This window comes from Strongylocentrotus purpuratus, unplaced genomic scaffold, assembly GCF_000002235.5.
Source record: "Strongylocentrotus purpuratus isolate Spur 01 unplaced genomic scaffold, Spur_5.0 spur5_scaffold_7, whole genome shotgun sequence".
Classification (NCBI taxonomy): Eukaryota; Metazoa; Echinodermata; class Echinoidea; order Camarodonta; family Strongylocentrotidae; genus Strongylocentrotus; species Strongylocentrotus purpuratus.
This window is the reverse complement of record NW_022145613.1, coordinates 2,792,851-2,934,493: the sequence shown is the minus strand read 5'-3', so window position 1 is coordinate 2,934,493 and position 141,643 is coordinate 2,792,851. Positions and strand designations below refer to the sequence as shown.

The 141,643-nt window shown below is 37.7% G+C and overlaps 8 protein-coding genes across 9 annotated transcripts; 7 read left to right on the top strand and 1 right to left on the bottom strand.

The window, feature by feature from the left end:
• Positions 1 to 1,432: 1,432 nt before the first annotated feature.
• On the bottom strand, positions 1,433 to 15,677 carry LOC580977 (NACHT domain- and WD repeat-containing protein 1). Of its 2 annotated transcripts, XM_030974276.1 has the most exons (13): positions 15,478 to 15,676; positions 14,416 to 14,554; positions 12,842 to 13,044; positions 11,110 to 11,470; positions 10,676 to 10,823; positions 9,813 to 10,130; positions 9,188 to 9,425; positions 6,651 to 8,844; positions 6,111 to 6,373; positions 5,512 to 5,905; positions 4,907 to 5,080; positions 4,259 to 4,481; positions 1,433 to 3,856 (listed from the first exon to the last, which is right to left on the bottom strand). In XM_030974276.1, the coding sequence occupies exons 2-13, from the start codon at positions 14,543 to 14,545 to the stop codon at positions 3,556 to 3,558; spliced, it is 4,947 nt and encodes a 1,648-aa protein (XP_030830136.1). In that variant the 5' UTR covers positions 14,546 to 14,554; positions 15,478 to 15,676; the 3' UTR covers positions 1,433 to 3,555. The 2 variants fall into 2 exon arrangements, with proteins under 2 accessions (XP_030830136.1, XP_030830137.1); XM_030974277.1 differs by lacking the exon at positions 4,907 to 5,080 and having other exon boundaries at positions 15,478 to 15,677.
• A 3,379-nt stretch (positions 15,678 to 19,056) lies between these two features.
• On the top strand, positions 19,057 to 20,953 carry LOC105436702 (histamine H3 receptor-like). The gene is made up of 2 exons (XM_030973938.1): positions 19,057 to 19,884; positions 20,930 to 20,953. The coding sequence occupies exons 1-2, from the start codon at positions 19,057 to 19,059 to the stop codon at positions 20,951 to 20,953; spliced, it is 852 nt and encodes a 283-aa protein (XP_030829798.1).
• A 16,939-nt stretch (positions 20,954 to 37,892) lies between these two features.
• On the top strand, positions 37,893 to 39,718 carry LOC105436703. The gene is made up of 2 exons (XM_011662527.2): positions 37,893 to 38,474; positions 38,843 to 39,718. The coding sequence occupies exons 1-2, from the start codon at positions 37,893 to 37,895 to the stop codon at positions 39,464 to 39,466; spliced, it is 1,206 nt and encodes a 401-aa protein (XP_011660829.2). The 3' UTR covers positions 39,467 to 39,718.
• A 20,680-nt stretch (positions 39,719 to 60,398) lies between these two features.
• LOC100890299 (glycoprotein 3-alpha-L-fucosyltransferase A-like) lies at positions 60,399 to 61,508 on the top strand. The gene has a single exon (XM_003728070.2). It carries the CDS (start codon positions 60,399 to 60,401, stop codon positions 61,506 to 61,508), a length of 1,110 nt encoding a protein of 369 aa, XP_003728118.2.
• An 11,237-nt stretch (positions 61,509 to 72,745) lies between these two features.
• Positions 72,746 to 79,302, top strand: LOC100890136 (androgen-induced gene 1 protein). The gene is made up of 6 exons (XM_030973677.1): positions 72,746 to 72,962; positions 73,537 to 73,665; positions 74,620 to 74,721; positions 76,396 to 76,511; positions 77,178 to 77,329; positions 78,662 to 79,302. The coding sequence occupies exons 1-6, from the start codon at positions 72,792 to 72,794 to the stop codon at positions 78,703 to 78,705; spliced, it is 714 nt and encodes a 237-aa protein (XP_030829537.1). The 5' UTR covers positions 72,746 to 72,791; the 3' UTR covers positions 78,706 to 79,302.
• Positions 79,303 to 86,606: 7,304 nt separating this feature from the next.
• LOC105436858 lies at positions 86,607 to 95,415 on the top strand. Its single transcript, XM_011662873.2, has 3 exons — positions 86,607 to 87,035; positions 89,724 to 89,890; positions 93,784 to 95,415. Exons 1-3 carry the CDS (start codon positions 86,935 to 86,937, stop codon positions 94,521 to 94,523), a joined length of 1,008 nt encoding a protein of 335 aa, XP_011661175.1. The 5' UTR covers positions 86,607 to 86,934; the 3' UTR covers positions 94,524 to 95,415.
• Positions 95,416 to 108,771: 13,356 nt separating this feature from the next.
• On the top strand, positions 108,772 to 138,212 carry LOC577252 (3-oxoacyl-[acyl-carrier-protein] synthase, mitochondrial). Its single transcript, XM_030974636.1, has 12 exons — positions 108,772 to 109,089; positions 118,401 to 118,517; positions 119,191 to 119,255; positions 120,651 to 120,758; positions 121,440 to 121,511; positions 126,068 to 126,154; positions 128,485 to 128,636; positions 128,935 to 129,049; positions 129,737 to 129,803; positions 132,803 to 132,940; positions 134,378 to 134,529; positions 137,964 to 138,212. Exons 1-12 carry the CDS (start codon positions 108,966 to 108,968, stop codon positions 138,144 to 138,146), a joined length of 1,380 nt encoding a protein of 459 aa, XP_030830496.1. The 5' UTR covers positions 108,772 to 108,965; the 3' UTR covers positions 138,147 to 138,212.
• Positions 124,424 to 124,820, top strand: LOC752427 (histone H4-like). Its single transcript, XM_001175505.4, has one exon. The coding sequence runs from the start codon at positions 124,500 to 124,502 to the stop codon at positions 124,809 to 124,811; it is 312 nt and encodes a 103-aa protein (XP_001175505.3). The 5' UTR covers positions 124,424 to 124,499; the 3' UTR covers positions 124,812 to 124,820.
• Positions 138,213 to 141,643: the final 3,431 nt, after the last annotated feature.

Genomic DNA, 141,643 nt, shown 5'->3' with positions numbered 1-141,643 from the left:
GTGTTGTCGCTGTGTGCACAAAATGGCACTGAGCAGCAATATCACAGACATCCAAACAATTTGAGGCCTTTACGCATGAATTTCTGTGGGCATTTTTATATATGCACTATTGTTATTGTTAAATACAATTATGTGTATGCAGTCCTATAATTTTATCCAATTTCATACAATAAAAACGTGTCTTTTTTATTTATCATATTGTAAAAATGACAATTTCTGCCAAATGCAGTAGTTAAATGCAATTTGAATCGTAGATAAAGTTAGTCTTTAATATGTACAATCATAAAGAAGCTGAAACAAACAAGTAAATGGTGCAATATCATAGATCATTGTTTTATTATGTTTTTACAAATTTTACATACTTGTAGGATAGAATTAATTTTGTAGAATTTTGATTTTAAAAAAATTAATGGACTTTTTTATATAAAGTAATTCCACCATCTACAGTAATTATAAAACTTAGTTTCTTCTTGAGCAATAACAAATTCCCATTTTTACTTTGATATCATGATTGAGAAAGGTATCAAAATGTATCATCACAATAAATAATGTATCAATGTAAGTGATATCATGAAATTTGCACATAATAGTTTGTAATGATGGTTCATCAGCCAAACAGCGGCTTCCATATAACCCTGTATACAGAATCTTAGAGGCAAACTCTACAATCTCAACCTATATTTCTATATATTTCAACCAGGTGTTAAATGGGTACCCGGTATGATGCGAAAGCTAATGTGGTTTGATTAGCAATGGCGCTTGTAAAATGGCGACTGGCTGGAATGCTCCCCAGGGAGTGGAGAATGTTTTTACCTTGTGTGCGGGTAAGCATGAATCCGATGACCGGGGTAATAATATGTGCTGCGCCTAGAAACAAAGTATGAGGCGCATTATAAATGTGAGCTATTATTATTATTATATTGCCTCGTGTAAGTACTTTGGTGCTTGATTCACTTGCTGGGACTATTTTAAGAAATCTTTGACATTAATTACTTTACATAACTGTGCCAAAGCTGTATTTCTCTTGAATATGAAAATCGGTCATAAATTTTGTTGTTAACAGATGACAGTAGTGAAATAAGAGTAAAATCTGTTTTTTAACATAAATCCTTGAAATAGCAACCATAAATAGAAAAATGTGCATTTTCATCATGGAATTGTAGTACATCATGGTAACAAACTCACAATATGACTCATTTCACATTGAACTTTGATAACAGTCTAACGTTACTCATGATTGTTAAGGTGTTCACAGTTCACTGAATAGGATTATGATATGCATGAGTACTTAATAGTTAAGGCTCGTTACGCTGGGGTAAAATCACTGTGATGTGTTTTTTGTGTACTAAATAAATGGTACATGGGGATGGAAAGAAGTAGCTGTGTGTAAGAACCCCTGTAGTAAACTGCAGCGGTTTAAAATGATGAATAACCAATATATATACATAATACATTTATAAAGCGCAGTAACTATGCAATGTATTATACTGCGCTGTAAGAGGTCCTGATGTGCCTTTAATAATCTACAATATAAAGTTAAATGAAAAGATGTGCATTTAGCTTTGATTTAAAAGTACTTAACGATGGTGATTTTCTATTTTCTAACAGTAAGTTATTCCACAGTTTTTGGCCTATGCAAGCAAATAATGACTTTTACTATGGTATATTATGAACAGGGATGAAGAGATTGAACATAAATACAATATTTTAGAATAATAATACTAATATAATACAATAATGATAATATAGTGGAAACGTAAAAAAAAAAATGACCTCTGAAATAGCTAAATAAATGTACCTGATATAACAAGGTTGTACCTGATATAACATGGACCCAATGTTCATTTTACAATCAGTGTATGTTGAAATACATGTAGCTTTATGGAAAATTGCACAAAAGACATAGTTTGACATTGACACATTGGTAATCCAATGATCATACATGATGAACTTTACTACATACATTGTATTGGATATTATGATATGAAACAACAGTGTATCAAACATTCATTCTCTACCTTGCTTTTGATACCCCTACCCTGCCTTTGATACCTCTATCTTGCTTTGAATAGTTCTTTTTTTCTTATTATATTTATGTAGTTGCTTTCGTATAATTCGAATTTAGTTCAGTCAGATATATTCTAGGCAGTTCTGTTTATTAACTTCATCATATATTTTCTTCAGTGTAATAGTATAGATAGAAATATACACTAGAATGCCTGTTTCTTGTAGATATTAGTCATACAAATGAAATAGTTGCCTAATTTTCTGTACATGAAGCGTAATTACATCATATCAAAATACATGTATACCAAAGTCTACATGTTCCAATGATGCAGTACAAAGTTTAAATTGGCAGCTATAATGAGAAGTATTATTTTGAATGAATAATAGAAATCAAATCAAGTCGTGTAGATATGTACAGCTCATGGAATGAGTTTAATGACAGATGACGTATTCCTACAGCATTGATAGTGCTAGTTTTGCAATTGAGATTTATAGTGATCCTTATACACAGTAATTTATTAGATCTGCACATCATGTTCACCTGTATGTGATATTCTGCGTGACTTTGTAGGTACATCTTTTTCTGTGACGAAGGTCGTAGAGAGTTTATAGATCAGCATGCATGTTTGAAGTATTGTAAATATGATATATCAAGACAGATAGATAAAAAAACTGATTATTAATATATTCATCTTACGTTTTGTACTATGAATTGTTGTTAGAATAGCTTTTATCACAAATAGCAAAGCAATGACGAGAACATAATTATTTGTTGAATGTACATGATAATATGTAAGAAACCAAATACATCATGGTATTTTGTTTAATAAATCAAATTTGAATACATAGATTTGATATATGTTGTTTGTTGTGTAAGTCTCTATATACATGTATTGGATTTGAACATATGTTAATACAATTATATATAAGATAATAGCTAAGCTAGATATATACTGTGATGATATAGATCACTTGTATGTGTCATATAATGACAACCATTGTGATTTTAGTTTCAGTTTTAAAGGACACAAAGTTCAAGCAGCAATTTCCTGTTTTCAAAATTTCCTTTTCAGTAGTTACAGTAACTTTAATGTATCTGCGGTCTAAACTGAATATGTAGACTATGCAAAAGTATTATGAAAGTAAAATTGTGAAATATATATACTGTGATGATAAAGATCACTTGTATATGTCGTAATGACAACTATTGTGATTGTATCTTCAGATTTAAAGGATAAAAAGTTCAAGCAACAAATTCCCGATTTAAATTTTCCCTTTCAGAAGTTGCAGAAAGTTTAATGAATCTGTGGTCTTAACTGAACAAGTATAATTGCTGTCAGGTAAATAGAGTAAAAAATATGTTGAAATATATGTAATTCCTGTGATTGAAAGATATGGCTATGTAACCAAGAAATTGCTGTGTAAAATGCAGAATATATCGATCGCAGTTAATTATTTTAAACAGGCATTGTAGGCTGTAAATAAAATGAATGGGCACGCAATAAACTTGCATTTGAAGTAATCATCATCCGCCTATTAATATATTCTCTACGATTCATGGTGATAATGAGATCCGTCCTTTACTTCAGACCTGTCTGCTTTTGAAAGAAACAGCTCAAGGAGGAGGATAGTGCCGGTCTTATTCTCTCCAGCAATACGGTAGCGATCTTCACTCACGTAAACCATATCGATGTGTTTGACCTGTGATTTGCAGTCAAAAGACGCCATCAACTGTCGGGACGGAAGATGCCAAGCCTTGATGGTGCAGTCACGTGATGCTGTCACCAGGTAACGGTCGTCTGCTGCTAGACACATATCCATGATAGCGTGTGTATGCCCATTTAAGAAACTACAGAGATCGATAGTGAAATAATGATAACAATCTGCCATTAATGAAAGAACTACAAGCAATTCAATTGATTAATATGAAATGAAAGTGGAACCATTAATAGTTATGATTAGGCGTATATATATATATATATATAAGTGGCTATATTCAGCTTTCATTTTGTACACGGAATAACAAAACCAATGATTAATGATCATAGCGATTTTCCCTGTGTAATAAAATACGACCCTATTGTTTTTAAAGATGAATGCAAGTACATGGTTTATTAAATCTTACATCAAGGAAGAAGTAGTAGACAAAGATAAAGAAAAGGATTACTTAATAAGAAGGAGGTGAAGCTGAAGAAGAAAAAGAAGAAGAAGAAGAAGAATGTAAAGGTGAAAAAGAAAGAAGATAACTTACTGGTCTTCCGCTTCATCTCCCAAGACGTTCCATACATGGAGTTGTTTATTTCCTGAATGCGAACCGGTGATAACTCTCCTACCATCATGCATAAAGACAGCACACACGACCTCTAATGTATGGATGGTCAGTCGTTTGACCACTTGACCAAAAGTCCCATTAGATAGGTCCAGTGACCAGAGAAGAGCTATCTTGTCATTTCCTCCAGTAACTGCGTATTTCCCTGCGAGATTGAGAAGCAATGATCAAATCCTTATTTATATACGGCTTGTTCTGATATCATCAAATGTAATTAATATATATGTAAAATCTAAACAGTATATCTTATAACACACCCCTTACAATGCATAAGCAATCTTCAGGCAAGAAGACTACCATGTAGTATTTGAAATGAGAAGTGTATTTGTAAGGGCAAATGTCATAATCGGGTGCAGTATCAGCATTCTTTAAAAGAGATACATTTTCCTGGTTTAAAAAAAATGTAATTGTAGATGTCCCCCAAACTTTGAAGAAATAGATCGTCACAATCACGAAAAATATATAACTTTCAGGAAAAAATTTTTTTTTCGAAAAATGTGTTCATAGATAACCCCCCCCCCCCAAAAAAAAAAACAACAACAAAACAAACAAACAGAAAAACCCTCCTACCATCATCTGAAACAGTAAGACATCGAATTGATGTCCGGTGCTCTTTGGCTGATAGCAGACATTCTCCTGTCCCGTATTTCCATACATTTAGCATGCCCTTGCTGTCTGCTGACAAGATGAGAGTGTCTGCCTGCTGCTTTGCCACTTTCACAACCTCTACAGAACCTTTATGCCCTAAAACAGGAGACGAAACATAAACATTTATCGCATTAAGAAATTAAGATATTTAACGTTTTGCAATAAACTGCAACAGGAAATTACAGTTATTGTAAAACGTGGAAATCAGTTAAGCATCTTCTGTTGCGATAATTCCTATTGATCCGGGTTTATTCAAATAGAATATTGAAAGTTGTAATTTGATTTCCTAACTCGATTCTAAATATGTTTTATTCACTTAAACATAATTAAAGAAAAACTAAAGCGATTTGTTCGCATTAAGCTTGTTCAATTATTCAGTAGTGAAACGAATTTCATTGAAAAGTAGAAATAGAGGTCACTTCCATGGGGTTTACCGGTTTGAACATTCACCTCCTTCGATCTTGATTTTGAACAGTTAAAAGCAGAACAAAGAAAAGTCTCTCAAAATTATATTGTAAGATAGTTACCTTCCGAAGTTATCCGACATGACCTGGTTGCCAGGGACCAAACTTTTACCGTCATATCAAGTGACCCAGTGACGATTTCGTTATCATGCCCTTCGCTAATGGAAAGGACGTCCTTCTTATGACCTTCAAGGTCGAATGCACTATTCCCGTCATCTGATTGGGCAATATCCCATACACGGACCACGCCTTCATCTACCATTCCTCCAAACAACTTCTTGCCATCGCTGCTTACCAGGAGAGTGTATGCGAACCCGGTCTCTCTTCGTATCACTTGGCCGTCATGGAACCTTGAGAACTTGACAGTTGCCTCTTTGCCGCTGGTAATGACGGTTGATTCGTCTGGTCCAAAGACAAGACCAAATGCATGCTCTTTGTGCCTCTCTCTTTTTATCACCTACGATTAGGCAAAGACAAGCAAGAGAGCAAATTATTAAAAGACGGTAGCTTAATCCACAAATGAAAACATTAACCTCTATATGTTCATTTTTTGGTACGGTTGTCTATCTAAAGACAGATAATGAAACTTGTTACAAAATGTCTTAGATTTGTATATAAGTGTATGACTTATCACTAATTGTGGCAATCGAAGCCGGACTCACCGTTTTTCGTTTGTAGTCCCACACTTTAGCGCTCTTATCATTAGATGCAGAGTAGATTTTCTGACTTTTTGATCCTGTTACATCTGAAATCCATGATGAATGTCCTTCTAGAGAGGTGATGAGAGAATGTCCAGTATCATCAGGGTTCAGACTCCACACATTCAGGCAATCATCCTTGGATCCAGTTACCAGAATCTCTTGTGAGTCAGCCTCACCTGGGTTAGCCGCGCCATACCACAAAGACGTGATCATTCCGACATGACCTACGAAATAAAGAGGAAACAACTCCGTCCTAGTGAGAATTCTAAAGACATTTTGAATAGTTACTAATCGATATAAGAGCTTACAAATTATTTTATTGTAACCTTATATTGATAACGACGAACTGTCTACTGCAAAACTCAGGAAATTTTGAAACTTTATTCATGCTTATTTTTTTTTTGCAGGGATTATAATCAAAGTTTCTGAGATGGAATGGACTAGTTTTTTAGTGAATATTATTAGTTCAAAAAACAAGATGACCACTAGGTTATCACTAACCTTTGAAAGTCAATATTGCCGTTCCCGTCACCATATCCCAGACGTAAACGATGGATTCTCCAGAGCCAGAAACAAGGCGGTTATCTGACAAAACCAAAAAGCAGGAAATAGCTTTCTTATGTCCTTTGAGTGTTCTGCCGGAATCTTGTTCTTCATGCGGATACTTTGATAACTTGATGGTTCCGTCGTTACCGCCTGTGATGATGGTCTTGATTGATGTTGCTTGAGTAGCTTCCCTGATATCACCAGCCCTGTGAACTTCAAAACTGTCGATGCATTCCTTGGTCTCGATAGACCATCTTCTGATACGTCCATCCTGACAGACTGACAGAATTTCGGAATTGCCTTCGAAAAAAGTAAAATGCACACCTGATGGATGATTCAGGCTCGTCAAGAGTTGCCCACTCTTTAAACCCCACAGGTACACATTCGTGCCTTTCTCTGCGCCAGATATGGCAAGACACCCATCATCTCGAATCCGAAATGAGGTGATGGCATGGTTCTTTCCGGTTTCCAGCTTGCAAACCAGTTCCCCACTACATAGTTCGAACATACCGAGAACCTGACAACCGAAGACAACGTGTTTCTCGTCAGGGCTTAGGGCAAGTGTCAATTGTCCAGATGCTTTCTTTTCAGCCTTTATCTCAAGGGTGTGAATGAGTTCTATCTTTGTTTCATCCCACACATTTGCCATCGGTTGTCCGTCATCGCCTTTGCATATAGTCACAAGGACGTCTGCAGAACCAGCGAAGGCAATGGCCTCTACTCTAGTCGGGTGACCTGCAAGGGATGCTTTCAACTGTCCTCCAGGAGGGATGAGGCATGCTCCTCTGGGAACTATTAGAGGTAGAGCAGTTGTTTGTTGCCAGGTCTTGGCTTCCGTAAGAAGTCTTCCAACATTCAGATACACATCGACAAAGTCAGACAAACGACCAATCAGCTGCCCTGCCAATGAAAATGGATCTTCCTTGATATTGCTACCTGATAGATAGAGTGCATCTATCAGCAGAGCACTCTCTTCATCATACTTCATGAAGTCATCGATGAGCTCTATGAAATTTAGAGCTCTCAGCTTGGTCAGAATCCATTCAAAGTTGAACATTACATACTTGACCAAACCATAAGGAAGGCCATTTATGGTTTTACATTTCATGAGGTGGTATGGAAGTTCTTGCAACTTTCGCAAATTGAACACGTCTTCTCCGAACATTAGAGGCTGTGCGGCTGCTTGACGATCTGCCTTTGGAAAGTCCTTTTTGCGACCGTGGAGTCTGATTGGTTTGATTGCACCATTACTATACTCTCCCCTAAACATATCTGCAAGTACCTGGTGCCTAGCCTCTGTGATATCGGAGTCACCGAGGTACCTCTTCCGAGCGGTCTCAATGAATTGTCGGTGATACCAAGCAATCACAGTCTTTCCACCCGCTTGACGTTCAGTAATGAATTCGTCGATGTCCAGACGTAATCGCTTCCAGAGAGATGGAGGAATTCGAACAACGCCTTCATCAGGAGGATCCCAGTACTGGTAGACATCATTGAGAACCTGGTCATCGCAGGACAGGACATCCTCAATCTCTGCTTCTGTCAAACCGCTCTTTCCCGCAGTTAGATAACCAAGAGCGTGGGCTACAAATAGTCTACCATGGCGATCCTCTAGATCCTGGAACAAGGACAAGATAGCTTCAACAACACTACCAGGAAGCTTTATCTCGTCCATCTTCTTGAAAGATGACCAAGTCACAAATTCCTCGAACAGCAGTTTCAGGAACAGAGGCTGAGGACATTTTGTGAAGGCTTCTGTCACAATATTGACCTGTTCACTGGTGAGTGTTCTTCCTCTGCTCTTCAGCAAACTCTTCATGATCGCAAGGCCGTTATCTTGTGCCACAGCATCCATAGGAATGTAACATCTCGTATCCTTCAAGGTCACTTTGATATTATCTAGGCATTGATGCTCTTCTTCGAGCATGGATGCGACAATATAGGTGTTTTCATGGAGGACTTTAGGCAACCAATTCATCATATGAGCGTTGTGAGTGGACGCCAACTGGTCAATGCTATCCAGGAGTAGTAGAAGAGGCTTCTCTTTCGATGGGAGGTTCTTGATCAAGGTGTTGAATGTCTGAACCGTTTCCGAAAAATCCTCCAAGTGCTCATCTGCAGGTTGTTTTACACCATAGGCAAAGCAGACCTATACGAGATTCAAAAAAATATAAGACCCTTAAGGCATATCAAGAATATAATCAAACGGGGGGGGGGGGGGGGTGACGCCGGCTCTATCCTTTGTCAGGTACGCAATGATTTGAAATTATCATCACGTGTCATAAAGGGTTTGAGATCGAGGAAGTAGATTAAATTGTTTGTGAGGTGATTAATGCACATCACTTTTAAAGACCCTTATTAGGGTATCTTTAAGTTAATTAAATAATAAGTATTTTCACTTGGTTGAATGACTCCCATTTTTCATTTTCCTTTAACAAACCGAAACACGACCAAGCTTTTTAGGTATCAAATTCACAATTATAAGTAAATACCTGTCTACATATGCTTTGAAGGGTCACGTGTATTGAGGAGGTCTGTGCAGATGTTCCAAGAAAGCGTAGAACCGTTACACAATCCCTTCCAATCAATTCCTTGCTGTGTTTGCCCACCATGGCCATGACAGAGGTCTTTCCTGATCCAGAGACACCGTGGATAACTAGTGGCCTTCCGAGGTTTGCTGTGAGGCGTGCCTGGATTGACCCTATCAACGCCTCTCGTCCTTGAAATGTGCTGCATTATGAAAGAGGAAGGGTTATAAACATAATTATGTCACTATTAAAGCCCCACTGTACTACTTGTACCTACTTGCTCCCTCTATGTAGAAAACAATGCCTAATCGGTGTCCATTGGTCCCCCATGATCCTCTTTTTCTTATATTAATTGAGAGCTGAGTTGATGAGATAGCCTCCTGTCAGTGACCTCTCTGGGTGGTCTAGTCCCTCCTAGCCAAACTAGTACAGATGGCCTTTGAAAACATTTGGAAACACCTCTCGGGTTCAAAACAAAAAGATTTTCTCAGGAAAATATGTAGTATGCACGTTTACTAGATATTGTTTTTTTTTATCACATTTTCTTCTGGAACGACTTGACTATGTGTTTGACGAATGAAACAATCACCTGCATTTGGCTTTACAGAAGGACGCATGGTGTAGGAGCTCTTTGTACATGTTAGTCCTCAGCGGATCTTTTGCAGCAGTTGTGCGACCTTGAAGGTTCTTATCGATCATACCCTTCATCCTGCTTTCAAAGACCTCGCAGATCTCGTTCAGATACTCGGCGTGTTCCTTGCAACCTAACGGATCGAGGCCTTTCTCGGTCCAAGGTATACTGTACTTCTTGATTGAATCTGATGGGACAACTCTGGTGATGTATTCTGTCTTCAGTGTGGACAGCTTGTCTTGAGGAAGCCTCATGAATTGAACATCACTGCCATCCCTTATAACGAAAGAAAAAATCTTAATGAACTTCATCATGTGCAAGATGTTCTCAGTTCTGGAGAAATTGGCAAAAGGGATAAAGGGTTGCAACTGGTTACAAAGAACTGTCCCGAATGTAAAGCAGAAAGCTCATTTTAGGTGTTCACACTTGTACAAGCATTGCTTTTTAGTGGACCCTCTGTTTCCAACATGTATTTCTTACATTTGTTTTAAATGCTTATAATTGATTTGTAATGTTTTGTTGGAAACATGAATAAATTTGAATTTGTACTAAATTTGTCTTGGAGGTTACAGACTTTAGGCAGCTAAGTTAGCAAATGAGTCGGTTGATCAAAAGTAGAATTGAATATCGCAGCCTCCGATTTCCTAATAATTATCTCATTAATTAAGTACAAATGAGATTTAATTGGATTTCCCTGAATATACCTTTATTAAATCCTACATCTTTACAAGTAATCGTTTTGAATATATGTAAAGCAAAACTATTAAATAACCCCCTCTACCACAACTATTTTTTCACAAATTCAGATAAAACATACTTACTTTATTGTCTCAATGTCAGCATAGTCTGCGAGCACACCTCTGTTTTCTTTGGAAGGAACGAGATTTTGGAAATCTCGTACAAAGAAGAAACATGTATCTTGGAGATTGGTGTTTTCTTTCAGCGCATGTCGTATCTCTTCTTCCGTAACTGAATATAAGGAAAATGTATACATGTACGTATTTACAAACAGGAATGTCGGCAATCAAAATACAAGAAAATGAATGCCGTAACTTATTGCGCAAGATAAGAAGGCATTTTGGAGGGAAATCTATGGTGATACTGTTTTCCATGTGTTATAAAGGAGGGCATGCAGAAATAGAGTGGGGATTGGTTGTAAACAGAAACTTCATTTTGAAAGAAAGTCACAAGAAGTTAAATGTGTAAATTGTTATTATTGTGATCTTTAGAAGTATATGATAGAATTAAAAATTACCGGACATTACAAAGGAATTAATTTCCTCTTCACTGTACGCTTCCATCGCTGCTGGCGACTTGGCAAACTCATCAAAAACATTCCTCATCCTAGCATAGATCTTCCACCAGGTAGCCCTTGCCTCCTTCTCCCTCTCGGGTTCACTCTTGTTGTGGTAATCGGGTAGGATTGCGGTGATAGGTAGAAGTGCGTATACAGGAGGGACGGCGTTCGTGTCCTCGGCATACCATGTCTTGAGGAGATCGACGTCGTCTTGGTTGACCTTGTCGTCTTGTGATATGATGGCTAGGAGCTTCTGAAATGTCTGTGATTGAATGGTTGATTTCAACGGTCTGTAACCGTACTTATTGCCAAGAAAACCCTGTGCAAGTTGGAAATTAATGGAGGATTAAACATTTATGCATGTCTATATATCATAATCATGTATGATATGTGATTCCCTTGGGTCAGTTTAAATACGACAGTAGAACTTTAAATTAACCGGGGGATATGCTAATTTCAAGGTAAAATGTTAAGGAGAGGGCAACAGAAAAGGGGGAGGGGGCACTGAAACGCTAACCATTTAAAAACCTTTCAAATAGCCGACGGGAGAAGGAGAGGGGGTACCTCGTACGATCGATACTGGTTGTGGGTTAGTTTTGAACGTCGACTTCACACCCAGTCATAAGTAAATGAGAAAGGAATGGAAAAAAGATAAATTACTAAGTGGTTGATTTTTGTGACAGATATATAAACTTCGATCGTCTTTAAAATCCACACATTACAATAGCCTACACTCTAAAACATATTGGGCAAAACGTTGCCCAAGTTTTACCCAACATGAGGGCGATTATGTGTCCAACCAGCTGTTGGGTAAATTAAAGATTTTGCATAATTTACCCAGTGTTGGATAAAAAGAAAATACCCAACCTTTAACCAACAAAAATTTACCCAATCAGAAATTCACCTAATTCTCACCATAATGTGTAGCATGTTAGACACTAGTTGGGCAAATAAGTTGGATAAAATATTATATATAATATATATATATAATATATATAAAAGAACATTAGCTCCGCGGCGGGACCATAGAACCGCGGACCTTGTGATCCACAGTCCTGCGACATATCCACTCGACCACGACAACTCTAATATAAGAACAGAACCCTATTGTTGCATAATTGTTGTCCGACTTACGTTTGCCCCGTAACATCTATTTTGAACATTTAATTAGGTAACTATACATGTAGTAAATGGTTGGGAGAAAATAACCCAATTATCGGACAAAGTTACCCAAATTCGATTTACCCAGTAACATCTGCCCAACTTTTTTTGACAGTGTACATGACTGAATGATCCTAAAACAACAACACACAATACAACTTTAATTTGCCCAATAACATTACCCAATTATTTCATCGGTAACTATACATGGTTGGTAGAAAATAACCCAATTATTGGACAACATTTGCCCAACATCGATTTGTCAAGTAACACCTACCCAACCTATTTTTTTACCTTTCATTAGGTAACTTTATATAGTAAATGGTTGGGAGAAAATAACCCAATTATCGGACAAAGTTTGCCCAAATTCGATTTACCCAGTAACATCTGCCCAACTGTTTTTTTTACAGTGTACATGACTGAATGATCCTAAAACAACACACACATGTAGTGGACCCCTAATGCCCATTTCACTAAAATATTCATGAGTATGATTTAACATACTCTTTAGCTTCATTCCAACTCTTACCACAAAGTAAGGTCCCTGAGACATCCGTTTACATCTATCGATTTCATTGAGGCACAAGAATGACGTCAGATGATCAGCCGTAGCACTGTCTCTGACACCCCATCTCATGTCAACAACCTCAAATTCTAGCTGCCTTTGTTGGCAGTACCGTCGGAGCTCTGGAAACACCTCCTGCATCAACTTGTTTCTTTCCTCTTTCATGTCTGCAAGGTCAAAGGTTACCATGGTATGGTTAGTTTTATCAACATTTAAGGGCTATGAATAGACAGAGTCATCTAATTTGGAATGCTTTAAAAGCAGTCGTATGTATTCAGGAGGTGTTCATTACCTAGCACTTTGCAAAATTCAACGTCTATTTCTTCATTCAAACACCTTTATAAACAATTAATTTTCATTAATGTACTACATAACCAGTGACATCAAGGATATATACAGTGCGTCCCAGAAGAAAACGAAATCGATAATTACCGATGTTTTATCATTTTTTAATCACATTAATAAGTAAAAACATGACACATATTGTAAAGCGTAAATACTCCTCTTTCATTTGATGCAACTCATATAATGCACGCAAGAGTGATTAAAACAGTTTGAAGAAAGGGTACCAAAACAAAATGTCATTTGGCGAACGGTGTCTGAATTTCAAAGAGAACGTTCATTATCTGCCCTTTCATTTAACATCTCAATCAGTAAAAATGAGCCAGGAATGACAAAATTCTATTTGTTTAAAGTTAATCACAGTTCCTTGCATTTAGTGATACGTCTATGGTGATACAGTGTGTTTTCCTAACACGAAAGGTTTGATACATGTTGGTTTGCGCTTGGCGTACGTGATTTTCATATTATACCACATGCATTCATGCAGACTCTCCACAGCCCTTTTATATAGACTTCCCATAGACAGGTATGTCTTTGTACCAGCAAATCATTATTGCTCGTACGTCGACTTTGTCCCATTTATGGACTTTGTTCTCTGAATGGATTTGCAAATAATTTTATGTAAACCAACATTGCAGCCAAAGTACAAGCAATGTACATATGAAAATTATTAAGTAAAAACGTTGCTCTTCACATTTAAGCACTCAAAACACTTGATAAACACTTGAAAGGAAATTAGAGATACGTAGAGATATATACCGGTAAAGAGGGGTCGATCGCGTGGGGAAAAGAGAGGGGGATCGAGAAGGAGAGAGAGAGAGAGAGAGGGGGGGGGGGGGTAAGGGATAGGGGAAGAGAGAGATAGATAGAGAGAGAGAGAGAGAGAGAGAGAGAGAGAGAGGGGGGATCAAAGGAGTAATAAAAAGAATACGTGACACAGGAAAATCAATATTTTTAGGGGCCCAAGAAATGTAAAACTGCACGGTATCGAGTAGAAGAACGTTAGCGTAAATCAAGTATAGCATCACGAAGAAAATTATCCCGAATCCCTTCATTGTCTTCCTCTTTCTCTCTCTACCTCTCTCCTCTAAAAAGGCGAAGACCTAACGTAGTCAGTCAAATGCTGACCCCCTTTTTGCGGATATAAGAAATGGGCGAACGTCTAAAGTGATACTAAATACTAAAGTTGCATGTACCTGTGAATGTCGAGCTCAGGAAGATTCTCACTGTGTTAGACTCTTGATCCGGAAGGTTTTCTGTGTCACCCTTCACCAGGGATTCGAACGCCGACCCCGCCGGCAGGGCGTGTATAGCCTCATCCGTCATTGTCCTTAACTGGTTTTAGACATTTTATATATGGGAAAGGAGAACAGATATATGGCGAGAGACATCAGAGAGAGTCAGAGAGAGAGAGGGGGGGGGGGGAGGGAGGGAGAGAGAAAGGGAGAGAGAGAGGGAGATAGAAAAAGGAAAGAGAGAGATAGAGAATGAGAGAGAATGAGAGGGAGTGATCGAGAGAGAGAAATAAAGAAAGAGGGGGGGGGGGGGGCGGGTACTTTGACTTATATACACAAAGATAATTCTCTTTTTATAACGCTAATATAATATGATAGATCTACATTATAGTTATACGGCTGATGAATAATTGTAACACGTACCGACTTTTTGAATTTTTTGTCCGTGTTAGAATAATATACCTCCAAAATGCTGCGTCAATGTAAGCAAAAGCATAGTTACTGTGTGATTGGGGGTATGTTCTTTCCTCTAGTGTAAGGTTGTGCTGAGGCATTATAATGCTTAACTTCAATTGATGGAGAAGAAATTAGAATGATCAGATAGGCACTTATACAACTAAGTCTTGCAACTAACCCTTATAAGAAGCTACATTATTGTTATTGGCAACTTTAAACGGGTTCTCTAGTAATGATCGAAGCTATTGGTGTAGGCTTTAACTTCAAGAAATAATGTTAAACGTACCTTTACATTTTCGTCGACATTAACAATTATTCATTATGAGGGGGGGGGGGGGGAGCAATTACAACTTGCCCATTCTTTTGACCACGGTGACGTTGAACTTGACAACGAAATAACAAAATTACTCAGCTGGTTCAATCATTGCCAGTACACTAATTAAGTTAGTAGATTGAAATATTGCTCGATCGCTAAGCGTTGTGGTTAAAATCCAATAGCAATCAAATCAACTCTGTAAAAATAAACAACTTTGAACCGTCGAGCCGGTCAAGTTCAATAAAACTTACCCTTGTTCTCTGTAGAGCTACATAAAGCACCAGTTCGTTCCCGTAGTCGAATCACGAATGCCTATACCGACGTTCAGTTGATGTATGATTGCGACATAGCGCAGACATAATTGTCACCCAATTGGCATTTAGTTCGCCGGATGTACAGGGTTAGGTGAAAAATAAAAGGAAACGATTGCTAAATCTTCCGTATTAACCTATGTACTCTCGAAGCTCCAACACGGGAATGAGGAAGGGGTGGGGGATAAGGGAGGCACGTAGGTCTGTGGTGAGGCTGAGGATTGGGGGGGGGGGGGGGGGGACTTACTTTCAACTGAAATGAAATTTAAGTTGACATGATTACTCGTTAGGCTTATTTAGGTGTATAAGGCCTAGTGGTAATGGAAATGACATAAAAGGTTAGACCGGAAGACAGAGTAATTATGACTAATAGTAAAACAAGCGTCGAATGCATGCCCAATTCAGGCGACTTCGTGAACAGATGAGACAAATAAAGATAATGAGAGAGGGCGAGGAGAAAATGAGAACTAGGAATATAGGGGAGAGGGCAAATTAGGGGCTGGGGAGGGGTTATAATCAGTCAAAGTTAGAGAAACATGTACGTATGGTTCTCAGGCCATTTATCTTCCACTATATATCACACCTCAACCAATGCAAATGTGTCGGACTTGATGTTACCTTTGCCTTTTCTCTTATTTAGTGTAAATATCGAATATTGACTTTCCACGAGTTTACAGTTCAACATAATTATATTCACACAACAACACGGAGAAATTACACTTTTTTGTTTTATATGTTTTAATATGATAATCAGTTTTCTGAAATGAGTCATTTCCTTTCCCAAAGACTCGTATCAGTTTAATCTAATCATCACTCATTTCTATCAGCATCACGTACATGGTCACAGGAAGCCACAATTAAAGTTGTCATTAGTGTTGAGCTAACAATCTCGTGGCTACTGTATGCCTTGCATCATGGATACTTGTATGTGATATGTTTATGCATATGGAGTAGGGTGTGTGGGTGAATTAAAGTGTGTGCGCGATAGAAAAGGGGGCGTGCGCGTATGCGTGTGTGTGTGTGATTGTGGATTAACTGCGGAAAGTGCTTCTACGATTACATTACAAGCAATCAAATCTAAAGTAAGACATATATGTGTAAACAAAGCTATATGAGAAATAAAAAGGACCTGAGTAGGCCTACTGCTGCGTTATGATAGTGAATCAGTTGCTCAGACGTGGGTATATAGATGGCAACACACATACGTACGCACAGGAGCGTAATACCCATTGGCTTAGTGTTATACAGGTAGTGATCGCCAAGTTGCCTACTTTACGTACGACTATTCTGTATATCCACGCATGCACATCTTTAAGATCATTTTTTCCGTTCTATAACGGCATCTGTAAAAGACAAATTTGAAATGTACAGTTTTGCGCGGAAAATAAGCACTGAATATATTATTAAAAATCAATATATACAATTTATTAATTGATTTGTTTAAATTCATTCAATTTATGAATTCATGTAGTTTTATTTTTGCAGATAGTTATATTCTTTTTGAAATGTTCAGAATTCTACATGCACTATTGAGGCTCTTATGATATATTTTGAAACAGATCTTGACGGTTTGTATTCTTATGTCATGTAGCGTAAAGGGAATATCGATTGCATCGTGTAGGGTAATTTGATTAAAGTCTAAAAGTAGGTTTGTACTCGGCGGATTATGAATGCAGTCACTTAGCTAAAACAATAATATTTACGAGCGGCTTGTGTTCGTGTATCCCTGTACTACTTAGATTAGCTATAAACACATGTGCGTTTTTTTTAATAAGTGATCTCCTGCAATCGTCCTGATATTTTGTTTAATATATAAATCATTAATGCTCTTATCTAGATCACCGAAACAAACAAATTGTAGGTATAGAACAAAACGATGAAAGAATGCTTGTAGCCAGTTCAAACTTTATGAAAAGAATCTATCCGCTTTACGTCTCTTTTTTGTGTCTAAATCAAGCATGAAATTTTAATGCTGTCACTGACGTGAAGTATAAAAGGACATCATTCTCTTGAGGTTCGGTTCTATAGGAGGCAATAAAGCAATATCGTCTCTGCCCTATTTTTCTTATTCGGAATATAAGCACTCATATTATTCCTAATCTTAACTTTTTCTCATATTTGCCAGTTATTCTTTTTTTATTAGTATATGATAAGACTATCTTTGTTAGGGTTAGGGTTAGGTCTAGTGCGTTATTGTTCCAATTATCGATCGAATTATTGACCGCTGCGCCGGTCCTCCCGTAGAGTATAAAACACGCGTGCTTACATTAGCTTTTATCACCTGACGAAGTGTTGCAGCAGCGCACGAAATGTCGTGATCATTAGATTCCTTATTGACCACATTGCGAGACAAACGAATATCACTAGCGATATTATTTTCGATACTATCTTTGTTGTTTTAGATTAAAGAAGTTCGCCGCTTTGAATTTATATACTCATAATTTTTTCTCCGCTCGCTCTCTTTTAAATCAACATGTTTCATAGAAAACGAAAGCTCCTGAGTAAACAGAAGTGTCATAGGCTTTATATAATTATATATAATCACTATCTGAAAAAATACAATTGAAACCGGTCATAGTGAAGAAGATAACTCACGAGGATTTTAATTTGTAATTGTTCTAATTATAACTTGTTTATTGCCGTGACGGAGGATTATCAACATGAAATTATTTGTTTTATATATATAGGCCTACATTAAGTTGATATTTTATTAACCACAAATTATGTTTGGTAGAAACGACAATTTGTAAAACATCGCTCTTAAACTCTGATACGATGTAGTAATGAGCCAAGAGAGAAAAAAAGTGCTTGAAACCAATTTCACTCTCCCCTAAGCCAAACCCTGAATATTCCACTGCCTTCTAGTTGCAGCTTTCTAAACACAAGTATTTGTGTATTTTTATATATTTAATCGGAATTAATATCTTTCATATTGCAGTTCAATAAATATATATATTAGTCGTGGATATCTGTAACGATCGAGGCCTATCGAGGTTTGTATATATAACCCTGGCTCATACCAATTAGAAAAATTGCAATTGGACAGCTACGCCCTTGTTTTGATAACGGATGAAGCAGGAGCATCTCTTATAGCATTAATCTGACCCGCCATTAGTTTATCAGAGCTAATATGGCGACGACACACTGACAAGACATCTCAGTAACTACTTCATAGCATCCAACGTATGTTCGCAACCATTTATAGGGCCTGCAACCAGCGGCTTCTCGTGTAAAAGTAGTTTTGGATGTATCTTTGTCGTAGTTGTTTAGCAGTTGGCTCGTTCAATGTTTTAAGAATACAACTGAAAATAACGATTATCAAACATTTTCTTGAAAATATTTATTTCGAATCTTCTTTTCGTTATTTTAACAGCGATGGAAAGCCAAATGAACAATTACTCAACTGACAGCAATAATTTATACGCGTACAGTCATGAAAACTCCAACTCAACTGCTTGGCTTGTGATAGTTCCATTGGTTGTTTCGATCATAGCAGCTGTTACGATCGTGGGTAATATCATGGTGATTGTTGCTTATATTCGAAGTCATCCGATCAGAGCCAGCGTTGCTAATATCTTCATTCTGAACCTGGGCATCACTGATTTCATTGTAGGAGCCTTCATGTGGCCCGTCAATCTAACATGGCTCATCAAAGGTCACTGGGCATTTGGTGAGCTCCTCTGTAAGGTGTGGTTAATAGCCGATTACACAGTGAGTGTAGTGTCTGTTTTAACCATGGTACTCATCAGCTGGGATCGCTATTGTCTCTTAACCATGGGGGCACAGTATCATACTTATCAGACTAAGAAGCGACTGTCATTGATCGTCTCTTTCAAATGGACAGTTGTTTGTATGTGGTACACTCTCCTTGCGTTTGCTTGGAGTCCCATAACTGGTCAGTACAATGTGAATTATGCTAATAACTGTGAGATGGAATTTTCATACAGTCTTGGTGGAACAATTGTCGTGAATGTGCTAGAGTTCTTCATTCCGTTTACAACCCTGCTCATCCTGAATATGGCTGTGTATGCTAATATCAAACGGAGATCGAGAGGTATTGTCGGACCAAGTCCTTTGACCAACCAACTGACTCTATCCATCTCAAGAAACCACGAACAATCCGACCATCCGTCATGTCCGAGAAACGACGGTCACTCTGCAAGACAAGTTTTCAATGACCAAGATAGAGAGGGAATCTCATTTAATAATTCCGCCAATAATGCTCCTGAAGCCAGCGAAGCCCAGGCACATGGACGCCCAACCGGCAACAGAGTTATGGGCAGTTCGGAGACAAAGGAACGGACATTCGCAAGACATCGTAAAGCCGCTGTTGTCCTTGCAGTCCTTGTAGGAAGTTTCCTGATATGTTGGTTGCCTATCCAAGTAACAACTGTCATGTATGCCATATGTGGCGAGAAATGCGTGTCGACTCTTAGCTGGGAGGTTACAAATTCACTTGTGTGGTGTAACTCCTTGATTAATCCTTTCATATATGCTGCCACTAATGTGCACTTTCGCCGTAACTTTCGGCACTATCTGCTCCTTGATCGTTGGACATGTGAAGTGAAGCGCTGTACACGAGTTCCATGATAAGACTACTTTGTATAGTGTTACAACGTCATATTTCACCGGTAGTATGAAGAATTTGAAAATTTCTAAACTTCTCATGGTTACTGATCAGATAAAACAAAATATTTGCGGTAATACTTCACACATACATCAACTACGGCACTGTAAAGGAGTCTCTGTTCGTCACATTATAAATTGAATATCACTTGACCAGCAAAAGAGGCAAGCTGTCAATTAAATAGGTATTCAGGATTTAGAAACAATGAAATTGTTCATCCGTTTGCAACTCTCCGCAGTCACACCATGGACCTTGGTCGGCGCTATCAGCTAAATTTGCAGTGCAAAAGGTACCTTAAAAATTCTTGACTTTTTTTCAGTACCCCCAGAAAAGAAAAACTGCTCCAGGTTCCTTTGCCATTTCCAAAAGTGGTTCAGACAATAACCGGCTTGCGACAACCGGAGATGCGTGCTTGAAGACGACCAAGCGAGACAGATCGGTCTCACGAACCTAACTTTTCTGAGGGTTTCCCGAACCGACACATTTTATCACATGGGCTGTTGGTCCATGGGATATGTCCCGATTGTGAACCATGAAATAAACAATGAAAACATTTCACTTCAAAACTACTTTGCGCATCATAGGGCTTTTCAAGATAAGAGTTGAGCAGTTTATGGTACCCATTAATCCATACGTACAAGTCTCCCTGTGACCATTCGTTGTAGGATGTTGTGGTCAAGTTAATTAGCTCATTTATAACCCAAGTAATGATCCATAAGAAGGTGCTCAGAAAAATCGTTGTTTTCATTGTATCATCTCTCACAGTTTGATATCGAAGCAAACCTCTAGAACCCAAGCAAATATATTATAGGCTGTCTTGAATGTCTAAAAGCTTATTAATACTGTTATAATTATTATTATTATCATTATTGATATTCCTATTATCATTATTTTTGATTATCATAATTAATTTTACATATTAGGCCAAATAACAAAGGTAATGAGTTTCTCGACCGGACTTTTTAAAGAAAGGAGGAGGCAGCGCTTTATTATTTACTATTTTCAGTTCTTTTCTCAAGATGGCCGTCATGCTAAATATGACTGGCCAAGGTATATGTATTCACATATATTGTGCTATTTGAGCATACTGATGCGATGTATGACAAAACAAATGATTTCTATAATTTTAGTCCACTTGCTAAATAATTTGTTTCAAAATTCAGAAACAGTGAAAATGCAGTGTTCAGCTCAAATCAACTAACGAAGCTATTTATAAAAAATGTGTAATTTTTAATGTTGTTGTCGTTGGTGTTGTCGTTGTTGTTGCTTTTTTTTTCTTTTTCTGAATAGTAAATAGTATTAAAAAAAGAGGCGGCGGCCAAAAAAGGAGGCGGGCAGGGACTAGAAACTCGTAAAGTTTTGTTACTTGGCCTCATCATTATTTTTATTATTGTTATTAGTGTTCTTGTTGTTATACTTATAGGTAATATTATTATCAACGATAAAATACTCCGTATCTTATGTAATACAGTGATTTAGAAACGAAAATGTTTATCAATATATGTTTAAAATATTTTCAAAACATTTCCATCCATCATTTGATGCCAGTAAATTGTTATAACGGTGTATAAAAATGAATTTTTCTGTCTATTCTTGACTTTTTAATTTGTTTAAATCGTAATTAGTGAAGCTTAGTTACGAAAGATTAAAATGGAAGTCATATTTATATTTTTCTTTCGAAAAAGTGAACTCGTCTAATAATCTTTTCTGTTACTACTAAATTTGTGAGTCGAATGATCTCAATGTTCTCTATTTCATATATATATAGATTAACCTTTTGAGAGCTCAGCTGTATTATTATTTCAATCAATTATTAATTATTCAGTGGCGGATCCAGGGGGGGGGGCCGAAAAGGCCGTGGCCCCCCCTATTGGCGGCGCAAAAAAAAGGAAGGAAAAAAGAGGAAGAAAAGAAGAGAAAAAAGAAAGGAGAAGAGAAGGAAAAAAAAGGAGAAGAGAAAAGAAAAGAGAAGAGAAAAGAAAGAAGAGAAAAGTAACAGAGAGAGATTGAAAAAGGGAGAAAAAAAAGGGAGAACCCCCCCCCCCCCCACCTCCCTCCCACTCCGGGGTCGGAGGGACCGAATTTGTGTTCCCAAAATCTCCGATAAAGGGTTACTTTTCACGCAACAAAGTCCGGCCCGTAATACACAAAAAATCCGGCCCTTACTGACTTTACACACCGGAGATACAGGGGTGCTTTCAAAGAGAGGGAACATACAACTGGGGGGGGGGGGGGGGGCGGGAGAAAAGTCGGGTGAGAAAGAGGGAAAGACAAAGAAATGGCGCTAAGTGACAGTAATGACGAATAAGGGAAAAACTGTAATCGGGAGATTTGGGGTCATTCCAGATGGCTTGGGAAACGTTATTGAATAGAGGGGGCCGGGCCGGCCGCATAAAATCTCGAGCTGCGGATTCAAAGTTAAACGTTAAAAAGAGCCCCTGCGCTACAAAAGTCATCACTCTTCAGTGAGAAATTTGAAAAGTGCACAATATGTTGGATGTCTTTTAAATAGAAGCCATATACAGTAAATTTTTTAATTAACGGTAGTGCCGCTTCACAACTCTTATTTTGCCCTTCATTTGGATTGAGCTCATACCAACTCGCTTGTGCTTGTATGTGAATAGGGGGGACTCGTACCCCAGGAAATTTAGAAATATAGCTAGAAAGAAATATAGCGGAAAGAACGTACATATTGGGATTTTCTAGAATGCATAATTTCAGCATTCAACATTGCAAAATCTCGCTTGGTCGCTACGCCCCGGCCCTCGCCTGATAACACAAAACTATGATATGACGCTCCCGGCCTTGATTTATCCATAGTTGGTGTAATAGATTTGTTTTCTTTCTTTTCTTTTTACCTAATTATTGTGTGCTATCACAATCATGATTGTTTCATTTTCCCTTTAAAGCAGACGTGTAGCAAGGGTCGATAGGGGCAATTAGAAAACATAGGACGAAAAAGGAGCACACAAAGAAACCTTTTTGATAATTCTGACAAGTCGAGAATGGTACAACGAATCATATTCTTTCTCTAAAAATTTAATGAAATGTCAAAGCTTCCGCGCTTCACGCGAGAGGGGGTAAGCTGAATTCAAACAAGGATTAGGAGTCGAGGATGGTACAACGAATCCTCTTCTTTCTCTAATAATTTAATGAAACGTCAAAGCTTCCGCGCTTCGCGCGAGAGGGAGAAAACTGAATTCAAACAAGGATTAAGAGTCGAGAAAGGTACAACGAATCTTCTTCTTTCTCTAATAATTTAATGAAACGTCAAAGCTTCCGCGCTTCGCGCGAGAGGGGGTAAGCTGAATTCAAACAAGGATTAAGAGTCGAGAATAGTACAACGAATCATCTTTTTCTCTAATAATTTAATGAAAAGTCAAAGCTTCCGCGCTTCGCGCGGGAGGGGGGAAACTGAATTCAAACAAGGAATAGGAGTCGAGAATGGTACAACGAATCATCTTCTTTCTCCAATAATTTAATGAAAACGTCAAAGCTTCCGCGCTTCGCGCGAAGGGGGGGGGGGGGGGGGAAGCTGAATTCAAACAAGGATTAAGAGTCGAGAATGGTACAACGAATCCTCTTCTTTCTCTAATAATTTAATGAAACGTCAAAGCTTCCGCGCTTCGCGCGAGAGGGAGAAAACTGAATTCAAACAAGGATTAAGAGTCGAGAAAGGTACAACGAATCCTCTTCTTTCTCTAATAATTTAATGAAACGTCAAAGCTTCCGCGCTTCGCGCAAGAGGGGGTAAGCTGAAGTCAAACAAGGATTAAGAGTCGAGAATAGTACAACGAATCCTCTTCTTTCTCTAATAATTTAATGAAACGTCAAAGCTTCCGCGCTTCGCGCGAGAGGGGGAAAGCTGAATTCAAACAAGGATTACGAGTCGAGGATGGTACAACGAATCCTTTTCTTTCTCTAATAATTTAATGAAACGTCAAAGCTTCCGCGCTTCGCGCAAGAGGGGGTAAGCTGAATTCAAACAAGGATTAAGAGTCGAGAATAGTACAACGAATCCTCTTCTTTCTCTAGTAATTTAATGAAACGTCGAAGCTTCCGCGCTTCGCGCGAGAGGGGGAAAACTGAATTCAAACAAGGATTACGAGTCGAGGATGGTACAACGAATCCTTTTCTTTCTCTAATAATTTGATGAAACGTCAAAGCTTCCGCGCTTCGCGCGAGATGGGGGAAAACTTAATTCAAACAAGGATTAGGAGTCGAGAATGGTACAACGAATCCTCTTCTTTCTCTAATAATCTAATGAAAGCGTCAAAGCTTCCGCGCTTCGCGCAAGAGGGGGTAAGCTGAATTCAAACAAGGATTAAGAGTCGAGGATGGTACAACGAATCCTTTTCTTTCTCCAATAATTTAATGAAAACTTCAAAGCTTCCGCGCTTCGCGCGGGAGGGGGAACTGAATGAAGATAAGGATTATTTACGAGTCGAGAATAATAATTTCATTAAACATCAAAGCTTCTGCGCTTCGTGCGTAATGGGGGGGGGGGGGGGGGGAACAGCGAGCTGCCGGAATTTCAATTTATGATATCTTTTCTCGTTTATGTTGGTGATAAATAACACTTTCACAAAATACATATTATGCTCAAATTTGTGCTCGCTCGCTTCGCTACCTGAATTGTAAAACCAGAGTTTACTTTTTTGGGCTGGAGGCTTCAGCCCCCTCCCCCCCGTCCCGATGAAAATGTCAAAAATTGTACCGGTATGGTGCTTCTAATATGACCTTGTCAGTATTGGTATGTTGAGTTGAAAAAATGGTCTGCGCAATTTTCAAATTTTCGGCCCCCCCCCCCCCCCCCTATTGGAAAATCCTGGATCCCCGCCTGAATTATTGACAAATTATCTGCTGGAATGGAAAAACATCTAGCATACAATAAATTTTGTCTGTACATCTTAGCTTGTGTTTTCGTTTTTTTCTTTCTTTTGAGAAGCATTAGATGCGGATTAATAAATATACCTTTCTTAATCTTTGGGGAATGAAAATAAAATCATTTCAAGTTGACATTGTGTTGATTATGCCAAGCAAATATTGTTTATGCCTGAAGCATAAGTGAAAAATAATAATTTAACCCATTGACTAATGAATTATTTTATTCCCATAAGTTTTGATATAGAAGCAACCCAGTTCAACCCTGTTAGGAAATGGGTTGATATGACAACGCATGCTAATGTTTACACGTCTTTGTTATCAAATGCTATTTTACAACCAAGGACCAATTCAATTTTCCATTATCCCACATGTAATACCGATCTGCAAAAAATAATGCCGCAAGCAAGATGTAAAAGGAAAGGGGTCAATGCACTGATGTTCACGTGCATGTCTTTTAGATCTCCTGAAAATTGAACATTGACTTACAAGGTATTATCCCCTTCCCTTACAATATTTTGTATACGGTTCAAATATATAAAATGTACTTGATGTACATTTGTACTTGATAAAAAAAAAAAACACCAACACCCACACGAAACAGCAAATACAAAAAAAAATTACCCTATCGAAATGGCAATGTCCTAAACATTACGCCGCATGGTTTTGCGAAAACTTATACCGAGAAAAAATTGCCCCTCCCCCGTAAAATTTATCCCTGGTTCGTCATTCCGTATATGGTTATGATTATGTATCGAGTCCTATGACGCTGATATATATATATATATATATAGTTGTACGAGGAAGTATAACAGTACTCTCATATATCATCTCATGGTGACTACATCTACCGAGGAATCATGGAGTCGGGATATTACTTGGATATAATCATTTCAATTGGATTCATTCTACAAATATCATGGAGCAATGGTAACGTTAATTACATATATTCGATTTATTAAAACAATGAACATTCCTTCGATTCCGCCTACATTTTTATTTTGTGATATGTATTAAATGTATGTAATATGAATGCTTGTACTTCCTTATCTGTTTAAAATGTAATATAATGGATTTACTTTGGTATTTCATATTTTTTTTAATATTCAGGAGCACAATATTCGCTAAAAAAGAACAACATTTTATTTAAAAAAGTACAATCTTTACATGATAACGTTATATACATTGGTATGCATGTTTCCTTACAGGAGAAATGATACGTCTAACATGCAATGAAACGAGGACGCTGACATCTCGTAATTACCCCAGCGATTATGGATACAACGTGAAAACCGAGTGGAATATCACAGCACCAACGTACAAAGGAATCGCCGTCGTCTTCGAAGATTTTAATACCGAACAAGACTATGACGTATTGGGAATACTGGATCCTGAAAGAAACTTCAACAGCCGGAACTATTCTGGACAAGACCTGAGTGTTCCTCCCTTCTTATCAACAGGATCTTCTCTTCTTGTCACTTTTGAATCAAATATGAAGAAATCCTACACAGGTTTCCGTCTGGCACTTCATTGCTATAATAAATCAGGTGTGTGCTCAGTCCATGTATGGTTTAATTTCGAAATAGGGCGGTTTGTGACAGGATCCGAGATGTCCCAAAAAACAGGGTTTTACGAAACACACAAACAATTTTATGATATCAAGATTTAGGACTTTGGAGAATCAGCTCATAGAGAGCTGTATAATAATCAATGTGTACCGCCAAATAAGATCTTAAAAAATAAATGAGAATCAAGTTCATAGTATAAAGTAGTAATGTGCTTTTGTAATCTATATATACACTTTCTTGTGAAATATGGATTTTCGTTCATATATATATCTCCTCTTTTTCTGTAAAAAGTAATCAATCATTTTAAGTCCTAAAACCATCCCATAATTATGCAGAATGAAAAGCAAGTTTTTTTTCTACATGCAATGTCCTAAAAATTCAATTGACTATATTTACCAATCCTTTTAAGCCAATTTAAAACAATTATAAATTTGTTATACATGTTCTAATAGTGGACAAACAATTTCAATATGTATTACTCATTTGGTACGAAATGAATCGATTTGAAACTTATTACTTGTTTATAAACACGGTTCGGAGAAATGTAGCAGAGAGGATAAGTCAACTGTCCCATAGTTCTACACTCACAGCAAAAAAGTGACACATGCGGTTTTCTTTTAGGTTAAAACAATTTGATAACATGATTCTGAACTTTATTTCATCAAACCAAATTTTTCGCTATACAATTTATAAGCTCTGCCTTGCTCATTCCATGTGAGGATGAGTACAGCTTTGATTACATTTTGTACTTTTTATTTGCAATCCACTTCAACTTCACTTCGATTTTAACAACGTTTTGTATAAAATCTAATTGTGCAGAGAGGACAAGCAACATGAGACTCGATAACATCATTGGAGCTAACGAGGGAATTCTGGAGGTTTTATATCCAAATCCTCTGAACCAGTGGCTACCTGTTTGCAATGAAAGTTGGAATTCAAAACTGGCGGAGTTCACCTGTAGGCAGTTGGGATTTCCTGGAGTCTTTCGCTTTGGAAGTGAAGTACATGCACAATATAATAAATCGGCTTGTGCAAGCATCGTCTGCGATAATTGTGAGTAAATTGTATGAAGTATTATTTGATAAAATGTAAATGTTCTTATAAAATATCTGATATTCAACAGTCATCAGAGAATGCTGGCAAATAAGATTTAATTTCGATTAAAAACGGGATTTTAATACTACATCTATACTAGCCCAGCTTTCTTCCACCAATGAGTTAAGTCGCGTTATGATTATATATAAATGCGTTCATAACTTAGCACCTTCTTACCTTCAAGTAGGCTTAATCAATCCGTATGATGTACATGAGCATCATACAAGGCAAATAGACAGTGGATGTTTACGTTTGCCCAGATTTCGCACTGATTGTTATAAGAATAGCCCAATTGTTTCTTCTTTATTTAAATGAAATAAGCTAGAATATTCGATGAGAGCGGCTTCCTCTGTCAATTCATTTAAGACATTGTTTAAACAAAGTTGTAATTTGTGAATAACTCAGCTGAACATACATTACGTGCATGTTCTTTAATATTAACATGATTTATTCACATAATTGCGACTGAATCAATATTTCCTATTGACATTACAGTTGAACTAGGTTAGATATAAATGAAAAATGATTATTTTGCAAACGAGTGTTCATTTGTGCCACGTCTATTATCGCTGTGTTATATCTTTCTAAATGTACTATGGAATTTTATTTTAACTGTTCTGTATAAACGTTATGCTTTTTGATGTAAATATGTTCATGTTTATTCAGGGCCCCATGGAAGACCACTACTTATTGGTGAATGGGCTACCCTGACAACAGATTAGAAAAAAAAGGAAAAAAAAGTACGCTAATGTTGGTGGCGTTTCCAAAACTGGTCTATACCTTTAATCCTTTTTTCCCTTTCCAAAATATCAGATACCAAGTTATCAACTTTTCCCATGTTCTGCTTTTCTTATTTGACTTTTGGAGAAAAATCGTACCATATTTTATATCTCTATACTGGAATCTTTTAAATGATCAGATATTGAGTCAGTCTTGCTCAAAACCACATGCAATGTAAAGCATTGCACACTCAAGGCATAGCAAAATGGTGTAAAGATTAAAGCTATTTCCAGTCATACTGATAATTAAAAATGGATTAATATCAATATAGAGATGATATGAGACAATGACGGACAACCATGACATGTTTCTGAGAGTGAAAGATTGGTCACCAGCGTGACTCATCAAAAACAAGATTGCAAAAATTATAATGAATGCAAAGTAAAATAAAGAAATTTACATCATCATCAGCAGCAGCAGCAAACATTGCCGTTAGAGTATTCATATATTCACTTTCAACAACAATTTAAGTAGTTTGCCTTTCCTCATAGAATCAGACCTAGCCTTGACATGCAGCGTAGCTTAGTAACAGACCCTTGGATACGTTTAATTTGTATTTCAGTGATTGCATACTCTTTATACTCATTATCTCTCAGCCAACTTTTTGCTTCAGCAGTGTACTTGGAATGTTACTATGGAAAATACTGCGAAAGCAAGCAGGTTACAGTGCTTCAGTAAGTACATAATAATATTATAGCAATTAAACTTCATATATTTAATCTTTAGTATCCGCATCACAAACAGCTTTCACTTTATCGCTCGTTATATTTAGATTATTGGTTTCTATCCATTTTACGAACATTCTAAGAGACAATGACTTATGAGTTTTTGCATATACAAATAAAATGAAAGTTCGCCAAGGTTGTCTTCTCATTCCCCCATTCTTGTGTTTATTCCTGGTAGTGTTCCCCGCTAAGACATTTACACGATTTTAATTCTGTGATTTTGCAATGTGATTCGTTGCCACATAATGCTCATTTGAAATTGAACTTTATCTTTTTTCGTTCCTCATCAACAAAAAACATAAAAACATATAAAATACAAAACATAGTGTATAAGTTAAAGAAAAACATTTATAATAGAATACAACGACAACCAAAATGTCATATAAATGTGGAGACAGCTTGGTGCTGCCTCCGAAACAAAAATACAGTATAATATTGTTGTTTAAAAAGGTGATTAAAAAAAATTAATAATAATGGCTAAATAGAGGGGGTAAACAAAAACAGAAAAAAATCTATACTAATACACATATATGGTCGTTTTTAAACTGTAAAATGTGTCGATAATTTAAAAGTTTTATTTACTACTGGTTTTGTTCGTCTAAATTTGCTTTTGCGTGTATTGCAAGATTAAAGTTTTGTTTCATACGCTCCTCAGATTTTGCATACCGTGGATGCTTCCCGTTTCCTACAAGCATCGCAACATACCCGAGAACCCCTGACACTGATGTTGGTAATTGCATGTACACGTGCTCCTCGAATTCATTTGAGTTAGCAGCAATCAGGTGGAATGGATGCTACTGTTTGAACGTCTCTCAATCTGTAATTAACAACGAAACGCCAGATAACAAAAATTGCCCTCTAAAAGGTGACCCCAGCCAAGAAACAAATAGCTGGGCCTTTCATTACGATGGTATGAAATATTTGATATATTTTGTAATAGTTTTGCTGGGTTTACGATCCATGCTCCTCCGGCAATTGCCTTGCTGTCATTATCCTTCATTAATCAAATTCTTAACTTCAACCCTGGAGCAAATACCTTAATACTTGCAATAACATTATTACAAAACCATTCAAACAAAGAGAAGGTTTTTGCCATAGACATTATTTGATTTTACAATCACATTCTTCCTTACGCCAGTGCCACTGAATCGGAATGTTTGGTCAATCCGGTTCGAGTCGGGCACGATATGGCGACGACTGCTTTGTTGGGCAAGAACGCAACAAAAGAAACTGCGCCATGGTGTGACTGAAACCAAGTTTGCAAAACTCTGTAAAGTCATCAGTAGATTGCTCTGCCTTGCGCTATGTGTTTAAGAGGTTGATGGCTACAAAATGATCGTACCGGGTATCTCTTGTTGGTTTGAAATACTAAATCGCCTGGTCCTTTCACAATGGGTACAATCATAGCGTATGATTTCATTTAAGAAAATTCAAATGATTACCTAAAGATACGTCCGATCCAGCATTCATTAATACTTCGTATTAATCAATTATAAATCGTTTGTTTTTATAACATCCTGAAAGTGATTTATGGTGCGTTTTCCTATTCTACAAATTGGAGTAAACTAAAATAGGTATGAGTTTATTGAGTGTCATTGCAGGAAATGTGTGTAATTTCGTATTGGTATTCGGAAAATGATTATGATGAATGACTGTTTGCATTTGCATATTAAATCACCATATCGTACATTTAAGTCACTGGGTCCTGTAAACACCCTGGAAACGTTGCTTACGGCTCGTGGTCATCAAATAGCACCTATCTTGGGTCCAGACTCACCTTAACATGTCAACCTGGCTACGTCATCAGTGGAAGCAAATCAATCGAATGCAAGCCGAATGATGCTGCCAAAAAGACAGACTGGGACAAGAAGATTCCACATTGCCACTCCCTCCCAAGGACTACATTGCAAACTACAGGTGGTACGTCTGATATTATTATATTTCAAAAATGCAAATATGATTTTAATCCATTCAATGCTTAACACTCGTGAAAAAATAATCACAAACTCACCATGCCACGCTTCTTTAGTCCTACAGGCCACATTGGTTTACTAGCGAAGACGATGGCGTTCTAAGCCCGAGACCCTGGTTCGAGTCTCGGCAGAGACATTTGTTAAACCTTTTGTCTTATTTCCTTTCGCAATATATATTTTTAGAACATCAGTATCGAAATTATCATTCCCATTTGTTTTGTATAATTATTGTCAAACATAGGCTAGTACGTGTCGTGTAATTGTTTGTTAGAATATCATTTACCACTGTATATACACTGTACAACCTACAATATTTATTGTTAATTTGTGATTACTCGAGAAAATGTACCACTTGTTGATTTTCTTGTTTATATAATTGTTTTATATATGTATTTTGAAACAAAATGTAAATGTATAGGAAGGAAGTTTACTAATAAAATTCTAAATTTACATAATACCTGGAACTGGCACAAATCTGCAGTTGTTATCCCAGTAGGCACATAATTAACAGCAAAACCAACAAAGTTTTTTTTAATTCTGTCATTCCCCCTTTAACTGATAAAGCACAATGACAAAGCTATCATAACTTATAGAAGTAAAATGAAACCGAGAGTTTATTAAGTCAACGACTAGAAACTAGTAGCACCATTTATTTTGTTCAAATATCCAATAAATGTGTGTCAAACGTACAAACTATAAGCACCATTTATTGAGTTTTAATTTATCAATAGAATTTCGGCAAATGCACATCTCGGTTCGTTTACAGGGCAAATTTAAACTAGTAGCACCATTTATTTTGTTCAAATATCCAATAAATTTGTGTCAAAAGTACAAAGTATAAGAATCATTTATTTTAGTTTGAATTAATTAATCGATAGATTGTGGTCAAATGCACATCTCTGGTCGTTTACAGGGCAAATTGAAACTACTAGCACCATTTATTTTGTTCAAATATCCAATAAATTTGTGTTAAAAGTACAAAGTATCAGCACCTTTTATTTTAGTTTGAATTTATTATTCAATATATTTTTGTCAAATGCACATCTCGGTTCGTTTACAGGGCAGATTGAAACTAGTAGCACCATTTATTTTGTTCAAATATCCAATAAATTTGTGTCAAAAGTACAAACTATAAGCACTTTTATTTAAGTTTGAATTAATTAATCAATAGATTTATGTCACATGAACATTTCGGTTCGTTTACAGGGCAGATTGACAGAGGGAAAAAATAACGCTAATTTCCCCCTCTTGAAAATGCCTCTCTCTCTTTTTCTCTCTCTCTCTCCCTGCCTATCTCTCTCTCTCTCTCTACTCCCTGCCACTCTATCAATAGCAATATTTGTAGTAGACAGTAAGAATATACTATCAACTTGTAATATAACGTAGAAATAGAATGACATAGAAATCAGCAGGAACCCACCCCCCCTCTTTCTTTCTCTCTCTCTCTCTCTCACATCCTCTCTCGACTTTGGCGATCATTATTATTCCTCAACTCTATATTTATGCTATTTCTACACTGCACCATTAGCTCCTTTCCTGGTCTTTCATTCTTTTCTCATCAAGCCACCTTTTTTTGATGACTACCAGAGTACTATACTATGGTGGGTCAGACAGGCCATTATTCTTTCAAACTATCCAACTATACAGCCATCGAATGGATGAATAGTTTTGGTCAATTAGAACGCAGGCAACTATACAACCATTCAACTTTACAGCTGTACATCCGTCAAAGCACTCATGTACGCTTCTTCTATTCCTAATTTCTCACGACTTTAAATAATAAAGACATTTTTATTGCGCGACATATCCACCCAGAGGATGCTCAAGGCGCTTACAATGATCGAGCTACATAATATACTTAAATACAATTTTACTTATAATACATTACACATTACACATAAAAAAGGAAGAAGATGATATTAGTTAAAGTTGGCCATTAGAAAAGTTTTCAGGCTGGCCTTGAAACTATCTACTGATTTGCAGTCCTTAAGTGTGTTAGGGAGACTGTTCCACAATCGGGGAGCTGCTGAGGCAAATGCTCGATCTCCCCATGATCGTCTGGTCTTAGGGATGATCAGAGTTGATGTAATCGCAGAACGCAGACCAGAACGAACAGGCTTGCGAAAGTTGAGTAGAGAAGAGATGTACTGTGGCGAGGAGAACTTCAAGGCACGGTATGTGATCAGAAGGATTTTGTAGGTGAGACGATGTTCAACAGGAAGCCAATGCAGGGATTTAAGGACTGGAGTGATGTGGGCGAACTTGCGTGTATATGTCACGAGACGGGCAGCAGCATTCTGAACAAGCTGGAGCCTCTTTACTTGAGACATAGGGATGCCATAGAGTAAAGAGTTACAACAATCGATGTTGGATGTAACAAATGCATGCACAAGCTGCTCAGCCGCCTTTGTGGTGAGATACTTGCGAATAGCACGACGATTGCGGAGACTGTGGATCGCAAGTTTAACACTTGATGATACTTGCGACTCCATGGTCATATTGGAGTAAAAAATAACTCCAAGATTTCGAACTTTCTTCACTGGAGTAATGATGACGAACCAATATTCAGATAGGGGATTACCGACTTGGCGAGTTGCTGCTTGGAACCCAGCATAACAAACTGAGATTTGTCGTCATTGAGCTTCAAGTAATTCTCCTTCATCCAATTCCTAATGTCACTTATACAGGCTTCAACACGAGCAATCCAGGCATCAACTTCCCCTTGTGTGGGAGAACACGAAAAGTATATCTGCGTGTCATCAGCATACATATGGTGCTTGAGATTATGCCTCTTGATGATATCATGAAGGGGAAGAGTGTAAATGTTGAAGAGTTGTGGCCCAAGTACCGATCCCTGGGGCACAGAGAAGCCAAGATGAACTGTCTTAGAGACAGCACTGCGTACACAAACCCTTTGCGATCTGTTTGAGAGATAAGATGTTAACCACTGGTGAGCCTGTCCACCAATGCCCATAGACTGAAGTCTCTCTAGGAGTATAACATGGTCGACCGTGTCAAATGCACTACTCAGATCGAGCAGAATTAGCCCAGTTACTTTTCCACTATCCATTTCGGTGAGGATATCATTTTGCACTCGTAAGAGGGCAGTTTCAACACTGTGTTTTTCTCTGTAGGCTGATTGGAAGTTGTCTTGAAGGTTATTGTCATTCAAGAAGGACTGAAGACGAGCGGATACTATGCGTTCGATAACCTTCGATAGGAAGCTTAGATTTGCCACAGGTCGATAACTTGCAAAGTCTTGTCTGTCAAGATTCGGTTTTTTCAAGAGAGGCTTCACGAGAGCCTGTTGCATTGAGGCTGGAAAGCTTGCACATCGAAGAGACTTATTAACAAAGTCTGTAATATATGGTGCAAAGTCGTCAATGCATTCTTTTAGAAGAGCAGTAGAAATTGGATCTAACTCACATGATGATGTTGGAGAATTCATGACAACCCTCTTGATCTCACTAATAGAAGTTTTAGCGAAATCAGTCAAAACTGGAACAGGTGATAACTCACAATGCTGTACACACTGTCCTGACGAAAGCTCGGCATCAATGTCATCACGGATCTTGGTGACCTTGTTGAAGAAATAATGACAGAAGTTATCAGCCAGTATTTGGTCAGAAGAAGCATCCGGAAGAACAGTTTCCTTCTTTCGGAGCAGCAGAGCGTCTACAACAGTGAAGAGACGTCTTTGGTTTCCTTCGCATTCTGCAACACACTCTGAATAGTATTCAGTTTTTGCCTTTTCAATTTCTTGGGAAACAACCTGACGCTGTGTCACATATGATTTGCGGTCTTCTTCACTTCTAGTACTCCTCCACTTGCGCTCAAGGCGTCTTCTAAGGCAATTAGCAGCATGGATTTTCTCAGTCATCCATGGACTCGAAGGTTTGATGATAACACTTCTAGTCTTTTTAGGTGCTAGCTTATCAAGAAGACTAGTGAGAGAGAGAGATCATATCTTTCGACAGACGAAGAGATGCTGCTATCCTCAATGTCAATTTCTGACAAAGATTCATGGACTCCAGATCGGAATTGTTCTCTGTTCATTGATCGTAGAGGGCGAGTTGTGACAGTCCTGCGAGAAGTAGACGGCTTTCTTAAATCAAGGTTACATTGGACAGCGTGGTGATCAGATACTCCAAGGATAACAGATACATCAGAAACAAGAGTGGCTGAATCCCGAGTAATAAGCAAATCAAGTGTATGGCCATGTAGATGAGTCCCTTCTCGTTCAAGCTGCTTCATTCCGTAGGATGAAAGTATGTTAAAAAACTGCCTTGCCCGTACGTCATTGAAATCGTCGACCCATACATTGAAGTCCCCTGTCAGGACAACTTCGGAGGGATCAAGAACAAATGAGTCAAGTAGGGTAGCAAACTCTTCAAGGAACAGACTATAAGGTATTCGCTGGCCTTGCTCTTTCACTATATCTGGGCGATAAATGACAAGGAGAATAAGTGAACGGGACTGGCATGAAACTCGAGCTTGATAAGCTTCAAATGACATGAAATGTTGTACAGCTTCTGACTTGACCGACAGTGAAGATTTGAACAACAGTCCGACACCACCTCCTCCTTTTCCTTGTCGATCCTTATGATTAAAGGTATATCCCTCAGGTATACAGTTTCCATAAATAAAATCATCGTCATCCTTCAACCATGTCTCGGTCAACGCCAGGATGTCAAAATCATTATCAAGTACAAATTCAACGATATCGGTAGTCTTATTCCTTACTGATCTAGCGTTCAATGTACACATCTTTGCCGAGAGTTTAGTAGGTACTACTGATATTAAGTTTCTAAAGTCAGAAACACGACATGAAGAATGATGTACACGATGTCCACGATGAGTTGGTTTCACTGAACATATGCCATAGTCCTGTAATATGTGATAGGTATTCAGTGGTATCCTGAGATCAGCACACTTGGGTTGAAAAGACAAAAGGTCTTTTCTGGTGTAGGTGATTGTAGGCATTGTCACAATAGAAGCTAATAGGATCAGGAGACTCACAACTCACAACTTTCCGATCTATTCCAGATTTAATATCAACTTAGTGGTCAGAATATAAATATGTATTTCGCCTTCACCTTTTCATGGCATCAATTTGTTATACATCGGCAAACATGGGTCCCTTGCAAATGTAAGGGATTCATAAACTGAACTCTGATCGACTGTGTCTTCGAAAGAAACAAACAAACAAATTAGAAAATGGAAATGTCATTAATTAATATAGAGTAGAATAAAATGTAATTAAATATGATATTAATATGCACACATAAAACGGTATTGTTTCTTTTAATTTGTTTGTTATTATTTTGCAGCAACGTGGCAAAGTCACAAATTGGCTCTGATCACCGCACACTAACGTTTTACTAACTGATTATAGTAGCAGACTAGCAGGTAAGGAGTATTATTGCTATCATTCTTATTATTTAAATTAATTTTTTGATGATCAATAAGTCATCTTTTCCTTCCAATGTTTGCATTATAAAGTAACTAAAGCTGCTTATGACCTTGTTTCTCGAATTATTGATAGCACTTAACTTTTCAACCTAAGGATCCACTAAATAAATGCCAAACATTAACCAATAAGCAGTCAGAAGATATGTGTTGCTGTATGAATTCATACAAGATCATTACAGGATATAATTGCTCTCTGGTTCATTCTTTCATAGTATCCGACTTACCACCCACAAAAGTGCCAACAGTGGTTGTTATCGTCACTGTAGCCGGTGCTGTCGCCTTCGTTGGTTTTGTTGCTGTTATTTGGAAGAGGTATGAAGATATTAGAAGGGATTATTAAAGTTTTATTAATGCCTCCGTATTAGTACGTTATGACATATAATTCTGTTTGAAGAGCTAGACATTTGAAAATCTTCATTCCGAAACTGTAAAGAGTGACAATGAGTCCTTTGCTCAATCAACTACATTAATGTCGCGCTTTCATTTGCCAACACGATTACATTATTCTACAGTAAGCATGCATGATGAATGTAGGATTGAAACACTTTAACCATGTTACTCTGTTTATAGGCTACAACTAGGCCTAAAATAAAAACTTGTTGTATTGCCCTTTTGGTGCCAAAACATGTATCGGTCGGTCGAAAAGGGTTTTTTTTTTAAACTTTTTTTTGTCGCCCTCTTTGGGCCGATATTTTTCTGATTTGAATGTGTTTTTTTTCCGCCCTCTTTTGGCTGATATTTCTCAGTTTGTAATGCTTTAATACATGTGTTTAAACGTCATCATTCCATTGATATCCTTTTCACCTCATAATCATCCATGGTTTGCACGAGTGAGAATTTTGGAATAATTTGATTGTATGCATTTATATCCCATTAAAACAAACAAAATACATATTTTTGTATTCATTAATTTCAAGAAATCTAAAAAACGGTTACAATTTTTTTGTTTTTAAAATGCCGACCGTAGATTTTCAGATTTGTTGGTAGGTCACAAAGGGCAATACAACAAGTTTTTCTTTTAGGCTAGTACACTGATTCAAATTTCAATAGTTGAATTATATTATCACTTTTAATCTGTGGCTGACCAAAAATGTCCAATAAAACAGGAAAAATGCCTAACGAAGCAAAGCAACAAATTATTCGGCTTAGAAAAACTAAGATTTGTGGCGAAATATTTTTTTTCTTTTTCATAATCCGTTGCAGGTACACTTTGGAAAAGCAATGCAGCACAATGTGCAGAAGATTCACTAAAAACCCATCCACTGTGGATAATGAACCTACTCCAAGTACCGATGGATTATCGCTCCTGTCCACCATGCTCAATGATGAAACAAAAGTCGAGGAATCTCCTCCCGTTGCCTCTACACAGGTTCACCCGGGGTCACCCGTCCATAACCGACTGGTGGAAAGATCAAGTGAAGACGACATTAATCAAGTAGAGAGTTCCGTTACATCTCCATCACCAGAGGAATCACAGGCAAATGAATACGCAACAGTCAGCGATCTTCGCCAAGAAAATAAAGATTCTTCCAACGAGGCAGCAAGAGACCTCGAAAAATGTGGGACAAGGGCAGATGCTGTTCTCGGAGGATCTGACACCATTGACACATCCACCACGCATCCTCAGCAGTCGATATGCGGTAAATCACACACCATGAAGAACCGTCCACTCCCGCAGTGTCCAATGGGTGGAGCTATCAAGCCTCATGTACCTTCACTCAAGACTCAAACCTTAACGAGTCAGGATCAGCCACGGGATACTGACACCTCACACAGCACCTCAATGCAGTATTTCACGCCATTAAAGATAAAGGTGAGTTTTTGTCATCCGATTGCATTGTGAAAGAAAAGGTGTGGAATGGATCAGAAAAAGTTGATCATGTAGCATGTAAGTATTGGTGTGTACTGCAAATCTCTGGAGGTATCAAAATCATAATAAATTTGGCCCAGTCTTGGTAAAGTAACAAGCACTGTACACAGAAAGATGTATAAGGGACTACACAAATGGTCTCAGGGCTACTAACCTTGATTTCCTAATCTTTCGATGCTCATTACTCAGCCAGTATACATTTTCTACCAAAATTGTTTGGCAAATGACATTTATTTGTAATTTTGAACATTCAGTGTAATTTTCGTTTGATTCTGTGAAAATTCATTTTTTTCATTTTTTTTAAAAACCAGAACTTACCTTTATCTTTAACTGCTGCCCGTGATAAGACGCAAGTGCGTAAGATGGCACCTGGTGGGTCCACGCCATATGTGAAGGCTAGAGGGAAGAAGAATAGAGTTGAACGTAAGCTTGAGGAAGGTTCACTTGAAGCCACTACGGGATCAAGGAAAGGCTCTGCTGGTGACCTTGCACCTCGAGGCGTGATAGATGTGTCATCATCTGCATGCAGCACTGATCACTGTCCCGCAAGTGGGACTAGGTCCACTCTAGGCCGAGATGAAGAGTCCTTGTGTTGCAAAGGTAGGAACGGTATGCAGAATAATTCCAATTCCGTTTCACTTACCAGCTCCTTGCATCAAGAACAACTGTACTCCGATATTGATGAAGAATTTCAGCAAGATAAAGACCAGGCGTCCACAGACATGGCTAGAGGTGCTTATGGATCCAATGGAAGATTCGACGGAAACTTAAAACCAACATCTCCTGTAATCCAACAGGCAATAAATCCGTATAACACATTGGAGCCAACAAACACGGATAAGACTTCAGTTGTGTGTCCAGATTATGAAGATATTGGTAACATGGGTTCAAAAGATAACGGTAATTTAGATTATGATCTCTTAAATTTTAAATGAAGTGCAATTATTTGACTTGGCGTAGACATAAGAATATCACATCAGCAATTTAACGGTGATCAACAATTACTGTAATCATATAGCATCTCCCTTTACAAAAGACGATTCCTTGTCGTCTGTTATAATATGTGAATTGTCCCAAAATTTGTGATGCCCATAATTTTGCCAGAGTAACTACATACATTTTGACTTTTTAGCCTCGGTCACAGATACCATAACGAACTGTTACGAATGCCGTACGAACTATTTTCAGACCATTTCGTAAGATCTTCTTAAGAATGCCGTACGAAACCAGCGTTCGTAGACCGTTCGTAGACCGTTCTAAAGTTCGCAGACTGTTCGATGGTCTTGTCCAAGATTTGTTTCAACTTCGTACGCCTTTTCTCCATAAGGCGGCCGTACGAACGTAGTAATAATATAGTAAGAACCACGCAAGATCTTCGTACATTTCGTGGGGTCGAGAGACAATTCTAGAAGCCTCAAATTCTTACAATGATAGTAAGAACGCCTCACGAACGGAGATTCGTATGGCCTTCGTACAAACGACTCCTGGCGTTCATAAGGTGCTTGTAAGGTGTACAAACAGAGAAATTCATACAAAAGATGCGTTCGTATGAATCTCCCCGTTCGTACGAACTCCAGACTTCGTAGAGATTCGTCCTTCTTACGGAGTTAGTACCAACGCCGTATAATTTTTCGTTTGCTTTTCGTAAGAATTCCTCGAGTTCTATTACGTCAGACTTCCGGCCATCTTACGAGTTTTTGTTCTCACGAAATGGTCGTACGTGTAACTGACGGCATTCTCAATTCATTCGTAAGAAGATCTTTCGATTTTCCTGAATATTTTATCAGGTTGCCAAAAAAACGCTGTATAAATTGTGAACGTACACCTTACGACGTCCATACGAAGGCCATTCGAATCTCCGTTCGTAAGGCATTCTTAAGATCTTGCGTGGTTCTTCCGATGTTCTTATTAAGTTCGTACAGCCGCCTTACGAAGAGAGGGTTTCGTATGAAGTTGCACGAAATCTTGGACAAGACCATCGACCAGTCTGTGAACTTACAAACGGTCTACGAACGGTCTACGAACGCTCGTTTCGTACGGCCTTCTTAAGAAGATCTAATGAAATGGTCTGAAAATCGTTCGTACGGCGTTCGTAGCAGTTCGTAATGCTATTTGGGACCGAGGCTTTTACTTAACTCTCTGCAAATAAATTGACATAAAAATAATGGACACAAGGCGCTGCCTCTTAATCTATCAAAAATTTAATAAGAGTTGTACAGGTATTTTTTCAGCTGTACATGTACCTTATTTCAACATTAGGATTTGCCAAGTACTTGCATGTGTTTTTTGATAAATGTACATCCAGGGTTTATACCTTTACACCATGGGATATGTATTTCTGTATTTAAATGGAATAAATTATACATTAAATATGCAAATTTGTATCAGCATCTTGAGCAAAGTCATGAATTATTGAATGTAAATTCCAGAACTGGAATGCAATTTCTGAATGTGATTCCTACTTTCATTTTTTTTAAAGCGAGGCTTTCTTCATTATGAGTAGCTCTTGATGGTTATCTAAACCTGTCAAATAACTGGTCCTCCAATAATGTACACAATAGTCAAATATTATAATCATGATAATGTTTACAAAGTAACATAAGCATAGGTGTGTAGTTAGGGGAAGCCCCAATACTCTATACTACTATGGTAGTAATAATTCTGTGTATATTTATCAGTTTTAATATTCATATGGTGCATGGTGTACAAATGATGTTTAGCATAATGTATAAAATAGTCGAATATTATAATCATGATAATGTTTACAAAGTAACATAAGCATATGTGTGTAATTAGGGGAAGCCCCAATACTACTATGTTAGTAATAATTTTGTGTATATTTATCAGTTTTAATATTCATATGGTGCATGATGTACAAATGATGTTTAGCATAATGTACAAAATAGTCGAATATTATAATCATGATAATGTTTACAAAGTAACATAAGCATATGTGTGTAATTAGGGGAAGCCCCAATACTACTATGTTAGTAATAATTTTGTGTATATTTATCAGTTTTAATATTCATATGGTGCATGATGTACAAATGATGTTTAGCATAATGTACAAAATAGTCGAATATTATAATCATGATAATGTTTACAAAGTAACATAAGCATATGTGTGTAATTAGGGGAAGCCCCAATACTTTATACTACTATGTTAGTAATAATTGTGTGTATATTTATCAGTTTTACTATTCATATGGTGCATGATGTACAAATGATGTTTAGCATAATGTACAAAATAATCGAATATTATAATCATGATAATGTTTACAAAGTAACATAAGCATATGTGTGTATTTAGAGGAAGTCCCAATTCTTTTAATACAATGGTAGTAAAAATTCTGTGTATATTTATAAATTTTAATATTCATATGGTGCCTGATGTACAAATGATGTTTAGTATAATGTAACAAATAGTCAAATATTATAATCATAATAATGTTTACTGAGTAACATAAGCATATGTGTGTATTTAGGGGAAGCCCCAATACTCTATACTACTATGGTATTTTATTAGGCGTCTATACCAACAGTTTTCACATACTAAATATATACATGTAAACATAAGAGAAAGTTTCTACTCTCGGACTGACTGCACATGAGCGTATTTAACATTGCCTTGTATAAAATGTATTTAGTTGCTGGCTCATGAGCCTTCGGTTGAAACAGACCGTACAACACTTACTAATAAAGTTGAACCTTTCCAACTTCTATATCTACATGTATATATATGTATATATTCAATTAGAGTTTCTTTTCATCTCTTTTTGGTTTCTTATTTTATTTCCAGTTTTCTTGCATGCTCTTTTAGTCTTGGAAATAACTTTTCTATTTTATATTATTTTAATCTCAAACTTATAGCACTCTCCACGTCTCCAGGCTCATTCCTCCGTCAGTTGTACTCAAATATATGTTTATTTATTTGTAGCTCCACCCCATTTCCCAAGTAACACTGTTGAAAAGTGAACTATAAACGCCCCATAAGCGGGTTCTTTTGATGAAAGAATAATTTATATCATAAGCCTTTTCAATAAGGCCACCACATGGTGTCAGCTAAAGCCTTACTCTATAAATAAACATGTCTTAATTGCTCTAAATGTAAGTTATAAATATAAATATATATATATATATATATAAGCAAGTTTAGTGAAACTGCAATTTCTGACAGTGCTCAACTGTAGGAGCAAATGTATATATATATATATATATATATATGTAAAGACTTGTAATCGTACTTGTCATTCATCGTGCGTTGTTTTATTTTTTACTTTAAAGTTAATTAAAGGGCCCATGACATCGAAATACAAGACTGTACTCCTGTTGGTGTGCAGTCCTGCACACATCTCATATTTTGATGTGTAAACTTTTGAATTTTTTTCATAGATTTGTAAATATTTTTTGAAATATTTGTTTTTCAAACTTGCTAAGCTCCACCCCCCAAAACCTTCACATCTCATTCCCCTTGTGAAATCATCTGTCAGTCATCAATGAGCTAACTTGAGAAAGTGGTATGTATCTTTGCCGAAGTCGACCACCTGTTACAATACGTAATACAATAGCAACTTACAAGTTGCTATATCACACATGCTGGAGCATCACCAGGAAGACAATGATGATGTATTGTACATATGTATGGAAGCATGCAATTCTATTATGAAAGTGTGGTAAGCTGGGACATTACATACCATTGTCTATTCTAGAATATTTATTTAGTCTGACATGTCTGACGCTCATGGCGCTAGCTCAGCAATAGTTCTCTTTGATACAAGTAAAGTAAACAGTTTTGCAATATTCATTTATATAACCCATTTCAATCCTTCAGCTCTATATCATACAATAGGAGAATACTTCAGAATTGTGTTTCTATATTTCCTTATAGCAGTGTGCATTGGTTCATCATCATGATCACCATAACATCCACGATTGGCTTTTCGCACTGGAGGCTTAGTGAACATTGAAATAAAATCCTGTGTGAAATATTGGCCTCATCGCATTCTTGCCTCTGGAACCTGGGTTCTGTGGGGGCTCTATTCTAGTTTACTCACAATATTGCTTCATTGTATATTGGAAGTGTGTTTAAACTTGCAGTATTTCTTTATATTCTAATGCAATATATCAACATGAAACCAAAACATACAGGCCAAATTAATGCTTGGTGGTTAGTAAACTTTAAAGAAGGATGGAACCGGCCCTAGCCCCTCCATTTTCTAAGGCTACATATGACGTAACTGAAGTACATGTTAAATAAAAATGTGTTGCATTAATGTGCACTCCCTTTTTGCAGAATACTGGATCCTTATAACGATAGACTGTAAACCTAACCATAACAATAGTCATGACCATGAGCATCTCATTACCACACCTTGGCATAGGACTAATTGGATAACATCTTCAATAGAAATAAGAAGAAACAATTGATTAGCAAGAAGATAAACGGTATCATGTCTTGGTTTCTTTATTTGAGGAATCAACGACAGGTTTTATGTCAGATTCCCCAGGAAGTGCCGACGAAAAATCGCAGAATTTAAGCTATAGCTTAGCTATTGTGGCCAGAGCACACACCATTCTCCGTCCGACCAGGGACTTACTTGCTACACCTGGATCAAAGGAGACAACTGCAGTGGGTAAATGCCCTTCAAAATGTTGCAGAGGACATAGAGAACGGGTCATCATTCGAACTTATCAACCAAGGTGACCAAAAGGAACTTAAGTTACTCAGAGTTTACCACTGTACTTTTTATATCAACAAAATGGACTTAAAGACAAAACATAACATAACATACGCGCATGTCTGTTTAAATACCTCTGAAATGTGCAGGCATTTAGATCTGTATAACGTAGTTCTTACGCCTTGTGATTTTCTCTTTCACAACCGAGACATAACATGTGATACCATACCCTCCATAAATGGTGATTAATGGCTTTACATTTCCTTGGGAATTCTACAGAATTCCTGAAATGATAGTGACTAATTAAAAATAAAGAGTAATTATGACTCTTAAAGGTCGAGAAGGAAACAAAATATGTGCATAGTGTGACTGAAATTTATTTCGGAAGCAAATCAATCGACTGCAAGCCGAATGATGCTGCCAACAAGACAGACTGGGACAAGAAGATTCCACATTGCCACTCCCTCCCAAGGACTACATTGCAACCTACAGGTGGTACGTCTGATATTAGTCCAAAAGACAAATTTGATTTTATTCCATTCATGGCTCAACATTCGTGAAAGATTAATCACAAACTCACTATGCTTCGATTTATCAAGTCATTTTGGGTTACATAAATACATTTAACATTGTAAGCATTGTATTATAATATAATATAATATAAGAAAATCACATCACAACGACTGCCAATATATTAGATAAATTGTAGCATCATATAGATTACATAAATATAATTTACTTAATTCAATTCATCTATAAATACAGGAAGTGAAACTAAAAGCTGTGCATAAGATATACCCTGTTATGTATAATATTCTGTGATTGGTTCATTGTAGTTAGATACAAGATTCGAGATTTATTAAAGTATGTCTGAATTGTGACAGTGTATTACTGATGATATACAAACACGCTTTACAACACAAAAGGACAATTCCATTGAATATATATATAATATATATAACAGAAAATGTGATCTATGTAGAGACAACAAATACAAAATGAAATTAGGATTGTTTATTCAAAATTGATCCTATCAATGTCTTCATCTTTCTGCAATATTTCTCCCTATGCCAAGCTTTCCCTACTGAGACTTACTCGACTAAAGGTAAGTATTTCAGTGGTTTATGTTGATCATGAACCTCCAATGGACATCATAACATGCCACGGCGGGGCTTGATCCCATGTTCTTTTCATGTCCCTGTCCAATATATTTCATTCATTCCACTACAGCACATGAATACTACATCATGAATGTACATCTTTTGCCTAGTTAATGCTTTATTGCTAATTGAGATGGTTTTTGCACTAAACCAATGGTTGTTTGAAATAATAATATTGATGGTGGTGATGATGATGATGATAATAATAATGATAATAATAATAACAAAAATGATGATAATAATTATAATGATAGTGATAATAGTGATAACGTATTGCAGACTTGAAATAATCTTTTTATTTATTTTAGAATTACAATATAAAGGAAGAGGACTATGGATAGCCTTTATCTTGGCAGGCAGTTCAGTGGCAGTGATTCTCGTCGTCGTCATCACTCTCAAATGCGTCATTCAACGTCGTCGAACTCGTACAGCTGAGGTATACCTTTGTCATTTTTTGATGTACTCCTCATTTACTCTTTAACAGCCAAGATTGTTTCATTTGTCTAGCAATTCCTAAGAACCTTGTGATGAAGAGAGGCTCCATACACAGTTCACATGAGAGTTCATAAACATTAAGTTTAGCTCAGTTTTTAAACTTCGAGGTCATCTTCTAATTAATGACCTTGTGGATGGCCACATATCTTAGAGAAATCAAGTTTACTCGACTTTATGAACCTTATAGTTAGCAGGGATGCGGGGTTGTTACTCAAAGATATATATGCTGTGCCGACGCAATCATCTTCGAGGTTTCACAGGCCTTTAATGACTGCTTGTTGGGCTTATAATTTAAAACTTTGAGCACTCATCGTTTTGGTCCCGCTAGAACTCTCATAAAATCTTCGCGGTTTCGCAAACTTAAAATTCTAAAGTTCGATGGTCCCGTGTGTATGTATCTTTTACTACTCATTCACTACAATGCTTATCAGGTCTGTGTTCATTTTTAAAGATAAAGATCAGTTTTGGTCATGCGATTGCATTGTAAAAGAAACGTTGTGGAATCGATCAGAAAAGGTTGATCATCTAGCATATGTTTACTGCAAGGTTCTGGAATCATCAAAATGATAAGAAATTCGACCCAGTCTTTGTAAAGTTACAAGCACGTACCGTACACAGAAAGATGTATATGGGACTACGCACACGTGCGTGACACGTGCGTTTTATCTCACATCCCAATAGATAAACTAATTTAGCAAATATATCAATTATTAGGCGGTTTCCCGGCAATTTTGTTATCATCATGTATTATTCAAAACATTCTTTCACATGATTGGTAATAAGAGCTTCTATTTCATTTTTTTTTAAATTGGGGCGTTTCCAATACTGGTCTTTACCTTTAAGCAGAGACGAGCTTTAATATATTCAAGTACATTGATCCTTTTTTAAATTACAGGTTATACATACCTATGCAGATATGAGTAGTATTCCAACGAGGGTAGCCGATGGTCCGAATGCATCGAGGTTACCGAGCGCTTCACTCTCTTTAAGTACCGTCTCATCTGATCTACGGCAGACAGCCATGATGATGCCAACATCTGCCGTGGTCACTGATACCGACGTTGATGCCTATGGCTATACTCTACCAGGGAGTGGATCTATGAGGACTTCAGCGTCGGCGAGCATGGTGGATCGACGTCGAATTGATTATGATATTGACGATTACGGTTATCAAATTCCAAGAAAACGGGAAGAAAGTAGTGACTATGCAGAATTGATTTAAATATAACGAATGTGTGCCATATAAGCATAAAATCAGTTGTTAGTATGGTGAGGTTAGGTGAAGGAGCTTATGAAAAACTAACATTATTGCCTTTTTAAAATTAATTAATATTTATTACTTTATCTTTCTTTCTTTTTTGTTGGGGGGGGGGGGGGGCGGGGGGGGGGGTATCCTCGTTTTCTTTCACTTAAAACAAACTTTAATTTACTGGTAACGTGCAACCTGGGCCCCGTCGCATATGTCAACGGAACGCTAATAAGCAATGGAATAAACTTCTATCAATTAAATGCTATTTTAGTATCTGTCGGAGGAGTAACAGCTCTCTACAAACTCGAAATCTAAAGATTTGAGAATCGGAATTTGTCGACATAAAAACTAGCTTTTGACTTGATAAAATCATTTTATGTGGAGTACGTATATTCACAATGAATTTGCATTCATTAAACATGGCCCATCGCCTCAGCTATAAAGTCTAGCCGATTCGGGTCCATATGTTACGTCGTCACCGTTACTGTGGAAAATTCGACCCTTGATGACCCTTAATTTGGAGGGGTGCGGAAAATGAGGTTTCAAACCCGTTTCAATTTGCTTTTGTTTTATACTTAATGGGAAATATATTTGTATTGTACGTTCATTCAGCTTTCCATTAATATCACATAAGTGTAATAGTAGTTCCTGAGCATCGTTGTTAAAATAACTTCTTATAGTCATGTTTAGATCGAGTGCGATTCAAATGAGAGAACGGCATATATCTGTTAGAATGCATTTTGTTTTCCAGCAGGGTTTCTTTTCAAATCATAGTCAACTGGACATTAAGATACTTCACCATAAAAAACATGTGTATACCAACTCTGCATACATTATGATGGAAGGAACCATATTGATAATTTGAACCTCGTGCGAATAAAATTACATACCATAAAAACTTATTGCATCTTATAATGTTAATCATGCTTGGCTTGTAATCATAAATCTCGCGAGCCTCACCTATATATTTCATATTTGAACCGGACTATGTGAATTAGTTAAGAAATAATGCATATCCGGGTGTTATATTAATCTTAATACTCACAATAATTTATCATGAATATAGGCGTTTGGATCATGATACGTATAAACATATTTTGAGAAGAAATCATCGTTAAATTCTAGACATCGGAGCCAATATAAGCAGTGGTTTCGTTAACAATTCTGGAGAAAATAAAGATTTTTCGTGTAGTTTGGTAACAGTCTATAAACCATAATTTATAGACTTAAGATGGTCGTTATAATACAAGAGTTATATGCAAATTGTATGCTGCTATAGTATATCAGAATCTTGAAATTTAGCATACAATAAACGTTTGTATAATGCTACTCATCACTGAAATTTCCTTGTTTTGCTTTCACATACTTCAGGGTTACAAAGGTCTTCAGTTTCATAATCAGTTATTTCCAGGGGCTGTGATTCCGGGGGAGGGGGCGGGGTTCGACTCCTTAAGCATTTTTAAACACCCCCCTCCCCCTATAAAAAAAAACTAAAAAAAACGTTCCTTATATCGTTTTGAAAGAAATTGAGAGTTATTAAACACATTTAGTGAAAGTATAATTGGTGAAGGCTCTCGATTCTCGCTCGGTGCTTTCATTCTTGGATAATGTTGTTTAATCCATATTTTTTGCCCCTCTCTATCCAGATGTTAATGGGTATCTGGGATTGCTGCAGTAATTAGGGCACACCTGAAAACAGTTCTCGGCAAACGTGATTTTACTGTTAGTGTTAGCTACTATTGGCATTTCAAATAAATATTAGTACATGTATTTTGTACATATTCCGATATTGCAATCGTCATACCGCACAATCTCCCTCCCCCGCGCCTTTAATTTCAAACATGTAGATGCATGCGATTGGTACACGTATTAGTAATCGCAGCGGTTAAAACAAATTACAAAATCCATTGATGATTATTTTATTGCTATCAAGTGTATGAGGAAGTATAATGAAAAAGACTTTGGTTTTGTTTTCGTTTCTGTATGTCTTCTAGACAGGGATGTGGTTGTTGTAGAGCATGATCGCCAATTAAAGTCAATCGATTTGGCACTTAGCGAGAGAGGGAGAGGGAGAGAGAGAGAAAGAGAGAGAGGGAGAGAGAGAGAGAGGGAGAGAGGGAGAGGGAGAGAGAGAGAGATGTCTTCTATGGTGGTGTTACGTTTTGGATGTCGTCAAGACACGGAAACTGTTTTGAAAATATTAAAAATATCAGTCACGAAAAACATGTAGCTCCGTTTAGTCTCATTTGACTTTGACTTTTTATGGACTTATCAAAAGCAATTGACACCATGGACCACCACATATTGTTGAGAAAGCTTTACTTTTATGGTATTAGAGGCCTTGCATTATATTTGTTTGAAAACTACTTGTCTGAAAGAAAACAGTATGTGATGGTCAATGGTGTCAAGTCTTCTATACAACAGAGTAATTGTGGTGTTCCCCAGGGTTCTGTGCTGGACCCTCTATTATTTCTTGTTTATATTAACGATGTAATTAAATCCTCTTCATTTTTAAAGTTTTCCCTGTTTGCTGATGATACATGTGCTCTTATGAGTAACAGTAATATACACATACTTGTTTCATCAGTAAACAGGGAAATTTCAAAAGTTTCTCTATGGTTTAAAGTAAACAAATTATCTTTGAATGTTACAAAACAAATTATGTCATATTTCGGTCAAGGAATAGAAAGGTACCCGGTAATTATGAAACCTGATGATCTTGTTATATCCAATTTGAAAAATGTAAAATTTCTTGGTGTTACAATTAATGAGTCTTTAAATTGGAATGTGCATATATTAGAAATGTCTAAGACACTTGCTCAACATGTTGGTATCCTTTCTAAACCAAAATTGATATTGCCTTGTAATGTTTTATATATTCTGTACAATAGCCTTATCTTACCTCATCTAAACTACTGCAACTATATTTGGGGGAATACCTATAAATCACATCTTAACAAATTATATATTTTACAGAAAAGGTCTTTTAGAAATATAACAAAGTCACAAATGCAAAGTCCAAGTATACAACTTTTTAAACAGATGTTAATTTTGCCTTTATACGATTTGATTAAATTCAATACTCAAATTTGTATGTACTCTGTAGGACATAACATTTTTCATGTGAAATATAGTAATATGTTTATTTAAAATTCAAATATCCATTCCTATGCCACTCGTCAAAAAGACCATTTTCATCAACCCAAGGTTAGACTTACTTCTTCACTTAATTCATTAAATGTTGCTGGCGTGAAGAAATGGAACCAATTACCCACTTCTATAAAATCAAGTTCAACTTTATCCTGTTTTAAAAAGCTTTGTCGAAAATTCCTATTTGAAAGTTTGTAATAATACAGTATCCCTGTTAGTATGTGTGTGTGTGTGTGTTCGTGTGTATGTGTGCATATGTGGGTATGGTGACTGAATTATATTTAACTTAACTTTTTTTTTTGTAGGGGCCCTATTTGTAAGCAATTTGCTTCTTTGTGGTCCTGATCATATTATTTGCTTTGTATTTTGTATGTTTTATGTATTGTATTTTCTATCGCATGTTTTGCTTTTATATGCAAATATGGTCAATAAATTCAATTCTAATCAATGAATATTCATCATGGACTATTCGATTATTGACAGAGGGGTGCAATTGTGCACCACATCAAACTCCCCTACTTTCAGTCAAGTATTTCATTGTACATGTAGTTTGGTAGGTTTATTTTACTAACTGTTTAATTATCAGATATCAATGATAGTTTAAATATATGGAAAAGGTTCTTGTATTTTATATTTAGCAAAGCAATCTCACATACAAAATCACTATCAAGTGTCGTCTGATCCGTCGATTGCCGTCTGCTTTATACGTTCAAGGCACATTTATCTGTTGACTGTGATGTACACAGTTTACTCGTCATTTTAGATTTATGATTAGCCATCTGTCATGTATTAGTCTTTAATTGTTGACACACATACAATTACCACACACATGAACCCTCTCACTTCCCCTCCCCAACACACCATTTCCGCACACCCGGTTCACACATCATACCCAATGGCATATACACCCTGCAACATAGTGGAACATTCTAGTTTGGTAGTGACGGCGAACTAGCTACGTTTGTGCTGGCGAAAATGAGACAACCGGAGCAATATGCAAGTGAAGAATACTAAAAGAAATCAATTTATTCAAATAGGAGACACGCGCCCCTTTGGCTATTTACTAGGTTTCTAATATAGGCAAACTCCTATGCAGCCTATCTCAAAGATCTCAAAAGGAAGATTATCTTTTGTATATGCGGGCACACTAAAGACCTGGTTTAATTATACCCTACTCTTTACGAGAAGTGTAGCGTGTTAATTTGCATAGGGTATGATAATAGACCTACTACTACTAGTAGGTCCATGGTATGACTCTCCTACACGCGAGGAATGGAATCGTGTCCCCTAAACCGAAGCCTGCATCGACTCGGAGAAAAGCAAATGGAAAGAAGGGAGGGGCGCTTACACAGTCACAACGCGTCGCCAATCATTTTTGCCTTTTTGTCATCTCGGAACTCGTACCCACGTGCATGACGAAACTCATTTGAGTCTGCACCATCCGATTGTGTCACACCGCCTTCTTCTAATATGTCATACATTATAGATACCTACCACCCCCTCTCCTATTGAAATTGATTGATTTTATTTTATTTTATTTGGTCCTTTTTCAGTGTTTATTGCCAAAACTCATGTCTCATTGATACATCCAATACGCATTATACATATATATACGTGTATTTCTTTCTAAATTATTAGGTAAAAAGGATCAAGATAACGTTAATGCTAACCGAGATTAGTCACAACAATATGTCTGCATAATTACTGGACATGTGAACATATAATTTATTCAGGGGCTCCCCCTTTTAATATCCTGGATTAGTCACTTGAAAACATCCGCAGTATTATATTGAATAATCGTTTATAAACAGTGTCAGTTACTCCTGATATAAACAGGATATTAACCGGGCTTTCAATTCAATTTAATTCAATTCAATTTAATAATGGTTTTATTAAATAACAATGCCTCGCAGGCAAATTGCTGAATTGTGCATGTTTACATATGCAAGAGCTCCATTACATAACATATTGTTACAATCATTCAAACAGTATCGGTAATACTTAACATTACTCATGTGTAGCTATTTAAAATCGATCACTATATATCATTTACATTTTAAAAATCTATTAAAGTTGACAATAGAAATAATAATTATTGATTAAAAACAATACAATACATAACATACAAATAAGTAAAAAAGCTAATACTGAAATTATTGCACCTGTGTCCTTAACAATTTATATTCATTGAAATTGAAAGTCAGCAAAATGTTGCTCTATGCTGCCAGTTCATCAACGACTTTCTTCCAGATTATGAACAAACGTAAGACATAATTTTTTTCTTCTTTCCTCAAGAGTCACTAAGTAACATGTTTCTAATGCCACATTGTATGAAATATAACGACTACCCAGAATTATTCTACATGCTCTCTTTTGAATTGATTCAAGTGCATATATAAGTGCTGTTTTGTAAGAGCTCCATTGAAAACAGGGGCACAGTACTCTACAATCGGTCTTATGTATCCTCTGAATATGGTGATAAGATCTAAAATAGGTAGTTTGAATGATTTCAGTCTCTGAGTAAGTATAACTTCTTGTTACTTTTCTTCAAAAGATCAGTTACGTGTTTATTCCATTTTAGGTCACTCTGTATGATTACACCTAATATTTTGGGATATTCTACATTACTTAGTTGGGTATCATCATTAAACAAGACCGTCTGTTGTACAGGTTGCTTACAAAATGAGATCTGCATAGCTGATCATTTAGAGGCATTTAGTTTCATATCATTCCTATTAGACCATTCCTGTAGTTTGCGAAGTTCATCCTGTAATTTTCAAGCTTTACATATACTCCGGCTTTCTACCATTGACAAATCGTCTACGTATTTGAAATACGGTATAATGGATAATACTCTCTTACCATTGTGTAACAAATTTGGTATACCATACAAGGAGGAGACATCCCCGGTAGCAACTGCTGTAACAAGCAAAACGTGAGGGGTATGACCGACTTGTGAGAGTACGGGTAATCGTCCTGGTCAACCTTCTCGTGGTGGGGACTGTTAACCTGTTGACCCGTACAACAGGGACAATCAGAACAGGGTGGCTAGGAGAGGAGTGTCTCGTCGACCCCCATAGGAAAGTAAAAAGTATGCCGCAGACCTGCCGCAGACCTGCCGCAGACTAAAAGTCTGCGGCAAAGAGTATGCCGAAGTATGCGGCAGAAAGAAATTTTGCTGCAGACTTGCCGCATACCAGTATGCCACAGGAACAGTCTGCGGCAGATCTGCGGCAGGATGAAATTTTGCTGCAGACTTGCCGCATACTAGTATGCCACAGGAACAGTCTGCGGCAGATCTGCGGCAGGATGAAACTTTGCTCCAGACTTGCCGCTTACTAGTATGCCACAAGAACAGTCTGCGGCAGATCTGCGGCAGGATGAAATTTTGCTGCAGACTTGCCGCATACTAGTATGCCACAGGAACAGTCTGCGGCAGATCTGCGGCAGGATGAAATTTTGCTGCAGACTTGCCGCATACTAGTATGCCACAGGAACAGTCTGCGGCAGATCTGCGGCAGGATGAAACTTTGCTCCAGACTTGCCGCTTACTAGTATGCCACAGGAACAGTCTGCGGCAGATCTGCGGCAGGATGAAATTTTGCTGCAGACTTGCCGCATACTAGTATGCCACACGAACAGTCTGCGGCAGATCTGCGGCAGGATGAAATTTTGCTGCAGACTTGCCGCATACTAGTATGCCACAGGAACAGTCTGCGGCAGATCTGCGGCAGGATGAAACTTTGCTCCAGACTTGCCGCTTACTAGTATGCCACAGGAACAGTCTGCGGCAGATCTGCGGCAGGATGAAATTTTGCTCCAGACTTGCCGCATACTAGTATGCCACACGAACAGTCTGCGGCAGATCTGCGGCAGGATGAAATTTTGCTGCAGACTTGCCGCATACTAGTATGCCACAGGAACAGTCTGCGGCAGATCTGCGGCAGGATGAAACTTTGCTCCAGACTTGCCGCATACTAGTATGCCACAGGAACAGTCTGCGGCAGATCTGCGGCAGGGCGAAACTTTGCTCCAGACTTGCCGCATACCAGTACGCCACAGGAACAGTCTGCGGCAGGTCTGCCACAGGAAATCCCATTAAAGTCTAATAGGGCCAATTGAAACCAATCATCTCATGCATATTCATTATTACTTTACACGTGTGACAGAAAAATACATTTATCATGATTTGTTAAGCAAATTAAGACAATGCACATCATTTTTGTGATTTCTATTTTCCTTTTGCCATTATTAACCAATAGATTATTTTGTCTGATCATGTTACAATTACATTCACGTTTAAGCAATAGATATATTGATTACTAACCAAGAAACTATGATTACTAACCAAGAAACAATATACATATTTAGTATATATATGTGTACGAGCCTGTGTCACTTTAAATGTTACTCTTGAATACACTTCAAATGATCAATGTGATGAAATTAATACAATTGAGAATAGAATATACCTAATTGGTAATATCGACATACATATTGGTATTACCTAATTGATAATATCGATATTGCCAATATCGATTATGAAGTATCAATCAGTGTATCACTGGTTCTTCTACATGCATACTTTATTGCCACGTACTGGATATGAAAGAGTATGCGGCAGGTCTGCAGCAGGTCTATATGAGATATGAATATTCATGACGAAGAGTCTGCGGCAGGTCTGCAGCAAGTCTGCGGCAGACTTGCCGCAGACTCTTCATCATACTGAAAGAGTATGCGGCAAGTCTGCGGCAGACCTGCAGCAGACTCTTCATCATACTGAAAGAGTATGCGGCAGGTCTGCAGCAGGTCTATATGAGATATGAATATTCATGACGAAGAGTCTGCGGCAGGTCATCATACTGAAAGAGTATGCGGCAAGTCTGCGGCAGACCTGCAGCAGACTCTTCATCATACTGAAAGAGTATGCGGCAGGTCTGCAGCAAGTCTGCGGCAGACCTGCCGCAGACTCTTAATCATACTGAAAGAGTATGCGGCAAGTCTGCGGCAGACCTGCCGCAGACTCTTCATCATACTGAAAGAGTATGCGGCAAGTCTGCGGCAAGTCTGCGGCAAAACTAATTTGCATGTGAAAAAGATGACTGTCTGCGGCAGGTCTGCTGCAGGTCTGCGGCAAGTCTGCCGCAGGAGTATGCGGCAGGCTCATTTCTTTCCTATGGGCCTAGCTTACAACATGAGCGAAAATGTTTTTACAATGGAAGTACACACAAACAGCACCAGGGTTAAATCCATTGCCTCTACTAACCTGCCAACTCAGCCCGTGGTCCTGCAACAAGCAGTGAATAATGACACAACAGCTCGAAAGCCTAACGGGGGAGTTGCTACTGATGAACCACCGACAAGGAAAGCACCACTAGGGTTTGGAGGTAGTGCCTCGGACCTTGCTGTCCAGTTGGTTCCGGCAAGCAGAGACATTGTGGGAGCCTTGTAGTTTATTTTTTATTTTTTTATTTTCTTAAAAATTTGATATTTCGTGCAGGTCTGATGTCTTTGTAATATTTGTTGTTTTGAATTCATTTACATGTTTGTTATTTGTGTTGTACTATTGCAGGGCGCCGAGTATAACAGTGTTTCACTCACTGATGGGGTTCTCCTGGGTAAATAAAACAAAATAAATAGATAAATAAAAATACTAACAACAAAAAACAGTTTGGAATTGGCACATGGAATGTGCGTACACTGCTCCAAGCTGGAAGCTTAGACATACTGCTACATCAACTAAAAGGATTTCGTTGGGAAATCATCGGCATTGCAGAAACCCACTGGACAGACATGGGAGACTTCACCCATGATGGACACATAATCCTATGCTCGGGGAAATATAAAATTAAAAGAGAAGGAGTTGCATTGATTCTTAACAAAACCGCCCAAAATGCACTTCTTGGCTACAACCCCATGTCACCAAGAATTATCTCAGCAAGATTTAAAGTACAGACAGGATCATTGACCATAATACAGGTCTACACTCCAAACACAGCCAACAGTGAAGAGGAAATTGAGGAATTTTACAACCTACTACAAGCAACGATAGAGAAAGCTCCAAGAAAAGACATTCTTATAGTAATGGGCGACCTTAATGCGAAGGTAGGATCAGACTCAAAGCGATGAAACCAGGTTATAGGTCAATATGGACTTGGGGAGGCCAATCCCAGGGGAGAAAAGCTTCTTAATTTCTGTGCAGCAAACGACCTGATCATCACTAACTCGCTATACAAACAAAGCAAAGGAAGCCGCCATCGACGTGGGAATCACCAGACCAAAACACCCATAATAAAATTGATTTTATTATGATCAACAAAAATTGGAAAAACTCAATTAGTAATGCAAGAAGCTTTCCAAGTGCTAATGTAGGATCAGACCATTATAACCAACCTACGTCTCAAGCTCAAAGCAAAACCTAGGCCGCAGTACCTGAAGCGGTATGATGTCTTTAGACTCAAAGACCCCCAAAACCAGGACAGATTATGAAATTGAAATAGGAGGAAAGTTTGGCCCTCTGCTGGGGGAAGATGACACAGATGTGGAAGAAGTAAAAACAGCCTTTAATGAAACCTCACAGAAAGTATTGGGATTTTAAAAATCCAAACAACAAGAACCCTGGATAAGTGAGGAAGTCCTCCGACTGAATGATGAGAGAAAGGAAGCGAAACAAGACAAAAAAGAGACCCAAACAAAGACCGAGATACAACTTCGTTAACAGAGAAAAACGAAGGAAAACAAAAGGCTGACGCAAAGACAAATGGATACAAGATCTATGCAAAAAAGTGGAAACCTCACGTCAGGCTACCAAATCCAAGGCAGTCTACACAACAATTAAACAAATCACTAAGAAATCTAACATCAGAATACAGGCAGTGAAAAGCAAAGATGGAGAAATCCTTGCCGAGATGAAAGATGTTAAAGAGAGATGGAAAGAAAGCTTTGAGGAACTGTACATGTACAATCACCAGAACCAAACAAATGCAGAAGCTACTGTACTAACATACATCACATGGCCAGCCTCGACCCGGTTCCAGACATTCTGCGAGATAAAGTAGAATTCGCTGTCCGGAAACTCGCAGAAGAGAAAGGATTTGACAGCATCACAGGAGAGGAACTCAAAGCTGCTGGGTCAACAGGAATCACCATGCTCCACAAATTGTCCAACAAAATATGGCGGGAAGAATCTTTTCCGGCTGACCGGGGAAAAGCTATAATAACACCAATCTACAAGAAAAAAGACAAACTCAACTGTGGAAACTACAAGGGTATTAGCCTGCTAAGCCATGTAGGGAAAGTGTTCAGTATCATCCTCCAGCAAAGGATCATGAAGAAAACAGAAGAAGTGCTGTCCGAAGCACAAGCTGGATTCCGACCAGGACATTCCACTATGGATCAATTGTTCACCCTCAGACAAATAATGGAAAAGCGCCTTGAAAGAAAATCAAAATCTCCTATGCTGCTTCATCGATTATGAAAAGGCATTTGACTCAGTCTGGCAGGAAGGGCTGTGGAAAGCAATGAACTTCTTTGGATATTCATCAAAATACATACACCTACCTTAAGCACTCTACCAACAATCAAACAGTGCAGTCAGAGTGAATGGTGAACGGACCAACTTGCTTAAAACCACAGTTGGGGTACGCCAAGGATGTGCCCTGTCCCCACAACTTTTTAACATCTTACTCGAAGCTGTGATGCTTTACGCAATACATGACACCAAGATCGGCGTAAGAGTACAGGGACAGCTGATCAACAACCTAAGATTTGCTGATGACATTGTCCTTATAGCTGACAATGACAGAGACCTCCAAACAATAGTTGACCTAGTACATCAGATCAGCTTAAACTGTGGACTGAAAATACACATTACCAAAACAGAAGTACAAGCCATAAGCAAACAGCCTCAACAATTGCATAATAAACGTTGAAAGAGAACAGCTAAAACAAGTAAATAAGTTCACGTACCTGGGAGGAACAATAAGCCAGACAGGATCCTGCGAGTAAAGCACCGCATTGGGAAGGCAATAGGAACATTCCAAGCACTCAAGAAAATCTGGGCATCAAAAGATATACGCTGCTCAACAAAGGTAGAACTGTACAAAGTCCTGGTGTTGTCTATTCTGTTATATGGTGCAGAAACATGGACATTTAAGAAGGTCGATGAAAATAGACTTCACACTTTTGAGATGGCATGCCTCAAGAGAATCATGGGTGTGACCAGATTTGACAGGCTAAGGAACACACACATACGAACACAACTGAATATGGAAGAAACCATCATCGACAGGGCTGCCACAAAAAGACTGAGATACTTTGGACATATCAACAGAATGAATTAAAAAAGATACCCCCACATCCTTCTCAACGGAAATGTACATGACAAACGCCCAAGGGGAAGACCAGCTAAGAGAGGGACAGACTGCATCAAGGCGGACTGCAAAAACAGACAAGTTGACTCCCTGACTAAAGCCACTAGGCTAACAGAAGACAGGAAGGTGTGGCAAGCCACAGAGAAACAGAAGCCATCATACATCCCAGTGATGGTGTGGACGGCTTAAGTCAAGTAAGTCAATAATGGAAACTTGGCATGCATCATTCATTAGTATAAAAAATAACAAAGGTCCAAGTTTGTTTCCTTGTGGAACTCCAGTATATTTGTGACATTCCAGTTTGATTTTTTACATTATATTTGACACACTGCAATCGATTATCCTAAAAGCTCATTATCCAGTTAATAAGGCATGGTCTAACATCGAGATTTAGGAGTTGTTGAACTAAAACGTTGTGATTTATTCTATCAAAGGCTTTCGAATAATCTGTAGTCAATATCGTTGAGGCAAATTTCATCTTTTCTGCATTCTCCAATATCTGGTGTATCAAACCAAAAAAAAAGTTCTCTCTCTAGTACATGACTGTATTTACACTCAAAATGGGCATCCTGTAAAAAGTAATCAGTCGATTGTCATTAATATCAAAACTGTTTTACGGTTCGACTTTGAAATTGATTGGAAAAATAATTCATTGTTAATGCAACGTTGTATGAATGACAGCACTCCTTCATTGTACAAAGGAGTAATTCGTGTATCGATCATTACGTATGCACAAACCATTCTTCTGAAAGCTCCCTTTCCTCAATCATTTTTCTTTGTAACAGTTCATCTGATTGGTAGAAATGGGCTTTATAAAAAGAGGGGGCATATTTTAATGACTAAGTAGTTAATAACGTTGACCGCTATTTAAAATGAGCCTTCAGAGTGTATTGGTGCTCAATTAACTTGATGACGTTAACCCGTCCCCCGGTTAATTCGCATTTCATTAATCGGGTAATATCGGCTTCTACTGTAGGGACTATTATGCTCTGTCAATGCGGGGATATACGCTTCGCCATTTGAATTAATTTAATTTTGAAGAAGTCACAAGTTCTATTTCACAAATCGTTTGAGAGTTATGTTTCACAATATCATAAAGCACAAATGTTCATGATTGTCGGTGCCATTTGATAAAATATATTTTGTTAAATCCAAAGGCAAACGAGTGTTTGGACACTAGACCTCCCCCCCCCCCTCCCCGCCACCCCCCAAAAAATCCTACACTACAGCAATTGCCATATATTTACCTTCCGTAGATCGACGCATGATAGCCTCGGACTCGGATAAACTCCTCAGAGAATCTTAGTTCAAATTGATTTAGCTTATTTATTAATAAAGATTCAATGAAACAATATAGAGGTGCTCGATAACTATTTGTTATTCGTTGAAATATTCGAATGACGTCAGCGTTGAGCTTTTCCGGAGGTACCGGTTCTCGGGATCGCGCCACTACTCGGCTTAACGCATATAGTCGGCAAAAAGGGTCCAGAACTAGACTAGCGACGCCCCGTTTGCGATCAGACTGCTTCTCCAATATGCACCAGCACAACTTTATACAGCGGTACGAGGATTTGGATTGGTTACATTATCTCTAAATCATTCACAAGTTCACTCGCTACTTTAAAACGATGAAAATAAACTCGAGGAACAAGATCGTCATTTCGGTTGGGCTGGCAATAGTATCATGTTTGGCTATTGTAATATCTTACGATCCAAACTACGACATCCGTCTCCAAAATGTCTCTCCTTTTCCTGCCCCACGAATGGCTTTCCATGCGTCCAGAAAGTTGGAGGAGAAGCGGGGAACAGCAAACATGACGATAGGGCATTCTTCGCCACACCCCAAAACCAAGCCGCCCTCTTGTTTCCGTCAAGTTCAAATCAGGAGTGGAAGCAAGAAGCCCCAAAAGCCACAAGATTTTGAGTGTCCAGGATTAGATTGTGGTATTCGTTTTGTTAAAGATACCAGCTTCGAAACAATGATGAGGAGTGATGCGGTGGTACTGTTTCATTTATCGAGTTGGAATTGGGATGAGATGCAAAGAAGACGCCCATCCAAGCAAGTTTGGGTTTTCTTTACCCGAGAGAGTCCTCGACACACGGGGGTAAATGCAATACCACCAAATGTATATGATTACGTATACAACTACACCATGACGTACAGACCGTCGTCATCCATATCCATTCCCTATGGCGTCTATGACAGCAACCAACCACAAGTCATCCCAGATGATGCTCGAGACTGGGCAAAGGAGAAAACGGGTATGGTGGTCTGGATGGCATCAAATTGCCACCTGTCTTCATGGGACCGTTTTGGATTTGTCAAAGAACTCTCACGGCTTATCCCAGTGGACATTTACGGCACATGTGGGAAGCTCATATGTAATAGAAGTTCTGATGATTGTTGGAATCGTATCCGTACCTACAAGTTTTACCTGGCGTTGGAAAACAGCGAGTGCAGGGACTACATCACAGAAAAGTTTTGGGAAAATTCTTTACAGCATGACGTTGTGCCCATCGTCTACGGCGCCCCAAAGGAAGACTACCTTCAAGTTGCACCTCCAAAGTCTTTCATACATCTTCAAGATTTTAACTCTATGGTTGATCTTGTCGACTATCTCAATCTGTTGAATTCTAACGATACCTTGTACAATTCATATTTCGAATGGAAGCGGTATGGAACAATCCCGATGACGTTACGTCGAGAAGGTGTTTTGTCCCCACCGTTTCTGTGTAAGATAGTAGCGAAGATAAGAAAGTACGAAAACGACTCGTTTGACGGCAAACACAGAAAAGGAGAGACGAATCCAAGCATAAAGAATTGGTGGTCAAACTCATGCGTACATTCACATGGCTTCCCTCATGACTTTTAGAGTCAGACCAAGGAGTTAACTCTTTGGCCACAGCGAATGGGTTAAAGTTCATATAACTGTTCATTCATAACAAAACTGTTTTATGGTTCAACTTTGAAATTGATTGAAAGAAACCTGATATAAATGACAGCGCTTCTAATTCTGAAACCTACGCCCTCATTCCTCAGACTCTTTTGGATGCTTACATTTTGGCCCAATTATAAAGCGTCGAAAACATAATTAGACAAATCAAACTTGTTCATTCATGAGTTTACTTTATTAGATATATTGGTATATAGCATGACTGCAAGAATAAGATATCTTACTCCCGTTATGCCGTTACTTTACAATTAGATAATATTCTTACAAAATAAAAGGGCAACTGAATTCATTGAGACTTCGAAACCCATCTTTAATAGGTAAAGTACAAATTGCCAAAACTTTGATTTCTCACAATTATTATACCTTGCAATCATGTCAAAAATACCTAAATGGTACAATAATGTAGTAAATAAGTTAGTTTGTTGGTTCATTTGGAAAGGCCAAGACAGGATTAAACTGGAATTAATGGCCAAATCTTATAAAGACGGGAGACTAAAAATGCTATGTTTAGAGTCTCTCCAACAATTCCAACAAATGAAGTGGATAAATAGAATGTTCACATCTCAATCGTGTGGGTGAAAAGTATAATTCATCTCGCTTTGCTGATTTTTAAAATTATGTTCATTAATGACCTTAAGGGTCTAAATCTTGTAATCCCTGATTGGTATAGAGAAGTTGTGACTACTTGGAGTCAGGTGCGTCAATCCTTTTTAGAATGTTGGGGCACAATAGAGTAAAATATGAAGTGGCTAGGTCCGTGGTATAAATAAGTGATAACTCTGAAAAACTTGAATCTCACATTAATATCCAAGAGTAATAATCCATTTACCATACCGGTTAGTATGATAACATTCCAGTCATTAATTAAATGTCTAAAAAAAATGCTCAGTTCACCTCAAATTAACGATAAAAACATAAACATCTTCAATTTACACATCTTCACTTGAGCAATTGTCTCAGAGGCAAATATCAAGTGAAACGAACACATACATGTAACACCGGTTTATCATCATTGTACAATATGGGCCATGGTCACATCATCAGAAAATTCATATTGCCAAATTTACCCCAAGAACCAGAAACTTGTGACAATAGAAACTTTCATAAATGTCAACGACAGCAATTTTCACAGGAAGGAACTTTCTTGAATTAAAACAAAAAAATAAGTGTTTGTTTGTTTGATTTTATTGAGGCATTTTTCAACATAATTAGAAATAAAATACAAACTAGGTTCATGTACATGTATACAATTCTTACTAACAAAAGTTAAAATACATATACATGTATACAGTATAATCATATCCTAATATAAATCCATTAAATACATGTAATTATATCTTTAAAAACAAAAAGATATTTGACAAATCATTCTAAAATTTTAAAAATGCAGGAGACCACCATCTTGAGCTAGAGCTTGAACAAACAGCGACAGGTCATCTGCATAAAGAATTTGTTTAACGTGAATATCATCAAAGGGAACCCCATGAATAGCAGAGTCGCTGCGAATCGCGCGAGCAACAATCTCAATGCAAAGTAAAAATAAATAGGCAGACAAAGGATCACCTTGTCCCACACATTTCTGAATATAAAAATATCCAGTTGATAAGTCTCCATTGAAAACACAACTCTGAGCCTTTTTATAAATTATTTTCACCCATTTACAAAATGACGGTCCAAAACCAAGGCTACTAAGACCTTTTGTAAAAACATTTGTGAAACCGAGTCAAACGCCTTCTCAAAATATATTGCTTAAAAATAAGCAGGTATTTTATTATGAGTTGCATGAAAGATCATGTCGTCAATTAACCGAATTGCCTCACCTATATTTCTGCCCTTAAGATATCCCACCAGATCAATCCAAATAACTTCTGGTCATACTTGTTTAAATCTTGTAGACAGAACTTCGGTTAAAATCTTGTAGTCCACATTAAGTAAGAAAATGGGTCTGTAGTTTTTAATTTTTAACGGGTCTTTGCCTTCTTTATGAATTAAAGTAATTACTGCCTGTTTTTGTGAATGGGAGAGTTCCCCCTCACAAAAGGATTCATTAAAAGCATCGGCCACTACGTCTCCTATTACTGGCCAAAATAATGAATAAAACTCAACACTTAACCAATTGTTACCTGGTGTTTTATTAATTTCATTTCTTTCACAACTGCCATACATTCCCTCTCTGTAACTTCCCTTCACAAATATCCTTAGAGTCTGGAATTAGTTTGGGTAGATCTGTACCAAAAAAAGCATCACTAGAATTAGAATCTACCGTGGAATGCGCATAAAGTTTGCTATAAAAATTGTGTATATCTTGAATTATATCTCTCTGATCAAAACTTATTTTCTCTTCATTCATCATTAGTTTTCTGATTACTGTTTTTCTCTTATTTGATTCCATTAAACTGGGTAAAGTTTCTCCTCTTTCATAGTACGATGCTCTAGAACGAATTGTAAGTCCTTCATTAATATAATCATAGCATGCTTTTATTTTCTACGTTTCAGTTCTAAAGATTCAATGTTCTTATTATCTATTGCTTTCAAGACATCATCTTCGAGGGAGACTATTTCTATTTCTAGATTCCCATTTTTTTCCTTCCTGAGCTTTGCTTTTTCTTTCGAATATTTTCTGATAAAATTGTATATTTTCATTTAAAAAAAAATCTCGTTCAGTTTAATGATTGCGGTTTTCTTTAACACGATGAACTTTTCATCTTTACATAAACTAATATTAAATTTCTAATAAGATCCTTTGAATTTGATATCATTCACATTTCTAGAAATTTCATTTTCTGCTCTTTCATATGATACCTCAATCAGGTAACATGATCCAGGAATAACAATGTTGTGTTTGTTTAAAGTGATGCTTGCATTTCCATAATTTGATTAAACGAATTCGTTTTCACTGGCTGCCTGCCGTAGCAACAACAGAATTGACCAAAGACTTAACTCCGTTTCGTAGACGAAAGACTTCATGCATGGATGATTGTCAATGAAAAGGAGTAAAGTCTTTTGTCAATTCTGCTTGTTGCTACGGCAGGCAGCCAATAAAAACGAACTTTTAAAATCAACTTATGGTAATGCAAGCATCACCTGATTGAGGTGTCATATGAAAGGGCAGAAACTGAACTTTCTAGAAATGTGAATTTTTCTTCGAAATTCAGATACCGCCCGCCAAATGACTTTTTGGTTTCCTTCCTTCAAATTGCTTTTAATCACTCATGAGGAGGATCTAAGCTTTACAAATATGTGTCATTTATTAATCATAATTGTGATTAAGTTATGATAAAACATCGATACTTCTCGGTTTCTTCTTTTCTTGGTCGCACTGTATAGGGCTAACTGATCTTCATTGGAGTAATTCAAGGGAAACACCATCATCATCATCATGTAAATGAATTACCAATAGAGAAAGCTTCTTACAAGAGCTAACAATATCACTATATACATATACTTTGATGCTGGTTTCAGCAAACTTAGTACCAGTATATATTTTTAAGCGTGTCAATCATTCTCTGGAAAGGTGTTGTAGCCTTACAAGTATTTTTTCTAAGTAGTTTCAAGAGTTTAGAGAAGGGAGCAAGGACGAGAGAGAGGTCAAGTGGAGAAAAATTGATAAACCAAGATTGAAAGAGAGGGAGAGAGAGAGAGAGAAAGAGACCTAGAGATAGAGACAGAAAGAAAGATGAAGCAAATGAAGATTTCACACTACATCATTACACAAGAAAATAGACAGTTAAAAAAAATATCTTTAGAAATATAAATCCACATTTTTCCACTACACAATATTGAATATGTACATAATTGTACATGGATTGCAACGTATGTCATTTTATAAATAATGTCCATGGTAATATTCAGCTTTGAGGTTTGTACATGCATTATTTCCGTCATGAAAAATATATATATTTCAGTTTTAAAAAAGGCCAACCCTGAAGAATTGTAAAACATGGAAGAAAAATCACTTCAAAACTGTCTAGATAATTGCCCCTTTCTTGACTTTCTCTCATACTAGGTTTAATAAATGTGCTATACTGCCAATTTGAGGACATTATACATGAATTTAAAGAAATTGTACCAAGCGGCTACAAACTTTTTTTGATTAAACTTTTTCTAATAATAAGTATATACAAATTAAACCATGCGATTGCCACAGATACAGACCTAAATTCATATACTATAATACAGAAGAAGTGTCTAGAACCAAATCTCTTCTAATTTGTTATTATATTCCTTTCTGTTTGTAATTAATGTAAGCTTCAAATGATTTTCTCTCCTTTTGTTTGTTTGTAAGTATATCTTGTTTACGCGCTTTGTATCTAATGAAAAGGAGCTTTTAATATAAATGTGATATTATCATCATTATATTATTGAGGCAAAATTGCAGGCCAAACAAATGAAAAGGTTAGATTTCAACGGCATTTGAAAGATAATACTAATTTAGAACTTCCCTAAAAAAAAAAAAAAGGGGGGGGGGGCTTAAAAATGTCTATAAGTTGGTGAATAACGACTTTTAGTTGTCGAATCTACTTAAGAGCTATAGAGCCAGTAAGTAATAGTCGGATTTTCAGACCATTGAACCGAATGGTCGTACGTTTTATGATGCGCAAAAATTCAATCAGTTTAATTTTGGCCATTACAAGAAGTGGGATATTGATGTAGACAAATGCTCATGTACCCTTTACAGCTCATTTTATAGATGTAATTACAAAAGAAGGAAAAAAAGCCAGTCACTCACTCAATAGTGTCCAGGGGCGGCGATCCGAGGGGGGGGGGGGGGGGACACGTCCCCCTCGATTTTTGTAGGAGGGGATCGTCCCCCCCCCCCCGGAAAATTTGAAAAAGTGAGAAAAAAAATAATGTACAGCAAAAACTGACTAAAGACTTCAACACACTATTAGGCTTTGGATGGCCCAAGAGTGCAGCGTTTAGACAAATAAAAATGCAAAAATCTCATGGCTCGGGAGCTATGCCCCCTCGCATAACATCCTTCAAAAAGTAAATATTGTAGAAAATTGAAGTGTGAAAAAGGTACATTGTTTGTTTTCATACTATAGTTTTGCCAAGGAATATAATTTTGTAATACAACAAAACTTCAAAACCTGTGAGGGGGTACTCACTTTCGTCCCCTTCACCCCTCTCATTCACTATGCTCACTCACTCGGGCTTGGGGCAGTCCCCCCTCCCCCTCCCGATAAAATTCAAACGTAGTTTATTTCTAATTCGATACCAGTGAATAATTTACAAGTGTTGCTGAAATGGCATGGTAATTCCCTGAGCTTCCGGGGGCTCTGTCCCCTGTACCCCACCAATTAGGGCCATAAGGTGGGCCCCTGGTTGCTCAGCTGACCATAAATAAATGCCTCAAAAACCTGAGCTTCCGGGGGCTCCGCTCCTGGACCACACCAGGGCCCTAAGCGGGCCACTGGATGCTCATCTGACCATATTCAAAAGCCTAAAACCCTGAGCTTCCAGGGACTCCGCCCCTAGATCACACCAAGGGCCTAAGGCGGCCCCTGGATGCTCACCTGATCGTAAATTAATGCCTAAAACCGCTGAGCTTCTGGGGGCTTCGCCCCCTGGAGTCCACTCCGATTAGTGACCTCCATGCAAGTGTCACAATTAAGATACCAAAATATGCTCATCTGACCCTTATTAAATGCCTAAAAACTATAAGCTTCATGGGGCTCCGCCCCTGGACCCCACGCCAATTTACGCCCCACTTGCTTTGAACTATCTGTTCGCAAATACTTTAGCCCCCCCCCCCAAACCCACTTTGAAAAACGTTCCGCGGGGCCTGCATGTAACATGTAAGAGCGGTGATGATGCGGATTTTTTTTCTACCCCCCCCCCCAAAAAAAAGTCTTTGCTTATTACGTCACTCCTCCCTCGTTCCTCGCATTTCGTCCCCCCCCCCCCCCGGTCATGAAAAGAAATCGCCGCCCCTGATAGTGTCTGACAGTGAAGTCTAGCAAGTAATCGGGTTTCCTTACATAATTTGAATATTAGGACACTGCTAACGTTTAAATTGATGTTGGCTGCAAAAGGGACATAATATCTTTAATACGGAATAACGTCTCTAAGCGCTTTACAAATATTATTACCCCGGTCATCGGATTCATTCACGCACAATGTGCACCATTTCCACTCCCTGGGGATTATTCCTTCCATAAGTCACCGTAAGGGCATTCTCTCTCGGTTATTGAATGGTAAATGTAGATTAATGCGTTGCCAAAGGACATTAGCGCCGTGTTGGGATCCTAGGACCTTTAATTTTCAAGTCAAGTGCTTAAACCACTCGAATACAACACTAAAGAGATACTGTTGCAAGGTCACTTCCGGATAGCATTTCTAAAGAGGGTGATAATGAGGCTGTTCACACCGGCAGAGATAGCGCGGTCTAGCGCGCGCTCTATCGCGGGCTAGACCCCGCTATCTCTCGTGGACCACGGCCCCCAAGAGGTGCTCCAGTACTGGCACGCCGTTTTGGCTCGCCGTGGCTCGCTGTTGGGCGGACCGAAACGACGTTGTACCTTCCACACCGCAAAGATAGCGCGCGCTAGACCGCGCTATCTCTGCCGGTGTGAACAGCCTCTTAGATTGATTTTTTTATCATAGAATACAAAAATATGAAATAGTAACTTTATTTTAGATATCATTTTGATTAAGAATAAAAGGGAATACTGACCAGAATGAAGAGGTACATAACTTAATTACCTTTATAAAGGTAAACAGATAGCTTAAGTCATACCCATTGCATCTGGTATTTAATTACACACAAAAGAAGAAAAAACTAGAACCCAAGAAACAATTAATTCTCATGGCAACTCGTATTTTCTCAAAAATATACCATAAATTGTGTACATTGACTTCAATCTAATACATTCTTCAACACCGTGCGAATAAAGTTATACATGTAAATGGAAATATGTAGACAGTGTTTCGAGCCAAAAGGGCGTTAAATCCTATTCGTTTACATAGAGTGAACGCCCTTCTGGCTCCTAACAGACGATACTTACCGGTAAATACACTTTGAGGTAAACTCTGAATCGATATATATGTACATGTACATGTCAAATCTTAATCCGATGATTGATAGCACTACATTTGAATGTATATTATAAGTAATACTACTAATAATTCCCTTATAAAAAGCATCTTTTCACGAGGTGACTAACCACAATCATAAAGGTGATAATTGTATAGACCTTCTTCAGAAACAAGTCTAGACAGAAGATTGATCATTCTGGTGACTTTCCACACAATCGATAAGGATCAGAATCAAAGGCCTGCTTTGGGTCCAGGTCCAGATAGTAGGTGGGCCCATTGTAGCAATTGTAAATACAAAGCAGAGGAATACGATGTGGGCAATCCAGAAGTTAAACCATAGCCACATCATCGCAATGGTTATTGAGGCATAGATACCCTGAAAGATCATGTACACCAACAATCTGAACCTGAAAGAGAGAAAACAGAACACTCGAATTATAAATGATTAAAAATTCAATTAACTTACTAGTCTAGTCACACTTTTCTTATAACTCACAATGTGTTACCATTGTGTATTTGTTCTTACCGGTATTCATATCTGTTTTAGTTGTATAACAGCTAATATAGGGCTTTTCGATGTAAAGGAGGAAAGTGAGTAATGGTCGGGGGCGGCGATTCCCGGGGGGGGGGGGGGACACGTCCCCCCTCGATTTTTTTTGGGGGGATCGTCCCCCCCCCCCACACACAAAAAAAATGTATAGCAAATACTGACTAATGACTGCAACACACTATTAGGCTCTGGAGGGCCCAAGAGTGCAGCGTTTAAACAAATACAAAATGCAAAAATCTTCTCACTCGGTAGCTACGCTCCCTCGCATAATATCCTTCAAAATGTAGAAGTAAATACCGAGAAAACTGAAGGGTGAAAAAAGGTATATTGCTAACGTTATACTATAGTTTTGCTAAGGAATATAATTGTTTAATACAATAAAACTTCAAAAACACGTAGTCACTTCCGTCACCTTTACCCCTCTCATTCACTATGCTCACTCGCATTTGCGTACTGATGGGGCGGGGGGCTTTAGGGGCAATTTCCTCCAAATGAAATTCAAACGTGGTTTATTTCTAATTCGATACCAGTGGTTTTGATATGTTGTGGAAATTGCATGGTTTTTCCCTGACCTTCCGGGTGCCCTGGACCCCACCAAGGGCCCTAAGTCGGGCCCCTGGTTGCTCATGTAACCAAAATTAAATGCCTAAAACGCCTGAGCTTCCAGGGCTCTGCTCCTTGGACCCTACCAAGGGCCCTAAGGCGGCCCCTTGATGCTCATATAATCGTAATTTAATGCCTAAAACCCCTGCTCATCTGACCTTAATAAATGCCTAAAACCCCTGAGCTTCATTAGGCTCTGCCCCTTGACACCCACCGGGGCTTTGCCCCTGGACCCCACACCAATGTACGCTCCACTTTGCTTTGCTTTGCTCTACATGATCGTAAATACTTTAACCCTCCCCCTCCCACTTAGAAAAATGTTCCCAGGGCCTGCGTAACATGTAAGAGTGGTGGTGATGCGGATTTTTTTTTGCCCCCCCAAACGTTTTTGCCCATTATGCCACTGCTCCATCGTCCCTCGCATTTCGCCCCCCCCCCCCGGTCATGAAAAGAAATCGCCGCCCCTGGTACTGGTATTGGAATAACAAGAACAACAACAAGAGTACTGTTGTGATGACGGCGACGACAACGACGACGATGATGATGGTGATGGTGATTATAATAATAATTTAACATGATCATAATGTTTGATAACATACATAATAATAATAATAATAATAATGATAATGATAATTATGATAATAATAAGATCATATGAAGAAAGTGCCTTGAGAATTTAATAAGAATGGAAAATGGCTCTATATAAATCTCATGTATTATTATGATTATTAAGAAGATGATTGAGAAGTAGAGGGAGAAGAATAAAAAGAAAAGTTCAATTTTTTATATTTTTTAAAGTACAATACATAATTGATCACGATACACAATTCAGAGAAAATATACCTTTATTAATACAGATAAGATACCAAAAAAGGATGTGTAATTCGTAAATAAGAATGGTAATAGCTATAGAAGAGTATGGTTCAGTCAAACTTCAAATCTTGTAAATGTTGACTATCTCCCATCCCCTACCTGCTGCAAGCCGAAGATGGCGTGCTCCGTGAATCCGTTGGCCTGAAGTAATAATTTGGGGATCACTCCATCTAACGTTCCTGACTTACAGCCCTTTTCTGGTCATATTTTTGATAATGATGAGATAAGTATGAAGAAAAATTCTTATTATAGCGCATTTATACTATAATAGCTAACTAGAATTAAATAAATAGATGGGAAAGCCCAATTTTTTGTTTAAATTTTTATTTAAAAAAAAGATCAAACAATACGTAATTAAACAAATTTCAAGGATATTCTTCATGTCATTCCGTATCATTGCCCTTCCGCGATTTAACCAAGGAAAATAAAACAAACAAACGAAGAAACACACCCTCACACAAAAGACAAGTACCGTATTAGGTCGTTCTGAAACAGCGGAATTGCCCTCAAGCCTCAGACAATCTGAAATATGGAAATAATTAGCTTTTTCTTATTCATACGTGGTCAGATAAGTCAAAGAAGGAACCACAGTTATAAGTTTGGTTTAGTAGGACCTAAAACCAACAAATCGAACATAACTATATTCGGTTCAATCCAATCATGCTCATTGAAGGAAAAAAAATTCTTCATTGTTAAAGACCCTGTAGGAAGTGAACAAGGAAATAGATGAATTATATATCAACGGATTCTTATAAGCCATAGATAACTATTATATAAATTGTATGCTATTCCAGTGTCTGTCCGAGGAGTAACAGCTCTCTGTAAACTCGAAATCCACAGCATTGAAAATCAAAAATTGTCGACTTTAAAACTAGTTATTGATTTGATGACATCATCTTATGACTGTTTAATTAAACACGGCTTATCGCGTCGGTTACATCGGGTCCACATGTTACGCCGTCACCGTAACTGCAGGAAATTTTACCCCAGTTGAACAATAATTTGGAGGGGTGCGGAAAATGAGGTTTCAATTTGCTTTAGTGCAATACCGAAAGGGAAAATATTTGTTATTCCTTTATATTTGTATTCTACGTTGATTCAGCTTTCCATTGATATAAAGTTGTATTACCATCGGATAGGGTCTTTAAAAAAAATAACACGAATGTGCCCCCTTACAAATGAGTTTCAAATCGATGCTTTCAATTTAACCATAATTATGCGCAGCAACGAGTGGTATGCGTGTATACCAAAGATAGGTCAATGAGAGACCGTGTCTCGAAAATCTAAAATTACTTTTGCGATTAATAATAATGATTAGACATAATATTTTTAAAGCGCGCAATGTTATGTTTCTAGGTGCCATGTTGCTGTTCTACTTGCAGCGATTAGACAAACAAAGTGTTTATGCGTAACAGAGTTTACCACTAAATACAAATTCAGCGATTAATTAAGAGGTGCTGTACAATACCATATAGGACACCTTGCTACAATTTGAGTTTGTTGTTAAGTATATCAGCTGTTTGCTGATCAAAGTGCCTTTTCTAATCGTAAGATAATACTTGTATATGGTCGACGTATTTACTATTCAGCTTTGAGCTACAAGGCTAAGCACAAATTTGCCCTTTTTAATGGCAATATTCTCTGACAAAATTGTAAAGTTTGATCTTACTAATAGATCAACATAAAAAACGATATCATTATAGTAATTAATAACATAAAAAGTGCAAAGGTGTAGTTTACTTTACCTGCAACATTAGTTTAAACATGAACATTTTATAATTTAGTCTATATTATGTCGTTCATGGATAACAAGAAATTACTAATACGAAGGAGAAAAAAAGGAGGAGGAAGAGAAGAAGAAGAAGAAGAAGAAGAAGAAGATGATGATGACCAAGAAGAAGAAGAAGAAAAAAAAGAAGTTGATGATGACGAAGAAGAAGAAGAAGATGATGATGACGAAGAAGAAGAAGAAGAAGAAGAAGAAGAGGATGTTGAAGACGAAGAAGAAGACGTTGAGACTTGTAACCAGACTATATAAGAAGCCAGTCGGCTGCTTATGTTTACACATATAATCCCCTCATTGGCCTTTGCCACGTTATTTCCTTTAATACCGTAATTCATACAACACATGCAAAATGGGTCTTCCTTTGAGTGGTAAAATTTACCATGCTTTGGTTTTGATCTACTATTGTTCCTCGTATTATTACTATTGTGAACATGTTTATTATCCGGCTAATAAGTCAGATTTTCGACCACAGAGCTATCGATATGGAGGGGATACCAAGTTTCTCACGATGTGGTGCTGGGTAAGAATGTGATATTTTTTTTTTAGCTTTCTGTGCATTGTAATTGTGTAGACAACACGTTTTTGCATATAATCAAGTTATATAATAATGTACATGAAACGCCTCCGCCCTACTCGCATTCGGCACACACCAGGCTTTACACCTTTGCAAATTTGGCTTGCCTATTGTTGCGTATTTATGGCAAGCCGTTTTAACATTTATTCCTTATTTCTTGATATCAAGAATTACTATTGCTTTATAACAGAAAATAATGTCTTGAGATCAAGAAATAGGAATAAATGATAAATTGGCTGGCCATAAATACGCAGCAATACGCAAGCCAAATACGCAAAGGTGTGACTGAGGCATAAGAGGACACCGATTTGCAGCATGATGATAGCTATATATATGACCTCGATATGATCTATGTTTTGAATTGTATTAATAAATAATATATTGTAAGTAAAAGCGTCATTTAACGATTTCTGAGTGTACTACACTGCCAAAAAGATAAAGAACAAAAAAGGATCCTATAATGATACGATAACCGAAGAAATAATTTCATATAAATTGATGATTATTTTGTGATGTTCAGTTCTTCCAGATTGTCTACTTCTTCTCTTGTTGTGTTGCCGATGTGACTGAGATCGTAGGAGTGAAATCCAAAATGATGCACTCACTGAGGGACTGGGTTCTCTCTTCTGTTGCATTCCCCATTGGACTGGTAAGACCGCCCTCTCCCATCTCTGTCTTTTCCCCTCTTTAGGTCTGTTCACATATGACGCGGGGAATTGGGGGGGGGGGGGGGGGGGGAATGAAACTGTAGCTTCGCACAACGTGGGTCCTTCTGCGTATACATAAATGTGTAGCGCTTTACACTTGTGTCATTTAAAAGAAAAGAAAGAGAAAGTATAAAAAAAATTAAGAAGAAAAAAAAAGCACTTTTGTTTGGGCCCAATACGTGAGAAAATATTGAACAGCGAATTAGCCAACCGTTGAATAAGCAAGGGGGGGGGGGGGGGGGGGGGTAAGAGGCCTCAATAAAAAAAATATTGGAAAACAAATTATTAAAAACTCTTTTTCCCAAGGGGGGGGGGGTGGCTACACTCTTTTGTTTAAAAAAGGTACAATTTACGTAACCATTTAAATTTTTTACCTGTTTTTTGGCAAGGGGGGGGGGACGGGCCCGTTGTGGATCTGCGCCTGGTTAATCTGTGCTGGAAAGACGTCTGAATCTTACAATCATTTGGGAATTGCAGAAAAAAGCACTGTATGGTATCCGCGCTCGCACAAACCAAGTTTTAACACGTAAACCAATGGGAATTGCAGCAAAATGTTATTATTTTCCCGGTACTAGGAATCTTGCGGGAATCTCAATCATGAACTATTAACCGGTACAGGCATTGTTCGTTTCTTTACGGGAATGGCGGAAATACCGACTTCAATTTTGACCAATCAGATGGCTAGATCTCTAAAGGGAGGTATATAAACAACAATAGTTCCCTGAAGCCTTCCCCTATATTTTTGTTGGCTTCGAAATACACTTACCTATTTTTGTTAATATTTATCATCATCATCTTCTTCATTATCATCGTCCTTATCATTTCATACATTTATGTCGTCAACGATTATTCAACAATTTTTACTTTCAAATATTACTTTCCTCATTTATTTGTAGATGGTGGTTGGCATGTTTTGGATACTATGGTCCATCGACAGAGAGTTGGTCTACCCAAAGGAGTTGGATGAGATCTTTCCAGTCTGGCTTAATCATGTTTTAGTAAGTTTACAAAACGGGAGAGCTAACGATTCCCAAGGGAGAAGCCTATGCAATACGAGAGTGTGGAGAGTATCTTGATCAATAAAATATGTTTATATAAATGATGTAAAAGAAGAATGCGATCAGAGCAATTCTGACATGGGACATGTTTCTCTATTAATATCACGGTGGAATTAGTGAAGAAAATATAATAGTGAAGTAAAAAAAAAGGGATATTTGTCCGGGGGGGGGGGGGGAGGTAGTTGTCCTAGAGGATGGATGTTGTAGGGGGTAGTTTTCTGGGAGAAGTTGTCCGGGGTTAGTTGTCCTAGGGGTAGTTGTCTGGGGGTAGTTTTCCGGGGTAGGTGTCCTAGGGGGCCAGTCATCCTAGAGGGTGGTTATCCTAGGGGTGATTGTACAGGGGGTAGGTGTTTTGGAACCCTTATTTGCATGTATTCAATCAGATAAACGAATTGTAATTCATTATAAAAAGTATTGAAAAGAATTTGGGGAATATCGTGAGTATAGAAAATACTTTTATCATTTGCACAGAGAAGAAAACAGAGCATTTAGGATGAGTTTCGAAAGCCATTGATGTAGTGAATGAACAGGAGAGGACCCAAAAGGGAACCTTCTTATGCTAAGAAAGCATAAAGGCTAAGCAACCAGACGGCCAACGGCTTTAGGTCCTCTCCGATGGACCTGGTAATGAGGATTAATGCCTTACCAAAGGGCACTAGCGCATCGACTTGGTTTCGAACCCGGATCACCGGATTACGAGACCACTGCTTTACCGACTGAGCTATCGCGCCTCCTATAATAATAAGAAAGTTTATAAAAATGGAAAGCCTTGGAGAAGTCCTGAAAGATAACAGCAGTGTGAGATTCGCTGTCAATCGCTTAGACAACTTTATAAAATCATACAAGATTCCCATGTTCGAAGCATTTTGGAAAATGGCAAAATATATATCATGTTGAATATACATCTCATTTCTACGTCTAATAGATCAGGCGCATACGCAGGGGGGGGGGGGGGGGGGGGGGGGGGGGGGGGTGGAGTGTTGTTAGGGGTCAACCTCCCCTCAAATTAAAAAAAAAGAAGAATACTCCTTAACCCCGCTCCCTCCCCCCCCCCCCCCCCCGAGTGAAATATTGGTCGGCGCGATTTTTACATTTGCGGGTAAAACAAGAAATAAGTGCTCTCACTACCACCCCCACCCACTGAGTGATATATGGGTCGGCGCGATTTTCAAATTTTGGGGGGGGGGGGGCAAAAAGGAAAAAAAAAAAGTTGCTCCCCCCCCCCCCCCCCCCTCCCCCTCCCCCCCTCCCCCCCCCCCCCCCCCCCCCCCCCCCGCCCCAAACGAGCGAATTATCGGTCGGCGCGATTTTCAAATTTCGGGGGGGGGCAAAAAAGAATTTAAAAAAAGTTGTTGCTCACTAAGCATTGCTAACTATAATCTGGTTTTACGAAGAATTTTATATATGATTATACATCATGAAAATAATTTATGCTCAAGCCAAACGTCCATATAAGTCGTTCAAGGAGATGGGGAATAGAGATCTTCTGTTTGTACAGGGTACGCATATACTTCAAAATAAGTCGAGTGTTGTTTAAGTAGATGAATTTTCTACTAAAAAGTTCATGTGTATCGATTCTGTCAAATTGTTTTCCTTTATGATTTGCATCATCAGCATACAAACGTCTTACCGATCTTATTAATGGACATGTGGTTAGTACGACACAAATATCCATCCCGATTGCTTGGCATTACGAGTCTTCTATTCATCTCCGCACTTTACATGTCATGGTATGTATAATTGTTTTTGTTATCATTCTTGTTAAATTTGTATGCATTTACCATCGAATCTGATGTCAACGGAATTTATTTTGTCATTCAGTATTCAGTCCATATGTATTTATAAAATAATTTATTATGGCAACTTTTACTATTATTAATCATGGTTGAATACAGTAGATCAGTACAGTATAAGTCAGAATACAGTAGATCCGTAGAGAATAAGTCAGAATACAACACGTTCACGGATACATATTTAATAGCACACCACTATTATTAGTGAAAGCCAAGTATGTGCAGCTCGAACTAACCGAGGAAGTACTTTAGAGTTCATTTCCTCGTATCCCCAGTAATGATAAGCATAATCCACGGTAAGCTTTTATCAGAGTAGGCCTATACTTCTTCAATAAACTATAAATGTTAAACTTTTATAGAATAGATTTATGATGAAATTGAATATATTTGTAATTCTTTCTAGAGTTACATTAGTACTTGAAATATAAAATGGAACAACTTAAGCAATCTATACAGTAGGCTTGCGGGTGCACCATGAGAGAGAGAGAGAGAGAGAGAGAGAGAGAGAGAGAGAGAGAGAGAGAGAGAGAGAGGATTGAGGAGTCTTGAAAAGGACTCTTGGTAATCTCGGTAATGTATGTTTGCTCTGCTTTCATTTTTTAGGATATTTTGGTTAGGATATGGCGTCGATATCTGGGTCTACCCGATTCTTCGGGTCCTCTCTGGGTTCAAGTTTGCTCTCTTCATTGTCGTATGTGCCATCACACCACTACCAGTCTACCTTCTTGGCGAATTATGCATCAATGTTTTCCATGGTAAATATTAAAATAGGGCGTGTGGGATGGGGCGGGGCATATAAGTATTATGACAATTACCACCATTTCTTATTTTAGAAGTTGCAGTCAGGTTATTCCAAAGGTGCGCAATTCCGAAGATGAAATAGCCAACGATTCTTTATTCTTAAAGTGAAATAGTCAGGGCTCGTAATTTCAAAATGAAAATGGATCATTGTTACGTATAAATAAAAAGGGATCAATTCCGGAAATAAATTAGGTACTGTTATCCTTTATTGTACCCAAACTACTGAATTCATTAGTAGGCCTGTGGGACAGTTGTGTATTTGGACTTTCCGAGCCTTCGAGAAGAAAAAAATGAATATTAATCATCAAATCAATGCTATTGAAGGGAGAACAAAAAACCCCACATAAATCGCCTTTGGGTTACTATATTTTTTTAATTTTAAAATCATAGCAATTAAGAGGGAAGTAAACCTTGATATTAAGTTGTTTTTAAAAGAAGCCGAAAATGAGAGAAACAGATCAGTGAATGTTAGAGCAAAATGCGATGGAAAAGAGAAGTTATTAATTGTTGAAGTTGCGAAACTGACAACTCTGTGACGTGTCTTGCGAGCTCCTCTGCAATTTGCTCTGTACTGAAAATGTCATAAATTTTCATTTTCTTAGTTTCTTTTATAGAACAGGGCAGATGGGAGGGGAGCGGGGAAGATACGTCACAGAGTAGCCAATTCGTGTGTGATCGATCGAATATTTTGTATCGATTTTTTAAATCAGACTTTCACTGACATGTTTCTTATCACGATGGAATTCATCTTCAGTGATATCAGACTTATTTTCAAACATCTTACGGTTTTCTTACAACTACCTGTTGTTTCCCGGTTTCACTGGGGGGGGGGGGGCGCTTAATGTATACCAAATATAATGATAAGTGGGGTCATGTATGGCGCTGATGTTTGTCAGACTTGACACTTCTGGCCCTCCATAAATATTACCCCGGCACTGATTCGTACCCCGTACCTTGTTGTCCACAGTCCGGTGACTTACCTTCTGAACCACAATACCTTTAAAAGCGTGTATTTTCTTAATTTGAAACGAAGGTATTCAATATATAAAATGTATGTAAAGAATGTTGATGGCATAATATCTACATCAGTATGTGTTATTATCAAACTTAGAACATGTTTATTAAATTTATAAAATCACATTATTATTGTTAGCATGATAGTCATAACTACTTTTTTTCCTTCTTATATCCTTTGTTTGCATTTCTTTAAATCTATTTCTGTATCTGTCTCTATTCTCCATCCCTCTGCCACCTTATCTTTCGTTCTTTCTTAAAACTAAAAATAGGTCCAAATACGATGAAAGAATATCGATCGAAGAAGGCTGAATGAACAGTAAAATGATGATCTCTACTTTATCTCAATTGAGATTTATGACGGGTAACGGCCAAAAGTCTTCTCAACGTTTATAATATGAGCCTGCTGGAACATGCTGTATCAGCTGGTCGGACGATTGAGTGATTTGCCTTTCAGCCAAACTTGTTATGAAAATGCTCTAGAAAAATATTTCCATGGCATTTTGAGGGTAATGCAAGGAATTATAATGTTTCTTCTTTTCTCTTGATAATAATTATTTCAGCCACGAATGTTGAGTTTTGGTAAACACCATGGATGTAGTATAGTAATAAATCCTGGGCACATGTATTGCAAAAGATTATCATGATTAGAATGATAACAATGGGACCACTACTCCAATCATATTACTAAATGTACTACTACTACTACTACTACTACTACTACTACTACTACTACTACTACTACTAAAATTGATGAATATACTGACGATGCTGATCATGACAATAATGATAATAATTATTTTAAAAATAGCAATAGTAATAACAGTGATGACAACAACGATCATTATAACAATAATAATAATAACAATAATATGAATAGTAGAAGTAGTAGTAGTAGTAGTAGTAGTTGTAGTAGTTGTAGTAGTAGTAGTAGTAGTTGTAGTAGTAGTAGTAAGAGTAGTAGTAGTAGTAGTAATAGTAGTAGTAGTAGTAGTAGTATTAATGATAATGATAATAATCATAATAGAAGTAGTAGAAGAAGAAGAAGAAGAAGAAGAAGAAGAAGAAGAAGAAGAAGAAGAAGAAGAAGAAGAAGAAGAAGAAAAAAGGAGTGAAGGAGGAGGAGTAGAAAAAGGAAGAGAAGAGGAATCATCAGCGATATTAGTGTAATGAAAGTTTTTGAAAATGTGCTTATTTTCGTTTTGTATAACTTGAAAGGACAATAAATGAAGAATTTCATATATGTAGGGCAATCTTTGCCCTTGAAGTAAAAATTAAAAACTTTATTTGACATGTACAGTAAAAGTACTGAAACGTTGAGTTCTAAATTATAATAACGCCATCTACTGGCATATTGAAGTGATGAAGAAAAAAAACATGAACATTATTTTTGAGGACCTCTTCTTTACAGAACATTCTGTATTATGAGGATTTATTTAAAGTCACTTATGGAGGCACAGAGGTTAGTTGAAATATTGATTCATCTATAATTATAACATGTCGAATTACGATCTTGAATGAAGTTAGTTTATTCTGGTCTTAGTTCAGTGAACATGCACGTAGGTAATCTACATCAATGCTTTGCACTTGTGCGTAAATAAGCAAAGTAGCCAAACTCAAAATGACTGTTACATATTAGACTGCAGTGAAGGGGGTATCAGGGAGAGTGTTATCCAGAGTCAGCGTCAATAAATAAGAACAGGATTATATGATGACATGAATTAATGTAGTCTATAACTTGGTGACAAATAACAACTTTAAATGCTGGATCATGGAGTTTAGCAAATAATCATTTTGTCAGGTACTATGTCCCTTTTTACAGCCAACATCAAATTCTGTAGAACTTTGCAGGAATTATGAATATGTCATGCATGTCCTGTCTGTGAAATTAAAGCGTTCGCAGTGTCCAATGTTCAAATTATGCAAGGAAACCCGTTTACTTGCTAGACTTCACTGTCAGACACTTTTGAGTGACTGGCTGGCTCTTTCTTCTTTGGTAATAACATACATAAAATGAGCTGTCAAGGATACATGAGCATTTGTCTGCATCAATAACCCACTTCTTGTAATGGCCAAAGTTAAGACTGATTGAATCTTTACGCAACACAAAACTACGACCAATCGGTACAATCAGGGCTCAAATTAATTTTTTGTCCACGGGGGCTCTTCCCCCCAAAAAAGAGCCCCCGTGAGCCTTCTCACAGGGGCTCTTTTAGTACTGACGGGGGCTCTTGTTTATACAAATATCCATACAATGCATAGCTGTTACTGACTTTCATCCCCTGATGACATTCCCTCGATTTTTTCCCGTTCTGCACATTATTTCCTCCTCATTATTCGGAGCAACCTTTACATTCTTTCTTTACTGAGCCGCGAAGCGGCGAGGCGATTTTGTGTGTGTGCTATTTTGGACAGGCGCGGATCCACGGGCCGATTCTACCGGCCCGCCCCCCCTAGCCTCACAAACCGGTAAAAAATAGGATAGTAACGTACATTTTACCTTAAGAAAAAAAATAGAAAACGCCCCCCCCCCCTGACCTGCCAGTGACACAAATGCGGCATCAAAATATTTGTGCTTCTCTGACCGTAATTAAATGCCTAAAACCTCTGAACCCCCCCCCCCCCCCCCACCAATTTACGCTCGCTACCCTCTACCTGATCGTAAATACTTTAGACCCCCATTTTGATAAACGTTCCGCGGGGCCTGTGTATGTAATATATTTATACGCATACAACACTGATCTTTATGATGTCTTTAACGTGGCCTATCTTCTTCTCCCCTTTCAAACGAGAAAGAAAACAAGGTTATTAAAAGGGATTAAGCGACAAATAATGATTGTGATTCAAATTGATGCGAATATTTGTTTGAATAAGCACTGCTATTCACCCGAATCTTCTTTGTAAAAACAACTTTTACAAATCTCTGCCATGCTTACTGAGTTGAGACGTTCCATTCAATGTAAAATACTCATTAAAGAATACATTTCTCCTAATCTGAAAGTGATCTTACAACACAGTGGCAGATTTGCATGGCTGTGATTTGTAAAAGTCGTTTTTTCAAAAAAGATTCTTGTGAAAAGTATTGCTTATTCAAAAAAATCCTTGCAACAATTTGAATCACATTGATTATTTGTCGTATAATCCTTTTATTAAATAACCTTGTTTTCTTTTTTGTTTGCAGGGGGAGAAGAAGCTATGTCACGTTAAGAAATCATAGAGATCAGTTGTATTATGGGTATTTACATATGATACCAGAACAAAATATTGATTATCAGAATGTCATTTTGGAATACCTCTATACAAATACTTTAGCTCGTATCAGTATTAGTATGAGCCAATATAAAGCTATTATTCTTTATTCAGTTCAGTATAATGATTTTCCTCAAAAATAGTTTTGCTATTTTTTCAGGGTTGAGACGCTAAGAAATGGTTTCAAATGTACATTACACAAACCCTGAACCATTGCAAAATGATGGTGGTTCCCTCTCTCTCTCTCTCTCTCTCTCTCTCTCTTTATTTTAATCATGCATTATCAACTACATAAAGGAGCAACCAAAAACTTAGGGTTATCTGAGATAGGTGAAAGTAAGAGTTAAAAAGAAAGTCATGCTAAAACGGCGCTTCACTCCCCCCCCCCCTTGAAAAAAAAATAAAATAGATTAGTAGTCCTCCTCTCCAGCATCCCCCCGCTTTAATATTCACCGGCCGGCTGAGTCGGCCCAAAAATGTTCCCAAAAAACTGGACCCCCCAAAACAAATATATGTGCATTTATCCAGCCCCCTCACATGTGACGTCCTTTTATACACTGGCAGTGCCTTAAAAGGAGGTCACACGTTGCAATCCACGTTCTCATCGTGCAAATCTAAAAGTCCCTAATATTAATTTACTGGTCGTGGTTCATTATTTGCTGGTCATTTAAAATTACCAGATTTTAGCGGGTTTACGCTTTCACAACGAAAAACTTCTCCATGACCATGTTTCTGCCCTTGCGCGATCGCCTCCAGCTCCAGCAGACATGGCGCGGCAGCGTGCACACGTACCGTTACTAACGGCGCAGTAGGCCTATAACCACTGCTGACGGCGGCACTGCACTGCAAGCTGAATCGGTAATAATTAATAGGCCTACTCATAGAACGGGAAATCTTGCACGCTAATCTAAGTTCCGTTTCATTGGTTTAAGGTTTGAAAATTGAAACTAAATATTGTGTTAAAGTTATAACAGGAAAGATAATCTTTATTCTATAATTCCACGGGGGCGATTTTTAATTTTGCAATCGCCCCCGTGAGCAACCTGACGGGGGCGATTATGTAGCTCAGGGCGAATCGCCCACCGCCCCCGTGTATTTTGAGCGCTGGGTACAATGGTCTGAAAATCAGACTATTAGGCCTCTTTACTGACTTGGTAGTCGATTCGACAACTAATAGTCATTATTTTCCCACTTAAAGACATTTTCAAGCCCCCCTTTTTTTAAGGGAAGTTCTAAATCTTTCAAATGCCGTTGGAATGTAACCTTTTAATATTTTGGGGGGCCTGCAAATGGGACATGGTACGTTAAAGATAGAATACACAGTCTGGTCGAGTTGAGTGCTCTATCAAGGTCAATTCAAGGTCATAATTATACATCTCAATGAGCATATGATTTGTTTGGTGCCAGTCCAGACCATTTATATTTTGTACTTGTGTAGTAGGCCTACATGTATTTCTATGTGAGGTGAAGACAGCATGTAAGGTATGTTAGAGTCAGACCCCTCCACTCAGTGTTAGTTAAGGCTCGCGTATGCAATGTTCCCTCTTGTCGAAAGCAGTGTGAAAGTCAAAAGCGGGCCGGACTTTTTGTCACACGAAAAAGTACCCTTTACCGGAGATTTTGGGAACAAACATGCGGTCCCTCCGACCCCGGATCAGGGGGCCGGGAGTCAGTCGCAAAGAACATTGCAATATAAGTTGGAAACTTTAATATAATGTAGATGCATCATGAATGTAGCATTACTGTTTGAAAGGGATTATCATAATGTTGGGTTTAATGATACATCTATAACTTAAAAGTGATACAAAGCTTTTGTATGGGGTCATGAATTTGGTTCAAATGAACATATTGGAAGCGATTTAACAATTGTAAGTTACTAATCCCTGTTTTGAAAGGACATTCTTTGTTTCAGTTGACGATCGGAGTATTACGTCAGAAGCGATGGTTTTTTGGTTGAATTTTGGTCTGCCGAGTTGGGGCGTAGCAATTTAGCTGCACATGATTCTCTATTTGGGAAAGTCATCTTTCTGATATGCAATCAATAATTTAGTATTCCAGACAAGCCCAATGTTGTGAGTATAATTTGAATTTGTTGATAATTAATAATTAGCCGTCAGTTTGAGTTGGGTGTTGGTATTATACTGTTCATAGTTTTCAGATAATTTGATGTATAAATTTGTTATTAAAGTGATTTATACGCACAGTAACTTTGTATGATACATTACACGTGCAGTTACATAATACCGTACATGTGTGTAATGTTATAGGGATAGTGTGTTGTACAGACCGTGTTGTGTTATTTTAATATCATTTATATATAAGAGGCAGTTGTATAAAGTGACAGAATGAAGATAAATTCTGGTAACTGTAGACATGTATATAAAGAGACATTTAGGGTAATTTGTGTAGTGTCAAAAGGGTTATTGTTTTATCATGCACACAAATATTAGTGAACAAGGGAAATTCAAGCAGCCATATTAGGGTATCATAAATTTATTATTCATTTATTATGATGCTAAGGAAATATAACATAGTCTTTAGAGGGCGTTGATATTTCATTTTGGAACAGTGTAATATGTAATTTCGGTAAACAACTAAACATGCATTAATAAAAGTATATTAAAGAGAAATAGAAAGAAAGAGAGCAAGAAAGAAAAATAGTTAACTGCCAGTGTCACATTATAATGAGGTGTCACAATATGCTCATCTGACCATGATTAAATGCCTAAAACCCCAAGGGCTCTGCCCCCTGGATTCCTCCTAGAGCCCTAAGGCGGGCCCTTAGATGCTCATCTGACGGTAATTTGATGCCTAAAACCCCTGATTTCTGGGGGCTCTGCCCCCTGGACCCCACGCCAAATAGTGTCCTGCCAGTGTCACAAAATAATAAGGTATCAAAAAATGCTCATCTGACCGTAATGAAACGCCAAAACCCCTGAGCTTCCGAGGGCTCTGCCCCCTGGACCCAACCAAGAGCCCTAAGGCGGGCCCCTTCATACTCATCTGACCATAATTGACTGCCTAAAACCCTTGAGCTTTCGGGGGCTTCGCCCCCTGAACCCCACGTCAATTAGTGACCTGCCAGTGTCACAATTAGATATCAAAATAATGCTCCTCTGACCGTAATTAAATGCCTAAAACCCCGGAACTTCCGGGGCTCTGCACCGTGGACCCCGCCTAGGGCCCTAAGACGGACCCTGAATGCTAATCTGACCGTAAATTATTGCCTTAAACCCGTAGGACGTAGGAAGAAAAGGGAGTAGACAAAGAACATTTTTAAAATTCAGACAAGGATTAATAGTCGAGAACGGTACAACGAATCGTCTTCTTTCTCTAATAATTTAACAAAACGTCAAAGCTTCCGCGCTTCGCGCAGGAGGGGTGGTGGAACTGAATTCAGACAAGGATTAATAGTGGACAATGTTCTTCTTTCTCTAATGAATTAATGAAACGTCAAAGCTTCCGCGCTTCGCGCGGGATGGGGGGGGGGGGAAACTGAATTTAGACAAGGATTAAGAGTCGAGAACGGTACAACGAATCGTCTTCTTTCTCTAATGATTTAATGAAACGTAAAGCTTCCGCGCTTCGCGCGGGAGGGGGAAAGGATGGAGGATTATTTTCGAGATCGGTACAACGAATCGTCTTTTTCCTCTAATAATTTATGAAACGTCGAAGCTTCCGCGCTTCACGCGGGAGGGGAAAAACTGAATTTAGACGAAGATTAAAAGTCATAACGGTACAACGAATCTTCTTCTTTCTCTAATGATTTAATGAAACGTAAAATCTTCAGCGGGAGGGGGGGGGGAAACATAATTCAGACGAGGATTATTTTGGGGAACGGTACAACGAATCGTCTTCTTTCTCTAATAATTTATTGAAATGTCGAAGCTTCCGCGCTTCACGGAGGAAGGAGGGGGAAAACTCGCCCCTCCCTGCACCCCCCCCAATGACGTCACTGCTGGTACCAATATTTGGCTCGCATAATTTCAAATTTGGCCCCCCTAAGAAATCCTGGATCCGCGCCCCCCCCCCCAACTCCTGCGCGAAGCGCGGAAGCTTGGACGTTTCATAGAATTATTAGAGAAAGAAGACAATTCGTGGTACCGTTCTCGACTCTTAATCGTAGTCTGAATTCAGGTGCCCCCTCCTGCACGGTTGTACTGTTCTCGACTCTTAATCATTGTCTGAATTCACCCCCCCCCCTCTCCTGCGCGAAGCGCGGAAGCTTTGACGGTTTCATAGAGTTATTAGAGAAAGAAGACAATTCGTTGTACCGTTCTCGACTCTTAATCCTAGTCTGAATTCAGTTGCCCCCCTCCCTCCCGCGCGAAGTACGGAAGCTTTGAGGTTTCATTAAATTATTATACCACTTATTATACACCTTTGAAATGGCTGCCGAATTAAAATATACGATTCTTGGGAAAACTTTCATATGACACCAAAAAGTTAAAAAATAATTCATGCTTGGGTGAGCACTGCTCACTTTTGTAAAGGGTATGAAAATTAGGTTGCGCAGGAATTAGCCTTCCAATTTGTGAGAGGTAAATCCTTTGGAGCTTACAAAATTGAGGGTGATATGATAAATTCATGATTTGCTGAGTGAATTCCATGTTTGATGCACTATTCCCAATAAAATCCCCATATAAAGTTTTGATTTACACTGAAAATTTTGCCGATAATTTAATATTTTGTAATAAATGTATAACTGGTGTCTGGCTTCCGAAAGTTCCCGCAGTGGAAGCGCGGTTCGGAGCATGGAACTTCAAAGCCAAGTGGAATGTTACCAATCCCATTGTTACGCTTTAGAACTCACGAATGCGTTTGAATAAATTACAAGAGTTTCACCTCCTTTCTTTCACCTCCCTGCTTTTATATAGATCTAGTCTTAATCGTAATAATACTTCAAAAAACTCATTAAGAAATTCGAGTTTCAATTCATCGATTTCAGATAACAAAGATAACTCTTCATTCAAATCGAAGTCGTACTCGGAATCGGCGCTTTCAGTCATTGTTTTCGATTGTCAAAATAGTTAATCCAAGAAAGCCAAATACGAAAGTAGCAACTGCGCGATATCTAGATCGAACCCAAAACAGCTGACGTAAATAATATCGCGAACACCCGCTGAGTTTACGAGGCGGCTTCGAAGCTCGATCAAACGGCTCTCGCTAGCTAGTTCTCCATTGCTGGTATCTCTACCTGGTATCTCTTTGGTATGGAAAGGTGCTTACTACTCAGTGTATAGATATATTGGTGCTGCTGAATTCGATTACTGTTTTCCCTCTGATACAATACGCAATGATGTTTCTAGACTGCATCAAATCTCTGTTCTCTTACCCACCGAGGGCGTACATTGGTTCATATAAATCGACAAAGAGGCATTTGTTAACATCATCAAGGTAAGAAAGTGTTTCTCTCATAATTTTCCACAAAAAGTGGACTTATTTGTATGGAGCTTATCAAATACCAAGTAATTCAGTGAAAGCCAATACAAGTGACATGATTATACCGAGTATATATAGGTATACCTGCATGCATTTCCACACGTAAACGATCATAAACATGCAACACAAATTCCATCCCTTGCTATAGATCTGTAGGCTATTTATAGCTTCCTAACCCGGTACAGTGCAGTTTCGGGTATTTCATAATGGTTCCTTTTTATATAGATATATATTTCATGTAGAGTGGCCGGGTTTCTCAAAAGGACATCACAATATATGTTAATCATGTTATTGGCTGTATTTATATCTTGTAGTGCCTATGTTGAATGTATATTAATTTGAAGGCGCCTGAAGCATCTAAGAGATTATGCGTATTATCATATTATTATTAATAATGTTATTATTATTCTTATTGTTATTATTGTAAAGTACTACTTCTACTGCTATTATTATTTTCATTATTATTACTATCAATTATCATTATTATTAATACTCGCGAAAGGGCCGCCTTTGGCAGCCTTTCGCGCACTTTGTGTGAGTGATATAAGGTGTTGAAAGGATGTTCTTGAGAGTTCACTGATATTATGTAAAAATGTGTAGAACAGGTGAATATGTATGTGACACCTGTTCTACACATTTTTACATAATAGCAGTGAAGGGATGTTCCTTTGTCAACCACAGCAATTGTTGAGGGTAGAATGAGGAACTGTATATTTTGTCCGCTTTCTTTGTCCGTCATATTCATAGTGCAATGTGCTCATGCCATGTCAATCTATCATCGATGTAAACACCGAGAAATTAAGTGAAAGAAACACGAACTATAGCTTGTCCATTGAAATGAATAATCAAGTTATCATCTTCAACTTTTCTGTTTGTAAATAACATAGACTGAGTTTTATCAATATTTATAACCACGGGCGTAAATCTGCAATTGATACCTTTTGTTCAGGGGGGGGGGGTGATCTATTCATTCATCCCCCCCCCCCCGAACAAGCGCGTAGCCAGGATTTCATTTTAGGGGGGCGGTAGTGAGCACGCGAAGCGTGCGAATCACTTACAGAGCGCGCGTAGCGCGCACCCTAGGGGGGAGGGTGCAGGGAGGGGGGAGTTTCCCCCTCCCGCGCGAAGCGCGAAAGCTTTGAGGTTTCATCAAATTATAAGAGAATGAAGACGATTCGTTGGACCATTCTCGACTCTTAATCCTTATCTAAATTCAGTTTCTGTTGACGTTTCATTAGAGAAAGAAGACGATTCGCTGTACCGTCACGGTCCTCGACTCTTAATCTTTGTTTGAATCAAGTTCCCTCTGAATTTTTATTAGATTATTAAAGAAAGAAGACGATTCGTTGTACCATTCTTGACTTTTAATCCTTATCTAAATTCAGTTTCTGTTGACGTTTCATTAGAGAAAGAAGACGATTCGCTGTACCGTCACGGTCCTCGACTCTTAATCTTTGTTTGAATCAAGTTCCCTCTGAATTTTTATTAGATTATTAAAGAAAGAAGACGATTCGTTGTACCATTCTCGACTTTTAATCCTTATCTTAATTCAGTTTCTGTTGACGTTTCATTAGAGAAAGAAGACGATTCGCTGTACCGTCACGGTCCTCGACTCTTAATCTTTGTTTGAATCAACTTCCCCTGCCTCCGCGCGTAGCGCGGAAGCTCTGAAGTTTTATTAGACCATCAAAGAAAGAAGAAGATTCGTTGTACCATTCTCGATCGACTCTTAATCCTTGTCTGAATTCAGTTTCCCCCTCCCCTCCCGCGGAAGCTTTGACGTTTCATAAATTATTAGAGAAAGAAGACGATTTGTTGTACCGTTCTCGATTGTTAATCCTTATCTGAATTCAGTTCCCCCCTCCCCTCCCGCGCGAAGCGCGGAAGCTTAGACGTTTCATTAAATTATTAGAGAAAGAAGACGATTCGTTGTACCGTTCTCGACTCTTTATCCTTTTTCTTCCTACGTCCTCTTCCTTTCTTCTTTTTTTTTCTCTCTTTTTTTTTGGGGGGGGGCCGGCGGTTTTTTTTTTTGGGGGGGGGCGACCGCCCCCACCGCCCCCCCTGGCTACGCGCCTGTCAACTGCACCTCTTCTGAGAGAACTCCACTGGTTGCCAGTCCGTCAAAGAATCTCATTCAAAATATTGTTCATTGTTTATAAATCATTGATTGGTCAAGCTCCTAATTACATCCAAGAATTACTTCAACTCAAAGTCCAGTCACACAGTCGTAGCCTGCGCAGTTCCACGGATAAATTATTATTTCAGATTCCCCATGGCAAAACTAAAGTAACTCTTGGAGACCGTGCTTTTGCTATTGCTGCCCCCAAACTTTGGAATAGCTTGCCAATAGAAATACGAAGCACTCCATCTCTCAATGTTTTCAAATCCAATTTAAAAACTTATTTGTTCAACTGAGAGATCTTTTTTTTTGTAGAATTTAGTAAAAAAGGAGCTCTTAACCAGCGCAGCTGAATATATTTTGTATAACAGCTGCGCTATATAAATGTATTATTATTATTATTATTATAAGTCGGGTAATTTAGGATTTTCTCAATTATTATTTATGCTTTCCTTTAAGTAATTATATTTTTTACAGAAATAATCGAGATTAGGGTTATTTTTCTTTGATCCTTTTCGCAGAATCCGCACAATTTACACGAGAAGCTGCGCTATGCAACAACATCTCGAGAGCAAGGAGTACACTAAATTTCACAAGTTCTTGAAGAGCGTCCTCCGGAACATCCCAAACAACTACCCGAGATCCTATCATTTAAAGGAGTTCGGTTGGAATGATTTTAACAAAATTGGTAAGGAACTTAAGTTTGTTTTATTCAGACAACAACTGCAAAAGCTTAATTTTTTTATTCTAGCCTATCATCATTGCCTTGGGAGGACACGTCCCCCTCAATTTTTTTAGGGGGCATCGTTCCTCCCCGCCGGAAAATTTGAAAAAGTGCCAACTAAATTTATAGCAAATACTAAATACTGACTAAAGGCGGCAACACACTTTTCGGCTCAGGAAGGCCAAAGAGTGCAGCATTTACACTAATAAAAATACAAAAATCTTCCTGCTCGGTCGCCACGCACACTCGCATAATATCTTTTGAGATGTACAACAAGCAAAAGAAGAATTTAACATTTCGTCCCCCCCCCCCGGTCTTGAAAAGAAATCGCCGCCCATGACCATTTTTCATTAGATTCAAATACTAACAGCAATTGTTCTAGAGATGTATTTTTATTTGTAGGCCTACATTTAAAATATGACCATGGACAAGAATATTCCGTTATTGATCAACGAAGCAAAATAACAAACTTCTGCATTTAATACTAAAATTATTTAGCAATTTACTTTGTTATTATGCCCAGGGGCGTCTCCAAAGGGGGGGGGGGATGTGGGGGGAGGGGGAATGCGACATCCCCCACCTGTCAGGATATTGTCGGTCAAATTGCGCTGCCGTCGGGAAAAAAGAGAAAAGGGGAGGGAAAAAAAGAAAAGGAAAAGAAAGGAAAGAAAGGAAAAGAAAGGAAAGAAAGGAAAGAAAAGAGAAGAAAAGAGGAGAAAGAAAGAGAAAAAAGAAAAAGAGGAAGGAAAGGAAAAGAAAGAAAGGAAAAACAAAAGAAGAAGAAAAAAGAAGAAAAAAAAAGAAAAGGGAAAACAAAAGAAACGAGGGATGAAAGAGAGGAGAAAGAGGGGGAGGTAAGAGCCTGAGAGAGGAGGAGTGGGAGTAAAAGAGAGAGGGGGTTGTTGGGTCATATTGCTCCGGTTGTCTCATTTTCGCTCGTTGGACGAAAGCCAGCACAAACGTAGCTAATCACGTCACTACCAAACTATAGCCAATCAGCTGTCAATGACGTCATATTGTATGAGGCGGCAAATATATTTTGTGAAATTACCGAAAAAAATTGACTATTTCTATGTATGTGTGAACCGGTATGTGTGAACCGGGTGTGCGGAAATGGTGTGTCAGATGGCTAATCATACATCTACAATGACGTGTAAACTGTCTACATCACAGTCCACAGATAAATATGTGACTTGAACGTATCGCAGACGGCAATCGGCGGAGCAGACGACACTTGATAGTGATTTTGTATGTGAGATTGCTTTGCTAAATATGAACTACAAGTACCTTTTCCATATCTTTAAACTATTATTGATATCTGATGATTAAACAGTTAGTGAAATAAACCTACCAAACTACATAATACAACTAGATTTGTAATACTTGTTTAAGTTGTTTGGAACAAGTATAGGTGGGCTGGTCCAACTAAAATTTGAGACAAAATGAAGGGCACATTTGAGATAGCATATATTGTCTCAGCTATCACATACTCGAAGTTCAGCGTGAACGAAGCTAAAACGACGGAGATATTGCTCGCGAAAGACGGGAATGTAGAATCGAGCTTTGAGAAAAAAATCATGTCCCATAGAGAATACACGCAAAATGTGAAAAATTGACATTCCTCCTTTAATCGCAAAAATACGCTATGATGCTTTTGTCAAAATGAAAAATCGTGAAAAAGAATTTGTAGAAAATTGTTTCAGCTAGAACATATCAAAATTTAGAAGAAAATCAATCAATGTTTACAGCAATAAAATCAATTTAAAAAAAATATGCCGACATCATAATATGCAAATTGAAATTATGGGTTCGGAGACAATTATGATGACGTCATGAGAAAATTGAGAGTCAAATGAGACATGAAATCATATCTCCAATTCATATTCTATCACAATATGAAGAAAAAAATTGGGGTCACCCTGCATCCTAAAGAGCTACAATGAATTTTGTATAGGCATGTTTGTGCCCATATATGCTATGTAATACAAGAGCTCGCGCGCACTGAAATTTATGTTAAACGGACGCTCATTCCGTTATTAATAGTCATAAAGAGATAAACATGTTATCAATTTGATTGTAAAAATATGTGAAACATCATGAAAGAAAACTAAATGGCGATTCTACGTTGTTTAATGGTGTTACGCGCGAAAACGCGCGCGCATGCGCGTGTGCGCGATTTTTCATGAAATGCTTAGAATGGCCTAAAACGTATGCAAAATGATTTTGAGACGATTTTGAGCATTATAAAACTTTGAGAGTCGAGAACGGTACAACAAATCGTATTCTTTTCCTAATAATTTAATGAAACATCAAAGCTTACGCGCTTCGCAGAATTCAGACGGAATTCAGACAAGGATTTATAGAGTCGAGAACAGTATAACGAATCGTCTGCTTTCTATAATAATTTAAGGAAACGTCAAAGATTACACACTTCGCGCGAAAGGTGGAATCTGAATTCAGATAAAGGATTAAGATTCGAGAATAGTACAACGAATCGTCTGCTTTTTCTCATAATATAATGAAACGTCTACTATTCCGCGCTTCGCGCGAGAGGAGAACTAAATTCGGATAAGGAATAAGATTCGAGAATTGTGAATTAAGACAATTAGGGTAAGAGTAGAGAACGGTACAACAAATCGTCTTCTTTCTATAGTAATCTAATGAAAAGTCTAAGCTTCCGCGCTTCGCGCGGGGGCTTTTCACCATCCCCGTTCGCTTGCTCACTACTCCCTCCCTAAAATAAGATCCTAGCTACGCGCCTGCATTAAAATATATAGCTATGATGCTGACTAAGATAATTCGTATATTTGTGACGTCGAGGAAAATGACCATTTGCAAGTACTATAAATTCTTAGGAAAAACAATTTAGCCTTTGGCCCCGGGCTTATAGGGTTAAATTTGTAGATATTGGGACATTTAATTTTGTCTGTAATTGGTGGCTAGTTTTGTCGGTAATCATTGGCCTCTACACCCCCCCCCCCCCCCACTGAAAAATGTCTAGCGACGCCCCTGATTATGCCAGGGGTGTTTTTCAAAGATTTAGAACGACTTAAGTTAGACTTGCCATTCCTGGCAATGGTATTTCAAGGGACGTGCAAACTGTTAAAACAAATCTACAAAACTGACATTTTGTAAAGTTCATTGTTTCTTCTCTAATTTTACGCCCGGTATAAGACTTTTTAGGGGAATGAATAACATATTAAAAAATACTTAAATTTAAGGTTAACCTGTGACATGGCATGTCATAGGTTGACCTTAAATGTAAGTATTTTGTAACTCAACAATTATGAAGTATCAAGATATGTTTATTCTGTAGATTTATAACCATGAGCTGCACTTCCCTCGAGATACCAATGATGAAAACAACCAGTGGCGTGAACGGCGTTCTATGGTTCCAGCTAAACTTAAATCGCTCTTAGTCTTTGTGAAACACCCCTGAAGCTTTTGCACATTCGCAGAGTAGGTTTATAACAATGATGGGAAATTCCATATGGCTTAGAACAATCTATATCCACATTACTCTGTTCCTTTTTCAACTACCCTTTTCCTGAATGTCACTTGGTATCATTGGTTGTTTTTGTGTAACATGTTAACGAAAAGAGGAAAAGAGTAGTAAGCAAAGTTGAGTTTAATGCATGTCAATTTTCAATATAAACCGATCTCTTCAGCGAAATATATTTTGCCTCTGTATTTAACAATAACGTACACATCTGATAATGGCATCTGCAACTTTGCTATCCTCTCCAATTTTGCGCACCTAAACTCTATGAACACCTTTGTTTTATATTCTTATATGGTTATAATGTATTCATTTTAAAAAAAAATTATTTATCTTCTTTGCCTTCTCTTTTTTATAGGAAGCATTCATTCCCACTGCCACGTTGGCAACATTCAACTTGCCTCTTATCAGCATTGGCCATCGCTTGATGAGGGCAACGACTTATCTTTCTTTGGTCGCAGTCTCACTTTAAACTTCCTTCCTGCATACCACGATACGGACTTCGTTTCTCGTCCAGTCAGGTACGATTCGTACATAACCTTTCTGGGAAGAACAGCTATATACGTCGGCACTGATCTCCGAGACGCAGAGTCCGAGGCTCTCTATCTGTCCAGCCTTATGCAGTGCATAGCGGTGGATGTCAACAAAAGAACGCCCGTCCGCATCGGCTCCGAGATCATCAAGAAGTATGTCGACGACAAGACAACCATGAAGACACCACCGCAGAGACATCAGTTCTTACCCTTGCAGCCTGGCAATGGTGATGTCTTCAGGTGGACGACTACAGTGCAGTGGAGTGATGTTGATTACAATAGACACGTTAACCAAACACCGTATCTGCGATTCATGTATGATGCAGGGAGTTCTGCAGCTGTTGCCGGGTTCCTCAGGTCGTTTCATCATGAGCTAATCCACTACAAACTGAAAACATACACTGTGGAATATATGCAGGAGATACGTCTGGGAAAAGAAGTAGAAGTTGTGTGCTGGGAGATGGATGATAACCCAGGTACAATTCATTTCGAAGTCCAGGTTGGAGACCACACTGTCACTAGAAGCCATCTGATTTTCGATGTACAGCCATCTGCAAAACTTTAGGACCACCCATACAAATGACTTACAATAATTTTTGGTAATGAACCCAGGAATTATATGAACTTATTCCTCGCTCACGTCACCATGTTCACAGAGTTGTCAATTTGTGTTTGACATTCAATAGGTAATGCACAAGGCTATTGAAATTGCCTAAGGTTAATTTTTTTTAAAGTAGTTGTATATCGTGTTATGAATCCAAAACAATCTTATTTTGATCGGCTTTGGCTCAAACATTCATTCGCCTGGCCAGATTGATTTACGGTAAGAAGATTGACTTTTTAATTATTTGAATCAATAATCAAAACTTCATTTTAATCTGTTCATAATAGCTTTCTTACAATGTGCCTATTTAGATGTATGTATTCCATTCTTGTCTTTCAACCTTCAAGGAGGGGTGCTTGAATTCTTTTATACCAACCTTTGACCAAGTGATCGTACATCATAAACTCTCTCATGGCTGTGAAATGTCATGTTTTGGCCAAATTGATAGCTTCTACTCAGAATATGTGTGAGTCATACTTCTTTGAAGTACAAAGTTTGTAAACATATAAACTTCTTACTTTCTTGTTGTGGAGATATCGATTAGAAATAGATAGATATTGGATTGATCTTTTCGTCATAAAACAGTTCAATTTTGACCTGTTACAATATGATAGGTTATCATCTGCCTTAGCCAAACACGGGCATGTTATACGAGTTTTCATGGATTTAAGCAAGGCATTTGATACCCTCGATCATGACATACCTTTACACAAGCTTTACCATTACGGGATACGTGGTGTATTTCCTATTAGATTCTTCATTCATCTAGAGCGGTGAAAACAGCCCGACCGAGTGTGATGTCCACTTAGAGGCTGTTCAAACCGCAATGAGATAGCGCGGTCTATCGTAGCACCCCCTTCTTTCTAGCGCGCGCTAGACCGCGCGCTCTCTCGTGGACCACCCCCAAGAGGTGCTCCAGTGGCACGCCGTTTTGGCTCGCCGTGGCTCGCTGTTGGGCGGACCGACACGACGTTGTACCTTCCAAACCGCAGAGATAGCGCAGTCTAGCGCGCGCCATCACTGCCGGTGTGAACAGCCTCTTAGTCTTACTCTTAGATGTGCTACAGCCTACTATAGGGGACCTACCCGAGCATGTGCATGATCCAAGTTCCTGAGAGCATACAGACTTCAAGTACATTATGGCAACTGATTAGGTGATACGTACGTAGACGTATCACCTTTTGATTTCGTCAAGATTTTTATTAGGTGATACGTATGAAATATACGTATCCCCTTTTGATTTCGTCAAGATTTTTATCATTTATTTATTTATTATTTATTATTTATCATTATTCTTCCTCGAATTTGTTCGCAGGATATCTCAAGACTGAATAAAGCCATTATCATGAAACTTGCCATGATGATTTAGAACTGCGTGACTTTTTAGAGAGTCAAAGTTATCGTGACGTCATCCAGGCGCCATTTTGTGAAAATCAAATTATGATCATATCTTCATAATGGAAAGGAATTTCTCATTCATAATTATCAGGATTAAGATCAATATCTATCTGGTCAATTTCAGGTCAATAAATGCGCGCAAAAATGCGCGTATGCGTACGTGCGCGCGTTAACGGCCATATTCTGTCTCTCTCTCTCTCTCTCTCTAGCTCTCGTTTGTCATTGCCTTCAGTTTTCTTCGCTTACTTTATTCTTACCACGGAATTCAATTTATTGACCTTTGATACTCCAGACCTACAGGTAAACGATTTAGATGGCATATTGTATGATCCCACGGGCAGTGGAAACTACCTCGCATTTTTGGTCATCTTAACGTGTATTCTTCGCTCAGGGCCCCAATTCAATTCCAAAGTTCCAACGTTATTTAAATTACACGAGGGTTTGTATCTTTCTACAAAATACACGATAAACAATTAGCCAAACATAACCTCGTGTCAAGTTTAGCTGAATGAATGCGGGTATTATTCGATGGTCAAAAGTTTGTAAAACGACTTTGAATTAAAGGGAGACAAAAATCTTTTCACAAAGTTTGTTCGTTGATGCAGGGAAGCAGGGTGCGATCCAGCCGGGGGCGATTGTCAACAATATGAAGCAAATAGTAAGCATCTAAAAACTTCAGATGCCTGTTTGATTATGATTTCAATTTGAGTGTATGCCTCAATCATATATGGAGAATATAACCACTAATTTCGCTGAAACGATTCTCCTCCTTCCCCTTCTACTTCCTAGTAGTAGTAGTTGGAGTAGTAATAGCAGCAGTATCATAATAATCATTGTTATATTTATAATTATAGTAACTATCGTAATTATAATCATTATTATAAAGCTTATTTTTTATTATCATTCTTATAGTTATTTTTATGCTTCTTCTTCTGATCATAATTATCGTATACACAATACGTCATGTGCCAAGAATTTATTGCTATGATACATCCAAGATACCTACCAAAACTGTCAATTCGTTGATGAAATAATCAAGCCAAAAGAAGAAACATTACAGTTTCTATTTTAAATTGAAATAAATTATATAGGAGAAATAAATAGAGAATACAATCATGATTTTGGAACTAGGGGATTAACATGGACATAATGCACTTGTTTACATGACCACATTATCACTTATTCATTCTACCTCCAATGTTTTCAGACTGTTTTTAAAACAATATCATGTTTGTCGATCATAGTTCTATGTAGCTTGATGTCTCATGGTAATTTAATCAATCTAAGCAACAATTTCTGAATTTCAGCGACAATCGTTCGCCATTGCTGCTCTTTAATACTATTATGACGTGCAGTAACAAATTGAAATTTCAAAACTCATGATAAATTCGTTTAACAGTTGATTCTGCTTGGTTGATTCTATCGTTCGGATTACTTAGCAGAACGAGATAGAAATTGACATTCTCATGGCTAACGACTTTGCGTTCGTAGTTGTTCATCGTCTCTACAATGCTATTTGAACAATATTTGGTGACAAAAGACGGCATTTCTATGTAGCTTCAAAAGCCATCAAATAACAAAAACATGGCACATCAAAAGATCCTCGGTACTGGGTCTGATTTAAAGAAAACTTAATTTGAACCCGGCCATATTCTGTCTCTCTCTCTCTATCTGTCTCTCGCTCTCGTTTGCCATTGCCTTCATTTTTCCTCGCTTACTTTATTCTTACCACGGAATATGTAATGTTTATGCACGTGTATGCCTCAATCATTGAGAATATACTCACTAATATCGCTGAAATGATTCTTCTCCTACCACTTTTTCTTCATTTACTTCTTCTTAGTAGTTGTAGTAGTAGTAGTAGTAATAGCAGCAGTATCATAATAATCATTATTATTATCATTGTTATATTAATTATTATAGTAAATATCGTAATTATAATCATTATTATAGTAATTATGTGTTATTGTTATTATTCTTATAGTTATTTGTATGCTTCTTCTTCTTACCATTATTATCGTATGCACAATACGTCATGTGCCAAGAATTTATTGCTACAATACATCCAAGATGTCTACCAAAACTGTCAATTCGTTGCTGAAATAGTATCAAGCCAAAAGAAGGAACATTAGAATTTCTATTTTAAATTGAAATAAATTATATAGGAGAAATAAATAGAGAATACAATCATGATTTCGGAAATAGGGGATTAACATGGACATAATGCACTTATTTACATGACCACATTATCACTTATTCATTCTACCTCCAATGTTTTCAGACTGTTTTCAAAACAATATCATGTTTGTCGATCATAGTTTTATGTAGCTTGATGTCTCTTGGTAATTTAATCAATCTAAGCAACAATTCTGAATTTTAGCGACAATCGTTCGCCATTGCTGCTCTTTAATGCTGCAGTGAAGAACACTGCAATATACATGCAGTACTACTTAAACTGATTTTCTTTTAGATGGGGTGAGACCAAAAAAAAAGCACTACTTGGACTAAAAATTCAATCACATGTCAAAAATCTCAAAGGGGTGTTCCATATAAATTTTTCAGATTTTTGTATCTGAAAGTAAATGAATTAATTACAACAAAGCTGTGTTTAAATCTGATAACAATATGATTTAAACAAGGATAATGACAAATATTTTAGTGCGATTACAGATGAAATTTATTCACATGACGCAAATAAAATTGAGAAAATATACATATTTGGCAAGTGTAATTTAGGGAGCACATGTAGAGGTCGATGGAGCACATCTAGAAGGCGATTAATATAAACTGACACAAAATGATGAAAATGAGTCAAAAATAATATATCAACATCAATGCTTTCTCTGAGGAGATATTTTAGTGCGATTACAGATGAAATTTATTCACATGACGCAAACAAAATTGAGAAAATATACATATTTGGCAAGTGTAATTTAGGGAGCATATGTAGAGGTCGATGGAGCACATCTAGAAGGCGATTAATATAAACTGACACAAAATGATGAAAATGAGTCAAAAATCAATGCTTTCTCTGAGGAGATATTTTAGTGCGATTACAGATGAAATTTATTCACATGACGCAAATAAAATTGAGAAAATATACATATTTAGCAAGTGTAATTTAGGGAGCACATGTATGGAGCACATCTAGAAGGCGATTTATATAAACTGACACAAAATGATGAAAATGAGTCAGAAATCATATATCAACATCAATACTTTCTCTGAGGATATATTTTAGTGCGATTACAGATGAAATTTGTACACATGAAGCGAATATAATTGAGAGAAATATACATATTTAGCAAGTGTAATTTAGGGAGCACATGTAGAGGTCGATGGAGCACATCTAGAAGGCGATTTATATAAACTGACACAAAATGATGAAAATGAGTCAGAAATAATATATGAGATTGAGATTGAGATTGAAAAGGTTTTATTGATTGCACTTCGCAGCCAGATAGCTGAATTATGAACAATTTACATTGGCAATGAATTATAATACATACAAATGTGGTTGACATTGTCACAAAGTATAATATACAGTATATAACAAAATTCATAACAAAGTTCATAAATAATATGACTAAGACAATAACGGGCAAATTAATTCACGTTTAAAATATATTTTGTGAGGTGACACAAGAGTAGGTCAAAGGATGAGCAAGCAGGCCCTGTGCTCTTCAATACACGCTCTCATTCCTATACACGCTCCTATCATATATTACGTCTATGCTCCTATTCTCACTCCTGTACCTTGGACACACTCATAAACACTCACATTTACACTCTTATACACACCACCATTCACACTCCCATACGCTAGCTAACGGTCTGCTCGCTCATCCTTGGACCTCTCTTGTGTCAAGGAGTGTCGGGTATTTCAAAAAAATAAACAATAAAACAAGTAAGCTCCTTCCCGACTTTCGTACATTGGGGAGAAATAAGCAAATGAATTAAAAACTTGAACACCATCTGATCTGAATTGCCATGTCATGATTGCTACAAAACCTTATCACCATTCAATGTACATTTTAAAAAGATGTTACAAGTAATTATGAAAGCATAGAATTTAAAATTTAAAATGCGGAATGTAAAATGTAAAAATGTAAAAATGTATGCAGACAATGAGACACCGGACCATTCAACAGGTAGACAATTAAGATTCATTCATGCATTCAACAGGTCTATTAGGTATGGAATTGAGCTATTTCTATAGCGGTTCGTTTTACAATGAAATTGACGATACTTGGTCCTTCTTCGCAGTGAATAATCTACATTATTGTTAACAGGTAACCAATGTTTACAAAGTGGGTTGTTGACAAGAGATGAAGCAAAATAAGTGCATAATTGTTTGCGTCTATCCGACAGGGTCTGCAAAGAACACACTTCAAGAGCTTTGTCATAATTAATATATTGATCACCTAATATTGTCCTACATGCTCTTTTCTGGATTCGTTCCAAACTTAAGATATGACTTTGGGTGAGGTTTCTGTTAAAAACAGGTACTCCATAATCCAATATTGGGCGAATATATCCCTTGTAAATTGTTACTAGATCACATGCTTTCTCTGAGGAGATATTTTAGTGCGATTACAGATGAAATTTATTCACATGACGCAAATGAAATTGAGAAAATATACATATTTAGCAAGTGTAATTTAGGGAGCACATGTAGAGGTCGATGAAGCGGTTCCATGACACATGTTCCGCTGACGATTGCTCCGCCGACATTTACTCCGCAAAACGCGACAATTGCTCCGCGACAGTTGCTCCGCGACAGTTGCTCCGCCGACAGTTGCTCCGCCGACATTTGCTCCGCCGACATTTGCTCCGCCGACAATTGCTCCGCCGACATTTGCTCCGCCGACAATTGCTCCGCCGACATTTGCTCCGCCGACAATTGCTCCGCCGACATTTGCTCCGCCGACAATTGCTCCGCCGACAATTGCTCCGCCAACCAAATTAACCGATTGCAAAAAGTTCAGAATGCTGCTGCTCGCCTTGTAACTAACACCAGAAGATCATCACATATCACTCCTATCTTGAAATCTCTGCACTGGCTCCCTGTTCAACAGCGTGTGATCTATAAAATTCTACTCTTAACCTATCGTGCACTAAATGATCTAGCTCCAGAATATATTTAATTCCTTCTATCACCCCACTCTGCAGGTCGTTCTGGTTTACGTTCATCACATAATATTAGACTTAAAGAAATACGTACCAAAAGAAATCGGGGGGATAGAGCATTTGCATCAGCAGCTCCTTCTTTGTGGAATAAGTTACCTCTCTCTATTCAGACGGCCAACACTCTCTCTTCTTTCAAAACTGGGCTTAAAACTCACCTGATGCTCAATGCATATTGTTAAATTAATGTTGAATATGTTAAATATTAATTTAAATTATTTGTATGCGCCTTGAGCATCTCTCTAGATGGATATGTTGCGCTTTATAAATATTGTTATTATTATTGCTCCGGTGACAAAAGCTCCTCGAACGACAGTTGCTCCGCCGACAATTGCTCCGCCGACATTTGCTCCGCAAAATACAAAGGCTACAACGACAATAATTGTTGCTCCTCCCTAAAAGTACCCCGCAAAAGACAATGCTCCACCGACAATTAAATTGCTCTCTGATCCAAAAGTGCGGCCTCGTGGAAGACATGAATGCTCCTCTGGCAATTAGTGCAATAAATGCTCAGCCGTTTTTTGCTATTCCCCATAATGTTTGATTTAAAAAACATCAAGTTTTAGCTCCTTATGCAAGTTCTCCGGCGAAAGATAATTACTCCGCTCAAAATCTGTTTCATTTATTACTCATTAGCCGATCAAAAGCTCAAGGCTATCTCTCTCTCTCTCTCTCTCTTGCTCTTCCTTTTCCTTTTTACACCCTTTTCTTGTCTTCTAGCTCTTTTCTTTCCTCTCATGCTATTAGTCTTCTTTCATTTTCATCACTTCTTCTTTTCTTCCCCTCTCGAGTTCTATTTCTCTCGTGAAATTGTAACGTAATGTAGTACATGTAGTACATTCTTGTTTAGAATAGTATTTTCAATAATATCCAGTCCGTTTTCTATAGGTTTCTTTCCTTCAGTTAAGTGTATGTAGCTTTATATATATATATATATATATTAGTGAGTAAAATCTTTTGAGCTAGTGCTATTCGGTGTGGCGTACACATGGCAATCACATGGTAGATAAAATTATGATCATCAGTACTGGGTCAAATAAATTAAAGAGAACTGAATTTGAACCCGGGCCATTGGCTACCCCCTCTCGTTCTCTCTCCCTCTCTCTCCCTCTTCGTCGCCTTACTTTTCCCTCTCTTACCTCCCTGTGCATTTGTATGCCTCGATAATACAAAAAAATAAACAATAAGATTCTTCCTCTTCCCCTCCTTCTTCCTAGTACATGTAGTAGGAGTAGTACTAGAATCAGTATCACAATAATAATGACAACAATGATTATTATGGTTGGTGGTGTTACTAATGTTATTTTTGTAATTATTATGTTTGTTATTGTGATTATTATCCTTATCATGATTATTATCGTTAAGATAAGTTATTATTGTAATTATTATAATCATTATTATTGTTATCATTATGATGAATATGAACATGATGATTTTGATGACGATTAGTATAAGTATATAGTATTATTATAATTGTTATCATATCATTATTATCATCTGTATTATCAGCATAATCTACCATGGCAGTAGTGTAGTATAGTACATGTAAAATTAGGCCTTATAGTAGAGGTATCATTCTGATCATTATTATTCTGATTATCTTTTGCAATACGTCTAGACGATAAACTCATAACAATTGACAATTGTCATGAATCATTGTCTTTAAGTTTACCATTTAATGCATCTGGTTCGAATTTTGCTCAGGTATTTGGTACTGGATGATTTAAATGGTAGAAATTAACTTGTGTCCTATTCATTCTAGTCTTATTCATTTGCATTATGTTTTATTCATTCAGGTTCTAATGTTTCTGACTGTTTTCAAGACAATATCTTATGTGTCGATCATAGTTCTACGTAGCTTGATATCTCGCGGTAATTTTGAGAGAAAAGCAATGCAAGCAATGATTTCTGAATTGTAGCGACTATCGCGTTCGCCTTTGCTGTTCTTCAATAATATTTGACAAGCAGTATTAATTTATTTTTCAAGGACTCATGATAAATTCGTTTAAGAGTTGATTACCTTCGGTTGATTCGTTTGTTCGGATTATTTGGCGGGGAAAATAGAAGTGAATGTATTATTATTCTTATTTGTTCATCGTCTCTACGATGCTCTTTGAATCAAAAACAGCTTTTAGTGTTAAGCTTCCTGAAAGAAATTTCAATTGTTGTTAAGAAATTTTTGGTTGCACTCCGTAGATTATGATGAAGTGTTCGATCTTTTTTTCAATACAAGATCAAACACATGAAGAATGGATGCCAACAAGTTCTTGACAACAATAACAAACTGTGAGGTAGTGCTATTCGGTGTGGCGTACACATGGCAATCACATGGTAGATAAAATTATAGTCATCAGTACTGGGTCAAATAAATTAAAGAGAACTGAATTTGAACGTGGGCCATAGGCTACCCCCTCTCGTTCTCTCGCCCTCTCTCTCCTTCTTCGTCGCCTTACTTTTCCCTCTCTTACCTCCCTGTGCATTTGTATGCCTCGATAATACAAAAAAATAAACAATAAGATTCTTCCTCTTCCCCTCCTTCTTCCTAGTACATGTAGTAGGAGTAGTACTAGAAGCAGTATCACAAAAATAATGACAACAATGATTATTATGGTTGGTGGTGTTACTAATGTTATTTTTGTAATTATTATGTTTGTTATTGTGATTATTATCCTCATCATGATTATTATCGTTAAGATAAGTTATTATTGTAATTATTATAATCATTATTATTGTTATCATTATGATGAATATGAACATGATGATTTTGATGACGATTAGTATAAGTATATAGTATTATTATAAGTGTTATCATATCATTATCATCATCTGTATTATCAGCATAATCTACAATGGCAGTAGTGTAGTATAGTACATGTAAAATTAGGCCTTATAGGAAGGGGTATCATTCTGATCATTATTATTCTGATTATCTTTTGCAATACGTCTAGACGATAAACTCATAACAATTGACAATTGTCATGAATCATTGTCTTTAAGTTTACAATTTAATGCATCTGGTTCGAATTTTGCTCAGGTATTTGGTACTGGATGATTTAAATGGTAGAAATTAACTTGGTCTTATTCATTCTAGTCTTATTCATTTGCATTATGTTTTATTCATTCAAGTTCTAATGTTTCTGACTGTTTTCAAGACAATATCTTATGTGTCGATCATAGTTCTATGTAGCTTGATATCTCACGGTAATTTTGAGAGAAAAGCAATGCAAGCAATGATTTCTGAATTGTAGCGACTATCGCGTTCGCCTTTGCTGTTCTTCAATAATATTTGACAAGCAGTATTAATTTATTTTTCAAGGACTCATGATAAATTCGTTTAACAGTTGTTTACCCTCGGTTGATTCGTTTGTTCGGATTATTTGGCGGGGAAAATTGAAGTGAATGTATTATTATTCTTATTTGTTCATCGTCTCTACGATGCTCTTTGAATCAAAAACAGCTTTTAGTGTTAAGCCTCCTGAAAGAAATTTCAATTGTTGTTAAGAAATTTTTGGTTGCACTCCGTAGATTATGATGATGTGTTCGATCTTTTTTTCAATACAAGATCAAACACATGATGAATGGATGCCAACAAGTTCTTGACAAAATAACAAACTGTGAGGTAGTGCTATTCGGTGTGGCGTACACATGGCAATCACATGGTAGATAAAATTATGATCATCAGTACTGGGTCAAATAAATTAAAGAGAACTGAATTTGAACCCGGGCCATAGGCTACCCCCTCTCGTTCTCTCTCCCTCTCTCTCCTTCTTCGTCGCCTTACTTTTCCCTCTCTTACCTCCCTGTGCATTTGTATGCCTCGATAATACAAAAAATAAACAATAAGATTCTTCCTCTTCCCCCTCCTTCTTCCTAGTACATGTAGTAGGAGTAGTACTAGAAGCAGTATCACAATAATAATGACAACAATGATTATTATGGTTGGTGGTGTTACTAATGTTATTTTTGTAATTATTATGTTTGTTATTGTGATTATTATCCTTATCATGATTATTATCGTTAAGATAAGTTATTATTGTAATTATTATAATCATTATTATTGTTATCATTATGATGAATATGAACATGACGATTTTGATGACGATTAGTATAAGTATATAGTATTATTATAATTGTTATCATATCATTATTATCATCTGTATTATCAGCATAATCTACCATGGCAGTAGTGTAGTATAGTACATGTAAAAATAGGCCTTATAGGAAGGGGTATCATTCTGATCATTATTATTCTGATTATCTTTTGCAATACGTCTAGACGATAAACTCATAACAATTGACAATTGTCATGAATCATTGTCTTTAAGTTTACCATTTAATGCATCTGGTTCGAATTTTGCTCAGGTATATACTGGATGATTTAAATGGTAGAAATTAACTTGTGTCCTATTCATTCTAGTCTTATTCATTTGCATTGTTTTATTCATTCAAGTTCTAATGTTTCTGACTGTTTTCAAGACAATATCTTATGTGTCGATCATAGTTCTATGTAGCTTAATATCTCACGGTAATTTTGAGAGAAAAGCAATGCAAGCAATGATTTCTGAATTGTAGCGACTTTCGCGTTCGCCTTTGCTGTTCTTCAATAATATTTGACAAGCAGTATTAATTTATTTTTCAAGGACTCATGATAAATTCGTTTAACAGTTGATTACCCTCGGTTGATTCGTTTGTTCGGATTATTTGGCGGGGAAAATAGAAGTGAATGTATTATTATTCTTATTTGTTCATCGTCTCTACGATGCTCTTTGAATCAAAAACAGCTTTTAGTGTTAAGCTTCCTGAAAGAAATTTCAATTGTTGTTAAGAAATTTTTGGTTGCACTCCGTAGATTATGATGATGTGTTCGATCTTTTTTTCAATACAAGATCAAACACATGATGAAAATCTACTGGCTGGATGCCAATAAGTTCTTGACAACAATAACAAACTGTGAGGTAGTGCTATTCGGTGTGGCGTACACATGGCAATCACATGGTAGATAAAATTATGATCATCAGTACTGGGTCAAATAAATTAAAGAGAACTGAATTTGAACCCGGGCCATAGGCTACCCCCTCTCGTTCTCTCTCCCTCTCTCTCCCACTTCGTCGCCTTACTTTTCCCTCTTTTACCTCCCTGTGCATTTTTATGCCTCGATAATACAAAAAATAAACAATAAGATTCTTCCTCTTCCCCCTCCTTCTACCTAGTACATGTAGTAGGAGTAGTATTAGAAGCAGTATCACAATAATAATGACAACAATGATTATTATGGTTGGTGGTGTTACTAATTTTATTTTTGTAATTATCAGGTGGGCTGTATATCGTACAGACCACCTTATAATTTCGTTAGAATTGCCTTTGTTTATTTATTTATTTATTATCAGGTGGGCTGTATATCGTACAGACCACCTTATAATTTCGTTAGATTTGCCTTTATTATCAGGTGGGCTGTATCTTATACAGACCACCTCATAATTTTGTTATAATCGCCTTTATTATTCTTTATTGTTAGGTGGGCTGTATATCGTACAGATCACCTTATAATTTCGTTAGATTTGCCTTTATTATTTATTTATTCATCAGGTGGGCTGTATATCGTACAGACCACCTTATAATTTCGTTAGAATTGCCTTTATTTATTTATCAGGTGGGCTGTATCTAATACAGACCACCTTATAATTTTGTTAAAATTGACTGTATTATTAGGTGGGCTGTATCTAATACAGACCACCTTATAATTTTGTTAAAATTGCCTTTATTATCAAGTGGGCTGTATAGCGTACAGAACACCTTATAATTTCGTTAGAATTGCCATTATTATTTATTTTACTTATTTCAAACAACTTTTTTGTAAGCACGATTACTTGAAAATGGCTCAAATTTGGCACACATATATGTATAGGCATATGTACAAAACACATTAACGTTTTCAACTATGACCTTCACTGATGACGTCATCTAGGCGCCATTTTGTAATTTTTTCTGAAAATCAACTCATGATCATATCTTCATAACCCAAAGCCATTTTTTATTCATATTTATCATGATTAAGGTCAATATTCGTCCGGTCAATATAAGGTCCAAAAAAATGCGCGCGTACGCGTACGTCCGCGCGTCGGTGCGCGCGCAAAATTTCAAAATGCACAAAAAAAACTCAAAATCATTTAGCATACGTTTTAGGCCATTTAAAGCATTTTTTAAAAATCTTGCACACGCGCATGCGCGCGCGTTTTCGCGCGTTCTGACAATTTGCAAAATAGAATCGCCAAATTTCTTCGTCATCATATTTAGCACATTTTTTCAAGCATTTTGATACCTTCTTCACCTTTTTCTGACCATTAATAACGGAGTGAGGGTCCGTTTAAGATACATGTCCGTGCGTGCGAGGTCTTGTAATACATAGCATATAAGGGAAAAAATCATGTCGATACAAAATCCATTGTAGCTCTTTAAAATGTAAGGTGACCCCTATTTTTTTCATATGTTCATAGAGTATGAATCGGAGATATGATTTCATGTCTCATTTGACCCTCAATTAACTCACGACGTCATCATAATGGCCTCCGAACTCATAATTTCAATTTGCATATTATGACGTCAGCATATTTTTTGAAAATTGATTGTATCTCTGTAAATATTGATCAATTTTCTCTTCAATTTTGATATGTTCTAGCTGGGACAATCTTCTACGAATGCAGTCTTCACAATTTTTCATTTTGACAAAAGCATCATGGCGTATTTTTGCGATTAAAGGAGGAATATCAATTTTTCACTTTTTGCGTGTATTCTCTATGGGACATGACTTTTTTCAAAACTGGATTCTTCATTCCCGTCTTTCGCGAGCAATATCTCCGTCGTTTTAGCTCCGTTTACGCTGAACTTCGAGTATGTTGTAGCTGAGACAATAAGCTATCTTAAATTTGCCCTTTATTTTGTCTCAAATTTTAGTTAGACCAGCCCACCTATACTTGTTCAAAACAAGTATTACAAATCTAGTTATTATTATTATCATCAACATTGTCACCGGAGCAAGTGTCGCTGGAGCAATTGTCGGCGGAGCAAATGTCACCGGAGCAATTATCGCGTTTTGCGGAGCAATTGTCGGCGGAGCAATTGTCGGCGAAGCAAATGTCGGCGGAGCAACTGTCGTTCGAGGAGAATTTGTCACCGGAGCAATTGTCGCGTTTTGCGGAGCAATTGTCGGCGGAGCAATTGTCAGTGGAGCAAATGTCGGCGGAGCAATTGTCGGCGGAGTAATTGTCGGCGGAGCAAATGTCGGCGGAGCAAATGTCGGCGGAGCATATGTCGGCGGAGCAAATGTCGGCGGAGCAATTGTCGGCGGAGCAAATGTCGCGGAGCAAATGTCGCGGAGCAATTGTCGCGTTTTGCGGAGTAAATGTCGGCGGAGCAATCGTCGGCGGAGCGTGTGTCAGGTTACCCGATGGAGCACATCTAGAAGGCGATTTATATAAACTGACACAAAATGATGAAAATGAGTCAGAAATAATATGTCAACATCAATAATTTCTCTGAGGATATATTTTAATGCGATTACAGATGAAATTTGTACACATGAAGCGACGTCACGATATGAATATTCATTATAGTCCTGTAGGTGTGCTCCAACCGACGCACCCGTGCAACACACCCTTTCGATATAAGCCCCACAGAACTGTGTTCTATGGGCTTGGTTCGTACGTACGTACGTGTACAATTTATTTTTCCGTTTTTTATTTCTGTTGTCTAGTACACCAATCATATTCTGCTGGGAAAACTCGCCAATTTCTCCTAACGTATCCTTGAAAATGCTCAATAATGGCATATAGTGTGAAAATAATTAAGAAATTAAACGTTAGAACACTATTGCGAATCCACGAAAGGAGTATTTCTACCTCTGTATGTACTCTGAGTCGCAGAAGAGTTGTGGTCACTGGAGTAGGTAAGAATATTTAAAAAGAAAGAAAGATGGCCGCGGGTTGACGTGTGTTGCGCTGCTGGGGCTCTAACTCCAGGAAGCTTCGACGCTGATGCGAGCTTCCTGGAGGCGAATATTTTTTCTACACGCTAGCCTGGCCAGTTTTGCCGTAATTAATACTCGTAAAAGTGCGCTGGTTGGGAAAGCCTACATAATACTATATGCACGCAGTTAGTGGACTTGGTTGCTCGCTAGCCGTTCGTTCGTTTCTTCTTAGATCAAGATTAAAGTAAAGTTCCTAAATTAAATTAAATTAAATTAAGCTTTTAAATTCCATCGCCCGATGGATGCAATGGCCGTCTCATTTACAAGGGCCAGGTAGGTCTTCATCTGATGATTGTCATGCATGATGTACATTGTGTATGATGCACCTCGTATGTAGGCTGCTAGACTCTAATATTAGTCGTTTCCGCAGTATTTATCATAGAAATGGTCAGGCTAGCGTGTAAAAAAAATTGCGCTTCCTGGAGTTACTGGGGCTCCAGAAATGTTCGTTTGTTTCATGGACTTAGATTCGATTTCTCCTCAATCAACTTAATTTAATCTTACTAGCTATGTATGGAGAAGAACATTTTGGTGCAGTGATCAGCTGTTTATAATGTGAGATTTCTGCCAGGAGAAAGTATTCATAATTCTCATCATGTCTAGAAATAGCCAATTAAAGCCACGCGACTCGGCTGCCGGTAAGTCTGCATCTGTGTCCGTGCGGAGTCGGGCTTACTCGGACCAAAGACAACTCGGCCCTGCTACAAAAACGGTCAGATTTTGCAGGTGTAGGGTTAGGGTTAGGTTTAGGGTTAGGGTTAGGTTTACAATAAGGGTTAGGGTTAGGGTAGAATGACAAAAACTGACCGTTTTTGCAGACGGGCCGAGTTGTCTTTGGTCCGAGTCGTCTTTAGCCCGGATTCGTCCGTGCATGTACCAGCGCAAGCTGAGCTGTGCGATGGATTGCCGCAGCCGGTGCCTTGCAACTCAGATGCCCGTGCCACGGGCTCTGATTTTGAGCAGTTCGTGCGTCGGGGCATAATAATAATAATAATAATAATATGTCCTGTTTACCCAGGGTAGCCTCATCAGTATTTATACTGTTTTCCCTGGGGGCCCTGCAATCATATTATTACCCCGGTCATCGGGCATAACTAACATCCAATCTAAGTTGGATGGTTTCGAGTCTGCCCTCGAATTTCAAGCCACCCGCACAACTGATCTTGAGCAATGTGTTCAGCCTCTTGAGCAGAAGTTCAATTCTATGGAGAAGAAACTTGAAATCTCCATGTCGAAATCCACAAAGCCGAGGAGGCAGAAAACAAGCTTGAAAGATTTTCAAGGAGAAATAACCTAAGGCTCGTCGGCCTGGCGGAGGATAATGATGATGATGATGATTCACAGCATTTGTATGGCGCCATTTATCTGTTTCAAAAAACATTCAAAGGCGCGAGCTCCTCCAATAAAGTTAGCATTTAAATGTCTGAAGGAAGATGTGAGTTTTGAGTGAAGCTTTGAAGTGGTCAAGGTTGTCGATTTTGCGAATAGATGATGGGAGGGAATTCCACAGGCGAGGAGCAAGAGAGAAAAATGCTCGGTCTCCATATCCCTTGAGATGAGTAATGGGCATCTGGAGAGTAAGGCCAGATGAGCGAAGTCCAGGGCGAAGATGACGCCGCTCGATTAAAGATGACACATATCCTGGGGTCTGACCATGAATTGCCTTAAATGTGAGCAGCGGGACCTTGAATTCAATTCTGCTCTTGACAGGAAGCCAATGTAGCTCAGCCAGAACAGGAGAGATGTGATCATGTTTCTTCAACCCAGTAAGCAAACGTGCTGCTGCACTCTGTACTGCTTGAAGTCTGGAGAAAAGCCTGATAAGAAAGTTGCCACTTTGCTGGTACAGCACTTCGGGATCCAAAATCCGCGTGCACACAGAGATGGGAAACCAATTGAAGGGAGGCCGAGACACATGCTATTCAAGTTGCTGTCTTATCAGGACAAACGGCACATCATGTCTCTCAAGCGCCAGAAGCTAAAGGATGCTCCCTTCTACATCGTCGATGACTACACAAAACAGGACAGGGATGAGAAAAATAAGTGGAAGAAGGAAGTTTCAGATGCATATCGCGCTGGGACATTCCTTCAATTTTCTGCAGGGAAGTGGCGTTCTCGAGGGGGCGCCCCCGCTGTTTTCTATCAAGCTGTCACTGATCTTGCCCATGCATCTTAATGGCACGACAGTCATTTCATGAGCGCGATGATTCATAAGGCTTGACTATGTTATCTGTGATCTCAACTTTATTGTTTTATTTCTTTGCATCTAATTCATAGCATTCCTTTGCATTTTCCAGGTACTTCTTTAACCTCTTTTTCTACTTGGTTGGATATTTAACCAGTGAGTAAAACGACCAATCCGATTTCTTCACATGTGAGTGATGTGAGTCATAAAGAATGTATGTTAAATAGTCTGTAGACTTCTACATGTATATTTACGCTAGAGAAAATCATAATTTTTCTTTGGTTGATTCTGGGCCCCAGAAGCAACCCACGTGTGTTGTTTGTTAGATTTTAACATCTGTAAATGAGTTTTTTTCCTTGTTCATTTTGAAGAAGTTTGTAAACATGTTAACACATCACATTGTTGTATACGTGAGGCTTGGCCGTGCGGAAAGGATGGCTTTTAACATCTCAATCAATTGTGTGTATGTCTTTTTTTGCCCTTATGTGCTATGCTATATCCAGTTACTTACTTTATAAGTTTATAACCACAGTAGTCAAGGTTATGATGCCTCGAGTTAATGCTACTCAATTGAGCCACACTCAGTCTGATGAGAATATTGTTGCAGAGTTGAATATGAATGCAACATATTTTGAATATATGTTGAATGACGAGATTGAAACTACAGGGTACGACTCAAAATATTTTACTGAAAAACAATTTTCTGAACATTTAGAAACTGTCTTGTCAATGAAACGTCCTGTTTGCACTTTAATATGCGTAGCATGAATGCAAATTTTGACAGGCTGTCCTTGTTTTTGGACACTTTTCAGGATAAGTACTTAATAATTGGAATCACTGAAACTTGGTTTTCTAGTCATCCAACTGCCATGTACGATGTTTCTAGGTACATGTATGAGCTAGTCACTAATGATCGACAAAGCAGATCCGGTGGTGGTGTAGCAATGTATATTCCCATTTCATTTGAGTGCCATACAAAAGCAGAATTGTACATTATGAATGATTCATTATAATCTCTTTTGTTGAGATTATAATTCCTGGAGAAAAAAAAACTTGTTAATGGGAGTAGTCTTTAGGCCACCAAATTATGATGTGAATGAATTTATTGAAGAATTGTCTAACACTCTTTGAAGCCCATTATTCAGAAATAAAAATAATAATAATCATTATGGGTGATTTTAATATAAATTTATGTTGTTATGATCGCGATAACTCTGTTAATCATTTTGTTGATATTTTAAGTACATTCTCTTTGATTCCTCTGATTAATAAGCCAACTAGAGTAGCAGAAAACTCACAAACCTTCATTGACAATATTTTCACCAATTTGCACCCTATTCCCACTGCTGGTATAATTGTGGCCGATATATCAGATCATTTCCCTATATTTGCTAGAAGTTTTGGTTAATGCTTTGAAGATTTGTATTTTGTATATGCACCAGCACCTGAACAATGTAATTCACACGCACGCATGTGCACATGCACTCACCAACATGAATATAACCTTTACCCCTTTGTTTAATCATAGACCTATTACGAATGGACATTCATTTTCTTAACGAATTCAGTACGATTGTCTCCGTCAATGTCGTCTCAATAATATTCCGTACATGTTTCTTCAATTTGATCTCATGATGGTCACCGCCAATAAGCCGGGACAGAATCAAGATAGTGATTTTAAACATGTTAATCTACATGCGCAGAAGATAATAAATCGCTTAATTCATGGGAAACCGATGTGCAGTTCTGGTTAATAATTGGAAATTGTTGTTCCGTGTAATAATAATAATAATATGGATATTTATATAGCGCCGGTATCCGCCAGGCTCTGACGCTCATGGTGCTGTACATACATGTATTACTATCACAAAAATATAACTTTCTTAACTAAAATAAAGTAAACTAAAACAACACAAATTATTACGCTACATTGACATGATTAAATAGCACTGTTTAGAAAGAGATGTGTACCGTGTTCTATTTTTAAAAAACATGTTGATATTACCAGATTTTTTTTGGATTGTTTGTGATTTAAAATCCCATTTTCCCCAATTTCCTCATAATATTCCGGAATTACAACTCACAGGGCTTATAAAGATCATGACCTTCTAATTGTTTTATAAGGTCATTGGTTCGTGTAAAAGTGTGCAAATCAGAAATAATAAATTTCAAATCACCAAAATCGTCTGCTTTTCAACTTTACTGCTCCCCATTGGGGATGTTTTTATTGAAGACTTTCACACCGGGCCTTGCGTAGAGTTGCGTAGAGTTGCGTAGAGTTGCGTAGCGACTACGCCGATCGTACGCAACCCTACGCCGATCGTATGCAACCCTACGCAACTGTACGCGGAGGGACGCGAATGGGTAAGCGAGATGAACGCAAAAAATTAAACATGTTTAATTTTTTTCGCGTACCTTCGGCGTAGACTTTACTACGCAACTGTACGCTAAGCCTACGCAACTGTACGCCAAGTCTACGCAAATGTACGCCAAGCCTACGCAACAATACGCTACCCTACGCCAGTCCGACGAAGCATTAAAAACGTATGGTATAAAGATTTTGTTTGGTATATACCTGGATGTAAACTTGGCAGGTGTTGATCATTGATCATTCTTGCTTGTAATTCTGTTTGTACTACTACAAGGTATTTCAGACTGACATGTTTTGTTTTGTTATGGTTTATTCAATTTGTGATAATTAACATCTCAGGCTGTTGATATGATAAACAGAGATAAGATTCATAAACTGATGCCTCATGCGAAAAATTTATTATGTTTTGTGAAAATCTGTATGTATTTGTGTCGGTTTGTTTGCTTGTGTGTACGTTTGTGGTCCTGTTTGTATGTTTGTAATATAATTTTGTTTAATTGAAATGAGCAAAGAAATAATTTTGTCTCACTCTGTTAGTGAGACTGAGTGAGTGTGTATGTCAGAAGTATTTCTTTAAATCTAATAAATGACTAACATTTATATCATTACATTGTCACACACAAATACGCTACGGACCAAGGACAACAGATATCGTCTTCAAACTTTCAGGAAACTGTTATGGAATGATATTTTACAAATGAGTGAAAAAAAGGGATATGGTCAACAAATATCAGACTTCTGTCCACATTTATTCACAAATCAAAATAAGCGCTCTCTTTTGTTGGCGTTTTGAGGTATCAAATCACATCACGTGACCTTGCAATGTTCATCAAAAGAAAGTTCATATATTACCCTTTTGAATGATACATGGTACAATAATGTAGTACATCAACAAAAATGTCTGCATTTTTTGGAAAATAAAATCTTGAACAAATTAACATTACTGCAAAATAACCTCAGCAGTTGCTAATACCTACCAAAAAAACTGAAAATTTAACGGTCAATAACGAGTACCAAATGCCACTTTTTACTATTAAAACTTATGGCAGGTTTATAAATGTTATTTTCTGCACTCACTATTTTACGCAAATTAGCGTTTCAGCCCTATTTCACGCATGCAAAAGAGACCCACTGCCCCTTGGATGTCACAGTTTGTCAGAATGTTATTATTATACTAAGATCGAGTTATGTTCACATGTAATAACATGTACAATTCTTTGTACACTGCACAGTTCATTTATACAATAAATTGAAATGTCTTTTAAACATATATTTTTTTGTATTATATATGTTTATAAAGCGCCAATGGCTATACTCGCGGCTCCTACGAGCGTCTATTGCATTTTTACATGGCATTTTCGCACACAGTGAGGAACCGTACGCAACCGTAAGCAACCCTACGCCAGGCCTACGCAAGCGTACGTAACCCTACGCCAATTGCCTACGCCGTAGGTAAGCGGTGCCTACGCACAGGGTACGGAACTATACGCCGTAGGTACGCAAGCCTACGCATAACCTACGCAGGGACTACGCCGAAGCATCAATTTATTCATGAGTACGCAGCTTAACTTCGGCGTAGTCGGTACGCAACACTACGCAACTCTGTGGCGGTGACTTTCATTGGATAAAAGAAAGGATCACGTCGAATGTCCATCCGTAATAGGTCTATGGTTTAATGTAGACGATAGCTTCTAACTTACCTTTCCCAACATCATTAGATAATACATTTCATGATTCTGTAAATGAAAGTAAATATTATACACCGTTGGAATTAAATTAATTAAAGATAATTTGAATAATATCTCCTTATTACACATTAACTCCAGAAGTTTAAATAGAAATTCTGAATATTTTGAAAATCTCCTTCAGTCTTTAAATAATTTAAATTTTTCTGTAATTGGAGTAAGTGAAACTTGGTTACATCATGACTCTCCCCCATCATGACTCTCCCCAGTTATTTAATTTACCTAATTATGCATTAATAAGGGCTGATCGTGAAGGAAGGAGAGGCGGCGGGGTAGCATTTTATATTGCTGATAATTTGAAAATTAGAGTCCGTTATGATTTTAAATTTGAACAGACAAAAGTATTATTTATTGAAATTGATAATGATAAATTGAAAAATTGTGTCATTGGTTTGATTTATAGACCCCCTAACAGATGTTTATTTTCTGGGTGATTTTAATGTAAATTTTCTTTCTTTACCCCATAATAGTTGAAAGTCTGACACGTTTATTCATCTGATGCGTTCATATGGATTTTGTTCATACATTAGTAAGCCCACTAGAATAAATGTACACTCCTCAACGCTTATTGATAATATTTTATCCAATGCATTTACTAATAAATTAACTGGAGGATTATTATGCTCAGAAGTTTGTAACCATTTACCTATTTTTGTAATATGTGAACATGAAATTTCCCAATTGAAACCACTTAATAATATTATGTATCGAAAAGAAACCCCTCATAATATTGAATTATTAAAGCAGAATTTAGCTGTAGAGGAATGGGTGGACGTATATAACGATGTAAATATTGCCTATGAAAATTTTAATAATAAATTAGAAAACTATTATGATAGTAATATTCCTTTAGCGAAAGTTAAACGTAAAAAATAATAAACCAAATAATCCTTGGATAACGAAATGTATACTGAAAACAATACAAACTCAAAATCGCATGTATAAAACATATGTACTTAACAAAACTGATGTAAATTTAACAACTTATAAAAAATACCGTAATAAATTAACAAAATTAACGTCCAAAGCTCAAGGTTGTGATAGAATTAGTACATCACTTTTAAAACAAATAATACATGTTATCGCTAATCCACTAACCCATATTATTAATCAGTCTTCATGGCAAGGTGTTTTTCCAGATTTACTTACGATAGCGAAGGCAATTCCGATCTTTAAAAAAGATGATTCGCATGAAATAAGTAATTATCGTCCAATATCTATTCTTCCTAGTATATCTAAAGTTTAAGAGAAAATTGTATATAATAGGTTAATCAATTTTTTTAATACTCACCAAATATTAAATCTAAATCAATATGGTTTTAGGAAAAATCTCTCCGCTGACTTGGCTTACTTAAGATTACTAATGTCATAGCAAATAAAGAACACGTGATTGGTACTTTTTTAGATCTCAGTAATTAAGCGTTTGATACGCTCGATCATAATATTTTACTCCAAAAACTCTCTTTTTATGGTATTCGGGGCCAGGTCCTCTCATATCTTAAGGATTATTTAACAAATAGAAAACAATATGTTAATTGTAACTGTCTTGATTCGGATTTACTTTCCATTAATTGTGGCGTTCCCCAAGGCTCCATTTTAGGCCAAAGTCAAACGATATGGCACTTAGAGAGTGAGAGAGAGAGTGAATGTTTTAAAGTGTGAATTACGCAAAGTTTCGAACTGGTTTAGTGTAATAAGCTCTCATTAAACATAAGAAAAACACATTGTATGCACTTTAAACACTATAATTATCATTTAACTAATTTCCGTATTAATATTAAAATTGATAATATGGCAATTAAACAAAAATAGACATCAAAGTTTTTGGTAGTATTAATTGACGACAATTTAACATGGAGTGATCACTTACATTATGTATTTATGTGTATATCCAAAAGTGTTGGAATTATTAGTAAGTTAAAATGCCTTTTGCCCCATACTACGTTATTCTTATTGTATATGATCAGCCATGCACAAAGAAGACGAAAGACCTGATGCATGGCTGATCTTCAACGAAACGGAGTTAAATCTTTTGTCAACTCTGTTTGATGCTAAGGCAGGCAGTCAGTGAAAAAGAACTCGTTTGATCAAATTATGGAAATGCAAGCATTACTTTAAACAAACAGAACTTGTTTATTCCTGGCTCATTTTTCCTGATTGAGGTGTCATATGAAAGGGCAGAAATTGAACTTTATAGAAATTTGATTTTCTCCTTGAAATTCAGATACCGCCCGCCAAATGACTTTTTGGTTTCCTCTCTTCAAATTGCTTTTAATCACTCATGCGTGAAATATGCATCATATGAGTTGCATCAAATGAAAGAGGAGGATCTAGGCCCCTTATCTAGGCTTTCCAAATATGTGTCATTTATTAATTATAATTGTGATTAAGTTATGATAAAACATCGATAGTTCTCGGTTTCGTTTTTTCTGGGACGTACTGTATAATTTAAGAATTTGCCGCTATTCTCTCGAGGCCGCCATCGATTTCAAGCTTCCCGCTCATGATGGCGGTCTCCTGTGTTTTCTGTAATTTATCTTTTTTCATTGAAATTATATTTGTGTTTGTATGCATCTTAGTTAATGTTCTTAACAAATTATAATTATGTAAAATGAAGAAATAATTGTTACTTTATGTATATGATTATGCTCTATTTTGAAAATGCAGAAATAAAAACAAACAAACAAACAAACAAACAAATACATATTGAAATGCCGGCTGTTCAAAAAGAGGTCCTCTGTCTGCTAGACTCAACGACATGAACGATGTTTGTTTACCCCCTCCTCTGGGGTTAGAAGTCTAATTCTGTAGGCTCTATTACTCTAAGTATATGAACAAAAAGAAGACTTCTCTTTAATAAAGGAGAGGGCTTTATTATTATGTGCTTTATTTTGCTCTATTTTTCTTTTCTTGGCCATATTTTCTTCAGGTGTGGTGTGTCCTCTAGGAGTAGGCATTGATGTGGTGTGGCCAAGGCTTTTAGAAGGACAGAGTGGGATCACCAAAATAATAGGAGATGAGTTCAAAGGCATCCCATGCCAAGTTGGTAAGTTGTCATAGAGTTCTTTAAGAATTGGTAGTCAGACATTTGAAGGTTGTTCAGGAAATAAAGTGACATATAATGGAACTTCATTTAAGACTTGTTAATCCAACAGTCTTGATGCTGTAAGAGGGTCAAAAGGTGATGACCTTAAAGGCATCCCATACCAAGTTGCTAAGTCACTGTGGTTTAAGAATTGGAATTCAAACATTTAAAGGTATACTAACAGCCTTTTAAAGACTTTTAGAGGGTCACATTGTGAGCTCAAAGCTCACAGTGTAGGAATAAGGAGATAGAGTTCAAAGGCATTTCTTGTCACTGTGGTAAGTTTGTAGGATATCCTCCATGGTTTCATTCAATGTCGCCATTGTTAGATGGTCAGAGTTGGATATTTAATAGTGTCCTCAATTCTTTAATCAGTCTTTACAAACTCATTAGAGATTCAGGGGGGGGGGGGTCACCAAGCAGACACGGACATGAGTTCAAAAGCATCCCAATGGTAAGTTGTCATAGAGTTCTTTAAGAGTTGGTCTTTGAACAGCCAGGAACTAGCTGTTAAAGGGTCAGAATGGGAGGTCAAAAGTAGCCATTGGTATCTATGAATATTTCCCCCAGTTCCCATATTATGGGCCGTCTAAAATAATGGGTATTTTTATGAATGTTTTCTTTTCTGTTCTAGCTGGTTTTGTTCCAAGGGGCAACAAACAGGGTGAATTTGATGCACTTCGATATGTCTCATCATCAGTGAGTATACCATCATGTATTATATACCTCACTTTAGAAATCCAGCCATCTGAATGGTCGAAATTGCATTCATAAAGTTTAACTATTCCTGTAAAATTCCCGGTAAAATTCCAAACCCATGTAATAGTTCTAAAATAATAGTTCTAAAATCCCAGTAACCATGGTTACCGGGAAAATAGTTCAGTCTTGGTGAAATACCCATAGGTTCACATGTTAAAAAATGGTTTGAGCGATCGAGGATACCGTACGTGTGGGAAGAATTGGTCGGTATTTTCATACAAGACAAGACAATTCCAAACAAGACAAAAATGGAAACTCTCCCAAGATTTCAACTTATCAAATGCAAGACTCGCTGACAGCAAGAACAACAAAAAGGGTACGTGAAATTATCCATAAACATGTTCGTTTAGTTGCTGAAAATACGTTTGACGAATACCAGCATAGACGTAGACGAAAATAGATCTAGTAGTCTAGGGTGTCTGATCGCGCACCCGATGTTGTGTGCTAAAATTCTTCCCATAGAGATTGCACGCAATGCAGTCTCTATTCAGTCTACGTGCATTGCGCGACCATGCAAAAAAAGTCAAGTTTTTTTTTTCAATTCGAGATTCAAACCTTTATCTGTCGTGATCCTGAAGGTGATACTCAATAAGTGAGGTGTCATATGAAAGCGCAGGTTTTTTTCCATATTCCCCACAGGGCCGGCCCACCCCCCAAAATTGTAAAAATATCTTGCTTAGACTAGAATCTAGATCTAGTCTATACTCTCAAAGTAAGTTGACTTTTTTTTGGCATATAAAAGTATTAATGACTGCTTTAATATTCGAAAAATAGTTGTTTTTATACGCTCTCGGGAAGGTTAAAATTGGGGTATTGTCCTCGGCACGCCTCGGGCAATAGCACAATTGTAACCTTCCCTTGAGCGTATAAAAACAACTACTTCTCTCATTCATTTCAGTCATATTTAGTAGATGAAATACGGTTGGTGACTTGAATTGGACAGATATAATAATTATAAGATTTTTTTAAATAAAGCAAGTAAATTATGAACTTATAAGATTGTCCTTCTTTAAAATAAAAGACAGCATAGGTAAAGGGTTAGTCTTGACCTAATGTCAGTTGTCAGGGATTAAAAGTAATGTTTATTGTAATTCATCTATATATGTATCAACTGTATGACCTTCCATCATTATCTTAATATTTGCCTATCTGGCATGAGGGATGAAGTGGAAACCATTTCAAAATAATAGACAATAAAATTGACTGATGAAATGCAAGATTTGAAAGGGGAAAATAATGGAGGAGAAATAGAATAGAAAGAAAAATGGAAATAAAGTTTTTGAACAGTGGCCTGTGTTATGTATTCAGTCATATATTTTGATATTTTCTTAAAAGGACTTTCGGAGCATGAGTCTGGCAACCATCTTTTCTCTTGCTGCTGCACAGGAAGCCCTCTTACAAGCAGAGTGGAAACCAGAGAGTGACGATGACAGAAACAACACGGTACCACCCTCTTCAGTTTCGTTGTAGCAAACTGCCCAAGATAAAAATCCCTGATGCAGAGAAATTAAAACAACTTCCTGCACCAATAGCTCCTATGTGTGATGAGATATAGAAATTTGAACCACACCATACTTTTTTCAATTCTTAAAAACCAGCATCATCAACATCAAAATGAGAGAGGCAGCAACATCGCCCACATTGTGTTGATATAACATTTAGGTGGTTCATATTGGGTTTTTGGCTATCCCTGGGCACTAGTTAGTGGAATTTCCTACTTATTTTGTCTCTATATGTTTTTTGTTTTGTTCTTTGCCTGGGAAATAACTCTTAGGTTGATATCTTCGACTCCCTGTACACGAGAATTTGCCACACATGCAATTTTACCCAAAACAGTAGGCACCAATTGACAGAAGAGTTATTTTGTGCAACGATGGACCTACATATTCGGTCTTGATCATGATTAGCTGCAGGATAAGTTGACAATCCTTCTAAGACCATTATATATTGATCCTGCTCTGAAAAGGTTGAAGCGTTTGGTTTACCGGTATCTACTTCATGATAAATACAATGTGGTACAGGGAAATTATTTGTATCATGCAGCATTTGAAGAGTTGAATTAATGAGATAAATATAACAAGTGGCATATATTTCATTTATTTGTTTGTATCTTGCGTCGGACAGGGTGTGGCCGTTGGGATGATTATGGCAGAATTGCAAGATATTGTGGACGCCGGTCAGACTCTCAGAGAAAAGGTTTGTCGCTTACGATATTGATAATGATGTTAATACCGTGAATGATGAAAATGGCAGTACTAATGATAATAGTATCCCTACACGGCTGGCTCTGGCGGTCGTTGTGCGGGCATTTTCGTTGGCCAGTGGAAGCAAATTGAGTGACCGCTGGCTAGCTTGCTTGTATCTTTGTTCAGGATCGTATCCAGACTTTGACCCGTGACTCTGGCGTGGAGATACTTTACTATAACATACTCATTTTCAGAATCAAGCACTTGCGGTTGCTGAAAGTTGGCAATTATAACACTCAATTACAAAAAACGGCAATCAAAGAATAAAATGACGTCGATTTATTTGTATTGTATACACATTTTATATAGACAAAGTTCATTCAGATAAGGATTGCGAGTCAGGATTTTATGCTGGAATAGTGATTTTTTAGCGGTTCTTGGCCCTTGTTTTACCATCATATTCTAGCCAGCCATCATCAGGATGTATATTATGGAGTACTTGTAAACTTATATTGTGGAGTAGTTTGGATCTACGCAGAAAGGCAAATGTGTGTAATAATTGACCGTTCTTACATTCAGCCCCACATATGACATTTTGTTTCTTCTTCACCGTTCTGGTCACCGGTATCAGCATTGACTCCCAAGACATTCCATCAAAGTGCATGGTCATTCTAATTCTATTCAACGTTCAAGATGTCTAATGTTAGCCCGTCTGTGAACACCAGACAAACTGCAGCTGTAACTTGTCTGGTTATAAAAGACCTATTGAAGAATAAAGAGTTCAATGACCTTCTTGCATCTGTTGTAAGTAATGCTATAGACAAGAAGATGAATGAGATATTGACAAGATTAGATCGAGTTGAGGGTGACGTCTTTGACCTACAAAGCAAACTAGAAATGAAAAACAAAGAATTGGAAAAATTTGTAGGAAAGGTTTCACTCTGTGACAACACCACCGCCAAATTGGAAAATGCATTAAATACCATGAAACAATATTCAAGATGAGCATGTATCCGAATTTTTGGTGTAAATGAAGTGAAAGGGGAGAACACAGATGCAGAGGTAGCTAAGGTTGTCACAGAAACGCTTGGTATCCCCCTTGATGTGGAGCGTGATATTGATCGTTCTCATCGCGTTGGAAAAGTAGTTTCAGGCTGAGACTGTCAGCAGCAGCAGCAATCCCAGCTAATACTGCAACATCTGAGCCTCGACAGGAAACAAAGAAGCCACGACCAAGATAAATAATTGTGAAGTCCACAAGCTACAAAAAAGGAAGGAAATATTAGAAAAAAGAAGGAAGCTCAAAAATACAGGAATATCAATTGTGGAAGATTTGACGACAAAGAATTAGAAATTGCTTGCAGCTACACGCAGTAAAAAGTATCACAAAACTCATCACCTGTGATAATGACCTTCAACATATTATAACTCACTGACAAATGACGTCATGCTACACTCTTGCCTTTCGAAAATGACTATAATAACAATGATTTGACTGTAATTCACCTACTCCTAATTAATACCGTTTCATACCCGATTTGTTATGTATATATATTGTACTTTTTTTCTTTTTTTTTTACATATTTTGCTGTTTGTTTCCCGGTATGGTAATATTTAATTTCAATGTGTTATTCCTCTACACCCTTTTCTTCATTCTTCTATTCTTCATCCTAAACCATGCTGTATACTACGTCTCTTATATTTTTCAATTAGTGAATTTACATGGTAGAAGTTCCATTGGAATCTTACGGGCATCGTCGTACCCTTGATAATGTTTTAAAAGAAAATGAATTTGTAAATTATTATTTAGATACAAATGCCTTCACTGCAAAATATGGAGAACCAACCTACAAGTATCAATCCTTAGCTCATTTTAATTGTAGAAGTCTTTCTAAAAACTTTGAACATTTTGAATTTGTTTTGAACAACCTTAAACATTAATTTAAAATAATTGGTCTAACTGAAACCTGGTTGTGTGATACATCATCAATAAATATGTATGACTTAGCAGATTATGATTTTATAAACAATAATCGACAAAACAAACGTGGTGGTGGTACTAATATGTTACTACATTGATAGATCGTTTCAGTATAAAGAGAAAATAGAATTAACAATTGCTACTGAATCAATCAAAAGCCTTTTTATTGAATTGGATAATAAACAGAACAAGAATACAATTATTGATGTTATATACCGTCCACCTGGCAATCGATAGACCTCTTTCTAAGCGAATTCAACACTATTTTGAACAAAATCAATGCAAGTTCTCATAAATGTTTCATCATGGGTGATTTTAGTTTGGATTTATTGAAACTAGGTTCAAACATACAAGTTGACCAATTAGTTGATCTTTGATATAGCTTTTCATTCTTTTCGACAATAGAAAGTCCTTCACGTAATACATCATCATCTGCATCATTTATTGATAACATATTTTACAAATTATGGAAACCATATGAGTTCTGGAATTTTAATTAGTGACAACAGTGATCATTTACCAATATTTACCATTTTTACTTCCCTCTATATTCAGGAAAATCTTGAACAACCATATAATTTTCACAAACGTTATATAAACGATTGTAACTTGCATTTGTTTTCTTCAATATTAAAGGGGCATGTTCCCGCCAGTTTAGTTATCGGAACATACCTTCTGCGTAAGAGCCTTATTCTGTTGATGTCAATAGGCAGCTATAGCACCGTCAGCCAGCGCGTACGTATTTTGAACGCCCTCTGGAATTGGTGAAATTGGCCACCAGTCAAAAGTGCGTTGACCTTTCAACGGTTTTTTTTTTTTTACCGAAGCGCCCTCATTTAAGGTCGGAGGTATAGCAAACTATACATTTTTCGAATCGTCATGACCAGACGAGTAATTTGATATGCATATCGACACGATTGGAATATATTGGAATATATTTGGGTATATTTCGCTTAGCGTAATATCCAGTCTACAGGATCACACAGAACTCGCTCTCAACTATCAATCATCATCATCATGTCAGGTCGAGGAAAAGGAGGAAAGGGACTCGGAAAGGGTGGTGCCAAACGTCATCGCAAGGTTCTACGAGACAACATCCAAGGCATCACCAAGCCTGCAATCCGTCGACTTGCTAGAAGGGGAGGTGTCAAGAGGATCTCTGGTCTCATCTACGAAGAGACACGCGGTGTACTGAAGGTCTTCCAGGAGAATGTCACCCGTGATGCAGTCGCCTACTGCGAGCACGCCAAGCGAAAGACTGTCACAGCCATGGACGTGGTGTATGCACTGAAGAGGCAGGGTCGTACATTGTACGGCTTCGGAGGCTAAGTGTAGCAAACCTCTCTCTCTCCTGGCTAGAATAACAAACGGCTCTTTTCAGAGCCAAAAAAAAAAAAAAAAAAAAAAAAAAAATGAATTTCGACCCCTGTTTGACCTTTGTTAACCCCTCACGAAAATGCCCGGGATTTTCAAGGGGGCAGCCCAAGTCAAAATTGTTTGGTATTCATCAGGGAACACAAAAACACTTTCAAACTTTTGTTCCCAAAGATTGGTCACGGGACCTACAGGCTGGTCTTCTACTAATACCTTTACCAGATTCATTTAAGGAATGTTTCACAATGAATTGTCAAATCCACGAATATAGTACCAGACATGTTCTTGATTTTCATTTACCTTTACACCGTACTTCAACCTCTAAAGATTCCATATTTTTTCATGGCCCATTAATTTTGAATAGTTTGCCAGATGTCTTAAAACAGTGCAATACATTAAAACGCTTCAAATACATGTAAAAGGATTATTTAAGCGGAACAAATTGAAATTGTCATTTATTATGTAAAATGTAACACTCAAGCTGTAACTTCTTTCTTCTTATCTTGTCTCTCTTCTTGTCTTCCTGTAACTATCTTAACCTTGATATCTTTATCTTTCCTCTGTCCTCTGTTGTTGTGAATGTATGTACTATGTTTTTTTATATAAAATATGTTTGTATCTTGTTTATGCTTAGTGTTTATTTGGGGATCATTCTCATCAAGCCAATTTTGGCTTTCACGATTCCCCACTTCCTTTTTATCTTATGTTGATAATGAACGAAGATATATATATACTTTTAATGTTTTTTTAAAATAGAGTGAAATAAATAAATGTAATGAAATGAAACATTAATTCAGCTCTTTAAATATACAAAATCTCTTAAGTAAATTGATATGTTGACTTGTTTTCTTCTAAAAGCAGTCTAGGATGATAGTCCGGGTCGCATTTGTCTTTGTACTGTATAATAATGATAATGATAAGCAACATTCATATAGGGTTTAATGCCATGTTCCTAAGTGCATTTATATAGCACTAATGAAAAGAGAGAGAGAGAGAGAGATCATAAACAATTATACAGAATTTTACTGACTGACTAAAAAGGTAGATTTTAAAGAATTTTTTTGAATGTGTCTGTGGTGGAAGCTTCAGGGCTGTAGATGGAAAGATTTTTTCAGAGTTTTCGGGCAAGGGAAGAAAAAGCAGGATCGCAATACATGGACAGAAGCTGTGGTACATAATTGCTGTTCTTCCATCATTTCCATCCCGCACAGGGCTACAAGAAGCTTACTCCATACTTTGTCCCGAAGATTCTTGCTAACCTTGCAGCCGGTCACATCAGCATCAAGTACAACCTCAGAGTGAGTTCATACTTACCTTAATTTAGATCTAAGAGTTGAGGAGAAGGTTGAGTTCGAAAAAGGGGGAACATAATTTGTGAGGTTTTCATTCTTTTTATGTTAGTGTGGAAGAGTGTCATAGCAATAAAATGTTCGCTGATAAGGACGGCTCTTCAAATGCCCTGGTAATCGAAATATGACAAGTCACAGCTAAAGGTTGTGGACCACAACTTCCATGCCACATGTTTGTGTAGTCCCTTATACACATTTCTCTGTACAGTACTTGTGACTCATAGCAAGACAGAGCCAATTTCTTAACATTTTGATGATTCCAATATCTATGTGGTACATGTTCAACCTTTCCAATCACTTTCACATAATTTCTTTCACATTGCAATTGCATGACCAGAACTCAACTTTATCTTTGACCTTTTGAAGACTGGAATTATTAAGAGCTAACTTGACCACTTCTTCTTCAAAATGGCAACAATGATAGTTTTCTTTCAGTTCTGTATTGTAATCACAAGTCTGTTTTATCTGAAAACAATATACACTGTCGCTCATAAAGGTGGCACTTTTTTTTTTATCCCAATTTATGGAATTATTTTAAAAATAATTTAAAAATAATAGATCGAGATAATAGTATACATTCTCAGATTTTATTGAATAATAATTTGCCAACGTGTGTTTTGCGTGACTGCTAAAGCATGTGTATGCTACTATGTTTATTAACTAGGGGACCTATGCCCTTAAGTCATAAATGACAGTAATGAGGATTAATGCCCCACAAAAGGGCATTAATATAGCACATCGACACGGTTTTGATCCTAGGGCCTCACAGTTACGAGGCCATTGTTTTGTCACCGAACCATGACTGTACGCAGCGGGGGCTTTGGTAGGGGGCAGTTTCCATAAATAAAAAAACAACAGAAAATGCAATAAATTTTCAATAATTTATTGCATTTTACCCCGGTTCCCAACATCAAAAAATCGTCTGTGTGCCCATGCCTTGAGCCATTAATGCATGGCCGTCCAGAGGATTTTTTGATGTTGGGGACCGGGGTAAAATGCAATAAATTATTAATAAATTTATTGCATTTCCGTTTTTTTTAAGTTCGATTTCTGATTCAAAGGTGTAGGTCAAAGGTGAAAGGTCATAGCTCATTAAATGTGCAACAACACCTAATTATATATGTGAAAATGTAGTTATACTTCCTTGCCTAGTAATATAATAGTATACACACTAAAAAATAATGGTACAAATTTGCACCCTATAGGGTGCAGACCGCTGCTACAATAGCAGCCACCTATAGGGTGCAATTTTGCAGACTTGCACCCTTAGAGGTGATAAATAGCACCCTTAGGGGTGCAGACCGCTTCTACAATAGCAGCCACGTATTGCAGACTTGCACCCTATAGGTGGATGCTATTGTAGCAGCGATCTGCACCCCAAATGTACCCCTATTTCTTAGTGTGTAGTCCATTGGATGTAACTTGTTCTGACGTATATAGGCCAGTACCCTGCGAGGGGATGCAATGCTTTGCTTTGACTTGTTATACATAAATTGACCTAGTTGGAAAAAATATAAGTCTTTTACCTTTAGTATCTTATTTTCAAAAAATAAAGGCCCGAATTCACAAAGCAAGGTTTGAGCTCAAACCTGTGAATTCGGGCCAAAGAGTCTGTCAGGTCAATGGGACCTGTCACTAAAAGTATTTTGCTCTTTATTTTGGGGGTTGTAGGCAAATAGTTTATACAAAATAGAATGTTACTTTTGTAAAGAGATATTACAAGGTAGTATCCTAGGGTAGATTCACTTAAAGGTAAAGACCAGTATTGGAAAAGCCCCAATTTTAAAAAAATGAAATGGAAGCTCTTATTACCAATCATGTGAAAGAATATGTTTTGACTAATACATGATGATAATTTGTTTGCCGGGAAACCGCCTACTAATTGATATATTTGGTAAATTAGTTTTTCTATTGGTGTGTGAGAGATATAACGCACGTGTCGCGCACGTGTGCGTAGTCCCATATACATATTTCTGTGTACAGTGCTTGTAACTTTACGAAGATTGGGCCAAATTTCTTAAGATTTTGATGATTCCAGAACCTTGCAGAACACACCAATACTTTTATGCTAGATGATCAACCTTTTCTGATCGATTCCACAACGTTTCTTTCACAATGCAATCGCATGACCATAACTGGGCTTTATCTTTAACACCAATTTGAAATACTGAATAGAACAATCAACATTAATATGTAATATTTTAAACCTGAATATGTTTATGCTCAGTCTTTGAGGCTAAAGCGCACCACTGTTTTTGTCAATAAACTCTCTCCCCCAGGGTCCAAACCATAGCGTATCGACAGCCTGTACTACGGGGGTTCATGCGCTGGGTGATGCATCACGGTTCATTCGTCACGGGGATGCCAACGTCATGATAGCAGGAGGGACAGAGGCGTGCATATGTCCATTAGGCTTGGCTGGATTTGACAGGTAAAAAAAGTATTTGGTATGAGTTCAGTCAGTTTCTTACAGCACTGTTGATCAAATGGTACAGCATTCAAAAGTCCCTGCCTGCCACTAGCTTCATTTAGCAAGACAGTAATCTTCATTTGCCACTCTTGATCCAGGTGAGGTATATGGGTACCCTGGAAAAGAAGTTCCTTGAAACGGACACCTTTCATGCCTATGAGGCCAGGGTAAAATACTCTGTATCTCAGGATATTTTGATCATTTACTAGATTGTGAAATGTATTTGTTAGTGTTTTTTCTTATTTTCTTAACACGGCAGAGCAAGGGCATTGAGCACAAAGTTCAACGACACACCTGCACAGGCATCAAGACCGTTTGACAAGGAGAGGGATGGCTTTGTGATGTCAGAAGGAGCTGCTGTAGTGGTTCTGGAGGTATGTTTTTACAACTTACACAACACTTCGAGGGGTCAGTGACACAAAGACGTAACTCCATTTTGGTCATTTTTAGAAAAAGTGGTTTAAAGATAGAGGTCCACTTGGACCTTATGGAGTTAAGTCTATATTTTACTAGCCGTTGACTTCAATGGGGTGTTGGGTGGAGTTAAGTCATTGTGTTTCCTTGATAGCCCACATATTTCTGAACATTCTGTTATCAAATACTCGTTTTGGCAAAATATGGAGTCACATCTTTGTGTCACTGAACCCTTGACTTGCTCAACTTCTCTGAGATTCTTAGCAGTGATGTATGTATTGTGGTGTTCCTCAAGGTTACTTGCTAGGTCCCTAACCTATATAAAACTCAAACGCATCCATATATCTATTCCTATATCTTTCATGAGATCAAGCTGAGAGCAATGTCATATTCTCAAATTCAACCCTAAAGTGATAGTACAAATGGTCACGATTCTTAACAGAGAAGTATGCTGTGTGGTGTTCCACAAGGTCCCTTACCCTAACCTAAAACCGAATTGCAACCCTTTTCCTCATGCTCTATATTTTAATGAAATCAAGCTGAGAGAAAATGCCATTTTAAAACTGTATGATGGTAGATTTGCCACTAAACATGAATAATAATTTTAATTGTGTAATATAATTATCTGTATTTTTAAATGTGAACAGGAATTGGAGCACGCTAAATCAAGAGGTGCCACAATCCTTGCTGAAATCCTTGGTTATGGTTTATCAGGTAATATTTGTAATATAAATTAAGCTTATGAGGGTGAAAGTATGAATACCAAGTTACTCATTCTTTTCTTAATTATTCATACATGTAATTGCTTGTTTTCAACAATATTCCAAAATGAAAATTCCTGATCTGAAACTAATCTTCTTCAACCATTAATTTTGATCTCGTATTCCCAAACTTGACATGCTTAAATATCCCCCTGACTATTGAAACATAATTTTAGATGTACAGTCTAACCTATCTTAGTGGCCAATTCTCTTTAAAAGCCACCTGTCTACAGTGACCATGTACTTTTGTCTCCTTCAAGAAATATATGTGTGTCGTAGAACATGTCTCAGAAGGCAACCTGTCTGCACTTTCTCCATCTCCCTTGGTGGCCTCAGTAGACAGGTTTTTACTTTGTCGCAGTTGTATTTAAACACATCTATTAAGTACACACCTCGACTTATAAATGTTAAATACGATTTCTGGACATAATAAATAAACACTATCAACATAAAGAACACTGTCAATTCAAATTGTGCTGGTCCAATTTCTTTGTATTATACTGTTATTTAGCCCGATATAAATGAAAACTCATTTGCAGAAAGTAGGTTACCAGCTGATGTAAGAAGATTTGATTTAACAAGATACTTTCATGGGGTACATTTATTTTTGTTATAGCAAGGTTCCATTGTAATAATGCCTTCAGTATCTAGAGAGTGCTGTTTAGGAGAGCGGTTGAAAATTGAAAAAAAAACAATTGCAGAAAGAACATGACGTGAATGATATAATAATAATAATAATAAACAATATTTATGAGGCGCTTAATACTGGTGTCTCTAAGCGCACCATATTCTGACTTAACAATTATTTACCAAAACTTATAATAAACACACAACATAAGCTAGTATATGTACCGGTAGGCTCTTTTCCTAATTCTTTTTTTTTTGTTCCTTTAAATATTCTGATGATATTTCACCTAGAATTATAAAGGAGTGCATTCACCTTTTTATTGATCCCTTGTGTAAAATCATGAATATGTCTTTATCTCAGGGAGTTGTTCCTGATAAACTCAAGGTAGCTAAAGTAGTACCAGTGTATAAAAAATCTGACCGTAAAAACGTCATTAATTACAGGCCAATAGCATTGTTACCAATCTTTTCTAAAATTCTTGAGAAAATAATTTATAAACGCTTAAATGAGTTTCTATCTAAAAAGAATATCTTGATTCCTCAGCAGTGTGGTTTCCGTAAGCACTTCTCCACACAAATGGGTGTGTTTAATTTATTAAGTAATATCATAAAAGCTATTGATGGAGACAAGTATTGTTTGGGGATATTCTTAGATCTATCTAAGGCGTTTGATACTATTGACCATGGCATCCTCCTTAGGAAACTTGAGCATTATGGAATACGTGGTGTAGCATTGTCTTGGTTCCAAAGCTATTTGTTTGACAGGACACAATTTGTTGTGGTGAATGGTACTAATTCTCAACTTGCTTCTATTAAATATGGTGTACCTCAGGGTTCTGTTCTTGGTCCCCTGTTGTTTCTGATCTATATAAATGATATAATACACTCATCAACATTATTCTCATACTCACTTTTTGCTGATGATACCAGCTTGCTGTTGGCTAATAAGAAGGCTGAAGATTTATTACTAATTGCGAATCAAGAGATTCAGAAACTGTATGCATGGTATTGTTGTAATAAGTTATTGTTGAATGTTCAAAAGACCAAATGTGTTATTTTTCGCTCCAAGGGTAAAAAGCTACCAGATGGCATTACTTTTCTTAATGTTGGAGGCCATGATGTTGCGCTTAGTGAAAATGTTCAGTTCTTAGGGCTAACCATGGATGAGCATTTATCTTGGAGAAATCATTTAGATGCTGTATGCACAAAGTTGTCCCGTAGTGTAGGTGTCATTTTTAGATTAAAATTTATTTTACCTGAAAGAGTGCTGATAACATTATATAATAGTATTATTCTTCCTTATTTGACATATTGTAATGTTGCTTGGGGAAACACCTTTAAGTCATATCTTGATAAGTTGAGAGTATGGCAGAAGAAAGCAATACGGCTTATTACTAATTCTTATTATAGACATCCAAGTTCTCCATTGTTCCTTCGACTAAGAACGTTACCACTAAGTGGACTTGTGTCGTTCAATTGCATATTGTTTATGTTTAATCTTAAGTCTATGCCTCATGAATGTACGTTAAAAGATTTATTCCGTCAGAACTCCCAAATTCATAATTATAATACACGTCAAAGGTGTCTTATTCGACAGCCTTTTGCAAGAACAAATGTCACTCTGACCTCTTTCCATATCTCTTGCATTAAAGAATGGAACAGTCTGCCTGATGATATAAAAAATAGTACAACTCTTTCTAGGTTTAGAAGTTTATCTAAAACGTACCTGCTTGAAAGACTGACATAGTTTTTATTCGCATCTTAGTAATTTCTCATTCTGAAATGCTTTTTGACCACTAAGGACCTACTCGTCGGTGTGTTTGCTGTGTATGGTGATGTGCGTGTGTGGTGTCTGTGCGTGTGTGTGTGTGTGAGAGTATTTGTATGTTCTATATTCTGTAGCTTAGTATTTTCATCCATTGTATGATCATACGTAACATTCTTTTTACTGTAAATGTATGTATTTTGTTATAGGGCCCCGCTCACAAGCTTAGCTTCTAAAGGGGTCCTAAAACCGTTCAGTTTATGATGTAATCAAGTTAGAATATGTTGATTGATGTACTATTACCAGTCTCTTTTTTATGTAACAGATTATATCATGCTTTGTATGGTTTTGAATAAAATGAACTGAACTGAACTGAACTATTATTGTCTGTTTGAAGCCATATAAAGGGCATTATAACTCTTGTTTTCCAGCATACGATTTAACATATATTCAACGTATTTGTTTCAGCTGAATTTGAATATATTTTGATATCACAGTACTATTTTTGCCCATATGTCATGTGACTTATTTGAAAGTTTATGTGACCTTTGATTTGTCAGGTGATGCAAATCACATGACCTCCCCAAGTGATTATGGCATTGGATCTGAGCTGTGCATGAGGAATGCCCTCCGAGATGCCAAGCTGGGCCCTGAGGACGTTACATACATCAACGCACACGCGACCTCTACACCCAAAGGTTGGTTACGTTCATCAAAATCATTGATGTACCTGCGGGGGAGGGTCAGAGTTGACACGGGGGGTAGGGGGCACCAACTCTGTAATCAATTGTCAACTTGGGGAAGAAACAAAAAGAAAGAAAGAAAAAGGGGGAGGGGGTGGAGGGAAAAGAGAAGAGGGGGAAGCGCTGTCCCACATCCTCCCCTAACTACTGCACAAGCAATTATTTTCACGAGGGTTTTTTGGTGCTAATTTTTGTGAATCACTCATTAATCGCTAATATTATATTAATAATAAAAATTATATTTTTGCTTATATAGCACTTAATACGTCGGGAATGTCCAATTTCTAAGCACTTTACATTATTACCGCGGTCATCGGATTCTGGCTTGCCCGCACACAATGTATGCACTTTCTCCACTCCCTGGGGAGCATTCCAACAAGAACTACTAGGCTCAAATTGCTAAGCATACCACATTGGCTTTCGCATCCTACCGGGTACCCATTTAACACCTTGGTGGAGAGTGGCAAATGTAGATCAATGACTTGCCAAAGGACATTAGTGATCGACCACAACACCTCTAACAACACGCGAAAATATTTCCAGAAGAAATGTTGAATGTCAAAATGACTAAAGTTAGCCACATCGCGTGTCGCACGCAGTGTCTGTCCACTATAGCATCTCTGGGTCATGCGGTGCAGATTAAGACCACACTGATCGTAACGGGGCACTTCAATAGAATATTTTCATTTATTTCTCCCAAAAAATTATTGTATTAGTATGATTGTGACACCTAGTAATGAGTTCCTGATTCATGGAAATAGATTTATATTGAAGAGTGTATACTGTATAATCAGTAGTGGTCATATGGCTTTATTAAGCAATTTTAACAACTCAGAAGTTTGTCCTTGAACCCTTGATCCCCGAAACATCTTTATGTTAAAATATTGGCTTATACAGTAATGGCTTATAGTTTGGATTGGGACTCGGGTAGGGCCGTTTAAGGTAGGGTTAGGTGTAGTTTTTGGTTCTGGGTTAAATTTTGGATTTTGGTGAGTGTAGGATAATAACCGCGGAACAGCAACTGTTGCTATATAGAGCATGTTTGGCATAACACTTAAATATCCTTGCGCATAAATATATTTGTCATTTGTATGAATGTTATGAACTGTAGATGTTAGAACAGTAATTTTGCTTTTTCCATTTCACGATCTTTCCACTGCATTTGTATCAGTGTCCAAGTTCAAGATCAAGATCTTCAATGATAATCATAACAATTATAATGGGTTACTTCTTGTTTAGCTATCATGTCTGTCCGACTTACACTCCTGGCGCTTTACGATTATTATCTCAATTATCCCAGCTTTAACCCTAATTCAGATCTTTAGATCACACTTCACTTATCTTGAGATACCCAACACCGATTTGTTGAATTCCATTTCTGTATCTGTGCAGGAGATGTCATTGAGAACATGGCGGTGAAGAAGCTCTTTGGTTCCCATGGCGATCATCTTCCAGCTGTATCCTCCACCAAGGGAGCAACAGGTCACCTCTTAGGAGCAGCGGGTGCATTGGAAGCTGTGTTCACCATCATGGCATGCCATACAGTAAGACTCTTACTTTCATTATACAGGGTGCATTGGAAGCTGTGTTCACCATCATGGCATGTCATACAGTAAGACTCTTACTTTCATTATTACAGGGTGTCTCAACAACCAAGAACAAAAGTGCAACTTTATTTTGTTGGTCAACATCTTAAAAATAATGGAAAACATTCTCAACTTGAGGCACTGACCCAGTTCATTGAATTTGTGAAATTTCATACGTAATTTTGAAGTATCATCCTCTAATCTTCATGTGATTTTTCAAAGGATATAAGTGAAAACTACAAAGCTGTGATCAATGTAGACAGCATTTTTCAAATGTTACAAGGAGTTGAAAAGGGTAAACATTGTGCTGAACAGCTTATTATATCAGAGCTCTTTCATAACGATTTTTCCACTGGAAAATATTCACATACACTGCACCTAAGAAAGTTCACATGGCACAACTCTCACCAGGGGCGTCGCCAAAGGGGGGGTGTAGGGGTGCGACACCCCCCCCCCCCACCTGTCAGGATATTGTCGGTAAAATCGCGCTGCCGTCGGGAAAAAGAGAAAAGGGGGAGGGGAAAAAAGAGAGGGGAAAAAAGAGAGGGAAAAAAAGAGAGCGAAAAAAAGAGAGGGAAAAAAAGAAAGGGAAAAAAAAGAAAGGGAAAAAAAGAGAGGGAAAAAGAGAGGGAAAGGGAAAGAAAAGAAAAAAAGAAAAGGAAAAGAAAAGAAAGAAAGGAAAAGAAAGGAAAGAAAGGAAAAGAAAGGAAAGAAAAGAGAAGAAAGAAAGAGAAAAAAGAATGAATGAGAGGGGGAGTGGGAGTAAAAGAGAGAAGGGGGTTGTTGGTTGGAGTCGTCTCGTCGAGGGAGCGAGAAAGACACGGGTAAATATGTTGCTATGTCGGGTAAGCTGTGTCGGTATTCTTGCTCGATCCTCGTGTACTATATCAATGCAGAAGTTTGAAATCGGTGAGATGTATTTTGTCGGTCGGCCGACAAGTTTTTTTTCCCTACGAACTGTGACTTGTTATCCGCTGTGACGACTTCCAGAGTGACTACAACTACAATACTTGTATTTTCTCGAAGTTTCACTTTCCTATAATATCAGCTAAAGAAATCAGGGGTTTAAAATTTTCGGGGAAACTAAATTCAAACAAGGTTTAAGAGTCAACAACGGTACGACGAATCGTCTTCTTTTCTTTATATCGTGATGAAACGCCAAAAATTCCGCGCTTTGCGCGGAAGGGGAAAACTTCATTTAGACGAGTCGAGAACGGTACGACGAATCGTCTTCTTTCTCTAATAATTTAAGGAAACGTCAAAGCTTCCGCGCTTCGCGCGAGAGTGGGAAACTGAATTCAGACAAAAAGGGCTTATTAAAAGTCGAAAACGGTACAACGAATCGTGTTCTTTCTCTAATAATTTGAGGAAACGTCAAAGCTTTCGCGCTTCGCGCGAGAGGGGAAAACTGAATTCAGATGAATAGGGCTTAATAAGATTCGAAAACGGTACGAGGAATCGTCTTCCCTTCTCTATATTGTGATGAAACGCAAAAAATTCCGCGCTTTGCGCGGAAGGGGAAAACTGAATTGAGATGCATAGGGCTTAATAAGATTCGAAAACGGTACGAGGAATCGTCTTCCTTTCTCTATATTTTGATGAAACGCCAAAAATTCCGCGCTTCGCGCGGAGGGGAAACTTCATTTAGACGAGTCGAGAACGGTACGACGAATCGTCTTCTTTCTTTAATAATTTAAGAAAACGTCAAAGCTTCCGCGCTTCGCGCGAGAGGGGGAAACTGAATTGAGATGAATAGGGCTTAATAAGATTCGAAAACGGTACGAGGAATCGTCTTCCTTTCTCTATATTTTGATGAAACGCCCAAAATTCCGCGCTTCGCGCGGAGGGGAAACTTCATTTAGACGAGTCGAGAACGGTACGACGAATCGTCTTCTTTCTCTAATAATTTAAGGAAACGCCAAAGCTTCCGCGCTTCGCGCGAGGGGGGGGAACTGAATTCAGACAAATAGGGCTTATTAAAAGTCGAAAACGGTACAACGAATCGTGTTCTTTCTCTAATAATTTGAGGAAACGTCAAAGCTTTCGCGCTTCGCGCGAGAGGGGGAAACTGAATTCAGATGAATAGGGCTTAATAAGATTCGAAAACGGTACGAGGAATCGTCTTCCCTTCTCTATATTGTGATGAAACGCAAAAAATTCCGCGCTTTGCGCGGAAGGGGAAAACTGAATTGAGATGAATAGGGCTTAATAAGATTCGAAAACGGTACGAGGAATCGTCTTCCTTTCTCTATATTTTGATGAAACGCCAAAAATTCCGCGCTTCGCGCGGAGGGGAAACTTCATTTAGACGAGTCGAGAACGGTACGACGAATCGTCTTCTTTCTTTAATAATTTAAGGAAACGTCAAAGCATCCGCGCTTCGCGCGAGAGGGGAAACTGAATTCAAATGAATAGGGCTTATTAAGAGTCGAAAACGGTACACCGAATCGTCCGCTTTTTTCTCATAATTTAATGAAACGTCAAAGCTTCCGCGCTTCGCGCGGGAGGGGGGGAAACTGAATTCAGAAAAGGATAAACAGTCGAGAACGGTACAGCAAATCGTCTTCTTTTTTATAATAATTTAATGAAGCGTCAAAGCTTTCGCGCTTCGCGCGGGAGGGGGGGGGGGTGAAACTTCACTCAGGCAAGGATTACCAGTCGAAAACGGTACAATTAATCGTCTTATTTTCCTAATAATTTAAGGAAATGTCTAAGCTTCCGCGCTTTGCGCGGGAAGCCCATCACCCACACCCCCTAATGAGCGCGCTTTTAAGTGATTCTCTTGCCCACTACCGCCCCTCCCTAAAATAAGATCCTAGCTCCGCGCCTGCATTAAAATAAATAGCTATGATGCTGACTAAATTGAAGAAATAATTCGTATATTTATGTCGCCGAGGAAAATGACCATTTTGCGCATATGCAAGTACTATAGATAGTCCATAGGAAAAACAATTTTGACTTCGGCCCCAGGTTTATAGGGTTGAATTTGTAAATATTGGACATTTAATTTTGTCGGTAATTGGTGGCTAGTTTTGTCGGTAATCGTTGGCCTCTACACCCCCCCCCCCCACTGAAAAAGGTCTAGCGACGCCCCTGACTCTCACCAATAATCGATTTGACTTCTATGACCCCTGAGTTTGATCTGAACTATGAGCACTTGATCTTTCAACCATAGATGGATTCAAGCCTCGTTCAGTAATGCCACTGCAAACCGCAGTAGTTTTTTAATAATTTTTAAATGACATGAATGTAGTGTAGGCTTCACAAATCCGTGTCTTCTCCTCTCTAACTATCTATAACACAGAGCACAGTGTATTCGCTCATTTGCCATTCAAACAGCAGCCTACCACTTCATTTCTGAACATGGCTTTATGTTTGTCTCCCTCTTACAGGCACAACTCCCACCTACAATCAACTTGACGTCTACGACTCCCGAGTTTGATCTGAACTACGTCCCTCTGACCTCCCAACCGTGGGAACCGACGGGTGAAGGGTCAGGACGTCGGGTCGCTCTCACCAACTCCTTTGGTTTTGGAGGAACTAATGCTTGCCTTTGTGTAGGAAGCATATTGTAACAAATCAGGGTTTTAGTATTGGACGAAGGTTAAGCATTTTTGTTGTACGCGCATGCGCTATAGCAATATGGCGCATCGTTGATTTAGCAATTACCAAACTGAAGGAAAATGAGCATAAATTACATATAACAATCATGTTGGTGCAATTATCATGTTTCTTTGGGGATATTATTTGTATAGTAGTTATCTAATCACGAATAAGGGGTTATACTGAAGATTATATGTGTAGATTTTATGGGATTAGCAGAAATGTTGTGTTGAAGTGTTGTTTTACTAACGAGGACATAATAATGTTCTTTTATATAGGGAAATTTTTAGGATGGTCAGGATTGTGTATTTAAGGCTTTCCACTGCTCTGTATCCGTTATACAGGCCAGCCTCACCGAGGCTAACCTGAAGTTTGCATTCGTGTTATTCTACCTGTTGACCAGGTGAGCATTAAAGCCTTTTGACTTACAATTCAAAAATCTGGTTTAAATCCTTAGAGCAGTGAAACATTTGATGATTACGAAGAGATGAATGATTGATGGATTGATTGCTCGAAGGATGTTCAATTGACTGTTGCTGTGCACAACGATTGGGGTGACCGTCGAAGGATGCACGATTGTTAATAAACGCCCTGTGACGTGAGCAGTGAAGAAATCCAGCCATCAAGCTACGGGCATATATTTTGTCCAAACGAACGACGGGGAGCACCAGGCCAGACACGGGCATCCTGACAAATACCGTGTAAGCCGGGGTAGCAAACCGTGTCCGTTACAATATTTTGATGGAAGATGCATTCTTTAATAGCTTTTGGTGCAATTAATTCGATTTTTCCGGAATTGTGCCTGATCGTAGTGATGTCAATATGCTGTACATGTTCAAATCCCCAGAAAAAGCTGGCTCAAATTCTTTCAATCCATTACCCTGTGCCCATGGTACAAATTCCCTGAATCTCTGAAAAAAAGCTCTTCATGCACTTGACCTCTTCAAAACACATCTGAAATCTCTGCAATTCTTAATTTGTTCTTAGACTAAGGACCTTGTATCCACTTTGGAAGGCGCTTTCGAGGTCCAGTTATTACATGTTTTATTAAATTTGTATTATTATTATCGTTTTTATTATTCTTATTATTATAATGATTGTTATTATGTATATGTAGCTCATCTCATATTTTAGTAGTTCAGTATCTCCTTTTAAATAACCATTCGAGGTATGAACTTCAGATGTGACGATAGATGATCTGATTAGATTTTGGGTAAACAGGTCAAAGGTCACAGATGTCAATTTCTGAAATTACATGTTTTAGCCTTGCTATTGCGATATCTCAAAAACCAGATACAGACTATGTGATAGTAAATAAATATACCATGCGCTGAGAGGCTCTAGTTAAAATTATGGATCGAGGTGGCAGGAATAGCACTATTCAGTTCTGTCGCCGAGGAGTCCATAATTTCACTAGTGGCTTGAAATAGTGCATGGTATATATGTTTTATATTTTTCAAACCAACCTTCATAAAAATAATAATAATGTAGCCTGTCACTGAAGTAGTGTAGAGCAGTGGCGGATCCATGAGGGGGGGGGGGCCTTGAGAAAAAAAATCATGTAAAATCACGTGATTTTTACCTTTTTGGGGGTGCAAATTTTAAAATTTTCGAGGACCCCCCCCCCAAAAAAAAAAAAAATTGCTCACTACCCCCCCCCCCCCCCCACCCCCACTGAGCGACTGTTCGGCCGGCGCGATTTTCAAATTTTCGGGAGCAAAAAAAAAGAAGAGTCATATGCCTCGCATTCGTAGTCTATATGATCTTATTAGAGTATAAGTAGTGTTTTTGAGTTACTTCCCCAACTTGTATGAGCGACGCTTTTCAGGATAATTTTTTTCTGGTGGAGTGTGTGTGTGTGTGTGTATTGGGTTTTTACAGACGTGTATCAATCAGATCTGATTATTTACGTCTGGAGACCGACCTTTAAACGTCACCATCCGAAAGAGTGACTCACTTTCGATCCTGCGTCCTCGGCTGAATCAGTTTGTAACTTCCACTTTTAGCTGGATTACAGGCGCACGCCGCACGCCACAACGCCTAGTTGTTGTTGTTGCGATTAATGGCGTTTCCATCGTCATTCGATGATTTCCGCCAGGCAATGTGAGAGGGCGAAGTAACTGGTCCTCTCTTAATACTTCTACTGTTGGATCGACGATAGCCTATAGTGGCGTTGTGTTGTGCAATTAACAATGTCAGTAAATTGTTAGTACCGGTAGTTATTTTCTGTATTGTTATTCGGCTTGTTATTTTAAAGAATTCATCAGGAAAGAAAGGATGAAGTGGTTGAATATTAGTTGCGATCAGTTCATTACGTTAGGACGTTAGTTTAAAACCTCTCTCCGTATAATGAAGCAATTTGTACAATTTATACAATGAAGCAATTTGTACAATTTATACAATGAAGCAATTTATACCGAGGATAGTACCCCTGTCACTAATAGATAACATAGCAAAACGCAAATAATACTCGATTAATACTTAATTCATACGTAGTTAATGTTTATAGCTGAGCATCACAGTTCATTGTACCTTCCACTGCCTTTTAAAAAAGCTACCACCTTTCCTTTATATTCCTCATTTCCTAGTAAGTGACCTAGATTTGGATTTTGGGTTTTTAGTGCTCTATACATTCTCCTTCGTTGTCTTTCATATTTTTGGACATGATAATAAAAAGTGCTCAACTGTTTCTATCGTTTGGCATTCTACACTTTATCCAGTGTCGTGTTTTCTAATTAAATATTTATAGTAATTTATAGCCTAGTTGTGGCGTGCGTGAGCTTAAGTCACCGGGGTGCGGACGTCGGGGGAAAATTCATGACCGTGTGGGCTTTAGTCATCGGGGAGTGGACTTAAAGGCACACTGCCATACTTGTAGCTACTTGCTCCCTCTATATAGAAAACTTCCCCAATCGGTGCCTGTTGGTTCCCCCATGATCCTCTTTTTCTTATGTTAAATGAGAGCTGAGTTAATGAGAAAGCCACCTGTCACAGTGACCTCGATGGCTCTCTGTGTGGTCTAATCCCTTCTGGCCCAGTAGTAGTGACGGTCTTAAGGGAGTTTCGAATCCATGAGTGGGGTGTGCTGTCGGCGAGACGCTGTGTGTGTCCCCGACGTAGGCGGCGTTGTAGTCTGCTGTCGTCTGCTGTGCATTGTAGCTGTGAAGCTGGCGGCTGCTTTGAGGGTTCGGCGAGTGGCGGTGGTTGATGTACGGGTGTCTGCGGGGCTGGTGACGGCGGTGGTGGAGGTGGTGGTGGAGGGGGAGTGACCGGGTACTTGTTGATGAGGGGTTTCCAGATGTCGTTGATGTATAATCCTGAGTCTTGGGGGCACGGTGTTGTGGCGGTGAATTTCGACGGCTTCTCGGATTCGGCGTGTATGCCAGTGCTTCATCGTGGAGATGAGATGAGACGACTGTTATCCCATTCGATAATGTGTTCGTGTTGCTTGGCATGTTTATAATATACT

Excerpts from the sequence above, each read along its gene's own strand:
- LOC105436858 (XM_011662873.2), top strand. The coding sequence starts at position 86,935 with ATGATGTTTCTAGACTGCATCAAATCTCTGTTCTCTTACCCACCGAGG. Across the intron at positions 87,036-89,723 it reads CATTTGTTAACATCATCAAG|AATCCGCACAATTTACACGA; the intron begins GTAAGAAAGTGT and ends TCCTTTTCGCAG. Across the intron at positions 89,891-93,783 it reads GAATGATTTTAACAAAATTG|GAAGCATTCATTCCCACTGC; the intron begins GTAAGGAACTTA and ends TCTTTTTTATAG.
- LOC580977 (XM_030974276.1), bottom strand. The coding sequence starts at position 14,545 with ATGACGGATGAGGCTATACACGCCCTGCCGGCGGGGTCGGCGTTCGAA. Across the intron at positions 9,426-9,812 it reads TTCTGTAAAGCCAAATGCAG|CACATTTCAAGGACGAGAGG; the intron begins GTGATTGTTTCA and ends TTCATAATGCAG. Across the intron at positions 3,857-4,258 it reads GGAGATGAAGCGGAAGACCA|TTTCTTAAATGGGCATACAC; the intron begins GTAAGTTATCTT and ends CGATCTCTGTAG.
- LOC105436702 (XM_030973938.1), top strand. The coding sequence starts at position 19,057 with ATGGTGATTGTTGCTTATATTCGAAGTCATCCGATCAGAGCCAGCGTT. Across the intron at positions 19,885-20,929 it reads CTGTTGTCCTTGCAGTCCTT|TTTGATATCGAAGCAAACCT; the intron begins GTAGGAAGTTTC and ends CATCTCTCACAG.
- LOC577252 (XM_030974636.1), top strand. The coding sequence starts at position 108,966 with ATGGCATATAGTGTGAAAATAATTAAGAAATTAAACGTTAGAACACTA. Across the intron at positions 129,050-129,736 it reads CTGCTGTAGTGGTTCTGGAG|GAATTGGAGCACGCTAAATC; the intron begins GTATGTTTTTAC and ends AAATGTGAACAG. Across the intron at positions 134,530-137,963 it reads CCATCATGGCATGCCATACA|GCACAACTCCCACCTACAAT; the intron begins GTAAGACTCTTA and ends TCCCTCTTACAG.
- LOC100890299 (XM_003728070.2), top strand. The coding sequence starts at position 60,399 with ATGGCTTTCCATGCGTCCAGAAAGTTGGAGGAGAAGCGGGGAACAGCA.
- LOC100890136 (XM_030973677.1), top strand. The coding sequence starts at position 72,792 with ATGGGTCTTCCTTTGAGTGGTAAAATTTACCATGCTTTGGTTTTGATC. Across the intron at positions 76,512-77,177 it reads TCCGCACTTTACATGTCATG|GATATTTTGGTTAGGATATG; the intron begins GTATGTATAATT and ends TTCATTTTTTAG. Across the intron at positions 77,330-78,661 it reads ATGCATCAATGTTTTCCATG|GTCCAAATACGATGAAAGAA; the intron begins GTAAATATTAAA and ends AACTAAAAATAG.
- LOC752427 (XM_001175505.4), top strand. The coding sequence starts at position 124,500 with ATGTCAGGTCGAGGAAAAGGAGGAAAGGGACTCGGAAAGGGTGGTGCC.
- LOC105436703 (XM_011662527.2), top strand. The coding sequence starts at position 37,893 with ATGTGCAGAAGATTCACTAAAAACCCATCCACTGTGGATAATGAACCT. Across the intron at positions 38,475-38,842 it reads TCACGCCATTAAAGATAAAG|AACTTACCTTTATCTTTAAC; the intron begins GTGAGTTTTTGT and ends TTTAAAAACCAG.